This window comes from Astyanax mexicanus, chromosome 8, assembly GCF_023375975.1.
Source record: "Astyanax mexicanus isolate ESR-SI-001 chromosome 8, AstMex3_surface, whole genome shotgun sequence".
Taxonomy (NCBI): Eukaryota; Metazoa; Chordata; class Actinopteri; order Characiformes; family Acestrorhamphidae; genus Astyanax; species Astyanax mexicanus.
The window spans coordinates 54,664,493-54,789,997 of record NC_064415.1 but is presented as its reverse complement, the minus strand read 5'-3'; the positions used below and the strand labels follow the sequence as shown (position 1 = coordinate 54,789,997).

Below are 125,505 nucleotides of genomic sequence, written 5' to 3'. Positions count from 1 at the left end.
GGATAACTTTATGCGGCTTTACTCCTGGTGCAAAAAATTAAGCAGTTCAGCTTGGTTTGGTTTGCTGGCTTGTGATCATCCGACTTCCTCTTGATTATATTCCAGAGGTTTTTGCCCACTTGTCCATAACCTTCTAGCCTCTTTTAGTAAGGTTTTAGAGCTTTAGGCAGTGTTTAATTCCTGTACTGCACCAACTCAAAGCTTATTTGTTTGCCAAAGTTTGCCTAACCCAAACACCTCTTGATGAGCCCTTAGGCTTATATGTTAGGCTTTCTCTTAACTCAGTGTGGCTGTGGGCAGTGACCTGTTCGCCCTGTTTGTTTCTGACCTACTTTGCTGAGCTGCCATATTCTGTATATAAAGTGAATGCACCCTGCTGACACACGTCATCGTCCCAGAACATTTAGGGACTGTCCAGATGCTTTTTTGCAAATGCTGAGTGTTGGTTTTGTTTGAGAGACCAAGGGGACTGAGTGAAGCTGCTGAAGCATAAATGTACAAAACTCATAACCATAATTCATAGAAGGAAAACGTTTTCTATCTGCAGTTTAATGGGAATTTTGTTATTGCTATAAGTGCAATTAAACTGTACAGGGATTTATCCAGTGGAGAAAACTCATGGCCTTTTATTAACATCTTAACATATTAACAGATGCAACAGCCCAGCTTACAGAGAACCTTATAAGAACCTTTAGCAACATTTAGCAAAATGTTTCCAGGAAGACAAACCTGTAACATTACAGATACAATGTTTCAGGAATGTTCTGAAGCCGTATGACATAATAATTATATGCACTACAACGTTGTTAGAACGTTTCTCTCATAACTTTACCAGCCAGATGAATAGTAACATCATGGAAACGTTAAAAGTAACATTCCCAAAACAAAAAACGGAAAACGTTGTAACAAGCGAAGTTGCAGAACAGTAAATAAAAACGCTCTAAGAACATCCCGACAACTTGTGACCACAGCGAGGGCTATCATTCACAAATAGAAGAAAAAAAAAACAGTGGTTAAACTTTCCAGAAGTGACTGCCCTCGGAAATTACTCCAAAAGGGCATGAACAACTCATCCAAGAGGTCACAAAAGAACTCAGAACAACATTTAAAGAACTGCAGGTCTCACTCGCCTCAGTTAAGGTCAGTGTTAATGATTCAATAAAAAGAAAGAGACTGGTCGAAACTGTCTCCATTGAAGAGTTCCGAAGTAAAAAACATTTTTGACCAAAAAGAACAAAAGGCTCATCTCATATTGGACAAAAACACCTTCATGATCCTCAGGACTATTAGAAAATATTCTGTGGGCTGAGGAGATAAAAGTGGAACTTTATAAACCATCACATGTTCCATCAAACATAGTAGTGGTGATAATCTGGGGACCTGGACTACTTGCTGTAGTTGATGGAACCATGAATTCTGCTTTCTACCAGAACATCCTGAAGAATAATGTCTGGACGTCAATTTGTAAAGTAAAGCTCAGGCATACTTGGGTTCTGCAGCAGGACAATGACCTGTTAAAACGTGCTTGTTAACATCTGAAAAGATGTTAATCGGAAAAATGGAAGTATGATTAAAAAAAATCTCTGCACATAAGTACAGATCTGACTCAAGTCAGTTTAATGCATCACTTTGGTTAAAGGGCTAAAAAATGGAAGAAGCCGTTTGGAAGGGGCACTGGGTGATGTATGGGTTTAGAGGCAGGGCAGGAGGAAGAGCTGATTGGCTGAGCTGCAGCAGCAGCAGTGTGCCTCTGATAGCGGTAGCGAGATGCAGATGGTTGGACGTTGTCAGCAGGGGAGCGCTGTTTTATTATCTGTCTAGTCTGCATATTGTGATATTGTGTCAAATCATTTACGCCTATAGCAGAGTTGAATCTGAGAGGTAGCAGCGCTGCAGAGGAAGAAATTACTGCAATAAAAGCGTTTTTTTTAAGGTTAGAAAATGCTTATATGTTTCATTACTTCAAAGGAACACATTTTAGCTATTAATGGAAAAGATACAAAAAATATATATGATTTAGGGTTTAGTGGCTCTTCACTGTAAATGCACTTCTCAAGAAGTCATCACCCACAATCCCTCTCTCGACAAACAAAACAAACAAACATAAAAATAGAAAAGAACAAGCAGCCAGACAGTGGTTGCAACGTCGCCCTTCTATAAGGGGATCGTTCTCACCCCCTTTTTTTCCGTTCTGGTTTTAACCAGCACTTCTTCAGACGACCTTCTTTCCCTGCAGCTGCTGTGAGCAGACAGGGCCGGAATGACATCACGACGGTTATTTTTTCACACCTCCCGCTCTTTAGCTCTTCCTCTCTCACTGCGTCTGTACACCCTGTTCTCATGAAAGCTCTGCAATACTATACAGCCAGGGCGAAGCAACTTCCCTTTGAGCAACTTTCGTTTTAGCATGTTCTGTGCCCGAGGCAAAAGCTCGTAAGTCACGCGTCCGGCGCACCTGTTTGTTTTGTTTGAGAGGGCCTCTTTGTTTTCTTCATTCGGCTCGGGTATCATTTTTATGGGAAGCACTGTCACCAAAACCACAGTGTGCACAATAAAAAAAGAAAAAAAGAAAGTGCATTAACAGCGTGGAAAGTTTCTAACATCCCCTTCGAACAGATCACCCTAAAGTGCTTTTTGCACGATAATAAAAAGTGATTACAAAGACTTCCTGGCTTCCCTCTTTCTTATTACAGGGGAGTACCTATATTTCCATCTCTGAGATGGTAATGCACCTCAGTAAAACATAGATATTGAGTGCAGTTGCTGCAAATCAGCAGAATTTTGACCGAATACAGGTATTGAGCAAATACAGTTTAACAGTTGTTCAGTTTACATTAAAAAAAAAAAAAGTCTCCCAAATGGCATTTCATGATAAAACATGTTTTTGGAGAGCAGACAGATTGTGCAGTTTTCCTTCTGGTGAAAGTTGGTGTAATGCACAAGCAGACTTGCATAACCTCTTGACCCCCAAGTGTGATCAGGAGAAAGCCGGTTCAAATCCAAATGTTCATGCAGTTCGCCATCAGCTGCCGGAGCCCCGAGAGAGCACAGTTGGCCTTGCTCTCTCTGGGTGGGTACAGTAGATGGCGCTCTTTCCCCCTCATCACGCCTAGGGTGATGTGGATCAGCTCAAGGCTGTGTCTGTGAGCTGTTGTATCAGAACCGAGTGCGCTGTGATGCTGTAACTCAGTAACCCTTAGCGAATCCCAGCGTGTAACCCTTCCCCTTAGAGCTTTAAAGCCCAGGGATTTATCATATGTCTTTAAAAAGAAGGGGCAGGTGATGCAGCAATTATTCATTATTGTCAATTCCGTAATTCATGTGGAATTAAGAGAACTGACAACTAAAATGACCTTTTATTAGCTTTAATACTATTTTTCCATTCCACCTGAAATATTGCAGCCTCTGCTGTTTGTTGGTTGCACCATTTATGGTGGAATGGAAATGTTAGCCATCTTTTTCATGCTTTTAATAAAGAAAATGCTCATAAAACATTGAAACCATGTGATTATCGTGATTTTTAACAAGGAGTTAGGGCCAAGGTGTGAAATAGGATTGGGTCTTTTCTTGTTTTGGTCATTGTAGAGGCACTTCAGGGAATGGAGGAGCTGTTGAGTCCTCCAGTGATTAAAAAAAAACATATGATAGTCAGATGAACAGATTATATAGTCAATATACTTTTTGATTATTTACATATTCTTTCAAGCTTGTTTAGGCTGTAGTCACTCAGCTGTGGTGGGAAGCAGTTGGACCAATGGAACATGTGGACCAATAGCGGTGGTGACAAGGCGGATGTGGCAATTTTACACTGGTATAAAAAACTTCATGGGACAGCAGTGTGTAAACTGATCACAGGGTATTACCTCTAGCTCACTCTTGTATAAGTTGTGAGGTGTTATCAACTGAGTAAGGTTAAAAAAAAGACTATTTTTGATCTTATAATGACCCTAAATCAAACTTAAAATGTAATATTCTTTTGCTATCCTAAATTTCCTTTGCTTACCAGTCCCAGTCACTCATGACATTGTTTTGTCCGAATCTTACTCTCACTCAGACGCTCTTATTTAAGATGACCCTTCATCTGGGCTGTGGTTATTACTACACTTTCCTATTCACACTGTGGTGCGCCGGCGCAAAACGGTCCTTCCAGCACTGTAGCAGTGACCCATCAAAATCACCCAACAGACCAAAGATAGCATTTTTATATAGTGTTCCCACAAAATGATTTAATTTTTCTCGTTTTAATGACCAAATGCCTTCATGAGTGATAGCCCTGGTGAACAAATATATATATATATATATACATAATTGTACTTAAAATATATTGAGAAATGTCTGTAAATGCTGTAAATATACTAACAGATTTATGTGCTTACTTAAAATATATTAAAAGTACAGTAGTATAATACTTTTATCAAGTCTTTAAAAGTAAATACTTTTAAAAAGTACAACATAGTGTATTTTAAATAAATACATATATTAATATATATGGTGTCTATAAAGTACTTAAAGGACTGCTTTTAGATTAATGTAATTCAATATACTTCTAAAATACATATTTCCAAATATACCTTTGAACATTTTTAGCAAATTATGTTAAAAACAACTGTTACAGTAGTTCACTTAAAGTGCAATGTATTTATAGAAAGTAAATTACTACTACTAATTACAAAATGTTAAAAAGTATGGTACAATATATGAAAATATATTTTTATACCCAACAAAGTATACCAGGAGTGTGCTACTTAAAGAGACAGAAAGACAGAAACAGGAAGCATATTTGTAAATATATAAATATATTTAACTATAAATATATTAAATGTATTAACTATATATGTAAATATATTTAACATCAATTCTTAGTACATTTCTAATATACTCGGTGTATAGTAAATATTATACATTTAAATATACTGTAAGCATATTTAAAATAGGGGGTTACATACATGAAGTAGTTTATATGTTTAAATGTTACTTAAGTATATTTAAAACAGTTCAATTTTAGTACAGTTAAGTACACTTAGCACAATTTAAGTAAGACTTTTGTACTCTTTTTATACAGTTATATATATATATATATATATATATATTTTATATATATTTTATACAGTTATATATATATATGTATAATAAGTACAAAAAAGAATTTCCATTTTAGCTCTCTTTAAATATACTGATTAATAATAATGTAGCTACAAGAAAACACTTTAGTGCACTATAGCATAATAATGCTTAGTATACTTTAATCTACTTTTTTCACTAGGGAGCTCACTGAGATATGTGAGCCATCACTAAATGATGCAAGCATTAATCATCGTTTCAAAATGATAAACCCAGTGTAGCACTGTGAACCCAACACCAAATGTATGCATGATGATCTGGCATTAAAAATACATACACAAAAAGACATCCGCCTGAAACCGTGCGGGTGGGCTGTGTAGGGTTTCCTGTCTGACACATACAGTTCATATCCCCATTGTTGACTCATTCACGTCTCATTTATAAAGAGAATCTCTATACAACAACCAACTGAACCCTCAGGATAAACCACCACAGAGCAGCTGCTGTTATTGTTATTATTATTATTTGGGTGGTGGGTCATTCATTCTCAGCACTGCAGTGATTAGCACTGATTAGCATGGTGGTGGTGGTGGTGGTGGTGTATGAGGTGTTAGTGTGTGTTGTTCTGGTTCAAGGGGATCAGGTGCAGCAGTGCTGCTGGAGTTTTTAAACACCTCAGAATCACTGCTAGACTGAAAATAGTCCACATAAAACAATGTATCAGAGTAAAAGTATTAAACTCATATACAATATGTAGTGAAGTAAAAGTGAAAGTAGGAGAAAAATAATATTCAAGAAGATACAGATACAGCATTTAGTACTTAAGTACAGTAGTGTAGTACAAATAATACTTCAGTAGATACATATACAGTATTTTAGTATTTAAGTACAGTAGTGAAGTAAAAATAATACTCCAGTAGATACAGATACAGTATTTTACTTCTTAAGTACAGTAGTGTAGTACAAATAATACTTCAGTAGATACATATACAGTATTTTAGTACTTACTGTAAGTACTGTAGTGCAGTAAAAGTAATACTTCAGTAGATACAAATACAGTATTTTAGTATTTAAGTACAGTAGTGAAGTAAAAATAATACTCCAGTAGATATAGAAACAGTATTTTTGTACTTACTGTAAGTACAGTATTGTAGTTAAAAGTAATACTCCAGTAGATACAGATACAGTATTTTAAGAACAGTTTTTTTAAGTACAGTAGTAAAGTGAAAATAAGACTCCAGTAGATACAGATATCGTATTTAAGTACTTAAGTACAGTAGTGAAGTAAAAATACTATTCCAGTAGATACAGATACAGTATTTTTGTTCTTAAGTACAGCACTGTAGTAAAAATAATACTCGAATAAATACAGATACAGCATTTTAGTACTTAAGTACAGTAGTGGTGTGAAAAATAATACTCCAGTAGATACAGATACAGCATTTAAAAACAGTATTTAAGTACATTAGTGAATTAAAAATAGTACTCCTGTAGACACAGTATTTTAAGTACAGTAATAAAGTAAAAATAATACTCCAGTAGATACAGATACAGTATTTTATGAACAGTATTTTAAGTACAGTAGTGTAGTTAAAAATATTGCTCCAGTAGATACAGATACAGTATTTTAGTACTTAAGTACAGTAAAGAAATAGAAAACAATAATACTACTGTAGATACATATACAGTATTTTATGACTTAAGCTAAATGAGTCATTACCAGAGTTAATAATCATGCTTTAAATAGGTTATTAACAAGTTATAATACCATATAAATACAGGTGTCATAGAAATGGAAATAAACCATGGAATTAAACAGGTGGTTTTAAAGTTATGGCTGAGTGATTGGCTTATGCTTGTGTGTGTGTGTGTGTGTGTGTGTGTGTGTGTGTGGGTGGGTGTTGTGGTAGAAGCCAACAGTCAATTTAGTAAGTGTTCTTCTCTTTTTCCATTCACTCTTCCTCTAAAACTAAATGCTAGCCCTCAATCGTCAGTTCTGAGACCAGTCTAAACTCAAGATTGATGTGTCACCAGTGTAACAGAAAAATATATTTTTGTAATAAAAATATAACTGAGGAGAAGACGCAATATTATGACTTGAAACTCAGCGGATCCTTTTTTTTTCTTTTTAACACCACCCACCTCTACTAGGGGCTAATTATGATCTCATAGAGACACTCATATTAAAATTACCAATTAATTTATTGTTATTTCTGTATTACTTGAGTGTTTCAAGTAATTTCCTTTTTATATTGTCAGTTTTTAATGCAGCCAAGTTAGTAGGTTAATGAATTACTATAAAGCATCGAAGTTCCTCAGTAGATATTATTATAATTTTATGGGTGAAATCTCCAGGTCTATTTTTTCCCAGACTTCCTCAGACACCAGTTTGATTGTCACACTGCCAGTATTCAAGGCAATATTATGCAAAACCTAATTTAACACTATCTGTGTCGACTGCTTTTCTGTTACACCGCTTTCTGAAACCATCAACCACCAACCCAAAACTGCTCTTACTGTACAGATCAGGCTGATATCACGGTCGTTTCAGGAATCGAGAATGAAAGGATTACAGTAAAACGTACAGTCCTGTCCACAAAAACATAGAAGTTAAAGTACTGTGACTGAAAACACTCAGGAAAGTACAAATGTACCGTATTTTACTTCAGTAAACGTAAAAAACTTACCATTAACCTCTGATAGTGGCTAACTATCTTATGGATGGATCCACAAATAAAAATGTCCCCAAATGTGTAAATGAAGACACATGTTGATGATGGTTAACTATTGAATCATGAAACAAATTAACAAATCAAATATAATATATACTTTTAAAGAAAAACGTCTTGTCCTTTAACCTTTAATGGTGTCTTTTATTGATTTAAGATGCATGCAAAATGACTGTTGTTGTTTATTTGTGTTGAAAACTGGTGCATGAATTCGAGGCAATATTTAATCAATGATTACAAACTACACTGCATTTTGGTATATATTTTTTTGACAGAAAAGGAGTTGATTTTGGTTCTGATTCAATGATTTATCAATGTCAAACAAGGAAACAAGAAGTAAGCATAAACAAGTGATTATTAAGGTTCTAGAATAATTTACTTAATAATGCAGGGGACAATTGTCTGTGACATGGTTGAACCTAAAACGAATTAAATAAAGAAAGAAATGCCTAAAACTGATTGGAATATCTTCACTAAGGTGTAAAAATGTATTTTCTCAAAGTCTTAACCAGTCAGCTATCAGATTATATGAACAAAATACAATTTTGAGGTTTTCTTTTCTCAAAAATATGATCCAAAAGGCACCGTCTCAGAGAATTAGCCTGCATTAATGTACTGCATTTAAATATGCTCTGCTAAATATGCTTCAAATCAAACGATGTGTTGATAGAAAAATATATATATATATATACAGTGGCATTAAATACTGCTCAAAGTGCACTTTAGTGTAGTTTGTGTAGTTTTTTTTTCAGCAGCATTTATGTGTAAAATATGTGCAATAATACGCAAAGTATTTATATACATTTATAATGTACTTCAAGTGTATTAAATATTAATGTTAAAAAACATGCTTAAATCTAAGTTAATTAAGTTCATTAAAAACACTCAAAAGCATAATCTATTGCTTTTATGTTGTAATTAAATATAAAGTAGTTTAATTACAATTGAAATATACTACAGTTGCCATAAGCTGTTCCAAAACAGTAAATTTACTTTAAGAAATAGATAGATAGATAGATAGATAGATAGATAGATAGATAGATAGATAGATAGATAGATAGATAGATAGATAGATAGATAGATAGATAGATAGATAGATAGATCTGAGTAGTAAATTACATCATTATGACTAAAAGGTAAAGTACAGTTCAGTCAGAGTTTTACCTCAGCAAATGTTCTCTGCTAGCGGCTAATGCTACTGATGCTATTTCCCTGTTTACATCCTGTTGTGACGTCTCAGCATATGTAGGTCAATCGTATTGCAGTATGTTAATGGATTACTGTAGAGTGTAAAACTTCTTATAGCTTTAGACGGTAAACGTTGTGGAGAAAATCTCCACCTTTTCCCTCCTTTTCCCCCATTCCGAGCTTAATTGCTGCACTGCCAGTATACAAGGCAACAGATGCAAAGCATAATAGTCAATAAACCAGACAAAACCAGTCCTCGGCTGCTTTGCTTATACGCCACTGTCTGAAACCACCGACCCAAAATTGCACTCACTGTACGAGATCATGGAGATACGAGGGTTTCTCTCGCCGCTTCAGAAATCAAGAATGAACTGGTCTTTCAAAAAGTGCTACTCTTTTTTTATTAGTTTTTAAATAAAATGTAAAATAAAATGAATTAAACTCAAGATATGAGTAGAAAAATTGTTTAGTTTCAAATTTACAAATGAAGCAATGTTTATTAGCCCCTGGCCAAACATACTGTATGTAATATAAATGTGTGTGGGGGGGGGGGGAGGATGTACAGTGTGTGTTTATCGAAAATGTGTTTTGATATATGTTTTTCACAAAAAATGAGCCAATGCCAATGAGTTTGAGTTAGAAAAAAATATATATTTTTAGGGTCCCACAGACCCGAACACCACACAAGGGTTAAAAACTGATTAAAGTGTACTTCATTGTAATTTTGTTTTTTTTTCCAGTAGCACTAAATTGTACACCATATTAATATTAATACGCAAAGTAGTACATTTACAATATATGTCAAGTGTATTAAAATAAATGATGTTTAAAAAACACATACTTAAATCTACTTAAGTTTGCAGAAGTTCTATGAAAAAATAATCACAATTACAATAAGCACAATCTATTGCTTTCATTGCTGTATTTAAATATAATGTAGCTTAATTACAATTGAAATATACTAGATAGATAGATAGATAGATAGATAGATAGATAGATAGATAGATAGATAGATAGATAGATAGATAGATAGATAGATAGATAGATAGATAGATAGACAGACAGACAGACAGGCAGACAGACAGAATATACAGAATATAAGAATTTAAAGAGTAAAGCAGGAGATGTATTTTACATTATTATTGATCACAAATTATTTATTTATTTTTTTTAATAATAGTCTTTTTTATTACAATTTCCAAAATATATACAGGGAAAAGAAGAAAATAGGAGATAGGGCTCCGGTCTTAAATAGACAGATGTAAATCACAGCATAATATTAGACATTGAAATAGTTTCCAAACTTTTTTATATCCATATTATCTATATTTAAGTCAAAACAGGTTGCCAGATACTATAAAATTTACCACTACAGCCTGGCAAAGTGTAGTGATTTTTTTTCTAAAAACCAAAAATGTTGTGCACCGAATTTCTTTTATATATATATATATATATATATATATTTTTTTTTTTTTTTTTTTTTTCCTTTTTCCCATTTTCTCGCCAATTTACACAGCCAATTACTCAACCCACTCATTAGGACTCCCTCTATCACTAGTAGCGCCCCAACACACCAGGAGGGTGAAGACTAGCACATGCCTCCTCCGACACATGTGAAGTCAGACTCCTCTTTTCAAAATGCTGCTGATGCAGCATTACCGAGTAGCATCACAGTGCTAACACTCTGAGGAAAGCGCATCGACTCAGTTCTGATACATCAGCTCACAGATGCAGCCTTACGCTGATCGACATCACCCTAGGAGTGATAAGGGGAAAGAGCGCCATCTACTGTAGCTCCAGTAGCTGATGGCAAGCTGCATGAACGGGATTAGAACCAGCGATCCCAGAGAGTCCAGCTTCATGCTGACGACTGAAAAAACCCTCCTGTTCAGTCTGTCCAGCCTTTAAGTGATATAATTAGAGAACCTCATATTCACATTCCTCATGTTCTAAAATAAGGGACTAAATAAACTGGTTCACACCTCCAGTGGTGGCTGAATTTTTCTCTCCCACACACTTCCTAAAACTCTCGGTGTGGTTGAAATCTGTTGGGTTAAAACTGTGTGCCATGACATCACCTGAACTTCCTCACTCCTCAGCCCACTCCATCATCTGACGAGTGGGTTGGCATCTCTCATTGGCACGTTGGCGTATCTGTATTTAACCTCGATTTTACCAGGTTAGTTCCACTGGGTCAAGTTCACAGATCTATTTTTTACATCTGAGACCTGGCCAAGAGTTATAACTAAAGATTTGTACATATTTAACGTATACACCTAGTAAGTTAGTAAATTGGTGGGCAAGATTTTAATGGACCTATATATCAATATGGTTGTTCCAGGTGAAATTTCCTACTTGGAACTAGTCAAATGGAATAAAATGAAGAGCATAGTTCCAAAAGTAAGTAAGAGACCACTTAAAAAATGATGAGTTCCTTTGATTTTAACAAATTGAAAAAATTAGAATATAATCAAGAGGAAAATGGAGGATCACAAGCCATCAAACCAAGCTGAACATCAGACCACTTCAGTTTCTCTGATTTTGCTATTTGTAAGTATATGTTTGAGTAAAATGAACATTTGTTGTTTAAATCTATAAACTACTGACATTTCTCCCAAATAAAAAAAAAACTCCAAAATATTGTCATTTAGAGCATTTATTTGCAGAAAGATTTTTTTTTGAGAAATGGCTGAAATAACAAACAAAAAAAGAGCAAAGAAAACAAGTTCCTATTCATATTCAAGTTTTAAGAGTTCAAAAATCAAAATTTGGTGGAATAAATCTGTTTTTTAATCCCAGTTTTAAACATGGATCTTGGCATCATGTTCTCCTCCACCAGTCTTACACACTGCTTTTGGATAACTTTATGCTGCTTTACTCCTGGTGCAACAATTCAAGCAGTTCAGTTTGATGGTTTGATGGCATGTGATCGTATTTCTTCCTCTTGATTATATTCCAGAGGTTTTCAATTTGGTAAAACCAAAGAAACTCATCATTTTTAAAGTGGTCTCTTATTTATTTATTTTTTTCAGTGCTGTATATCACGTAGTTCGGAACAATACATTTAGCGTAATGCTTTGCTGTGCTGATCAACACTCAAGACTAAGAATAGGGTTTTAATTTAGGTATTAATTTATGAGCTGTTTTTTTTAACGCAGTTTTCCGTTGTAACTAATCGTGGAAGTGCATTTGCATGAACACACGTGAGATATCATGTGTGCCTGGCCGGTTGTTGCTTTAACCTACATTCTGTGAAATGTGATACTCACTGTTCATCTGAACAGTGGCTCTGAGAGGAGAAGAAGAAGTGATACTGAATAAGGGCTTTCTAATGCTGCCTGGTGACATCCCTCGGGACAGAAACAATGGTCCTTCCCCTGTCCCGACCTGCTAGACTGTCCCTAAAAATCACATCGGCCTCAGAAGTAAAAGCCCCAGCATCGGCTGTGAATAGATGCTTGTATTGTATTTTGTGTTTTTAAAAGGGACTTTCTCAAAAAGATAAAGTCATCAGAGCTGTCATAAGCTTTAGAACTTTTAGATCCTTGCAGAAAAATCCATCTCAAGACCAGCTTTTACTGGTAGCTGGTTTCAGATTTGAACTAAAGATCTAAAAAAGATCTAAATGGTGGAAAAGGGTGGTTGCAAAGCTGGTCATCCAGACTACAAACTTATATATATAAGCCCTATAGTGGTAGTCTAGCTCGTCATGGCGTGTTTATATATTGACAGCAGGAAATACATCTGTAAATACGCCACTGACTGATTAAAACCCTGACAACAGTAAACAGTTAGCCGTCCAATCCTATCTCAGCGATGCAGGAGTGGCATGCACTTTTACATCAACAATTAACAAAATAAAGAATGAAATGACATTGATGGTCTCTCAAATGTTTGCATGCTGTTGGCGTATCTTCACAAAGTGAACTCACAGGTCAGTATCCCTTTGCTGAGACGCACAAAAGCGCTGCGCTGTTAAGATGAGAGCGCGCCAAAGTCATAGCTCACCTGGCTCTTAAAGGCATTGACGACTGGCACACTAGTTGGTTTATCTCACATTATGCCTCAAAACAAACCAAATCGTTCATAAATCCACGTTAGCATCTTTCCAAAGTTTAACTCCAACAACAGGTATACATCTACTTTTAATCTCTTTTCTAGCTTTTTAAACAGCAAATTTACTTACATCACGCAAGTCATATTTACACAGAACATTATTTGTACATTATTTGTATTTTTTTATAGTAAAACAAATCATACAATTTCATAACATGGGATTTCATAAACAGTGCATTAGTAAGTTCTTAGTAATCAGCTTTACTTATAATACGTATGGCTCGTAGGGTCAGCATGCTAGTAGGGAAGCTCCTGCTCAATAAGGAGATCTGCACAAGCGCAGTAGCCATACCAAGCCAAAGATTAGTAGATTTTTTGTGCATTATGGAGCCAAATGCTTCAAATTTTGTACAAAATTGAATATGGGTTTTGTCAGATTTTATCAATAATGGTAATAAGACCTTCGGTTTAGAGTATTTTGCTAGAGTATTTAGTTTTTTCCTCACTGAAACATATTAGCGTCTGGTATTGTATGAGTGGATATAACATGCCTGGTGTTGTAGATCAGTATGGCCTTTGAGTGAACTGACCCCATCATTGAGTTGTGAAGCAGTGAAACTTCAGGTACTTTTGGATGGGATGAGTTGGGAAATGGAGGAGGATGGTCAAAGAACTGGGCTGGTCAATCAATTCCTTACAGCAGTGATCCAAAATCTAGTTGAAAACCTTCATTTTCTGGACAGTAGAGACTCCAGAAAGAGAGTCACCCCAACAAAAGTAATATAAACATTTTTTAATACCCACGAATGCAGCAGAAACTTTGCTATGGTCGTGTAGACTTGTCAAAGTTGTGTAGGACAGAATTTGATTTACTGTAAAATATGAATAACACCTTTTTCAAGAAGCTAAAGGCTAAGGGCAGCGTTTTTCACAATACATTGTTGTGTAGTTGTGTAGAGTGAATCTGAATCTGTAGTTCTAGCTTTTCTCGGTATGACCGTACATCATCCAGGCTCACTTCATGATGTGTTCACTTTCATGATGCATAGTAAGTCATAACGGACCTGGATGTGGTTTGCTCAGGTTGATAAGTGAGTCATCGTGCATTCACAAAAAAAAAAAAAAACATATTTGAGTGTACATAAAGTTGAGTAAAGTTCAAGTATATGTCAAAAGTATACTTAAAGGAGGAAGAAAACCAGTAATATCATTAATATACTAGCAGAATAATTTTGTGGGTCATGTTTTAATACTTTATTGAAGTACACTAGCCCACTTTTTAGGTTGTGAAAGTATAAGAAGTGCTGTTTAAATGTATTTTATTGGGTTTTTAGGTCAGTCACCCTAAACATACAGCACACAGAGCAACAGTGGAAGGGTTAAGATCAAAGAATATTCATGTGTCAGAATGGCCCAGTCAGAGTCTCATTGAGAAACTGACCTAAATCTCATTGAGAAACTTGAAAGACATGAAAATTGCTGTTTAAAGACGCTCTCCATCCAACCTGGCTGACATTTTAATTCAGTATCTAGATGCACAAAGCTGGTAGAGGTTTAAAAAACTTAAATATTGATAATGCATGGCCACAACTTCTTTAGGCAGGGGAATGAGCTACTAGTGAGTGGGAACAAGATAATGTTGTTGATGTTGACTGCACTAATATACAGCTCTGGAAAAAATGAAGAGACCACCTCAGTTTGTGAATCTCTGATTTTGCTATTTATAGCAGTAAAATGAACATTGTTGTTTTATTCTATAAACTACAGACAACATTTCTCACAAATTCCAAATTAAAAAAGATTGCATTTAGAGCATTTATTTATGTCCCGGCTGACATTTTAATTCAGTATCTAGGTGCACAAAGCTGGTAGAGGTTTAAAATACTTAAATATTGACCAAAATATCGACCAAACTTTTATTTATTAGACATTTTGAAAACTGTGTTTAATTTCCTTTTATTTATTTCATTTTCTTTGAATTACTGTACTTGCGACTTTGTGTTTATCTATCACATATCCCAATAAAATGCATTTAGCTTTATGAAAACTTCTTTAAGGCACTGTAATCAAGGCAGGACTGGGAACTAAATTCATCCCTGTACTTTTTTAAGGCCAGCCCACTACAGTCACAGCAATGACTCAATGGAAATGGAAATTAGTTGTCCAGTTGTATGATGCATTTTCAAGTTTCTGGATTGTGATGCTCCTTTTATCCAATTCTTGGCATTTTCTACATGCTTTTTTACACATTGTGCTCTTTTTACGCAACTAATGCATTTTTATTTATTGTTTCTGGCTGTCATGATTGCTGGAGGAGGCAGCTATTCATAATTGGTTAATGGTCATGCACTGTAAATACTGTGGACCAATTGCATGGTTCACTATTAGAATACCTGAATTAGGAGCTGTTAGCTTTTTTAGTGGCCCTAACACAAAGCAGCCCATTGTTGGATGTGAAAGTGCGGGATCCACCATTATTTTAATGGAATAATAATTTAAACAGCAGTCTATGCATTGTTATATGAAAAAAACATAATTATAAAATAATATATATTTTTTTTAACTCAATATATATGACATGGCCTGTGTCCTGCTCTCCTTTTATCCAATTATGTCCCAGTTCAGTATACTTGGGGCTGGTTCATATTGGTTTGATCTAGTGAATGGATCACTTTCCCAAACAAAGTAGCATAACTTGTAAATTGTAGCACATCCACACAAGTATTAAAATCGGAAGTGATATTAAAATGGGATGTTCAAATATCTGAACAACCCACGCATGAAAAGCGATCCCCCACACGTTTTGTCGCGTGAACTAACCTGATCGTGCACGTGCATGCAACTGTGGACGTGGAAACTGTGCCCCTGACTGAATAAATGAATTAAAAAGACAACCATAAATAAGCCATCAAACCAAACTAAACTGCATACATTTTTGCACCAGGAGTAAAGTTAACTCATAAAGTTATCCAAAAGCAGTGTGTAAGACTGGTGGAGGAGAACATGATGCCAAGATGCATGAAAACTGTGATTAAAAACCAGGGTTATTCTACCAAATATATTGATTTCTGATCTGATTAAAACTTTATAAATATAAATTTGTTTTCTTTGCATTATTTGAGGTCTAAAAGCTCTGCATCTTTTTTGTTATTTCAGCCGTTTCTCACTTTCTGCAAATAAATGCTCTAAATGACAAAATTAGTTTATAGAATAAAACAACAATGTTCATTTTACTTAAAAGTAAACCTATAAATAGTAAAATCAGAGAAACTGATTCAGAAACTAAAGTGCCAGAGCTGTATGTTAGTGCAGTCAAAATCAATTATCTTGTTCTCACCCATTAGTAGCTCATTCCCATGCCTAAAGAAGTTGTGGCCATGCATTATGTCACCTTAGGGGCTCTGTACATTGCTGTGAGGATTTCATTGCATTTTGTAACAAGATCATGATCATCTGAACACGTTGGATTGAGCATAAATGTTAAGCATTTTATTTTTAGCATTTGCCGCTACTCAAGTGCATCATGCTAACATGCTAACATAGTGCTAAAAACTGTCGAACAGTCTAGCAGTTGAACAGTTGTTATAGTTAGTTGTTTATAGTCATGCTAGCATTGTTCTTTGGAAAGCAATTGCTTAACATGCACCACAACATGATTGTGATTAGCTCCATGCTGCAAAGATTAGCTCCATGTTAGCGCTGCTGCTGCTGTGTTTTGCTAACCCAGACAAAGAGCCTATTTAAAAAGGCTCTGAGGTAAAAGTCAGCATTTGCTTATCGGCCAGTAAAGTTTCCACAGGCAGATTTGCATCTTTTGCGTCGCAGTCTGCTCTTAGAGAGAAAGCTCCAGCCTGCTAATTAGCGTCACCCAAAACTTCCTCTTTGTGGCCACATGCGTCAGTTGACTGACTGTATAAATGCTGCTACGCAAACGGCTAGTTTCAGAAGCTATGAGAAGAAACAGCAGCCGTACACAAGGACAAACGTTCGTGCAAAAAAAAACAAACACACACACACATCGGAGTGAAACATGCCAAGCTTACTGCCCGGCACCAACGAACTGGACAACATGAGCAAAGAGGAGAGACCACCACAAGCTCAGTGAGTAGATTTTTTTAAAAGTTTTTTTTAATCTCTTTTATTTCTTAGCAATAAAAAAAAACTTATCGATTAAAAATGAAAATGCTTATGTTGTACTATTTTCATTCTCATCACAGGAGGAAAGACTTCAAGTGGAGGCTTCAATGCAAATTCGCAAAGTCCCCAATGGCAGAAAAGTGAGTTATTATGTATCTTATTTATATATATATATATATATTGGTAACACTTTACCATTGGATGTTCCATTGGATGGCCTCATTGATCCTCAACTGACATTCATTCATGTCTATGTCAATGTCTGTTAAATGCAATTGAATTTCTAAGGTGAAAATAAATGATTACACTCTACTGAATGTAACCCTACATCCAACCCAAACCCAAACTCAAATCTTAACATTTTAGGATTGGGTTTAGGGTTAGATTTTTAAAGTTTGGGTTAAGATTAAGGTGTAGGATTAGTTTTAAGAGTTGATTAAGTCGCTGACCAATGAAAAACAAAAAATGCTGCTTCAAAAACAGCAACTTTACAGAAGAATTTCAATGGAAATCAATGTAAAAAAAAAGTTCATTTTAGGTTATTTTTAAGTATTTCTATTGGTCCATTCAAGTAAACTAAAAATCGGACAAAAAACCTTTCAATGGAGGTCAATGTAAAAAGAGTTTATTTCAGGTCATTTTAAAGTATTTCTATTAGTCGATTCAAGTAAACTAAAAATCGACAAACATGGAGATACTTGTTTTTCATTGGACACCAATGATTTATGGTTTTAATTAATGGTTAATGTTAGGGTTAGGTTCTATGTTAGTTGAATGTCAGTTGAGCATCAACAAGGCCATACAACGGACCATCCAAGTAAAATGTTACTAAAATTGATATTTTATTCTCTTTTTATCTTTTTATGTTATGTTCAAACATGTTGTAAATACTGTAAATGTGGTCCAATATAAAACTAAATCAATTTTTTCTCCTTTTTAAACAGGATTAAACCTGGTGAGACTCTCCTCTGGTCCCAGTCACTGGAAGCTCTTCTCAAATCCAAATGTAAGTACAGTAGCTACAGTTTACCACTCTCACAATCCCTCTAGTCTCTGAAATAATACAATGGCAGCCCTTGTAACAGACTAAAAAAAGGTATATGATGGTGATGGTGATAAGTTCTGAGTTCTTATCCCAGGCAATAGCATCACTGAGCATCACTGATGGGCAGATATGTAAACTAGATGTGTCTATTTTTCAGCACAGATGCAAATATGTATAAGTATGCATAATATGCAAATGTTACATAAGCAATGTGCAAAGATCATATTTATTATTATTATTATTATTATTATTCCATGCAAAGTGTATTACACTGCAAAAATCAAAAGTCAATAAAAGTAAGTGTGTTTTACTTATTTTAAGAATTAAAAACAAAAGATTATTCAGTCTTACTTAGAATTTGAGCTCAAAATAAGCACAAAAAAGTCACCAGCCAAGTTATTTTGATTATTGTGAACAAATAAACTTCAATTATTTTGAGACTTTGAGAATTGTTGCTTAATTTAAAATGTAGTAAATTTACATAATATTTTGTCACGTTTTTGTCAATGGAATTAAAAATTGATTTTTGAATCGTCATTTGCTGTAAGGGAAAAAATAGAAATTGGAGAAAAAAATATAAAAAAAAAACTGGACAAGACAAAAACACATCAAGTGTCAATGGAAGGCAGTGTAAAAAGATTTGAATCCAAGTAATTTGGGAATTTTTCTATTGGTTTATTCATTTTTACCAATGTGGCGATCAACTGTTGCATTCAAATGACATTGAAGTTTAAAAGTTTAAAAAATGTCACTCATCCAATGAATAGTGTTTGCTTAACCTGGGTGTTGAAACCCACAAAGCTGTCATCAGTAACCATCATCAGTGTTTTAACCCAACCACCACTGGAGCCACCATTGCTCCACCAGATGCTTTATCTGTGTATCCCGCATTGACGGTACTTTACTTGTGACACCACTGACCCAACACCATTTGCGTCTCACCAAACCAACTAATCCTTATCTTGTTTTGTCTCCTACAGATGGTATGGCAACCTTCCAGGCCTTCCTGAAATCTGAGTTCAGCGACGAGAACATTGAATTCTGGCTGATCTGTGAAGACTTCAAGAAGATCCGATCTTCCAGACTCAGCTCCAGAGCCAAGAAGATCTTCGATCTCTACATCCAGGCTGAAGCACCCAAAGAGGTAAGAATTAGGACTTCATTCAAAAACTCTTAGAAAAAAAATCCCATTTGTGATAAAGAACCATCAATTAAAGACATTTTAAGGAAACCATTAGGTTCATTTAAATGGTTCTACTGTTGTATAATCCCATAACTTCTTCTTTTGGCTCCTTGATTTCTGAAAAAGTATGCATTCTGAGATGGCATTGGCGTGTTGGAGCTGGAAAAACACTAAAATGTAAATGTCATGGACCAGGAACAAGCCAATTAGCCTGTGAATGAGAGTCTTTGTTGGGAAGTCATTGAGATGTTTGATATCAGTCAAGTCAACAATCCCTTTTGGCACCAACAAACATTCAAAAGGTTCTTCACAATCCCATTTGTGATAAAGAACCATCAATTAAAGATATTTTAGGGGAAAATTGTCAGAGAGTCTTTGTTGGGAAGTCATTGAGATGTTTGTCATCAGTCATTTTCTGACATTTTCTCCTTGTTCCACAGATCAACATCGACCATCATACCCGGGAAGTCATCAGGCAGAATGTTCAGGCTCCTACCAGGTTGTGCTTCGATGATGCGCAGAAGATTGTGTTCGGTCTGATGGAGAAAGACTCGTACCCAAGGTTCCTGCGGTCGGACATCTACAGAACCCTTCTGGAATCAGTCTCGAATATCATCAGCATATGACTGACGTGACTTGAAGGGGAAAAGAAACATGGAGGACATCTTTACTCTTCTCTAAGGACTACAGCAAGCAGAGCTGGACTGGCAGACTGAGGAGATCTGGTGGCTTGGTGGCTCAAAGAGCTCATGGCCAAGTTGCTCATGACCAAAGAACTCAAGGTCAAAAGGCTCAAAACCAAAGAGGTCAAGGTCAAAGTCTGGATTGTTCTAAACAATGCCGAACCTCAAGACAGTGGCAGTTTCTACATTGGAATGGCTTCAGCTTCCTGTTTCTGTTGCATTGCTGTACTACTACACTACTCAAGTGTCAGAGGAATGTGCTCTCAAAGGAAACTGCACTTCCTTTCTAATTTGAGTCACCTTAACCAATCTGTGGGGTCCCTGAGGGGGTCGGAACTTTTCTGAGCAGGGGGAAGTCCTCGCAGTAATCTCTGTAGACCACTTCCTTCCATTGGGCTTGATTTGAATGGAAGAATGTGATGAAGACGAAGATCATGTGTCTATTGTAGTGCAATGTTTGAGAACAAGGGTGCCCAAAGAGTTCCTGAGGGGGCTAGGTGTAATGTTTTAATGTTTTATTCACGGTCGGGTCCAGAAGTTAAACCACTGAAACATATAGAAACATATAGAAAGATATAGAAACATATAGAAAGTAGGGGTGTGCAATATTTAATCTAATCACAGTATTATTTTCTGAGTATATTGTGGATATCGTTGGTGCGTAAAGAACCATGACCAAATCCCCAACACATTTTTTTTATTGAAGAAAGTATCATTTGTCCTGTTTATTTGGATGAATCGTTGCAAATTTTGAATCAAAACCAATAATTAAACATTTTACAAAAATACGACAGTATTTCCATAGCAGTTTTTGACTTTTTAACTTCTACAATGGTGATAAATATCGTCTTTAAATATCGTGTATAATATCTTATTTATCATATTGCCCACCCCTACATTGTAATGTTAGACTATCATTTGCGTAGGCGTAACTATTATAAAATAATAAGATTTAATTGATAAGAGAAGCTAAAAAAAAAGTAAAATTAGATTATTAAAGAAAAATAATGGTTCACAATAAACAGGTATGTTTCCTGCTGGAGCAGGGTTAAACAATACTGGTCTAAAATATATATGCTTAAAAAAAAAAAAAAAAAATATATATATATATATATATATATATATATATATATATATATATATATATATATATATATATATATATATATATATACTTGAGCCAGTCCATAGTGCTTCCAATCCAAATCCCAAGTTTCAATAACATTGTACTAGATTGTAGAAATGTAGAAGACCATCTATTTGCTTCTTTATTAGACTTATTAAGACTTATTAAGACTTACAATTAAAATTACAATTTATTACAGATTAATGATGGAAATGTGTATAAAGTGTACAACGTTTTTGTAAGCTTTAACTTAATTTAATTGAATGTGTAGAAAATCACATCAACCCTAGAAGTGGTTCTATATGAAATGATGTACATAATCATTGTGATTGTGTGTCACTATGTGTAAGCTAAACCATTGTAAATATATTTTAAATATGTTTTTTTTATTTGTTACTACTGATTTAAATTATGAGTGTATTTCACTGGCTGAAAGTTTCCCACTCTGTTTATGTGCGCATGTTTCTACTCGCCTGTGGCTTGAGAATTTCTGAATAAATCTTTAAAGCAAAGCTGAAAACTTTCGTGGACTTTTTCGTGACTTCTTAATAGTCGAATCTTGGGGGATTTCTGTGTTTGCTGGTGAGCATTATTTTGCTCGCAGATCATAAGATCTTTTTTTTTTTTTTTTTAACAGGCGATGCATGAATGAAGAAAAAGCTTGAACAGCTCTGGACATCCCCCAGCAGTCTCAGTTCTCAACTGCTGAACTGAAAGTTTGAAACCACATCACAGCGTGACAACTGACTTTCTGTCACCGCTTCCCTGTTTATACAAATAAGGCCTGCGTTACCATGCAGCATCAGGTGGCTGAGACCTGAAGTAATGACTGAGGCGGCTGAGGCAGACAAACCGCACTCAAACGAACACATTCTGACTTCTGCTGTCTGGTTTACTGTAAACTCATAAACATAAAAAAAAACAGATCATTCAGTCTGAAGCACTTTTAGAGACATTCCAGGATTTTGGTACATTTCAGGGGTGGTCACTTCTGAAAACTTGATCTTTAATTTGATCATTTTTAGTCATATATTTATTAAATACTGGTAATAGACTATCAAAAGGTTTGATTCGTCAAGCTCAGTTAATGTGGAATCACTATTTGGTATTTTTTGTGCGTATATGTGTCGTAACTGCTTATTAATGGTTTATAACCCTATCAATAACCATTAATAATCTTCTTTGTAAATTGTTTATAAACCCTGTTTATAAGATTTGAGGTTTAACAGTATGAATAAATGTGGAATCAATATTTAGTACACAACAGGCCACGTCTGCCCCTTCTTTGTGTATATATATATATACATATATATATATATGTATATATATATATTGTAACTGCATATTAATGGTTTATGACCTATTTAATAACCATTAATAAACGTCTTTGTAAACAATTCATAAACCCTTAGTAAAGGAGCCTTATTTTAAAGTGCTACCGTTAGTTGTGTTATTAGGGGAGAAGGCAGGCTTGAGGTAACGTTCAACATTTTTTTAACGATGGAATTCACATTTATCTGGCATCCACTATCAAAAGCCTTGTTCGAACTCTGATACAGTAATTCACGTAGCCTTGCCATGAGCATGTTGACCAACTGTTTTAACTCAAGTGTGTGTGGGTGTTCTCAAACCCTCCCCTGGGGTAACACTTTAAAAATTACTTAAGGTACTGCTGTCCCGTGATTTCTGGCATTGTTGTACAACAGACAACAGAAGATAAGTTTGAGGTAACTTTCAACACGTTTACATTGCAGTAAATGAAGATCAACCATTTAGACCAACCTTCTGTTTCTCTCTCAGACAGTCCGTCCACAAGAGAATAAAAATAATAATTTTATTAATAAAGCATAAGCTTTCTGACGCTGTCTGACTCGCTGTGACCTATATTGAAAAAACAGAATCAGACAAACTGTAAACCTCAGGACATCTGCTGATGTTGTTTTTAGCAAGGTGAAGCACTTTGGTTGTATCTGTAATACGTGAGATTGCATCACACAGAGTCAGACTTTTGCGTAAGCGAGCGTCTGTTTGTGATGACTCTGATGATTGGATATGATCCGACACAAGTATGCGATGATTTACGCATGAGGTTGCATAATGCGTATGAATGAACCTTGCATTACTTTTTATTTCCATTTTTTATAGAATGTGTAATTTTCTAGTATTTTTCCTGAAATGTTTCCATTTTTAAAGTAAGAAATAATTTAAAGTGCACTTTATTTAAAGGTAAAATATGAGGATTTCCTACATGTTTGTTTAATTTAACTTACCTGACAGTGAAATGTTGCAGGCTCTATAGTTTAATATGAAAAAAGGCATTTTACAGCTCACAAACTGCCTTCTACCATGTCATTACACTATGTAATATTTGTTGGGTAGTGATCATTTTGGTTAGTATGTATGCAGTGGTGTGCAGTGAGACCCTTCTAACCCTTCAGAGAAGGGGTGACAATAAATGCATGTAAATAATTACATATTTTTTTTATCAGGAAATATATATCATAGTTATTGTAATTGTATTACAACTTATTGACTTATTTTATAAATTAACTAAAATAAAAAACAGCCACTAATTCAAAGCATTAGTCTGTGTTTTTCAGTTGCTACAGGACTCTTATATGACTGACAGCTGTACTGACCAATCAGAGCTTTTTAAAATGGCTTCTGCCCTCTTGTGTCTGCTCGTGGATTCTTCTCCTGATTTTGAAAAGGGTATATTAATGAGTCTGTTAGCAAAGTCCTAGGACAATCTAACCAATCAGATTCATGATTTTTACTCTGGGGGCGGGGCCATGGCTGCCTAACCCCTTGGCCGTGGGGGCCAAGCAACAAATACATATTTTTTTCAACGTCAAAGCTGTAAAATTGATTTTTTCATAGTTGATATCAGTTCATTGGTCCTAAATTAGAAACCTGTGGGAACCTATAGAACCCAAAATACACTAAACCAACTGGTTAATAAGTAATTATAAATATTTTCTGCATTATTAACAATAATAATAAACTTAAACAATAAACTCAGTGTTCAATGAGTTAATTTACTGGGGATTCTTTTGAATTTATTCACCTTTCAAAGCTGATCCTCACCACGGTGAGCAGCTGCTCGCCGCAGCTATATAAGAAGCATGCGAGCATGACCAGCAGCATGGGGGCGGGGCAGATTACGGCAAAGTTGGGGTCGAAATTGGTGATGTAATTAATTTGCGTTAGAAAAATCACAACATGTTACTGATTCCAATTTAATCATGTGCTTTAACTGTTCAACTTTAATGTTTACAGCCCTAATAAAAAAAAAAAAAAAAAAAAAAAAGATCAGCAGTGTGAACTGGAAACAGTGAGAACTGCCAGCATGGACAAAAATAGGAATTTTTCCATCATCTTGTGGAACCCATGACACGAAGAACTGATCTGAGAGCAGAAGTGAAGGACTAAAGCATGAATTCAGCCTCGTGTAAAGTGTTAGATGACTGACGGATGACAATAGAGTTTCTATTTTAGTCAGCAGGACACTAATCTGATTCTACAGATGGTTATCTTTCAGAAGCACTTGATTGCTCAACTCCACTCTTATCTTGATGACAGAAGTCTTCCTTCAGGCACTACGCTTGTCATCATCCACCAACAAAGGATCTAATGATGTCTAATGATGTCGCTTCCTGGACTTTAACCTCGGTGGATCACTGACCTTCACTCACCCAGCAGCAGATCATATCTGATCCAGCCCACACCTGTCTTCACACAGCCCCCACACCCTGATCACGACGTTCTTCTGCTCAGAACACTATCTAAATACCATCTTAACCCTCTTCAGCCTGGTTCACTGATAGACCTGTTTAAAAACATACTCTCGCTTTCAGTTCTCAGCCCATGTTTATTCATTTCGTTCCTTTCTAATTTTAGACGCTTCTTGTTTCTGTGTTGCAGGTAATCATGTGATGACTGACTGATGGCTAAGTGTCAATAGGCTGGAACAAAAACAACATGCCTCTAAAGCAGGGGTGTCCAAACTACGGCCCACGGGCCATTTGCAGCCCGTTTCTTTTTTTAGAGCGGTCAGCGAGGTATTTTAGAAATAGAATGAAAGTTGGCCCGCTGTTAAGCAGGGTTTTATAATGTGAGATTCAAAGTTTGAATGCTAGGTGTCAGAAACGGGCCAAAGAGTCTAAAAGCGGAGAGAGTGCGCATTTCTAGCGCAGAAAAACGGACTAAAGAGTCTAAAAGCGGAGAGAGTGCGCAGTTGTAAGTGTGTAAGACTGGTGGAGGAGAACATGATGCCAAGATGCATGAAAACTGTGATTAAAAACCAGGGATATTCTACTAAATATTGATTTCTGAACTCTTAAAACTTTATGAATATGAACTTGTTTTCTTTGCATTACTTGAAAGCTCTGCATCTTTTTTTTTCTTTTATTATTTCAGCCATGTCTTATTTTATGCAAATAAATGCTTTAAATGACAACATTTTTATTTGGAATTTGGGTGAAATGTTGTCTGTAGTTTATAGAATAAAACAATGTTCATTTTACTCAAACATAAACCTATAAATAGCAAAATCAAAGAAACTGATTCAGAAAATGAAGTGGTTTCTTCTGAAGTGATTTTTTTCCAGAGCTGTATGTATGTAGCAGGAATTGATTATCATATTTCTGTGTTATAGTTTTATGCTAATTTATTCATTAGCTTTTAAAATGTACATAAATTATCTACCCTAATGGAAAGAATGCATGTTATGTAATTTCCAGATTTCCTGTGACACCTTCCTCTCGTCTCTTTCTTATGAAATGTGGAAGTTATGAAGCGAAGCATGTGAAGAATGTTTTTAATGTTTTTTATTAGAACCTGTGGTTCTCAGGAGTTTAGGTTCAGGTTAATTAGAACGATGTAGAGCAGACTCTCTGTGATCCTGTTTCCACAGTAGAGGGTGGAGCCTGGGTGGGTGTAGGGTGTAGGCCTGAGCTGTAAGGCTCTGCAGAGGGAGCAGCAGTACAGGTCTGCGGTGTCTGAGAGGAAGTCTCTCCTGAGTCACTGAGGAGACGATGAGACGATGAGATATCTGGTATCTGTCTGGTTGATGAAGTGACACCTGAACACCTGTAATGGAGGTCGCCACAGAGGGACAGGAAAATGCCGGGGGACCACAGCATCCCCCCAGGTTTAACACGTAAGCCCCCTTTATCTGTGTTTAATCAGGTTTACTCATAATTTTTATCAGGAGGCTAAAATTTTTATGTCTGATCTTCAAACAGACACAGACGCTGGAAATCTAAACTTCACCTGCTGCTGAAGAAGAAGAAGAAGCTTCCAGTATCAAACCAACCAGAGAGACGGGAATTATTATATAGGTACAGTATTATTCAGCTCTCAACACTCACACATCAAAAATGTAATTTTATTTATCATTTAATTAATAAAAAGCACTTTTTAAATGATGATTTCATTCATTACGCGGGAAAAAAAAGAACCAAACCAATCTAGCCCTTTGTAAAAAGGTGTTTTTTAAAGCTTTGGGACTCCATAGGACTACAGTGAAAGATATAATTAATTAATTAAGAAAACATGGAACACTGGTGATCTTCCTAGAAGTCGCTGGCCAATAGAAATTACTCCAAAAGGGCATGGAAAACTCATCTACGAGGTCACAAATGAACCCAGAACAACATTCAATTCAGATTTAGATGGTTTTCAGTGTAAGTTTTTAGCTATTTTACAGAGTTTAATAACTTAAATAAATTAATACACTGCCCAAATCCACTGAGTTTTAGACCACTTATCTTGTTACCCAATTATAGATTCATATACAAAAATATACAACTCTAGAAAAAAATTAAGAGAGCACTCCAATTTCAGAATCAGTTTCTCCGATTTTGCTATTTATAGGTTTATGTTTGAGTAAAATGAACATTGTTGTTTTATTCTATAAACTACAGACAACATTTCTCCCAAATTCCAAATAAAAATATTGCCATTTTTATAAAGTTTTAAGAGTTCAGAAATCAATATTTGCTGGAATATCCCTGGTTTTAAATCACAGTTTTGAAAATTCATCTTGGCATCATGTTCTCCTCCACCAGTCTTACACACTGCTTTTGGATAACTTTATGCTGCTTTACTCCTGGTGCAAAAATTCAAGCAGTTCAGTTTGGTTTGATGGCTTGTGATCATCCATCTTCCTCTTGATTATATTCCAGATGTTTTCAATTTGGTAAAATCAAAGAAACTCATCTTTTTTAAGTGGTCTCTTATTTTTTTTCCAGAGCTGTATATTTATTTACTCTTCATCCAGACATTTATTAATATATCAGCAATTCTTGAATGAAATATTGCCCAGCCCAACACTGATTTTTTTTTTTCTTTTTCTTTTTCAGACCAACCCAAAGTGAAGTGCAGCAGTGGGGTCAGTCTCTGGAGAAGCTTCTCGTCCATCCGTGTAAGTTAAACTTATTTTATAATACATCTAATACTAGGCTAAAACCAAGCAAAAAACATTTTTACAACACAAAACATTAAAACATAATAGAGAATCACTCACATTTAAAGACATTGTGCCAAAAAGACATGGACAACTCATCCAGGAGGTCACAAAATGACCCAGAACAACAGTTAAAGAATGGCAGGTCTTACTTGCCTCAGTTAAGCCCAGTGTTCATCATTCATCAGGTGGAGTGCTGGTGTTCCAGATGTTCTCGAAGTCAGAGTTCTGTGAGGAGAACCTAGAGTTCTGGCTGGCCTGCGAAGACTTCAAGAAGAGCAAGACATCAGAAACACTCGCCATCAAAGCACAGAATATTTATGATAAATTCCTCAGGAAAGACTCTCCGAAAGAGGTGAGTGATATGACATAACTCACAAGATAACACCTCACAACTTATACAGGTGTGGGCATTCCTAAGCCATCTTATGAGGTAACACTTCATGATCAATATACATACATCTACATTTATTTGGGTGAGTAAAGTGCTTCTGTTTATTTACAGTAAGCTTAGATTTCCATATTTCCACTAAGGCTGGGTGCAGCAGCAGCAGCAGCATTAGCATTAGCAGCTAAGCACCCAACAGCGCTACACTAAGGAACCCTGAGGTTCCTGAGGCTACAGTCAGATATACTCACCCCTGAATAGCGAAAGAGCTAGTGCTTAGCGTGGTAAGTGGCTAGTGCTAATGCTGCTTCAGCACTGCTAGCCTGGGTTAGCAGCAGGCTACAGGTCGACAATACTCACCTCTGAACGGTGAAAGAGCCAGAGCTTAGCACGGTTAGCGGCTAAAGCTAATACTGGTCCAGTCTCGGTGCTGGAGAACTAAACTGAATCTCCGGTATAGCACTGTTTTTAGCAGAGTAGCTTTACCTGACTATATATATATATATATATATATATATATATGTATATATATATATATATATATATATACATATATATATATATATGTATATATATATATATATATATACATATATATACATATATATATATGTATATATATGTATATATATATATATATTTATATATATAATATGTTGCAGTCTGATGCAGTCATGTGTGTTTATAAGTCTTTTCTTTATTACCATGAAAACCGGTCTAACAGGCCTCAGCCTCATTTGAAAGCCAAAACTTTGGGTATTATAATGAGTTATAACTCAGGTAAAGAAAACACAGGCACGTGTCAGAATTGCATTTGAAGTATGACAGCTTGGCCACTGACTACTGTACATTGCATTACAACACAAGCGGCATTAATCGGGTTCCAAGCACTATATGCCAATATGGAGCCAGTGGCGCACCAATGTTGTTGAGAGTACAGGTCCATTTATAAGAAATAATTATGGGAAATAAGATTTTGCACACATTTACACTTTTTGAACTTGGAAACTGGCCTGTCATTTTCAAGCTTTACCTAGTAGCTAGGCCTTCCCATCACCCAATGCTACTAGTCTTTTGCAGTTTATCAGTTACAAATGCCTGCTTAGCACACTGCTAACTGCACTCTGTTACTCTGGTGAATCGAACAGGAAAATGCTTGCAAGAACTACTTAATGCTGTGTAACTCAATCATATTTGAGTAAAATGCAATATTCTACATGCAATTTTCCATCCTCGTGCTTTTTTTTATTTTAGTGACAATTCCTTCTCTCAGCTTGTCTAGAAATGTCCTTTAAGGGTTGCTAAAAGGTTGCTAAAAGGAGAAATACCCATTTTCACATAATGTTTTAATTTTGCACATATCCCTAACAAAAAAATATATATTTTTAAAGAGGCACTAAACCTTAAACCATATTTTTTCTCATTAATAGCAGAAATGTGTTCCCTTTAAAGTAATAAAAAAGTAATATAAACATTTCCTAACCTTTAAAAAAATGCTTTTAATGTGGTAATTTCTGCCTCTGTGCTATAGACGAGAATGATGTTTCCATGTACTTTGGTACGAAGATACCGCCCCCCCCCCCCCACTACACCCCTGCTGACATCCAATCATCTGCGCCTCACCTCTATTAACTGCATGTCCTGCTTCTAAACCCATACATCACCCAGTGCTTTCCCAAACTACCCCTTCCTTTTTTTTTTGCCTTTTTCAAATTTGAGCTGAGGGTGGAGTCAGCCAAAATCAGAGAGTTTAGTGCCCCTTTAAGAAGTAATTATTACATGTTTTTTCCTTTGCAAAATCCTCTTTTTTGACTATTTTTGGTACCTTCATATTTTTTTAAGCATGTAGACAACATACAATCTTAATCCACTTATTAATGACTGTATTCTAAAGCAAGATTGTTTTTCTACAGATCAACTTGGACTTTCGCACCAAAGAGCATATTAACCAGTGTCTCCAGCAGCCGTCCTCTAACAGTTTCGATGAAGCTCAGAGAAGAATCTTCTACCTGATGGAGAATAACAGCTACCCTCGCTTTCTTGAGTCAGACTTTTACCAAGGCCTGAGTAGCTCTAAGGGGCTACATGGACCCCATAAGCCACAGTGCTGACCATGAACTGTGAACTGTGACTGACTGAGGAACTTCAGCACAGCTAACAGTAGCACAGCTAGCATGTGTAGCATAAGGCTGGGCCGCATTTGAAATGTAGTAGCATGCTGTTGCTCAGGGATGAGGTGTGTGTTTTTTCATTTTTATTTATTTTTTCTATTTTAGTATCAATCATGGTCAGGGAGGAGGTCTCAGAACAAAGACAATGATACCATGGACCAATCACAGCCAGTAGAAGGTGGGAAATCAACGTCTTAACTTTAGCTGCCCAGCTAACAATTTTTGGTTATTAGAAAGCTGTCTGAACGTTACAGTTGACGTTCTTAGAAGGATCAATCTGCCAAGTTTTCTAGATGTTCTCAGAACATGTTTATTTAATGGTTTTAAACATTCTGGAAACATAGTAACTTGTGTCAATTTTTTTATATTTTTAACTGGGAATGTTTTATCTTTTAACATTTTCACAACATTATTTCTGTAATGTTACAGGCTACCCTTCCTGAAACCTTTTAAAAAACGTTTTTAAAAGTTCTTACAATGTTCTCTAATAGCTAGATGGGTGGTCAAGAGAACCAGTCAGAGGAAATGGTCAGTGGGAGGATCTCAGATCAATGTTCTTATTAGGTCCAATCATAGTTAGTAGAAGTCTCAGAACAAGCAAAGAAGCAGTGACGAGAACCAATCAGAGACATGGAGAGGTTTGTGTTTTGGTCATGACTCGGTCGTGATTCAGCCCAATTCAAATCATTAGGACGATTCATAACCAACTCTGTGATGAAGGGGACCAATCAGAATCTGAGGGATGTCTTACAACAAAATCAGTAGTGGATAGGACCAATCTGATTCAATGGTAAAGCTTTTCTTCCAAAATAACTCCATTTGGGCTTCTAAGGTTCGTGATGCTTTTTATTGAGCTTTTCCCCCAGTTTTAGTGGAACGATCAAAACATCACATCATATGTCATCAACAGAGGGCGTTGCACAGTGGTGGTGAGCAGAAGAGGTCATGGTATTCTTCGGTTCCCTCTGCGAACAAATGTTCCTGGTTGAAAAACCTTCTTTTGTTGGTGGAAACGCAACAAACCGGTTCAAAATAAGGTTTACGAACCAGAATTGTGCCGGTTCCAATTTTGGAAAAGTGGAATGGGAGGTCTCAGAACCAGCTTGTTGGTGAAGAGGGACCAATTAAAATCTGTTATTCTGATGTGTCAGAATAATCATGATAGTCAAGAGTGGACTACCAATCCATCCATCCATCCATCCATCCATCCATCCATCCATCCATTCATCCATAGCCTGTTTGCACTAGGGATACATTTCCAAAGAGGACTACAATGCTGTGTTTGACATAAAATATAAATGTAAATCTTAAAAACTTCGAAAGTATCCTCAAGTGCAGTCACAAAGACCATCAAAAACGTTATGATGAAACTGGTCCTCATCAGGAAGAGCAAGCGTTCCCTCTGTTATACAGGATAAGTTGCTCAGAGTTACCAGCATTGGAACAGCCCCCCAGATAAGAGCACCTAAATGCTTCTTCACAGAGTATTTTGGTTTGTTTAACACTTTTTAGTTACTACATGATTCCTTATGTGTTCCTTCATAGTTTGGATCACTTTAATATTCCCTTACAATGTAGGAGAAAAGACTAATTTTGACTAATACTGTATGTAATTATGCCTAATTTAGTTCCGACTCAGCAATGGGTACCATTATTGCATGGTAATGGCACTCTAAAGATGCTTTTTCATTATTATTCCCCACATACACACATAACCTAGCTACGATTACAGCACTTACAAGCCAAAAACACCAGCCATTCCAAAACTGTATCATTAAACACTACCAAAATGTAAATAAATTGTATACAATGTAAACAATAATGCCAACATGTGTGAAAGAAGAGGACAGGTCCCGCTCCATGGATCCCTGCTGGAATGCGCATTGGAAACTAGCCGGCTAGTTTGTATAGCGCTAAATTCCTCATAGACTGAGATTCCTGAGAAAATGCGAAAGTGCGCTTGCACAACTTCCTCATGAACAGTACCCACAGCTCAGAGCCATGACTGATTTCCGGCTGATTCCTGCCTCTGACCAACTTCATGGGAAAGTAGCGAAGCAGATCTTTTACATTAATATGAAGAGTAGGTGCCTCTGGAATGAATGGAGGCTGGAAAATAAGCCATGTGAGAATGTGTTTAGCTGGAGCTCTATCATTATTCTGTTTAACTGTTAGATATTAATTATTCATTAATAAATTATTTGTGTTGTTTTTATTTGTAAAAAAAAAAAGTTTTGTATTTAAATATAACAACAGTGTACTTGAACCACAGTATACAGTATTTACTTGCTTAATCTTCTTTTCAGTGTACTTTGTAAAAGTGTACTTTATTTGGCTGTGCTAATTGTGTTCTGGTGATGTACTTAATAAAAAATTAGTAAAATAAATTATAGTTTAGTAAGATTTTTTTAAATTAGGAAAATTATTTATCTGATTTTTTTATATCAGAAAATATATGGATCAATTTTTCTAAATGTGGTAATTTATGTATATATTTTTTTAAATCTTGTACAGATCTGAATAATTTTATTCAGAAATATTATGAACCTGGATTTTTTTATCTGGATATTTATGGATCTGATTTTTTTATGTCTTGGAGTTTAAGGATCTGAATTTTTTATATCAGAAAATGTATTTATCTATTTTTTATCTATGTGGTATTTTAATCAGAAATATTATATATATATATATATTTATATATATATATATATATATATATATATATATATATATATATATATATATATATATATATATATTTTATCTTGGAATTTATGGATAAGATTTTTTTATCTGGAAGTTTATGGATCTAATTTTTTTTATCAGGGAATTTTATGATCTGATTTTTTGGGGGGGAATTTATGTGTATGATTGCGGAAAATCTGAAGTATTTTATAGATAATTATATATGATTTTTTATTAATGTTTTTGATTACATATCTTACTTTTGAAATTATGTCAATGTATAAGACACTATGCTTAGTAATAAAATGTATTTTATAAAAAGTTATTTTGTGTGCACATTATACATTATACATATCATTTACTGTGGACAGAAATGGCACCAATTCTGTGGAATTGCGGTTATATAATATTAACTGAGCTCAATTCTGATTGGTTGTTCTGCAACGGACCTCATTCAAACAGCACTTAAGACTAAAACCCTGATTATAATGAATAAGTTGAAATTCAGTGTGAGTGGGAGGAGCTAGTGGGTGTAGGCCTGAAAGGAGTGCTATGTGGAAATATGTTGGTTTTTGACATCACAACAACCGTTTCCTTATATGGAGCGGAAACAGCATACAGAATACTGTAACAGTGTTTATATACTGGATCTTATATACTCTTTATATACTGAGTCTTATTCTGCATGTGTTTGTCCATATATAATGTTAAATATATATTTATTAATTAAGCCTAGACTTAAATGGCGTATTGAAATGCTACTAAATTCCCAGCCTGTGTTTCTCTGCATGCTGTTCAACAGGTGCCTTCACCTGTAAAAGGAAACTGGCAGCTAAAAACCGCAAGATAAATAAGTTTATAGATATACAGAGAGATAAAAACACACCTGTATCAGAACTGAACGACGAGGAAATGAACACATTCCAACTGAAAGGCAAAAACTCTAATGGAGAATTAACCAGAACATTAACAGGATATAGATCTAAATATGGAGCATGTAAATCTGTATTTTGTATATTTAAATAAAACTCATTATATTAACTAATGGTGTCATTTATACTTTTTATTTTTAACAATGCGTTGTTAAAAACAATGTGTTTTTGAACTGAAAAAATATACTTAATATAATTTATTTTTTAATTCAGATGCAAACCGTTTTAAAGTAAAGTAAATAATAATAAGAATTTTATATTACTATTTGTTTAGATTTTTATTATTATTATTATTATTATTATTTATATTATATAGTTAAATTAAATAGATTTTCATTTATGGGTCTGAACTTAACTATTAATTGGAACATTTATAGATAAGATTTTTTGAAATCTTAAAAGATTTATATGTATTTTTTTATCAGAACATTTATGGATCTATTTTTGTGTCAGAAAATGTATGTATCTGATTTTTTTTATTATATGAAAATTTATGGATCTATTTTTTAAAATATGGTAATGTATGGATAGGATTTTTAAAATCCGATTTTTTTTTATCTGGAAATTAATGGATCTGAATCTTTTTATCTATTTTTATGTGGTAATTTATGGATGTGTTTTTTTTTTTCTCAAAATGTAAAGATATTAATTATTTTAATCAGAAATACCATGGACCTGGATTTTTATCTGGGAATTTATGGATAAGATTGTTTTTATCTGGGAATTTAGTGATCGGAATTTTATTCTGGGAATTTATCGATTTTTTTATGTGGGAATGATTTTGGATTTATACCTGAATTTGTTATCTGAAAATGTATGAACATGAATTTATTTAATCTTATAAATTTATAATTTATATATGTATTTATTTTAAATGTGTAAGCTATAAATGGTTGTTTTTAACACCATATTTTACTGCTTTATAATTAAAAAAGCAAAGTAGCATTGTTAAAATTCATAGTTTTTAACTACATTAATATATATTTCAAGTTTATTAAACAAGAGATAAATGTATTTAAAACATACAAAGTGCAGATTTAAACGCTTAAGTCAGTTATTAAGCTCCGTGGTCTAAGCCCTGAAATGCAACTCGGCCTTTAGGTTTCATTAAACTCTTCCCCCACAGAACCTTTTCCTCATCAGTACTGAAAGCTGTGGATTCCAGAGGAGCTGCTGTCAGTTCCCAACAAGCCTGCACTTCTGACTGGACCTGAATATTTCACTTGCATTACTGAAACTCATCTGATTTCACTACTGCAGTGACTAAAGGACTGGAGTGTGTGAGACTGTACTGATCCAGGTCCCTCTAACAATAAACCCTGACCAACAGCGCTCTCTAGTGGATCAGTCAGCATCACAGTCCTCAGACATCTCAAAAAATGAGTAAATCATTGAAAAGTTACTTTATTTCAGTAATTCAGTTCAGAATGTGAAACTCGGAAAATTGGAATAGTATATTAGGCCAATTGGTACGTTTGGCAGTGTGCCAAGTCCTGCTGGAAAATGAAATTCGCATTTCCATAAAAGTTATCAGCAGAGGGAAGCATAAATCAACACCAGCAGATGACATGTTTCTACAAACCATCACTGATCATCAGTAAATTTGACATTTTATTTGTAAATCAAGGGAGCAGAGTCTGGAGGAAGAGTGGAGAAACACACAGTCCAAACTGCTCGAGGTCTAGTGTGAAGTTTCCACCAATCAGAGATGGTTTGGAGAGACACTTCATACTTTTATAGAGATGCAGATTTCATTTTCCAGCAGGATTTGGCACACTGCCAAAAGAACCAATTGGTCTTTTAATATAATACTCTAATTTTCTGAGACACTGATTTTTGGGTTTTCATTGGCTGTAAGCCATAATCAACAATCAACAATAAAAGAAATAAATGCTTAAAATAGATCACTCTGTGTGTAATACATTTATATAATAATATATGAGTTTCACATTTTGAACTGAATTACTGAAATTTTAAACTTTCAATGATATTCTATATATTTTTTAGACGCACTTGTATGCTACTAACTACAAATAAGACAAAAGGATAGCTTTTACAAGTACAATAAATAACTACTAATTTGAGTATTACTAATTACTAAAGAGTTAAGAGTTGTGTTTAGGCCAGTAATGCCCTCTAGTTGTAACAGGCAGTATCACAATAACTTAAAAACTTAAACCTGAGGTGTATTCATCTTTATTTTCCCCTTTTAAAGGCAAGAAAAGCCAGGGTAGATGGTTTGTGGTCTAAATATATTTTCACCAAATCAATTAAATCTGTCTCTAATTTTGTCTCCATCTGTCAATGCTGACGCATAATAATTTACACAGAAACTGCAAACTGGGGTTCATTCCTCACCACTACAACTAAATGGTAAAAAGTTTCCTTGACAAATATTTCCTTTATTTTTTAACGGTTCAAATAATTCTAAATAAGCTTCATTTGGAAGGCTCACTTGGTTTTATTGGAATCATTGTTCATCATCTCTTTTATCACAGATATATACAGATCAGCGGTCATCATTAAAACAGATCCAGCATCTCCATCTTCATAAAACTACTCTGATTCCGCTCTGGGGAAAATATCAACAATCTCTCCAGTCCGAAGCTGCAAAGCCACTCGCTGGAGGCACCAGCTGCAGAGAGAATTCACAGAGAGGAAAAATACTGTTAAATTCATCTACAGAAAATCTGCTATTAAAATTCTATTCTCATTTCACAACCACTCTGCTTTTTTTCATAAAAAAAGTTCCATTAAGTTCACATAACCCTATCAGAAATCTGCTGTTATACTAAGCTTTTTAAACCCACACAAGACCCATGTTAAATATGTTTAACCCCTCCTGGTTCTATTACTGCACATCCATATGTGGGGTCAACATGGAAACAAACTGGTTCCCAGCTGACCCACAAATACTGACAACACTGTATGATCTGTGTTTATTTGTCATTTTTTTATTTTTAATTTGCATATAATGTCATACCTGTCAAGTCTCCCGTTTTGGCCGGGAAACTACCGTATTTTACTCCTCTTTCCCGCCGTCCTCCCGTTTTAGTATTTTCCCGTAAATTTCCCGTATTATATTAAAATAAAAAGATATAGAGACAGGGCACTGACCGCTCTGTGTCTCCTAACCAATCGTGGAGCCGGATCAAAGAGAAAGTCCCGCCTTTCAGGAGAAACAGCCAATCAGCTTGCAAAGGGGGGTCAGTGTGGGGAAGCCCCTCGTCGCTGTGAGTTCAGGCAGCTAGTTGGAGCAGCTGATGTTAAAACAGATCTGGATATACAGCGATTTTTCTAAAAGAAAGGTAACGGTAGGCTAATCATGTAAACTGTGATGAGATTTGTCTGATAGCTGCTTAAAAATACCTGTCTTAAAATGGAAGGGATACTGAACCTTCGTTGGGCTGGTGGGACGACTTTAAGCGGACAGAGGAAAATATCCCTTATTTTTAAATCTAAAAATTGACAGGTATGTATAATGTGCATATACTAACTCAATCAATGTTTTAGTAAAAACACATTTCATGTTAAAAATAATCTGATTAATCAATATAGTTTAATTAATCATGATTAATCACTTTTATTCATCTTAGGATTTAAGTGTTCAAAAGTAGATATTTAAATGTAAATAAAAGATTGACTGTCAAAATGGAATTAGTGTTGTCAATAGCTTAAAACATAGTTATATTATCTGCAACAATATTCTGAGATTAATCAAGATTAAAATCATGACTAAAAAAAAATCAACGTTGGTATTTCCCTGTCAGATAACATTGTAGTTTTTTTTTTTTATTGTAATATCTCAAGATATTTTTGATTCTTTTAAATTAGAAACATTTTCAGCATTATAAAGTTTTTCCTGATTAATCGTGTTAACATTAACATATAATTAATGTGTGTTTGCTCTACCTGATATTTTTCTGGGTGGTAAATTGTTTTTTTAGTAATTATCTTGTTTGATGTAAAATGTAGCCCATTTTAAAATCTACTGAATACATTTGTGCAGACACACAAATCATATATTTTTATAATACGATTATCAAATAAATAATTATCTTTATTCTTTTTTTTAAATCATCATTTTGTATTTTTAAAAGGTTGTTTGTGATGGCAGGTGAAGAAGCACTGTACCTGTTCATCACCGAGTCTCTGGTGGATGTTGTGTACAGATAGCCCCCAGTCTTCTGTCCAGTCACTGGAATTTTCAGCTGGAAGTTGAGAACAGTAGATCCAAATCTGTGAGTTTTTCAGATTAATAAACGTGAATACGCTCAATAATCAACACTATCAGTGAATAAGTCTGACCTGAGCCTGGGTGTGGTCCACGCGGTTGTGCCGATCGGTCAGGTGGATATTATGGATCTTCAGGGGTGGAGCCCCGAGGCTGGCCATGGCTGTGGAGTTCTCATTCAGCTGCTCAATAGCCAGCCTATAATACTCTGATTTAGCGAAGTTTTCTGGGAAGAAAAAAAGATGAGAAAAAAAAAACAGGAAAAATCATTTAAAAAAAAGTTATGAAATAAAAGAATTGGGGAAAATACAATGTATACAATCAAAAGGGCATCTCACAGTACAATATGATCATGTTGCCCACAATCACAATCACACCACAATACTGTGATTCTGTTAAACTTCATATGTTTTAGACAGTTCTCTACAATATTTCACAGCATCTGTGTTACTGAAGAGGATAAAATACTCCTAATACTCCTTCAGACTATAAGGCGCACCGGATTATAAACTGCACTATCAATGAACATCTTTTTTCTGGTCTATTTTCAAACATTAGGAGCTTCGGATTATAAGGCAAATTAAACAACACTAGTTAGGATGCCTACATTGAAGTGAGCAAGGCTGTCGCCATGTTTCCCTTCTAATAGGGAAGCTGGGGGAAGTGCCTAAATAAAAAAAACTGTAATAAAAAAAACACATTTTTTTTTCAAAGCCAAACAAGTGCTGGATGTTAGTCTACACAGATTTCTCTACTAAAAACTGTTTATTTGTGGTGGAGTAATACACAGAGCTTCGGTTAGAGTGCATTACCGGCTGATAACAGCACTCATAGAACGCCTCTCAGCCAATCGCATTGCAGGGTCGGAACTCACAGAAGTATAATAATATTAAACATGGCACTTGACATCTAATGCCTGCCCACAATCAAATTATTCTCTTTCAAATTCTAATAGAATCTGTGTTTATCTGCTCACTCTGCATGAGGTAGTACATCATGCCACATCCTCCCCCAGTCATCACAGTGACAAATATTGTCATCTGCTGCAGCAGGCTGGTGGAGCGGCTCATCTTCTCATACCCTCTGGATCTCACACGATCTTAGCAAACCTGAAAAAAAAAAAAAAAGTAAAAATGCCAAAAACACAAAATGCCTTGATCTATTAACCCAGTCCTCTTTTTTTTAGTAACTACTGCACTTAATTTAAAATAATCCACTCAACTATGGATTACGTTTTATTACGTCAAATGAACAAAATATGAATAAAATTAAATAAAATAAAAAATTGTGGTTTAGAGTTTAGTGCCACTAAGTGACACATAATGAACATCCTGAGAGCATCACTACCAGACAGAGGGTTAATCTGTGTTTGTTCATCTCACCTTATTTACAGAATGCTAAAGTGCTTTAGAGTTAGTGCTGGAGTTAAAGCAAAACTAGATCCTTTAAAAAGTGTATTTTTGCTTTTACTGATCTATTCCAACCATTTTAACAATTAAAATCTTTTAATGAAATGTTTTATGTTCCACAGAACTAGGTCTGATCTGATTTCTGAAATAAAATGTTATGAAATGGTTGTTGTTACATCATAATTTTAATCTTAAAATAATATGTATTTTGCCCGCAGTAAGAAACTGAATTTATCTGATTCAACTTTGAATTTGGCACCAGCATTCAGAATTGGGTCTGGGCTCTTATTATGGTTTAAGGGTGCACCAAATCCTTTTATATTTATAACCATTTATATATTTTTATTAATATCTGAAATGTGTTCCTTTGAAGTAATGAAACATGTCGATCCAGAATAAAATCTGATAAACATTTCCTAATTAAAAAAAAAAACACGTTTATTGTAGTAATTTCCACCTCTGCAACATAATTCTCAGTTTTAACTGCGCTATAGGCGAGGATGTTTCCATGTACTTTGGTAGAAGGATATTCACAATATGCAAATCAATCAATCAATCAATCAATAATACCAACCTCCTGCTTATCCTAATCAGCTCTTCCTTCTGCCCCGCCCCTAAACCCATACATCACCAGCACCATCACAGTGCAGCTTCCAAACTACCCTCTCATTTTTTGTATTTTTGTTTTATTTGCACTGAGGGTGGAGTCAGTAAAAATCAATGGGTTTACGTGCCCTTTAATTCTTTGTAACTTGTGAACAATTATTTTATTTTAATAGTGCAGAAATCACACTTTTTTTCACTAATTTATTCACTAGCACCAACAGCTCCCTCCCAAAAACGAAAATGATGTACGGTAGCTAGAACATGCGGAAAAGGAGGCAGTTCTATGTAAATGAAATCAGAAAAAATAAAATATAGGTTAAATAAAAATAGAAAAAAACATTTGTTTTTGATAAATAATATGTATTTACTCTGCTGCTCTTTATAGGTCGCGTTTTAGATCATAAATCAGATCATCAGAACGTTGTTTCTATGTCTTCTTGTCAACATTAAACAATGGTTAGGACTTTAACCCCATAGTTAACTAGTTAATAAGCTAACAAAGTATTAAACATATAGCTGACTTATGGTCATCAACCAAAACCCTTAAAACCCTTAAAACCCAGCATTGATAAAATCTCCCTCTGCGTTATCTGCGTAACGTTCAGCACAAGCACGCAAAATCCCCGTTAGACAATATCCAGTGTTCCAGCCTTTTTCTATCATTAATCTGTATATGAATGTAAATCTGGAGCTGAAGCTAAGCTTTAACTCGTGATAATAAACCAGTTTAACTGACCGTCCCTCTAAACTGCAGGCTTTCCCTCACCGCCGCATGGGAGCGGCCATGTTTGTTTTGAACCGAATGACCCTCTTTAACCCTTAAATCCCCGGATTCACAGCAAAATCACAAAAAAAAAAAATAATAATAATAATAAAATAAAATAAAAATAATAATAATAATAATACAGCTGAAAATAAAATAGTCTATCAGTCTATCAGAAGTTTATCAGGTCACTACTTTTCTTACTATAAATATGAGCAACAAAAAACATAATAAAAAGAGCATAGAAAATAAAATGCATAGTTGTAATCATAGTAATAGTGATAGTAATAGTAATTGTTTTCCCAAACATGTTTTCAAGAGCATAAATGTTTAATGCTAAAGCTAAAATAATAAGACAAAGCTTTAATACCCAAATGTCTTATTACTACTGTCACTTTTTGTTTTTGTGGCAAATACTACAGAATAGAAAAATGATCCTACAGACTAATAAACTAGTGAGAATTTTTCTACATTGTAAATTTAATATTGAAGAATATATTAAAGCTACGCAGGAACACATGCTAAACTGTTATGTATACAAAAAAAAAAATGTAACCAACCAAAATATACTTTAGATTCTTATATAGATTGTTACATAGATTTAGATTTAGATACTTTAAGAACAACATTTATCTTTTTTGGGACAGATCTGCACACTCTTGGTATTTTCTTAGGACTAACATTTTGTGCACTGTTTACTACGTAATTCCATATGTGTCTCTTAATTGTTTTCATGTCTTTAATATTAATCTCCCTTTTTACTTTTATTTTTTATATTTTTACATTTTGGTTGAAATCATACACACCACTCATCTCATCATTAGACCCCATAACGTAGTGCAGACATAATAACAATTTTACAGAAATACTGAATTTAATTTAAGCATAAAGTCTGGGAAATAAGAAATAAACAAATGTGAAGATAATGGGGAAAACTCCAGAAGCACTCTTTCTGCAGCATTCACTGGAGGGAGTCAGAATGCGCAATCTGGCAACCCGTGCAGGCAGCCCTCCCCTGTGTAGAGCGAGTTATGAAAGTTGTGAGTTGAGAGTTATATCACTGCAGCCGCAGCAGCAGCAGCGCAGCCGGACAGCACAGCGCGCAGACTTTCAGAGGTAAGAGACAGCGCTCCGGGCTTTAGAACAGTTCTAACTAAGCGGTTTTAGCATGTCGTTGTGTAAATGTCCTTCAGAGACTCGCCTCGTGTCTTTCTGTCATGCACGCGCTTTATACACCACACTGGCATCCCCAGCCTCCTTGTATTTAAACCATATTAGGTAGCCGAAGCGATATTAGCGCGCAGAAAGGCCGGATTATAGAGATAAACACATATCTGTTACAGTATAACCCATGCTGTGTTACATTCATAAACACAGGATCCTTTCAGCTACATTTTAAAACAAAAACGAATTGGGTCTAATTGCAATTTCCGGTTCCACCTTAAATTCAGCTAGTTACAATAGAGAGCCTGAACAAGCGCCAGAGCGCAAACAATGCAGCATTTAAGGTGGAACGGAGAAATAAAAAATAATAAATGTAAAAGTATGTTTGACAGTATTAAATGGCAAATTATACAATTATTTTTCTTCTTTTGAAATGTGGATAAAATAAAAAATGGAAACAGTCATAATATACCCCATAATGTAATTGATAACAGCAATTCTACATTAGTTTGTACATTATTATAATAAATATAAAAATTATAATTAAACAGTTATAATATATCCCACGATTATTCCTGCAACGTCCTCCATCTCAAAAAACAATAGGAACAGCTGAATATGAGACTTAAAATGCATTTAAATGTCTAGATGTTGTTTAAACTTAAAAAGTATTGATATTTAGTAAGTAAATATGTAATCAGTTTGTGTCCCCAGCACTGTTATAAATTAACGATTAGTCAACAATAAAATTTGTAGTGGACAAATTTATTTAATAAACACTGTTGATTTGATTATATCAACTAATTGTTGCAGCCAAAATTAAAAACACAAAATTAAATTTAGCATCATTTTTGCAGAAATTGATCATTTGTTTGGTCAGTCACTATTAATTCACCCCAATATCATATAATAACAAATATTATTATAGTAATATAATGCTGTTTGACTGATCTAATAGTTTAATAGTCCCATGTGTCTTCGAACTTTTGCTATGCTGCCCACTGACTGTGTGCTCTTGTCCACAGGTAACATGTTGGGGTCTGTGGTGGTGGGCCTGGGCATTGCCGGGGGGGTGCGGATTCGAGACCTGCTGGCTCCTCTGCCTTCCAGCGCCGCGGAGAAGTTTACAGTTAAGGGATTTGTGTCCAGGTCAGTTGCATTCCCCTAGAATGGAGAAAGGTTTTTTTAAATGTGTGCATAATTAAACAATAAAGATGTAAATGCAGTCAATCAGGATGTTTGGTGGAGTGTGGAACAGTCATTTTTTTAAAACATTTTAATTAATCAGTTGTCATAGCAAGTTGTTTTATAAATGTTATTAATATGTTTTGTGATTCAGAATTTTTTTAATTTAATTCTAATAGACGTGAGAAGATGTCCTAAAACATATATAAAAAAATACATAACAAAATGCCATCACCAGAACTAAATACTACAGTACTTGTTTTAAAAAATATGGATGTTAATGATAGCAGAGTTAAAAAAGGCGTAATATTTAAGGAACTCATTAAATAATCATAATTGATCATATTACACTTTTGAAAGTAAGTTAATAGTGGTAATAGTGGTAACTCCTCCTAAACTGTGAGATAAGAAAACCACTGAGCCGAGAGATAAGCAGCACCCCAGCCCTTGTTACACCAGTCGCCCAGTTCAGAAGGATATGTACGTTGGGTTAGAGCATGCCATGCTCGAAGTTAAATTACATTTTAAAATCTTCCTTTTGATTTTATTCTAGAGGTTTTAAATTGGTAAAATAAAAATAAAAAACTCATAATTTTTAAGTGGTGTCTTATTTTTTTCCAGAGCTGTATTTCCTACCCCTAAAAACAATAAAAATATATATAATATTAAAACTCTACAAATATTAGCATATCATCTAGCCTTCACTTAACTCTTAACTCTGTCTGTTCTAAACTATATGTTAAGCTGTATTAAATCAGAAGTGTTTATTGATCAGTGCTGACTGATCATTGATCATGATGTCAATTATCTCACTCCATTGCATCAGAGAAAGGAGTGTTTATCTACTAATTGTTTTTGGGTGAAAAGTTCCAGTATGGGGGACTGACTGTAAATGTTTTGTTTAGGAGGACAATGGAGGACCAGCAGGGAGTCCAGCAGATCCCTCTAGAAGAGGCTCTAAGCAGGGATGACATTAATGTGGCCTTTGTTTGCACTGAAAACACCAGCCATGAAGAGCATATCAGGTAAGACAACTATTGACTGCTGAACTCTCAAGAGGGGTTTCCTGTTAGTCCTCTGAGAGTCTTCTGATACTCATTATACTGGGCTGAGTGATGGACTCAAACAGAAATGAAATATTGTGATATTATGAGGTACATTAGCTGTGATGTTTCTCACACGGTTTCATTTCCTCTCAGGCAGTTTCTGGAGGCAGGGAAGCACGTATGCGTGGAGTACCCAATGACCACCAACTACAGCTCTGCAGCTGCTCTGTGGGAGCTCGCCCAGCAGAAGGGTAAGCTAAAGATAATATCTGCACTGTGTTTGTGCTGAAGTCAGCTTGTTCCACAGGAAACATCATGGTCTTTCTTGCTTCTCGTTTCTCTTGGGCAACAGTGTCCAGCTGTGCCTTCTAAAAAAGGGATACACCACATATTTTCAGAAAACTGTACAAAAAACATGGTATTTTTTAATTAGCTAAATGACCAATGACTTATTTACTTGAGGTCGTAGTACAGTGTTATACTAATTAGAGCTTGGTATTAAAACTAGATACCAAAAAAACACCAACCGCAATGTCTCAGTACTATTGAGTACCGAAAGGTAAAAATAAATATATAAATAAATAAATAAATTGCATAAACACACCAAATGCTTGCAGCGCTCTCTGGGTGACCGTATGATTACTCGTGTCAGCTGTTAAAAAAAATACGTTGTGTGAGAATATTTATTGCATTTTTTTAAACAAAAAATAGACTACAGACTACAGTCCGATATACTCGCCTCTGACCGGCAAAAGAGCTAGCACTGCGGTCAGCGGCTAATGCTAATGCTGCTGCACCCAGCCTTAGTGCTGGAGAAACTTCACTAAAACTCCTGTACAACTCTGTACTTCAGCAGAGAGTGGCTTCACTGCTCCTTAATACCTGACTTATAGAATTCATACATAAGGTGCACCTAATTATAAGGCACACTGTCGATTTTTGGGAACATTTAAGGTTTTTAAGTGCACCTTATAGTCCAAAAAATACGGTATACACTATCTTAAATTCTTAAACATTATTGATTAATTGTTGCAGCCCTAGATTGGTGTTTGGGCTTTGACCAAATCACATCATTGTTTAATTCTGTTCAGGTTTGTTGTATGTCTAATTTTAACAAGTGTCCATCTTTTAGGTTTGGTTCTGCATGAGGAACATATAGAGCTCTTCACTCCTGACTTCAAGCAGCTGAAGAAGGACATAGCTGGGAAACAGCTGGAAGAGGGACGCCTGCATTTCACTGGTATTTACACCAAACATGTACAGGTGCTTTATTTTGCCATGTATCACATACTTTACTAGTACCTAGGAAATAATTAGCTATTCTGTGCCCCGTTCCCTCAGGAGGTCCCTTAAAGCCCGGCTTCGGGTTCCCTGCCTTCAGTGGGATCTCCCGGTTAACCTGGCTGGTGGATCTGTTTGGTGAACTGTCTGTTAAAGCAGCAACGCTGGAGGAGGACGAGGACAGAAAGTACTCCAAGATGACGGCTCACTTCCTAACCAAGGATCAGAAGTGAGTTCAGTATTTCAGTCAATGTGCTCCACAGTGCTGACCTGACTCGATAATAATGATGAAAATAACCTTTGGTCTCCTTTAACTGATTCAGCAAAGCTTCACCCATCACCGATTTTGAACTTTGACATTGTCTTGCCTTTTTAAAGCAGATTCACTATTAATATTCAGTGTTGCTTCATTATTGAAAAATGACATTTTTTCATCCAAACTATGAAAAAAAAAAAAAAAACATATGGAATTGTTTAGTTATTTAGGTAACAAAAAAACGTGTTAAACAAAACCAGAATATAATATATATGTTTTATATTTTAGATTCTTTAAAGCAGCTTGTTTAGATGACAGCTTTGAACATCATGTCTGGATTTTTTCAGTTAGTTTTATGAGATTTATGAGAGTCACCTGGAATTCAGGCTTTCAGTTAACAGCTGTGCTGAACTCAGTAAGAGTTAATTACTTGAATTTCTTGTCTCTTTAATAAAGTGTTTGAGAGCATCAGTTGTAAAGTAGTGAAGAGGTAGAGTTGCAGGTATATAGAGAATATTTGAGTAATGTTCTAATCCATGTAATGGGAAGCAAGAACTACTCAACTAGAAAAGAGAAAAAAAAATGATTTAAAAAATGTGCAGTCAAAGCAAAGACTCGTCAAAAAAGTTCTGATGAAACTGGCACCCATCAGGATCGACCCAGGAAAAAAGAGCAAGAGTTACCTCTGTTGTACAGGATAAGTTTATCAGAGTTTCCTGCCTCAGAAACTGCAGGTTAACAGCTCCCCAGATATAAGAGCACCTAAATGCTTCTTCACAGAGTATTTTGGTTTGTTTAACTTTGTTTAAAGTTACTACATGATTTCTTAAGTGTTCCTTCATAATCTGGATGCATATAAGCAAATCCTTTCCAAAATTAGTTTTTAAACTTAACTCATACTTTTTCATGTCTAAGACTCTTAAATAAAAGCTTTTAATTGAAGTAAAAGTAAAACACTCTTTAACTTCCAAATGTTTTAGAGGTTATATATAATGTTCCCTACAATTATACTGGACTATATTTCCGTAACTTGATTCTCGTCACTCTGCAGACCCCTCAGCTGGATCGAGGAGCGGGGTCCCGGCATGGGCAGAACCAAACGCATCAACCTGCGCTTCGACTCCTGCACCCTGACGGAGCTTCCCGCCGGGCAGAGGGAGGCTGTGGGTCTGTTCATGCAGGACATGGTGCTGTTCGGCCGCAAGCTGCAGGGAGACGTGCCCCCGGAGGAGCTGCAGGCGGAGCAGCGCCGAATCCTGCACTGCCTGCAGCTCGCCGAGAACATCCGGCAGCTCTGCCAGAGCACTGCGGCCTGAGACACACACACACACTCCACAGCACACACACACACACACCGGGCTGCGTGGTGACAAGATAAAACGCACAAAACCGCTTGCCTAAAACACTCTACATGCATCTGCATCAGGTCTGCAGCAGCAAAAAAGGAACATTTTTTTTTTTACTGTAAAAGTAACTTTCCACTTACTCCCAAATAAATACATTCAAAAATAAAAAAAAATAACTATTGCAATTTTAATACTTCTCATAAAATTCTAAAGCAGCAGTGACAATAATGCATGTACTGGAAACTACTTTTCATACTAGTGCATCTAAAAAAATTAGAGTATCATTAAAAAGTTACTTTATTTCAGTAATTCAGTTCAAAATATGAAACTCATATACTATATAGATGTATTTATTACACACAGAGTTATCTATTTTAGGCGTTTATTTCTTTTATTGTTGATGATTATGGTTTACAGCCAATAAAAACCCAAAAATCAGTGTTTTAAAAAAATTGGAAATAATATAGGACCAATTGGTAAAATGAAAGTCCTGCTGGAAAATGAAATCTGCATCTCAAAAAAATATATAGTATTATAACCAATTAGTCAACTACCAAAATAATCATTAGTTGAAACCCTAGTAGATGCACTCACTCAGACATATTGCCATTACTATTTGGCCAGGTTATTTATTTAACTTATTTATTAGTCTCAGATTCGTGCACATTTTTCCTGCTTCCAACAAATCAACTTCATCAACTGACTGTTCACTTGCTGCCTAATATTATAATTGTCCTTTTAATATCATGGCTGATTGCTGTTAATTAAAGTAACTATCATGCATCCCTTGTAAAAACAAACAAACGTTGGTTTTCAGACATGTTTTGGCTGATTTTTGCAGTATTTGGGGAAAGATGGAAAGTTATTTAAATTAGATTCATGTTCACTGGAACACACTACTCCATGCAATACTCCCGTTTTAGGTGCAGCTGTTATCTGTAATGCGACGTGAATGCTTGAAATGTTGTTTATACTTGAAGAGTTTAAAGTTATCGTGCTTCGTTGTTTTGTGTAGTGTAGAAATTGTTGTGTGAATTGTTTCATTGTTATAAAGGGAAAAGACTTTATATTATAAGAAGTGCTGGCTGGCAGAACTACCCCGTTGTTTGAGTATGGGGTGAAAAGAACTTATCTAATGTTATTTCCATCTAGAAAATTGTATTATAATTACTGGAAATTACTGGGACTGGGAACCAATCTAAATTTTTAAGATTAAGATTTTTCTTTCATTGCTGCAATGAAATCTCTGTTTGAAAGTACAGTTCAAAATGTAAAACTCATATATTATTATATAGATGTATTACATACAGAGTGATCTATTTTAAGCATTTATCTCTTTTATTGTTGATGATTGATTATGGCTTACAGCCAATAAAAAACACAAAAATCAGTGTTTCAGAAAATTAGACAATAATATAAGACCAATGGGTACTTTTGGCAGCAGTGTGGGCAGTGTGCCAAGTCCTGCTGGAAAATGAAATCCTCTCCAAACCATTATTAAAAATTAATCATTAAATTTTGCTTTTAATTTGGAAATTAATGGACCAATTGAGTCTGGAGGAAGAGTGGAGAGAGACACAGTCCAAGCTGCTTGAGGTCTAGTGTGAAGTTTCCACCAATCAGTGATGGTTTGGAGAGACATGTCTGATATCTGCTGGTGTTGATCCACTGTGTTTTATTATCAAGTCCAAAGTCAGTGCAGTTTTGTTTTCATTTCATTTTCCAGCAGGACTTGGCACACTGCCCACATTACTGCCAAAAGTACCAATTGGTCTTATATAATATTGTAATTTTCTAAGACACTAATTTTAGGGTTTTTATTGGCTTTAAGCCATAATGAATTATCAACAATAAAAGAAAAAAAGGCTTAAAATAGATCACTCTGTATGTAATACATCTATATAATATATTAATTTTGAACTAAAATACCTTTTCAATGATGTTACATTTTGAAGATGCACTAGTACAGGTCAGGAACATCCCAGTTCCCAGAACATCAACACACAGCAGCTGAGAACTAATAATCATAGTATTATCTTTAGTGTCAGTATTGTAACACCTTAAACATAAACTTTAATCATTTGTTGGATGAGTTGGACTGCGCTGATTTTGTGCCTTATTAATCTAATTAATCTTTGCATGCTTATTCATCTGCTGATGCTTCTCCTCCCTCCAGATAGATCAGTTATGTGTAGGTTTGTGGGAACATTTCTTCCCCTATTTTAGGAAATGTATTTACTGCAGCTGTAGAAAGTTACAAGAGGAACTATCAGGTCACCAGGCCCAGTTGTAGGAACACAGTGAACACTAGGGGTGGGATAAAATATCGGTATTGTGTTATATCGTATCGTTTTCATTTGAGAAACATTACCAATGCATGGCATCATGTTTTTTAAGCTATTTGCTAATGTTGCTAATAGAGATTATTTTGTTTTTCTTTCTGTTTCTATTGTTACATTTTCGTTACATTGTCATTCATATCTGTTGCTCTCCATATATAAAGAGTGCCCCTGAAATGGACTGTGTGTGTCTCACCCTGTGGTAAATGTCCTTATTGACTGTGCAGGAAACTGTAATCTCTGTTTTGATAGTCTAAACAGCATGAAATCACATGAAATCTGATTTTTGGTGTTTTATAGGTTAAATCCAGATCGGTTTTGATAGTCTGAACAGCATGGAACCACATAAAATCTGATGTTTGGAACGACTAGACTGTATTCAGATTGATTTTTGATAGTGTGAACAACTTGAAACCACATGGAATCTGAGTTTTTTTTTTTTTTTTTTTAAATGGGTTGTATCCATATTGAGTTCTGATAATCTGAGCTTGAAACCACATGAAATCTGATTTCTGGAATATTGAGATTGTATCCAGATTTATGAGTTATGATAGTTTGTACAGCCCAAAATCACATGAAATTAGTATTAGATATTTTGTGGTTTATGGGTTATAGCCAGACTGGTTTTGATAGTCTGAACAGCCTGAAGCCACATAAAATCGGATTTTTGGAATGACTAGACTGTATTCAGATTGACTTTTGATATTCCAAACAGCTTGAAACCACATGGAATCTGATTTTTTTAATGGGTTGTATCCACTTTGATTTATGATAATGTGAACAGCCTTAAAACCAAATACAATCTGATTTTTGGAACAACTAGATTGTCTCCAGATTGTTTTTGATAGTCTGAACAGCTCAACACCACGTGAAATCAGATTTTTGGTGTTTTATGGGTTACATCCAGATTGTTTGTGATAGTCTGACCAGCATAAAACTAAATAAAACCTGATTTCTGTAAGATCTAGATTGTATCCAGATGAAGTTTTGACAGTCTGAACACCTTGAAACCACATGAAATCTGATTTTTGATGTTTTATATGTCAAATCTATATTGGTTTTGATTTGTCTGAACAGCCTGAAACAACAAATAATCTGATTTCTGGAAGGTCTAGATTGTATTTAGATTGATATTTGATAATCTGAACAGCCAGAAATCCCATGAAATCAGATTTTTGCAAATTGGGTCCAAACCACATTTGGAGGTGGGTCTAAAACGTGATTGTTTCAGAACTGCATTTGCACAGATGCGACTCAGTCTGATCGACTGAACGGATCGACTAATTAACTGATTCTAAATCAAGGGCCTAGATTAAGACTTAATCCTGTGTTTGGGTCACTTCTTACTTACTACTATCCTTCTACTCCCAATATGAAATATAAAATACAATATTTAATTCAGTACAATCTTAATTTACAGATACTCATGTGCGTAAGAACAGATTTTGTACTTCTCTTTATTTAGATGAAGCTCCTTTCCACTGAGGCCGCCTCCAATCCCAGACACAGTCTCCTGCACAAATCCACCATAATCCAACAATCATTCATTAAAAAACAAATTATTAAACCAGCCACAAACATTCAGATCATTCAGTTGTGCATATTTGTGGCAATGGGACTGTTAGCTTCAATACATATTAATAAATGTTGACTTTCTATATCTGTGCATGATGCAAACACAAGGGGTGCCCCTTTTCTTCAAGATATAAAAATACCTTCCATAGAGTGGGTAATAACTTACGCCAAGCAGCCTACAAAATAAAAGTGGGTTATTTACAAATCAAGCCGCCAAAAAAAAAGTTCAGGTAAGTTCACATGTTGATAGCAATGTGTTAATAGAAGGGTACTTTAAAGGAATGGTTTGAGCAGCAAAAATTAATTGTTACATATTTTTCTCAGATTTAGCCTGATTTAGGGGATGTTTAATGCTGAGATTCTTTGATTTTGCCAAATTAAAAAAACTCTGGAATATAATCAAGAGGAAGATGGATGATCACAAGCCATCAAACCACCAAACTGAACTGCTTGAATTTCTGCACCAGGAGTAAAGCAGCATAAAGTTATCCAAAAGCAGTGTGTAAGACTGGTGGAGGAGAACATGATGCCAAGATGCATGAAAAAAACTGTGAATAAACTCCAGGATTATTCGACCAAATATTGATTTCTAAACTCTTAAAACTTTATGAATATGATCTTTTCTGTTATCTTTGCCTTATTTAAAGTCTGAAATCTCTGTATCTTTTTTTTATTTCAGCCATTTCTCATTTTCTGCAAATAAATGCGAATAAATGATAGCTCCAACACACCACTAACGTTTAAAAAATGGAATGGAAAAATGGAAATTGGGATGCTTTTTTTTCTGCCAAACCTTTCCTTTAAATAAATCAGCCATACAATCCTGCAACAGTAATGGAAATGGTTATGACTGTAGTCTGTATGATTGATGTGACGACCCAATCCAGGAGTTTAAACATCCTTTAACATCATCCTATAACACAGCCAGCATAAGAACCTGAAGGAGGAGACGATGATGGACATGGAGGAACACTGGAGTTCAAAGGGACAAGAGACAACGGACAGGTCTGCTTCATTCTCTGGAATGTATTAACACAAAAATTAAAATCTAAAAATCTCTGGACCCGAAGTCTCTGTGGAGCCTTCATTATATCATCCTCTAAAATCCCCAAAACTGGAAATCCTAAGCCTCATCAGTCACAACCTCAGAGGAGAAATGGAAACTTCCTCAAAAAGAACAAAATCTGCATAAAAAAAAGAGAAAAAAAAAAAAGGAAATACAATTAGAGTGTCCCAGATTAGTATACCGTACAAAGCGAATCATCTCAGCTCAACTCAGATTCAACTCAAAGCATTCAGTTCGAGTTGAGCACGGTCGGTCAGTCAGTCAGTCAGTCCTGTCTGTGTTTCCTATGACCCACAACACGAGGAGAGGAATGGTGCTGAGGGGAGAGCAGAAAACCTGTCCTCCGTGACGCTCCTGTGGACGCCAGGGCGAAGATGGGCTGAAGACGAATAAGGCGAGCTGGGAGGGAAATGGGAGGTTCACGTGATTCTCACGTCACACTCTGGCGCCGGTCTCACGTGGACTTCTGCCTGTAGTGAAGGGTCAGGTCTCCACCACTTTTCCAGATAAAATGCTTCACTGTCCTCAGATCCATGTTGGGATCCAAAACCTGGACGAGAAACACAAAAAAAAAATAAATAAATAAATAACTTAAATAACAGCCTGTTTTAGAATTACCCTTACAAAAAAAAAAAATAATAAATAATAATAATAATAATAATTTCAATAGCTGTAATTAATATCTGCAGTGACCTACAAGTAAGGTTATGTTCAGTGGGGGAAATAATGATATAATCCTCTGCTGTTTTTTTTTTTTTTTCTTTTTTTCTTTACCCCCTTAAAAGACAAACAGTCTTCAGTTTTTATGGTAGTTTTATTTTAACAGAGAGACATATTATATCAATAAAACATGGTTACCAACCAGCTGATTAGTCCACAAAAAAATAGTCCTGTTCCTTTAAAAGAGTACCGTATTTTTGGTACTATAAAGGCACACCATATTATAAGGCGCACAATCAATGAACATCTATTTTTATTGGTCTATTTTCATACATGAGGTGCAATGGATTAATAGATTTTAAGCGACACTAAAAAGGAACAAGGGTGTCGCCATGTTTCCCTTATAAGTCTTAAAACTAAATTCTTTCAAAGACAAACGAGTGCTGGATGTTAATCTACAAAGATTTTCCTCCTGAAAACTGTTTTTTTTTTTGGGTGAGTAAAGCGCTTACGATTATTTACAGTAAGCTTAGATTTCCAATATTTTAGCACAATTAGTAGCAGTGTTAGCTGGAGTTACCAGCGCTTAGCACTAGTAAATGCTGCCCGACAGAGCTGAGTGTTCCAGTAAGCGAGGGTAATATTAGCTAGCTTTTCATTCCACGTAGCTTTTTTAATAAGCAGTCCTGACCTGGTCCTGGCACAAGAGCTCGATCTTCTCCTCAGCCAGCATAGCCACGTCCTCCTCCTTCTCCTGCTCTCCAGGTTTCTCGTTGGTGGAGGAGCTGGTCGTCTGTGACTCGGTGTCCAGGTTGATGATCTTCTCGTAGACATGCTCCATCACCTTCCTCACCTGCAGCATGTCGCTGGCGGACAGGCGGTCCCTGAAGACAACAAAACGGAATTTAGTGTGAAACTGGTATGAAGCTTTTTGTGTGTTGTTTTTTTAAACTATTCACTGCTTCATAATGTAAACACACTGGGCTTTGTGTAGCTAAATCCCAAAACAGTACATCGTAGGGCTGATCTTCCAGACAATGATTAAGACAATCAACCAATCAGCTCTCCCTCCTGCCCCACCTCTAAACCCATACATCACCCAGTGCCCCTTCAGAACTAGTCCTTCAAATTTAAACTACTTCTATTGGCCCGATTTTTAAAAAATAAAAAACAAGGCCAGAAGTGTGGCTTACTTCTTGAGTGTTTTTGCCCCAGAGGACGAGTGAGGCTGGAGATAGAACGGGATCTTGTTGAATTTGGGCATGTTTTTCTGTAGCAGAAAAAAAAAAAAAAAAAATAGTAAGTCAGTACAATGTTACACAGTTACATCAGTGCTGTGCAAAGAATAAAAGCAACAGAATAAGCATGCATGAACGTCAGATCTACTTACATCTACAGTAATATCAATAACCCACTGTGGCACGGTTTCATTCAGCAACATTGACTCCGTTTCTCCTCCAGAGTCTCGACACAATAACCTACATAAGAGCAAAAACACAAAGAACAAGGAGAGTTACCACTTTCCAAATCCTCTTTAGTCCAAAATAGCTCAGATAACAATCCGTACCTGAACAATGTCCGTCCCCCTGCCTCCCCGAAGATCACCGGCGTGTGTGGAGGCACCTGGAAATAGCCATTGCCCTTCTGAAGCCTGCTCTCCTGCTCCCCATTTACTGCAGAAAAACATAAATGCACCAAAATTAACTTAAAAACCATCAACCTTTCACAGTAGTAGTAGTAGTAGTAACTTTAGACTATTTTCCTGGGATTTTATTTTATTATATTTTATTTTATATTATAGTATTTTATAGTATATTATTTTTTTATGTTTTATTTCCTGGTTATTTTAGGTACTTTGGGGTTAGGGAGTGCTCAGGTATCTGCTTTCAATCCAGTGAGCAATAAGAATTTCAACAGCATTCCCGGGTTAGTTTGAGTGAAAATAATAATAATAATAATAATAAATAGTAATACTAAATTATTAATAATAAATAATAGTAATAAATGCTTGAATAAAAGGGAAGTCTTCACCTCTTTATAAAAAGGTGTGAGTCAACCTGGTATGTCCAATTCGACATATACGATATATGTCATGTAATGTATATGACTTGATCCATTCTGTCCCATTCAGCCTGCCTCAGCTTTTTAAAGCATACTGTAAAAGCATTGGTCTTACCATGGTTAACCTCTCCCTCTTCTTCCTCCATGGGGTTGATATGTGTTCGAGGCCAGACCTCCAGCAAAGCCTGCAGCAGCAGACCACCTAGATTTACTGGGCACAAAAAGGAGAAAGCGCTTTCACCAGTCAGAGGAGAGTATATTGAACTGTAGTCTGCGTGTTTACCGTGATAAAGCAAGGTCTGTAGGACAAACGCTAGCTGATAGTTTCCTGGGTTACCGAAACACTCAGGGTTCCTCTGTCTATCGTTATCGGGCGGCATTTACATCCCGTTGGCGCTGTGGTTAGCAGCTAATGCTTGTTGCTTGTTCACTTATGCGCTTACCCCAGCTTCCCCATTAGTAGGAAAACATGGAGTCACCCTTGCTCACTTCAATGTAGGCATCCTAACTAGTGTTGCTTAATGCACCCTATAATATACGCTATATAAGGCTTTTAAAACAAATGAAAAAAAAAGACTTACGTTTTGGGTCTGAGCCGTCTGGGCTTGTGAAACCAGCATCTTTGGCAGACACCCAGGCAGCAAAGCAATCACTCTCATCTAAAGTGATGGTCAGCATCTACACACACATGATCAACAACAAAAACAACAACAATAAGCGTTTACTTATAACCTGATGTATTAACCTTCTTGTGCGTGATGGAGCACCAACAGCAACTCGCAATTCAACAGCTGCATTCAGCTCTCACCCCTGTTTTCAGGTCTACAGAGAACCAGTTTGGAACGTAGACCATCTTGAAGCGCTTCTTTATCTCCTCGTCAAATTCCACTTTGCCGAGGTCTTCCCCTTTACATGCCTGAAAACATATTCCACACCCAGACAGTTTAATCACCCCTAAAACAATCACCTTCACTGTAGTCACAGAAACTCACTTTATACATTATTATCACTCACTTTAAGAACATCCCAGTATGCCACGTTGTTGTTGGTGTCTTTGGTAAGGATGTGCCTCTTGTCATTGAGGATGTGACACTGAATTATGCTGGCGCCACCTGCAGGCAGTAAATAGGAATTAAGTTATTTCAGTAAATTACTTCAGTCACTGCAGTGTTTTCCCGGAAAATTTTACAGCCCTTTAAGCTTCCCTCTGCTGACAACTTTTATGGAGATGCAGATTTCATTTTCCAGCAGGACTTGGCACACTGCCCACACTGCCGAAAGTATCAACTGGTCTTATATAATATTCAAATTTTCTGAGACACTGATTTTTGGGTTTTTATTGGCTGTAAGCCATAATCATCAACAATAAAAGAAACAAATGCTTAAAAATAGATCACTCTGTGTGTAATAGATCTTCCTTATTTTTATCTGAATTACTGAAAGTTACAAAGTAACTTGTCAATGACATTCAAAATTTTAGTAGTAATTGAGTAGTAAATGGCAATAAAGGAACACAATCTTAATGTTTTTTGGAGCCGGATTAACTTTAGCTGGGCTAAATGTAATGAGCATGTAAAAGGAAAATTTCTCAATTATTGATTTATATCTTGTTATGTACTATTGGATTGTTAAACATGGCTAAACACTGGTTAGTTTGGCCTGTTGAAACAATTTACCACCATTTTTTGAAAACCTGGTCCACAAACGGCCGGTGAGGCTGAAGTTTTAATTCCAGTCAAGCAGGAGAATCAGCTTTTTGAAGACCTTTTCATTCAATGTTTTTCTTTATTTAATTATTTAATTTGTTGTCTACATTGTAGATTAATATTAAAGACATGACAATAATTACTTCCTCTTTTTGGTGATTTTAAGAGGAATACATGACTTACCTTTAATGGCGTGTTCAGGCTGAGTGCAGAGCGGCGTCAGAGGGGCGCTGCAGTCGTTATCGTAATCACCGGACGCTCTGAAGTTATGCATTCCCTTTAGAGACTGGTGATAAAACAGCGTTGCATGAGTCAGGCTTAATATTAATGCATTTAATACCTGTATGATTAGACTAAATACAGAAACTGTGGTTATTTATTTAGATGTTCTGTAGTTAGCGGACGGTTTTACCAACCCATTTGTTCACACAGGATTTAGTAGTCGACACCCAAATGGCAGGAGAGGGGTCTGCTGACCTGTCCAGCTCCATCTGAGCAAAGAAAAACTTGAATTAAAGAGTGGAGAGACACACAGTCCAAGCTGCTTGAGGTCTAGTGTGAAGTTTCCACCAATCAGTGATGGTCTGGATAAAGAGACATGTCATCTGCTGGTGTTGATCCACTGTGTTCCAAAATCTTACAGCACTTCATGCTTCACTCTGCTGACAACTTTTATCGAGATGAGGATTTCATTTTCCAGCAGGACTTGGCACACTGCCCACACTGCCAAAAGTACTAATTGGTCTTATATAAAATATTCTAATTTTCTGAGACACTGATTTTTGGGTTTTTATTGGCTGTAAACCAAAATGATCAACAATAAGAGAAATAAACGCTTAGAATAGATCACTCTATGTGTAATACATCTATATAATATATATAAGGTTCACATTTCAATACTATTTTATTTTTTTTAGATATTTAAATATAAAGGACACTGCACTCACTCTGAGAACAGGGGCTTTCTCCTCACAGATCAGCACGCGTATATCAGGGTTGCGCAGGTCAGTGCAGTAGATCTTGCGGTCCCGGCCGCCGGAGTAGATGTGTGTGAAAGCCTCGTTGGCCTGCAAGGCCCACACACCCTCGTCATGGACCCGGTACGTGGCGATACAGCGCTGCTGGCCCAGAGACCACAGCCGTATCGTACCATCCGAACTACCAGACAAACACTGAAAGTATAATATCCTTATTATTTACTATTCATTTACTACAGTTATACCTATTTTACATTGTAAATTTAATATTGAAGATTATATTAAAGCTATACAGAAACAGCAATGGTATTCTGTTCGTACCTGAGTGCCGTCTCTGTTTAATAATAGAGACTTCACGTTGTCTGTGTGGCCTTTCAGCTTCATTAACTTGGCACATGTCCGCGGATCCCAAACCCTCAAGACCTAACAAAAGAACAAAAAGCAAGCGTGTCATCAACAGATTAAGAACCTCTTAACCTCTTAACACCTATTATCCATATTTTTTTTCAGCTTCACAAATCATATAGCAGCATTCTGTAGTTCTATAATTACAGACCATAGTCCTGTATCTGTCTCTCTGCATTCTTTCACTCTGTTCTTCAATACTCAAAGCCCCACAGGAGAGAAAACCACCAAGCACTGCACTGATTAGCATGGTGGTGGTGTATGTGGTGTTGGTATGCATTGTAATGGTATACATTGGATCAGATACGGCAGTGCTGCTGGAGTTTTTAAACACCCCTTAAATAATAATAATAGCTGCTCTGTGGAGGTTTTCTCTCTGGTGGGGTTTGGATCATTATACAAGTATACAGAGAAACATGTGCAAGACTAAAGTCTGTAATTATAGAACTATTAATAAGGCAAAGATATAATATTAAAAAAAAAAAAAAGAATAACTTCAACCTTCTCTGTTGAGCCTGAGACGATGACGGTCCCCAGCTGGTTCATGGCCAGGCTGTAGATAGAGTCTTTATTCCCACTCAGAGAGGAAGCTGCCAAAAGTACAGATTATTCAGCACTGCAGCCTGAAGACTACTTAACTAAGAACACAGTGATCAATACCAGTATTAAGGGATTTATTAGATGTATAGCTGTTTGCACCATTAGGATGCAAAATAAACAAATTTTGCACTCTCTTTATTCCTGTCATGTGGAAATCATACACATGAAAACAACAACTGTACACAAATTAGATTTTAATTCTCTCTGAAATTATCTACGCAGTATCACAACAGATCTCCTTATTAAACCAGTCAAACCAGTCTCTAAAGCAGGGGTGTCCAAATTACGGCCCGCGAGGTATTTTAGGAATAAAATGAAAGTTGGCCTGCTATTTTTTTTGGTTATTAAATGATAGTAATCGAGAAAATTGATTATAAGTAGTATATTTTCTTATTTATTTTACTACCGAGTATGTGGTCCTTGGCTGCTCACGTATTTCTTCTGGCCCCCAACAAGAAAAGTTTGGACACCCCTGCTCCAAACATATTGATTAGATCATTTTTAAAGGCTCTTGACTCACTGGTGACGGTGTTATTGGAGGCAGTCAGAGCTGTTAGAGTATTTACATCCCACAGGAAGATCTGTCTGTCCAGCCCCGCAGACGCCACCAACTCCTTGTCTTTAGCATAAGCCAAAGCTTTGACGTAGTCCTAAAGCACAAAACACAGACAGCATGAAATAAATATTATATAATACAGCATATCAGGAGTTCTTAACCTTTGGCAACTGAACCCTCTTTGCTGTTTAAAACCAAATACAGCACAACCATCAATTTCACCACTTCCTGTCTCTGTACACGTAAATCCTTGTGTTAGGCCTATATTTTCTCAAACTCAGAGGAAAGCACAGCACTATCTAATCCTATGTTTGGTTTAGGCTTTCTTCACAATTATTTAAATGTAATCAATACCTGACATCTGTCTGAACAGTTTGCGTTTTGTTAGTTGCATGCGTGACAGAGCAATGCTTCACATTAAGTTTCACTTTAATCCAAGTCAGAATCTATGAATGCTATATAAAATTTTGGTCTACTGCTCGGTTTAGCACCAAAAAATTATCTGGAGCCTCTCTGGAAACAAAAATAAAAAGACAGATTTTTCGTCCATGGTCAGGTTTCTTTTTTTTGTTTGTTTTTAATCTAGGGAAGAAAGACGGTTAAGTAAAGATAGTTAGAGCGAGCTGAAACTCTACACTTACCTTGTGAGTTCTTAATGTTGACATACAGAACCCTTTATGTGCATTCCAGACTTTAACTGTAGTGTCTGACGAGGCTGATATCACTGAAAGGGAAAAAAGGATAAAAATAAAACTCAGTAAGCTGTAAATTGGGGGAAGTTTATAGAATTTATGAGCATCAGATGAGACATAACATTAAATTGGTCATGACTTACATGTCTTCCCATTACAGCAGAGAACTATATCATTCACCCAGTCAGTGTGATGTTCCATGGACGCTATGTAGGGATCCTGCTAAAGAAAAAAATACACATAAAATACTGCCCACCTCTGTCGTATTAGTGTTTGTACACTTGGGTGTGTGTGTGTGTGTGTGTGTGTGTGTATATAGAGTTTAGTACTTTGTGCTGATTGATGCTCCATATCCTGATAATGGAATCCCTGCCAGCAGTAAAGAGCCGGTTCAGGGCCGGATCCAGCTGAAGAGCGTTCACCCCATTCCTATTGTGCTTCTCCACCTCATCTCTGATTACATAAGAAACCTACATGCAGAGACACACAGACAGACAGAGTCTGAGAAAAAGCTGTTTTCGCATAATAACAAATTGGATATTTGATTTGCAGTTTGATCTGGTCATAAGGCAAAAAATAACTGTAATTCTGAGAAAACATTTATCGCATAAAAGCAACATTTTTCATCCTGAGAAAACAACATTTAATAAAAACCAACCCACTTTTCTTAAGATCATAACATGTTGTTCTTCTCTTTTTTCCACTTTTTAATTATTTATTATAATTTATATTGTTAATCATTTTCTCTGCTAAAATCTGAAAAAAAAGTCTTAGGTTTACAGTATTGAAATGCATAAATACCGATACCAGTGTCGGTATAGGGCCCGATATCATGCTAATGAAATGACTTAACATCAAATTATGCGTCCTACTAATTTCTCTCTTTTTTTTTTTTTTTTGCCCTTCAATGTCCCCACTTAGAAGGCTTACAACAAAACTCAAAATTAACAAACTGTTGTATTTCACAGCTTTAAACTTATAACAACATCATTACATAAAGCTTCTGACTGCTTAATTCTAAGTATGTATCGGCGAGGACAAAAATACAGATATTTAATTTTTTTCCTCCCACTTGGTTGGAAAAAATGGTATCAATCCATCCCTAATTACGATACGTTGAATCGTAACACCTTTATCATGATACATATCATATCGATGAGCTCCTGCCAATATAATAGCTATACTAATGACCTCATGGGAGGCTTATAGGTACCCACTTTAGCTTGTGGGCGGGGCCTGCTTTATTCTAATACACAGCCCTGCAGTTTAAAATGAATGAAACGCGTGTGTAGTTTATATTTGGAGTTAAACGACTATTAATCTCAGTAATCTCTTTTTTTTTTAGCTATGTAAATGTGGGCGGTGTTGCTAGGGGCGACCAGGTTTGTTACGAGTCCCCGCGGACACCACACCTGAGGCGCGTGAAGCTCCGCGTGCACCTTTAACCCCGGCAGCGCGCGGGCTCTGCTTTTAATGCGAGTTAAAGCGATTTTTCCACAGAACTGAAGAGAATAAATGATCTAAACAGCGGCCGGAGGACGGGTTTTAGCTCTGCTCTCCGCGGAGAGATACAGCAGGTCTGCGGACGAGCTGGTTAACGTGTTAAAGAGCGGATTTAAAGGTGAAACTGTTGTAATAAAGCGCTGTAATCCTGTGTTTTCGCTGTATTGTACTGTGGTGTTTATACTGCTGTATTATTCTGGTTGTGTGCAGGTTTATATAACAGGCTGCAGCTTTGCGGGGCTGGGGGTCTCACAGTCCCCCGGGACCCCCGGCTCAGCTCTCTCACAGCCCCCCGCTCTCCGCTCGCCCTCACCCGTCTCAGCAGCACCCAAACTCCGAACCCCGCCGGTGTTACCTGCACTTTCCTCCGGCCCGCAGCGTTCTGCCTGTGATGGGTCGCCATCTTTCATGTTGACAGTCGACCCGCTGACGTCAGGTCCGGAAAGCCAGATGTACGACTTCCGGCTGCTTCATTTATTTATTTTTTATTATCTGCAGACGGATTTAATGCGGCCTATTTGCGGAATAATTAAAGCATAACAGTTAATTTTTCTCTCCTTATACTTTTATCTTTACCTACTTAAGCTTACTTACTTAAAAAAAAATGTTTTTGCTAATTTTGTACTGTACTGTTTTGTACTTAATAAAAAATATATACTAACAATTGTTTTATAAAACTGCTTTACATGATAAAAATAGACTTTTACTAAGTGTGTATATATGAGCCTATATTTGTTGTTTGTTATAGCTGTATGTAATTTGATGTAATGCAAAAAAAATACCTTTGTGACATCATCGTCATTTGAGTTTTACATAAAATTTTCATTGCTGATTAAAGTGAATAAATTGTACTGATGCAATTTTTTTTTGCATTGTTTTGCAAATATCTTTTAATGGAACAAAAAATCACTTTATGGAGCACAGTATGTAGAACAGAAGATATTTATTGAGACAGAACATAAGTTAATCAGCAGCAGCAGATAAAGGCTGAACCAACAATATATAAAAAGAACTTACACAATCAATAATACTGGTTAGTGTATTCCATACACATTTTATATGATTAATTTAATCAGCAGTGTAAAAACTGTGTAGAGGAGTACAATGTATTGGTTTTCTAAACATACAAACAAAAATACTTCTTTTAGGCAAACAACCAGTAACACAAATTTTATAATAACACAATAACAGTGTTTTCACTTTCTCGCCTTTTCAATTGCACATATTGGAGGTTAACAGTTAAACTGAGGCTGAAACTTATTAACATTAACATACTTTTTTTGCTGACAGAAAAATAGTTGGCCATTAGTTTCTATAGATTTCGATCACTCACTCTGTTGAGGTGTTTAATCCAGGTTCAGAAAGTACAAATCCACCCCAGGATTTTATTAAAACTGTCTGGATAACTTTGTGTATAACTGAGCTGCTGCAGAGCTGCCCAATTGAGCTGCAACTAAAACAAAACCCTGGAATGGAGATTACACCCTGGACTTGGATTACCCACTTATAGTGACCCAGGGGCTCTTTTTAGTGCATGTGTGCCCAATAGTGTTCCTGAAGTTCTACCACCTAGAAGAGTTCAGATACAACATAAATCTATTAAAATAAGCTTTTAATACTAAGATGACCCTGACCTGTATCCTGTATCAGGTGTGTTGGATTAGATTGATGGTAAATTTTGATGGGAGGGAAATTTCCAGGACCTGGTTTAAACGCCCTGTTTTAGTGCCTTTATGTTATATGTGGAGTGTTTTTGAACCTCAAAAACTCAATATAACTTATGAACTAAAGAATGTTTCTTTCAAAAAATAAATCTAAAGGTTTCATTACATCCACTGAGGCATACTGAAGGTTCTTTGAACTTCAAAAATTCAATTCACAAAAACGATTGCAAAATATCCATTCAAAAGAAAATGTGGACAGTCTGCGGTCCCTACAGACCAGTTTGACCACTATATAATGGAAACATGGTACTTTTATAGCAGTGATTCTCAATCCTGGTACTGGAGTATAACTAGAATCTGACTGGCTTTCAAGTATTAATAAAGGCAAACACCAAATAAGGGGGAAATCATCCACTGTTGGATAAGAGAATACCTTCAAATATTGACCTGAGGTAAGAAGGAGGCAAGAATCAAGAACTGAACATGGAACACTTTAAACTGCCTCCTCTGGGTCATCAACATTACTTGGGTTTTTGAAGGATCTTGTCAGGAACAGAGCTAGATCCCATCCTTTGATGTACCTTTTTTTGCGACTCCAATCCAGTTGGGCGCATACCTTCAGGGCAGCAAGATTTGGACACCTTGGCCTTCTGTGGGACAACAGCCTGCTGGTGTGTCTTTCCTTGCTGAGTAGATGATGCGTTTGTTGGTGAAGATCTCATCAAATGATCTGGCTTGCATTCACTGACACATCTTGGTCCTGACCAAAGAGCCTTCTGATGCTCTACGCCTGAGTCTGGGAAGGTTTCGGAAGTAGGAGCCTGATTAGAGGGCGTGTGGTGGATTGAGAACTTTGGTAAGTATTGGCTAGACTTTGCGGAATGAGAGGGACTGACTGAAGGGAAAGCAAGTTTAGTTTGTTTAGTTTGAGGTCCTTTCCTTACAGTCTGAGTGGATGAGGAGGGAACAGGAGATGAGACATTGCCAAAGCTCAGTGTTATTGAGGTTTGCTCTTTGAACTTTGCAGAATGTGAAGAAGGAGATCCTGAAGTTTTATCTGTGAAGAAATTACTATTATGGGACAAGCTGGAGGAGGCCTTTTGCAGTTTTCTCTGGTTCTGCTTCAAATTCTCATGCACGGTTTGGCTGGTGTGCTCCTCTTTGTTTGTTTTCTTCAAGATTGGCTTCAATTTCTCTGTCTTAACCTTCTGTTTGCTCGCATTGAGCAGAGGTGAGGATGTTGTAGATGCCATCGTAATAGAGCCAGTGTTGCATACCTGGGTTTTCTGTACATTATGCTGCTTTAGTTCCATTGACAGAATGTAGGAAGAGACCTTTGGACGTTTACCCTGGTCCAGCTTCAAATTCGCATGCACGGTTTGACTGGGGTGCTTCTCTTTAGTGGCATTCTTCAAGCTTGGTTTTAGCTTCTCTGTTTTAATCTTCTGTTTGCTCGCTTTGAGCAGTGGGATGGATGTTTTTGATTCCATCATAACAGAGCTAGTGTTGCATACCTGGGACTTCTGTTGGTTACGCTGCTTCAATCCCAATGTTGTAACGTTGGAAGAGGCCTTTTGCAGTTTACTTTGATTCGCCTTTAAATCCGGATGCACAGTTTGGCTGATGTGCTCCTCTTTGGTTGTCTTCTTCAAGGTGGGCTTTACCATCTCAGTCTTAGTCTTCTGTTTGCCAGCACTGGGCACTGGTATGGATGTTGAAGTTCCCAATTCCATTGTTAATGAAGACAATGAATGGGAGGCAACTGGTTGAGATTCAGAGATGGGTGTCTTCTCAGTATTTTTCCAGGTCAAGCCTCTGTTCTTGTGTTCCATAGTTTCTTCTTTGTCCTTGCTATCTTTAAGCGAATTCTTTGCAACAAGAGTATTCATCCAGTAAGGTGCTCCAACTTTCTTCTTTGAGTATTGTGAACAATGTGGTGGTGAGGAGGACATAGAGGAGGAAGAGGAGTTACATTCAGAGGAAGAAGGGTAATAAGAAGAGGAAGAGCCATTAGAAAGGTACAAGGTGTAAAAGGGTGAGGAACAATTAATGGGAGAGGAGAGAGGATCTGATGGAGATGGCGAGGGAAGACTGGAAGATGGATCAGAGTAGAATCTTGTAAAGGATAAGGGAGACGAAGAAGTGCTACCAGGAGACACCGATATTCTGGAATCCTTCTGATCTCTCTTCTGACCATTGGATGAAGCTGACCATTGGATGAAGGGGAAGGCAGCTTCTTGTTGAACCTCAGGATTATTTGTTTCTGGCTGACTGGATGGGGAAAGAATGTGATTTGAGTTGAGGCCGCCCGAAGTTGGGCTGATTGCAGACCCTCCTAGGTTGGTGGTGCACCAGTGCTCCTTCCTCCATTTACACTTTAAACAGGACTGACATAGAAAAGAGCCGTTTATGTCCTGTTCCCATGAACAAGAGAAATCAGTGCTGCACTGTGCACAGACGAGTGGATCTTTGGGAGGAGAGTACGGCTCCACAGCAGATGTAGGAGACTTGTTGTTCTTCTTTTTTGCTGAATGTTATAAACAGATGGCAATGAATGAGAGACAATTATTTATGACAAAATTTGCAAATGACTATATAGATTTAACTTAGCAACCAATGTGACTATCAGGAGCATCCTTTCATTTCTATCAATAAAATCTTTAAGCTGTAAAATTAAACATTATGTGAAAAAATATATTATATTACAGTGACATTTCCTGCACAAGTTTCCCATCTTGGACTTGGGAGTAGACCGCAGCGAGTTTGGAAGCTATCTGAACCCAGATCTACTTGGGAGCTTGTGTGACGATTGCGTAATTTCATGAGTTAACAATAATTAACACCTAATGGAAATTGAATAGGACAGTAGCAAGGGAACTCTCAACTCTGTGGAGTGAGTATACCCTGCAAGGATAATAAACGGCTGCTGGTTTGGACGAGCTTTACCTTGGAACGTCATGAACACCAAAAGTTCCTCGCTGCTAAAGTATTTTTCTTCAATTAAAATAACTAAAAGAAGAAATACCATAACGCCACAATTTACAAAACACCTTTTCCAAGCTTCATCTATCAATATAATCAATAATATTACTCTTCAGTTTACTGAACAAGATATTCATACCCTTTCCTTTTCGTCTTTTGGGCACATTGTACTCGAATTTGTCCAACAGCTCTAAGCGGAACTGAACCACTTCTTCCAAACCCAACAGAGACAGAAACTCCTTATTCATTGAAGGAATGAAGCTCAGCACTGCTGTTGGATCAATCTGTTAAACAAGTGAGAGAAAAGAGAAACAGCAAAATAAAAAAAGATAGATAGAAATAGAAATGCTCCAGAATTACTGAAAATCGAATATTTTTGCACAATACTATTTCCTGTCCCATGACATGTGGGACAAGTGTAGGAACTTTCAGGTAAGCCATGTACTTTGGTGTAACTTACAGTTTTGAGAACAGTTTGTCTTAAGTGTTTTAAGAATATATTTTTTATATATAATTGTGATTTTTTGAAACATAAAACTATAATACTAGTGAAAAGTTTGGACACACCTTATTCAATGTATTTTTTTTTTTATTTATACATTGTAGCTAGGGTAAATGTTACTGTAGCTTAGTTTATTAAATATGTTAAATGTGACAACACTTTTATTAGTAAATAAAGATTGTGAGTGTTACATTCTAATATTCACAGTGTCGATTTAACTGATAAACTTGCTATATATAACCAATCATTAATAATTAGCTAGTTGAGCTAAGCTAGGTTAACTTTAGGTTAACTAAGCTAGCTCAATTAGACTCAATCTAACAAAAACAATTTAATAATGTGCCTTTATCATTAAAACAGACAATTAAAACAGAAAAAACGAGCAAAACGTACAGAACATTACACAAAAATACACAATTAATTATTATTACTAATTACAAAGGGATTAAAAGTAAGTTTGTAGCTATATGTGTTGCTGCTCGAGGCTAACCATAGCTAGTTAAGTTAGTTAAGCTAGTTAATAATTGGGTTATTATCCCCTAAACTTAATTTTTTATTATATTTATTTTACTTTAGAATGTGGACAACACTTACCTCCACTTTTGCCTCGTTTTGGCGGCGAAAATAGTTTAAAATCAACTTATTCTCGACCATGTTTACTCGTGTTAAAGTCTTAAACCAGGTAGTTTAGCTTATCTTAGCTTAGCTTAGTTAATGGAAATGCTAACAGAAGTAGCCATGTTCCAAACGAGACTTAACCAACCAGCCGAGCATCCACAGCCCGAAACACACTGCAGACATTCAGCACAGATAAACCTTATAAAAGTTATAAAACAGCTGTAGCTACACACTATCCAGAAGATGGCAGTAAAGCACTGAACTATGGCTATTCTACTTATTTCAGTATTTTTACCTCTCTACAACTTAATGGCAGAGAAATTAACTCTAAAGCTGAAATTAGCCTCTCTTTGGATGTTTCCATTCCACCTTAAATAATAAAGCAGATTGCAGGTGATGGCGTTTAACTAATCCACCCTTTAAGGTGGAATTAATTGAAATCATAATTAGATAGGCAGACAGACAGACAGACAGACATAGATAGATAGATAGATAGATAGATAGATAGATAGATAGATAGATAGATAGATAGATAGATAGATAGATAGATAGATAGATAGATAGATAGATAGATAGATAGATAGATAGATAGATAGATGTCAAGGAATGTTAAAATTAAGGTTGTTTTAAGGTTATCTTTCCATCATCAACTCAGCAAATGTTATAGATAGATAGAGACAATAATTAACATAATGATAATATGATAAAATAAAGTGAATACACTTTGAGAACTATTGTTTTTGGCTGTTCTTTGATTGCAATCACTAGTCATGAACTAGTCCTTGCATAGAATTACTAGTTCATCTAAAAAAAAAAATAGAATATCATTGAAAAGTTACTTTATTTTAGTAAAGTATATTATATAGATGTATTACACACAGAAAGATCTATTTTATGTGTTTATTTCTTTCATTGTTGATCATTATGGATTACAGCCAATAAAAACCCAAAAGTCAATATCTTAAAAAAAAATTAATATTATATAAGACCAATTGGTACTTTTGGCAGTGTGGGCAGTGTGCCAAGTCCTGCTGGAAAATGAAATCTGCATCTTTATAAAAGTTGTCAGCAGAGGGAAGCATGAAGTGCTGTAAGATTTTGGACTAACCATCGCTGAGGGAAGAGAGAAGAGACACACAGTCCAAGTTGATTGAGGTCTAGTGTGAAGTTTCTACCAATCAGTAATGGTTTGGAGAGTCATATGATCTGTCAATCAGTGTCACTGTAGTGCTGAGAATAAACGACCCACCAGGACTACAGTCTGTAATTATTTTAGGACTACAAAGTGCTCGTATATGATCAGTGTAGCTGAAAAAAAACATTGGATAATAGGTATAGAAACAAATAGGTGGTCATAATATTCTGACTGGATGAATTCAGTGCTTACTTAACACTGCCCACCAGTGGGGAGAATCAGACTGAGCAGTGAAGGCCACTGTAGGTCTTTCCTAATAATGCAGTTGATGGAGCTTCTGGATACAAACCCTGCTGACATTTATTATCTCCCCATTTCACCACCGGAAAGGCAGATCTGTGTTTTAAAACCTGTCGTAAAGTAGTGAAGGAGCACCGCACAGTTTTCCACTCCTTTAACAGTTTTATGGATCTTTAAAAGTCTATCTATTCTCCCACCCACTGATCTCCATTCTCAAGCCTCTTCCCCCCCAGGCTAGCTTCTGTCAGGTGTCTTCCAGCCAAGTATTTCCTCTGACAGCTCGCACTGTAAAAACATGTTCCCAGCCTCCACATCTGCATTGTCTGCTCACTACTCTCGTAAGCAAAGGATTCACTCTAGGACTGAGAATCACAGGGTATCTCACAATATATCTAACAATATTATCACGACTATAACTCACAATAACAATGATATCACTGTGATGCTGTGGTTCTGCGGTTCTGCAATACTTAATATACAGCTCTGGAAAAAAATAAGAGACTTAAAAACGATGAGTTTCTTTTGAATTTGATCTAATTGAAAACCACTGGAATATAATCAAGAGGAAGAAGGATGATCAAAAACCATCAAAGCAAGCTAAACTTGGCATAAAGTTATCCAAAGCAGTGTGTAAGACTGGTGGAGGAGAACATGCCAAGATGGATGAAAAAAACTGTGATTAAAAACCAGGGTTGTTCTACCAAATATTGAGTTTTAAACTCTTAAAACGTAACGAATATGAACTTGTTTTCTTTGCATTATTTGACAATATTTTATTTGGAATTTGGGAGAAATGTTGTCTGTAGTTTATAGAATAAAACAAGACAGTTCTCTATGATAATTCACAGCATCCCCTGTGACTGAAGCAGATACAATACTCCTAAATAAGAAAATACCAGGAATTATGGATTTATTTATTCTCTTTATTTTCTTTGCCAGGGACTGAACTTGCGACTACTTGATATTAGGGCAGAGTCCTGCTCTCTCTAGGTGGGTCGATGGTGGTCTCTCTACACATCACTCTAAATGGAGATGTCGATCAGCACAAGGCATCTGTGAGCTGATGTATCGAAACCGAGTCACTGTGCTTTCCTCCGCACTGTGATGCTATTCGGCAATGATAGCAAAGGCGTGATTGGCTTCACAGATGTCGGAGAAGGTGTTGAGATGTTGAGATATTACTTGTGATGGGGGATATACAACTGGCTAGCAGCTAAATGGTTGGAACAATTGGCCACATTAATTAGGAGAAAAACAAGACTAATGGCCTGTAGCGTGTATGTAGCAGATTTCCATCCAAGTGTTTATTCCACTGCAGAGGCAATAATAGCTCTGCCCCTCTGAGTTATTGGTTTCTTGTATCATGAGCTGTGTCTGTGATTGTGGGCTTTATAGGAGGTCAAGTGGAGGGGTCGCCGCTGTGTTGTTGTGAATCTGCAGACTGCACCTTTGAAGAATTAGCTCTGCGCTGTATTCTCATTTTATTTGGGCTGCGCTTCTTTTATATTTCTGCTTTAAAGCTTACCTCAGTCAAAGAGTTTCGAAACAGCAGGCACTCTGGAGATGAACCAGCCAGTAAAAGGTTTTGTTGTTTTGTGAAAAGCTCTGGAAAAGCTGATGCAACACAACTTTGTGATGCTTGAAGATGATTGCAACAAAATGCCAGTCAGTGAATGCAAAAATGCACTGTATGTAAAATTATCCTAAATTTAAAAACATATTTTAGCAAATGCAATCTGATATTTGAGCCATATATTTCTAAAAGTGTAGAAACTACATAACTAACAAAAATTGTCACTAAAAGCCATGTCCTCTGTTGAAATTAGAAAGGGGGTGTGGCTAAAACATTGATTAAAAAAGGGAACAAGTATTTTAAGGTTAAAGTACTCTTCTACTATCAAATACAGTTTATCCCATTGTGAGGGCACTTAAGATATTTATTATTTAGCACTGTATCCAATTTTCTCTAGTGAAAAGTGCACTTTTGGGACATGACATTGTGTCGTAGGGTTGGCATAAGGGCATTTTTTTCTACTGGAAGATCAGAAGGGCACCAGTTACTCATTATTTATTTTCCTGATCTAGAGGGCACATCATCATAATTTATTGCAAGAATGGACACTCTAGTAGACACTCTTTTATTCTTTTCTACACAACAAGGTTGTCTGATAGGGCACTTGTCTCTGTTTTGCCACTCTAAAGGGCACTTTAGCAATTATTTTTTTTAACCGCGAGGGCATTAGAGGGGGCAGTTGCCCCCCACCCCTGAGATAATCAGTGGTGAGTCTTTGAAAGCAATGTGTTCTTCTTGCCTAAATTTTACCTTGGGGGATTTTACTTTTGTTTATATCTCCACCACTTATATATATATATATATATATATATATATACAGAATTTATTTGGAAAAATTAGATACATAAAGTAAAAAAGGGATACATATAATGAAACAATGCCATTAAGAATTAGAAACAGGCAGGATAATTCCTCTATAAACAAGCAATGACTCACGCTTCTATTAAAACCTTGCTTTCAGACTGCTTTCACTCTCTTTCACTCCCACAAGTCATCTGCTTTCGTGGATGTGTTTACTGACTAATGATTAACTACATGAGATCAGAATTTGCGTAAATTCTCGTAAAAGGAGGGTTCTGCTGACCAGCAGTCCCGGGCAGGCTACCAGTTGCTTGGCTTTTTTTTAATGATCAACAATGTTCCTGAAGTGTTCTTTACGTACCTTTTGTATGCTCACTGCCTTCTTCAGTGACGCCTGGAGCCATGAGACGCCTACTGAGCCTCCAGAGCCAAACTCCTCAAAGGGTAAGATACAATCAGCCATGGTTTTCTCTTAAAGCTGTAATTTGTATAAAAAAATGAGTAAATATTAGTGCAATTTAATCCTATAATAATATGATTGAATATAATGTCATATAGTATATATAATATAATAGATGAGAATAGATTAAAATTTATTTTATTGTAAATACTTTAGTAGTACCTTATTTTTAACATTTTAACCAAGATCCAATTCATCCAGACAAAATAGTGCAGTCGTGAAAAGACCCTTAGAGTGAACAAAGGTACAGTAAATGCATCACCATTCAAAGGTTTCATTGCCATTGCATTACCATGGTAGAGCTATGGCTTGTTTAGAATTATCATAAGAAAAGTCCAGGTGATGCAAATTTTAAAAAATGTGACTCTAATGAAAATGCGAAAATAACTGATGGCTTAAAGCAGAATTAAGATTGGGCTCCGGATGGCCCAGCGGACTATGGAGCTGCCACTATGATCAGGAGATTGCTGGTTCGATTCCCGGTCATGCAGCTTGCCATCAGCTGCCAGAGCCCCGAGAGAGCACAATTGGCCTTGGTCTCTCTGGGTGGGTACAGTAGATGGCACTCTTTTCCCTCATCACTCCAAAGGGTGATGTGGATCAGCACAAGGCTGCGTCTGTGAGCTGATGTATCAAAACCGAGTCGCTGCGCTTTCCTCCGAGCGTTAGCGCTGTGATGCTATTCACCCATGCTACATCAGCAGTAGTTCAAAAAAGAGCAGCGATTGACTTCAATGACTTTGAGAACCCATTTAGATTGCTCTGCGATGCCTGAAATTCTAAAATCACCCAAAAAGGGGACTATGATACTCTGAAGCAGGACAGCTAGTTTACTAATGGTTTATTGTGCTAAAAACATTTTCTTTGCTTTGCTTTCTTTCCTTTGGTGGAACGTCGCCCAATTGCCCTAATGTAGAAACCACTCATGTTTCTCTTTCCACACAGACCTTTATGCAGCCATAGGTTCATCTGTGGAGCTGACCTGTAGAGATGGAACATCTGAAGGTTTGGAATGGAGACAAAATGGATCGATATTGGTGTCTGGCCCCGTTCTACACCTACAGAACACTAGTCTGAAAGATGAGGGCATCTACACATGCTACAGCGCTAACGGAGATCCTGTTAAAACAGTTCACCTGAAGCTGGGCTGTGAGTAAAAATATAGTTGAATGTGGTTTGTGATAGGGTGGTTTATGTGGTACACAGTGGTATTCTAGGGTTATGAGATATGTCGGGTGGTTCTGAGGTGTCTGTGTTCTTTATTGTCTCATACAGATGCTCCTTCTCCTCCAGAAGTGAAGTGTTGGGCTCCTAGTTATCCACTGAATGCTCTGTGTTCCTGGACTCAGTCACCAGACCCTATACTGCCAACTCATTACATCACCACCTACTGGTATTGTATGGCTCTTTCAAGAAAAATGACTGGTGTGTGGAACAATTAGAACCAATTAGAAACAGCCAGAAGAATGTGTCAGAACCAATCACAGTCAGGGAGATGTAAAAATAGGGGGTTCTCAGAACCAATAATATGATAAAAAAAAAAAGGTCCTATCGTACACCCTGTGTGACGCAATGCTCATTGCTATCTTACACCCCCTCAACGTTCTATTTTCACGCCTTGCGCCCACGCCGTTAAAATAGCATTAGAGTTTAGAAACAAATCTTCACTGATGGGTGTGGTGGTCTGGAAGTGAGGTGTGTTCAGGTAAATATCTGATGTGTTTCTATCTTGGCGGTGGGAAATACAGGTGCGACACTGACTATTTAAAACCCTGACAACAGTCAACAGTGGACAGCGCAGTGGGTGGTAATGATGGTGAACGGTAGCCATTGCAAAAATACAAAAGTTAGTCCCATGTTCTATGAAAATTGACATGTCAATGTACCTTTGCTGTGGAATCACCAGAATTCACTGATTGTCCGAATCTCTGAATTGTGGATTTTTTAAATGTTAATAGGCATGTAGATGACCAACAAGCTCCATCTGTCCGTTCTTGCCAGAGACTGAGAGAACAGGACAGACAATGTGTGCTAGAAGATGAAGAACTCTTCTCACTGATCCCGTACCTGGTTAACATCACAGCTGTGAACTCCCTGGGCAGTGCCACCACTATCCTGCCTGTGTTGCCTGATCGCATTGGTGAGATCTGCTGATATTTAGTCTTAAACTCACTTTTGGCATGGTTTTGTATTTCCCCTTGTGTCTCGACTGCTGTTATAAACACTCTTAGTACAAGGAATCGTATGCTTCTATAAGAAGCTTACTTGTTACGTCACAATAAGAACCATCCTGGTACGAAAAAAAAAGATCAGTTGAAAAACACCATCTCTGTAATTTTAGTTAAGAACACAGCAGGATTAGCCAGCAGACTTTGTTTGAGGGAGGGATCTATTGTCCTGCCTACTGTCCGTGGCAAGTCTTTTGAGTCTTGTCTTTTTGAGTTTTGTGCTTCTATCATAGTTAAGCCTAAACTAGCGTGTTCATGTTTTGCCATTATACACAAGCTAACTCTCACCTGTTGTAAATGCTCAACGTCAATTTCTTGTTATATTTCTAATATTGTCTCCTAATCTTTAGAGGTTAATCTTAAGCTGTAAAATATGACAGTAATTAAACTAATTGTAGAAAATCTTCTGTGAATGTTCTGCAGTGAAGCCGGATCCTCCAGTTAATGTGAAGGCCACAGCTCTGCCAGGCAACAAGGTCCATGTGCAGTGGTCTCCCCCACCAACCTGGCCGGACCCGGAGAACTTCAGCCTCAAATACAACGTGCACTTCTACTGGGGCACGGCTAACTTAGCTAGCACCGTAAGTCACACAGCTAATATGTTCAGAAATTCAGGAGCACAGCATTGTTCATTTATTAGCATTATTAACTTAATTTTTTATATTTATGTTTGCGGCATTTAGCTGACATTTTCATCCAGTGACTTATTAGGTATGTTCCTATTACAGAGGTGGATCAATGTAGTGTTAGGTAGTGTAGGACAGCATAGTCACTCAGATCAGGAAAGCTCACTAGCAGGTAGTGGTGTTATGCACTGCACACACCAACCATGCTGAGTACTTCTCTTCCAGATGGGTCCCTATGAGATGGACAGCATGGTTTGGAGTGGGCTGGTGGCGGGACGGACCTACCGGATCCGTGTGTCTGCCATGGACGCCATGGGTTACGGTCAGAGCAGTGAGTGGAGTGACCCTGTGACCATTACTCTAACCAAAAGCTGAGGTCAGGCACATAAAAACTGTGTTTTTGGGAGCTGGATTATATGAAAACATGAGTGAAAAGAGTCAATGATAAATAAAAAATAATCAAATTTATAAAAAGGCTGTTTGTAAAGGCTGTTCCATTATTCTAAGACATTGTAGAACATTAAAAACATTACGTTAACAGAGCATAAGGTGGTACAGATACAAGTGTCCTAGGTTGCTGCTAGGGTGTTGCTAGGTGGTCGATATAACATTGTCAGTATGCTATCTCTGTTTTTGCTGTGTTACACCAGGTTGCTGTAAGGTTGTTGCTACGGTATCCCAGATTGCTACTATGGTGTTGCTGCTGTGGTGTTGTACATGAATGCAGTATAACATGCATAAAACAAAAGAATTGTCTGATTGAAAATACAGAAATCAGTTTATTATTAATTTGTTCACATAACAAAAGTTAAAATTAAATGTTGTTAGTGGAAAATGCAAAATGCATCAGTGTCTTTTTTTTTTCAGTCAGTTGCATCGATAACGAGAGGCGTGACGAACTCAGAATGTCTCACGCCCAGAGAGAAGGAGGGTGGGCGAGGCAGGTGGGCTATGACTCTCTCCGGGCTGTGCGTTCCTGGGCCGGGTTTGCGGGTGGCGTCGCTGGGGATGCTGTGGCGGCTCTGGATGGAGAAGGAGGGCTGTCTGTTGAGGTAGATGCTGGGCTCCGTGCTGTTGTAGTGTCCGGGGCCGGGAGTCATGGCCAGGTCCTCGGATGGACCTCCGGACTTTCTGCGGGAAGACATGGAGAAGCTGGCGCTGGAGGACTTGTTGGGTATCTGCGAGCCCAGCAGGTTGGGGAGGGTGTAGCTGTTTGGCGCGGGGATGGCGTCTACGCTGCGGTAGCGGGTGCGGTAAGCCATGGTGTAGGAGGGTGGCTGGCGATGGCCGTTCAGAGGAGGAGCCTTCTCTGGACTGTACGCTCCTGGACCAGGTGTTTGGAATGTGCCGGCTATAAGAAACAGCAAGATGTTTATTATTGCATTTATTATTATTGTATATTTATAAATTTTTTTATTATTATTGTAGATCAGTTGTAGAGAGCGCAGGTTTTTTTTTATATTTATGATTTTATAATTTTATTATTATAATTAAGTTTGGCTGTGGACCAGATATTTTCCAAGCTAATATAGGTGGCAGGCCACAAAAAAAAAAGTTTTGGATAATGAAGCATAGTGAATGCATAGTGAAAGCATAGTGATGTGCCCCGGCTAGTGAATTGGGACACATCCGGAAAAAAAACGCCCTTATAAGGAAATAGGGAGCCTAAGAACGGGCGGAAAAACGAGAACGGGCGGAAACTAAAGTCACACAGAGCACAACAGAGAGAAATGGGAGGGAGGTAAACAAAAGCTGGCCAGAGGAGCATTTTATTATGAATTTTTTTCATTATCGTTAATTAAAGTTAAACAACCTCACAGGCCTATTGCCGACCCCTGCCTTAGAAAAATGGCTTAATTGGTTCCCGGGTGGTTGCTACGGTTTATCAGGTGGATGCTAGGGTGTTGCTAGATGGTGGTTATGTTATCCCAAGTGATTGCGTAAGTATAATTAGTAAGGTGCTGGTAGGTGGATGCATGGTACCACTAATCAGCCATAACATTAAAACCATTGGCCTAATATTCTGTAGGTTCTCTTTAGACCATTGCCTATTGAGACCACCCCACAAAACCTGCCTGATGTTCTGACCCAGTCGTCCAGTTACTGAGATTCTTAGGCTTCCAACACATCAACGTCCGAACTTACTGTTCGATTGCTGGTTAATATATCAATCACTTAACAGAAGCTCTGATAATCAATGGTATTCACTGAGGCTGTCAATGCTTTAAAATGTTATAGCTGATCAGTGTATAGAGCAACAGATAAACAGACTCTCATTCTCACCAGAAAGCTTTTTTCTACCCAGCATTGAGTAGGATGGAGTGCCGTCTCTTCCAAAGCGCGTTATTTTGGCCTCCACGTGGTACTGAGGGCCCGGACTGGAGTCCACCGACACCACTAGAGAGCAGAGTGAGAGTTTAGTGCAATGTCTATAGTTTAACATACATATGTATTATATACATTATAATAACATTATTATAGATGCTTTATTATGTACTGTGAGTGATTCAGTATCTGCATAACTGATTCTGTAACTGCTATAAATAATGTATTATTTGCTGCCTTTCTGATATTTTTCTTGGCCTGCCACTTCTGGGCTTAACAAGAACTGTCCCTGTGGTCTTCCATTTCCTTACTATGTTCCTCACAGTGGAAACTGACAGGTTAAATCTCTGAGACAACTTTTTGTCTCCTTCCCCTGAACAACTATGTTGAACAATCTTTGTTTTTAGATCATTTGAGAGTTGTTTTGATGAGCTCATGATGCCACTCTTCAGAGGAGATTCAAATAGGAGAACAACTTGCAATTGGCCACCTTAAATACCTTTTCTCATGATTGGATACACCTGGCTATGAAGTTCAAAGCTCAATGCGGTTACCAAACCAATTTTGTGCTTCAGTAAGTCAGTAAAAAGTAGTTAGGAGTGTTCAAATCAATAAAATGATAAGGGTGCCCATACTTTTGCACCGGTCAAATTTTGGTTTAATGCATATTGCACATTTTCTGTTAGTACAATAAACCTCATTTCAGTCCTAAAATATTACTGCGTCCATCAGTTATTAGATATATCAAACTGAAACGGCTGTTGCAAACACCCAAATATTTAGAACTAAAAATGATTAAGATTAATAGGGGTGCCCAAACTTTTTAATATGACTTGAAATGATTCCGGTATCTGCTGTTATTGATTATTGATGAAGTGGTTTGAGCATACAGGCCTTCAGGGTTTAAGTGGTTAAGATATGGAGGTGGGCGTTTGCAGATTTATCAGTCTAATTCGGCTTATAGTGAAAAGAATTTCTTCGCCCCCTCTAGTGGCGGTGGAAGCTGAGAGTACAGCCTGGTCACTGTGTGTGTATGCGGGGTTGTTGCATTAGTGCATAACGTAAACACATCAGTGCGGTTTGTGAAGCTTGATTACAACAATCTCCGTTATATAAGCAGGGCTGCGGCTGTAGTTTAGATATCGGATGCCCCGCCGGTACCGTAATGCATCTGCAGCCGCGTTACAGTTTACGCAGACGAAGCTGGAGCATGCCCGGCATCGGCGAGGGGCAGGAAGCGGGTATAAATAGCACTGCGACGAGCACAGCTCTGCGGACCGTCGAGTGTGCCGAGTGTCTGGTTCCAGTGGCAGGGTGTCACTCACTGTTGCTGCTCAGGCGGCTGTGGAAGGAGTACGCCGGGCTGCTGGGCTTGGTGTAGTCATGGTTTACGTAACCGATGGTGGGGGGGAGAGCGTAGCGCCCGGGGCCCGGCCCTGCGGACACAGAATACCAGCACAGCTGATTACACAAAGCGTTAGGGGTCATCGTGAATCACCGCGATGAGATTGAGTGCTATGGATACATGTTTTCATGGTGTCCTGGTAACCCACCTACATACTGGGCCTGCTGAGGTCACATGAGTTTCTACAGTGGTTCCCAGTCCCAGTCCTGGTCCTGGAGGAGCATTTTTACTGCTTTCCCTGCTTTAGTGCTCCAACACACCCATCCCAACTAAAGAAGTGCTTGTTCCAAAGCATTTCCCCAAAGCATCATGCTCAGAATCATCGTAAAGAGATGAGAGTAAAGAGACAGAGATTTTAATGTGATACAAGCTGTAGATTAAAAACAAGCACATACACCTCCTCCATCCCATGTGAACTTTCTTAGTTCTTTGAACTGCTGCCGATGCAGCATTAGCATCCATCACAGTGCAGCGACTCGGTTCTGATACATCAGCTCACAGATGCAGCCTTGTGCTGATCCACATCACCCTTTGCTGATGGCAAGCTGCATGATCAGGATTCAAACCAGCGATCTCCTTTTTTTCTTAATGGTCCAAACCAAAGGCCCAAAGGTTTGCATGGTGTGTACTTAATGAACCCATTCACAAATGGTCACTTTAATAATAGAATATATTGAATATGAGAAGTATATGAGAAGTATAGTATCAGTTAACAGTTTTTACTCTATTTTCTATTTTTTTTTTTTTTACATTTTAGGCAAAATGATGATTTTTCATCATATCATGATAATGATAATAAGCATATTGATTATAAGGGTATCATAAGTGTTTCATACAGAGTATCAATACTGGGTATCATGAAAAAATGTCTCTGCTTTATTTTGTATCGATTAAAATTAAGAAATAAATAGTTAAATACAGTACCAGTCAAAAATGCTGGTAACTGATAAACTTCTCCTGTACAACAGAAGTACTCTTGCTCTTCTTTTCTTGAGGCGGTCCTGATGAGAGCCAGTTCCATCATCACATTTGTGATGGTCTTTTTGCGACTGATCTTGAGGATCCTTTTAAAGTTCTTAAAAAAATTTGGATTGGCCTTCCTTTCTTACTTAGTTAAGTAGTTCTTTCTTCTCATAATCTGGATTAGAACATTACTCTAATAGAGCTATTCACTGTATACCTGTAACTCTACCTCTTCACTACTTTACAACTGATGCTCTCAAAACACATTAACACATACTACTGCCACTTATGCGGCCAGAATATTTGCATATACTGTTTAATACACCAATCAATTTCAAATCAAAGTCCAACTAACTAGAGATACTCATCATTTAATGTGACCAGGTGTCTTCAGGAGTTTTTTAAAGGTAGTGAGAGATGTTTCTGCTCTGGTAATGGAAGGTAATTTATACCATCACTGGAAACTAATGAGTTACATAATGTTACACCTATAGTTTCTTGATATATACATTTTATATACATCAAATTTATGGTTCCTTCAGAAAAGCCCTTTAAAAAAAAAAAACATTAAGAAGCACAGCTCTATACTCTTACACCTGTACATGTCCAAGAATCCAGATTTAAATCGAACTTTTTCCAGAAATTCCTAGAACTCACCTTTCTCCCTGCCAGCTATGAGAGGACGCCTTCTGACCACCTCCGTCATGCCTCTGCTTCTGGACTCGCGGAGCTGGATGCGAGGCCCCTTGTCCAGGTTCAGCACAGGTTGAGGATTCGGTGACACAAACGAAGGAGGGACAACTGGGAGCTGAATTATAGATGACCTCTACAAGGCCAAGAAACATTATCCTTGTTGAAGCTATGCAGAAAGCCTGCATTACATCTTTCTGCCTTGCCGGCTTTCAAATATCCGTCTCCAGTTACGTCCTTCAAAGATGCCCTGTGAAGTAGAGCACGGCACAGAAGTGAATAACACAAGCTGGAACAGATTCAAATCATCCAATCTAACGATTCTGATTACAGGACAAATGAGACACTTCAGCCTAATCGTTTGTGAAGAGAAAACCAGAGTACATTGGTTTTAAACTGATAGCTCTACTTCAGCTTTGACAACACCCATCATTAACAGTTCCAACATGGAATGCTTCCCTTCAGTCACTCTGTGTTCGGGGTTTTATTTCATTGAATGACACTTGATCCCACTGTTTTAATAAGCTAAATGGAGAGAGCAAGAAAGAGAGAGAGAGAGAGAGAGAGAGAGAGAGAGAGAGAGTGGTTTTACCAGAGAAACAGTATGAAAGAGTATGAGAAGTTTGAGTTATATTAAAGTGTACCATTCGTTTTTCATCTATGAAACTTCACTATATTGACTGTAGGGTCTTAATCTGGAGAACTTTTGTTGAGTTCAGTTAAAGTTCAATGCAACTAGAGGGTTTGAAATGGTTCCAATACATCATTCAAGACGGACTGGAGAATGACAATGAACTTGAACCAATAAACCAATCAAGCCGTTGAGCCTAACGAGGGATGAAAGTTGTACTGTCCCCACACACTATAAAAGGGGACAAGACCAGGTTTATAACAAGTCTAAACAGGATCAAGACCAAGCCACCAGCTCAGTATAAAGGAGGCCAAGATCAACCCAAGTTTAAGAATGGCCGAAATCAAGTCACTACTTGTAGGGGTCCAAGACCATGTCAAGACCAAAGCCTAAATGGGGCTAAAACTAATGGCTAGGGTCTAGCCTAAGTCGCTAGTAAGTATTAAGTGGGCAGAAACCAAATCATGAGCAAGTCAACAAGAGGCTAAGACCAAGACACTACCCAGCATAAAGTTAAGGGCTATAAAGGTATCCAAACCAAGTCATGATCAAGTTTACAGGAGGTCAAAACCAAGTTTTTGGGCCTAAAGTGGGCAGAGACCAATTCAAGAAGTTCAAAACAAGACTAAAACGAGTAAAGCTTGAGTGGGAAGGGGACCGTGATCAAGTCAAGAACAAGACTGTGCCTAAAGGGTGCCTTGCCCAATTCAAGATCAATTGGCCAACTTGCAATGAAGTCTAAATAGTTATGAGACCAAGCCAATTTTGAGCCTGAAGGAGGCTTTGACCATATCATGAACAAGTCTAAATAGGGTCTCGATCAAGTAAAGAATGGGTTTAAAGAGGGTCAAACCCAAGTCAAGATTGTGTCCAACAATGGTCGAAAAACTCATACCAACTCAAGACCAAGTGAAATGGGGTAGCTGGGCTAAAGGAGGCCTTATTCGCTTCAAGACTGAGATTAAACCGGTCAAGAACAAGTTTAAAGTTTAAACCTGATTTTAAAATTTAATTTCGGTAACTATGAATCAGCTGAGTAAACCAGTCTAGGTTGCTTTGCTAGCTTCTTAAATATCATGTATTTGTTTTCATGTCTTAAGAGTCCTTTAGGAGGCGCATCTCCACAGGCCTCCTCGCTCTGGCTTCAGATTACGACCCGGAGAATCTCCCAGATCCAGTGTCCCTCTGTGACGTAACATTAATCAAGGCTCTGAGTTTGATTTCGTTGTTATTAAAGAGACATTATGGCACGTCGTGATTTAACGAGCTGGTACGTTAGAGAGGGGTGATGCTATACAAGCTGAACTAGCAGCGAAGAGTGAGTTTAAAGAGTGTTTTAGTGACTTTAGAAGAGCGGAACAGGTCTGACTGGAGCAGAGAGCATTAAAAATGTATCCACTTTAAACCTAGAGGAGCACTCAGAGGGGCCCAAAGCAAACTGACCCAGTTAGACGTTACCCTGGCACTGAAAAACATCACACACTCTGAAACGCACACTTGAGAGCATGAATGGTTCAGTTTGCACGAGGCTGAAAAGTGACCTGCAGTACATAATCCCTCCGTTGTTTGGAGATAAGATAGTAGAGTGTAAGTTCTTAGGGCATCAGTCAATGAAAAGTGGTCGTTAGTTTGAATAATAATGGTAATGGCCATTACAACTCTCATTATCATTACCAATGTCTAGCTTTTGGAGAAAACTATCTGGTATTATTATGAATATGTTCAGACTACAAGCCTAAATCTGATTTTTCAGATTAATTTTTTGATAGTATGGACAGTCAGAAACCACCTGAAACTTTTGGATCATACAGCTCTGGAAAAAAAATTAAGAGACCACTATTTATAGGTTTATGTTTGAGTAAAAAAACATTTTTGTTTTATTCTATAATCTACAGACAAAATTTCTCCCAAAATGTAAATAAAATTATTTTAGTCCTTTACAGCATTATATGCAGAAAATGAGAAAGATGCAGACTTTCAGATCTCAAATAATGCAAAAAAAACCTAATTCATATTCATAACGTTTTCAGAAGAGTTCAGAAATCAATATTTGGTGAAATAATCCTGGTGGTTTTTAATCACAGTTTTTTTTCATGCATCTTGGCATTATGTTCTCCTCCACCAGTCTTACACACTGCTTTTGGATAACTTTATGCTGCTTTACTCCTGGTGCAAAAATTCAGCAGTTGATTCATGCATCTTACTCTTGATTTATATATATTCCAGAGGTTTTCAATTTGATAAAAATCTGAATTCAATACTAAGGATTGGAGGATGTTAGTGTCCTCCGAGATTAAATTATTTGCTGGCAAAATATGGTAATGGGTTTTTTTTTTTAATGTCAAATGTCCACAGTTAAAACAATGCTGCATGGTAATATATATATATATATATATATATATATATATATATATATATATATTTAAATAAGTACAAAAATAAATAATAACATAAGTAACTCACTCAAAAAAAGTAATATGGTGATTAAAACGGTGAAGAATATAATTATTTTAAATATATATATACATATATATATATACATATACATAAAAATACAATTCTTAATTAACTGTTATTTATGGGTTTTTTTATTAAGATTGTTTAATTTTTCTTTTGATAATTTTTTTTATATTTATTTTTATGTGTAGGTTTTTATTTTTATACTAATTATAATTAATCTTTACCATTTTAATTACCGTATTACTTGTATTCAGTGATTTACTTATGTTTTTATTTATTTAAATAAGTAAATAAAAAAATAATATATAAATAAATAAAAACATAAGTAAATGACTCAATAAAAGTAATATGGGGATTAAAACGATGAAGAATAATTATAATTAATAAAAATTATATATACATAAAAATAAATATCTTAACTAACTGTTATTTATGGGTTTCTTTATTAACATTGGTTAATTTTTCTTCTTTTTAAGATATTTACTTTAATGTATAGGTTTTTTCTTCTTATATCAATTATAGTTATTCTTTACCATTTTAATCACCATATTACTTTTATTGAGTCATTTACTTATGTATTTTTAAATTTATTTATTTACTTATTTTGAATTTTGGCAGTTTTGGTCCTCCATAGACTGTGCACTGGAACTGTCTGAACATATATTTTCAAGAAAAAGAAAAAAATATGTTGCTGGAAATGTATTCAGAGCTTTGTTTGTTTAAGTTTAGCTTAGAAGAGCCGTGAAATACTGACCGTGGAGGAAAAGCGGCGAGAGCTAGCGCTAATTTCATGAAACGACCGCTCTCTCTCTCTCTCTCTCTCTCTCTCTCTCTCTCACACACACACACACATTAATCTTCTGTGTTCGGGAGGAAATGTGTTTTCCTCTTGCTTTTCAGACACTGCTGTTACTCTTTTTTTTTTTTCTCTCCTCAGACTGACTCATTTCTTCGAATCTTTCTTTCTGGGTGGTTTTCTGTCTCTCGAGCCTCACGTTACACCAGCAGACCACATACAGAGTCGTGAGGTCAAACACATGTAAGATCCCCCCACCAAGGCCCAGGCCCACTCGCCGTTAACGGCTCGGCAAACCACACACTTCATGTTCAATATTACATTTTAATAATTCAGTCAATAATATTATAATTATAAACTACCTACTCATAACTTAAAGAGTCACAGAGAACCATAACTTTACATTTTTTTAAATATGCTGATACAATTCAGTACAAAAATAAAAAAAGCAGTAAGACATTGTACATACACACAAACAACAGTTCGTAAACACGCGTCCGTTACACGCGCGGCTGAGGAACTCCCAGCCGTGACGACGGCAGGCTGGTGAGGAAGCGGAACGGTGGCCCACGCTGAATAAACAGTACCGCGGTGAGGTCTGCTCAGCCCCGCTCTCCCGCACGCTCGCGAATGTAAACTCCCAAACGCTGCACTGTTTATCTAGAGTCCTGCTGAGACTGAACCAGTGAAACCAGTGACTCCTCCTGTGGATTCTCCACGTCGGCGTGCAGAGGCTGGACACGAAAGCAAACAGGCACTTTTTACTTGGATACATAGTGGGTTCCTTTTTTGTGCTTAAAATCAAAAAGTTAAAAGCTTTCATTTAAGATGCTGGAAAGTTCTGCATCAAAACGCTGCAAAATGCTGCCTTATTCTACAAAGAATTCAATAGAGATAATCGTTTTATGTACCTTTAAAGCAACGGTTCAGCAAAAATCCTGATTTACAAAGATGTACTCGATCAGTCACGAATTGCATTTTGTCCAAATTTTGCTTCTATACCTTTTGTGCTAATTATTAATGACTGTTAATTAGTGGTGGGCGATATGGCCTTAAAATAAATCACGATATTTCATGGTATTTTCACGATAACGATTCTCTTGGCAATATGACAAAACACTGAATTAAAAAAATTAAAATATTTCATGGACTCAAGGACTATTTGCAAGGACTCAAGGGTTCAATTCAATTCCCTTCTGTTCTATAGAAATGAAGCCAAAGTGGTTTGGCATTGTTAAATTGCAACCAGTAATAACTAGTAGTGAATCGTAACCTAGCAGGCTCTTATGTGGAGCATGTTTTGCTGGAGTGTAGAAACAGTAAACAGCTGGTCTGAAGGTCTTGTTCAGGTCGAGGAGGTGAAAAAAGGCCAGGCGGTTTGCTTTTGCTGTTTTTGCAGCTATAGCTGCACCAAGAGATGTGTGGCTATGACGGAGAAGCACGTAGCACTAATGCTAATGCGTAGAATTCCGCATGATTTGACCCTTCACATTCATGTCCCCAATGCCGATGGATAGGATACGTATCTGATTTAGGACCACATATGAAAGTGACTCAAATCTGATTTGTAAAATTCTGATTTGGCACGTTCACACAGCCATGAAAAAATCAATTCTGAGCCACATTGAGCAGAAAATCAGATGTGAGTCACTTCAGCCTGGTAATGTGAACATAGCCTAAGTTAGATGTTGCAGGTTTGACTATATATACAGTCATCAAAACTAGATCTAGCCAAAGCTTGTTTTTTGTTAAGATCTGACTACACTCACTGCCAATTCAGCTCACAGATCAGTGTTGTTTGATTGTTGTTAGTATTAAATAGTATTATTATTCTAATTATTGTATATGTCTACTTCAACACACCTTAGCTGATTTATGCACATCCACAGTAAAGCCAGTATTTTTGCTGAACCATCGCTTATATTCGTTAGATGTTTCATTTGGTTTCCAAGGCATTTTGGCTTATCTAACGTCTTCGTCCTCCTTTTTTCTCCACTGTGAAGAACTCCACCTACTCAGAACCTGTGTGTGCAGTCAGAGAACTGAACAGAAATCTGTGCTGAAAATGTGCTAAACGTTCACGCTGGATCTTTGGTAAGGCTTTGTTTCATCATGTTCATCAAGGCCAGTCCTGAAGTCCTGAAGTATCGAAGCCAAAACAGAGGGTTCTGCTTGTCTCCTTTTTCTGTCTGGCACCTCACCTCTGCCTGGTCCTGTAGTCTCACCTCTGCCTGGTCCTGTAGTCTCTTTAACGTGAATGAAGGAACCAGACTGGAAGCGTCACAGAAACAGAAACACAGAAACGTGGGAGGAAAGTCCTCCTTGGAGCAAATGTGCAAATTGCAGCTTGATGAATCGCTCCCCGGTGTGCTCCACCGAGCACATTCTCGCCGAGATATATCCTCCATATGGTCAGTCGCAAATAAAAAAAAAAATAAGACTGCTTTCCTCTATTGAAAAAACAACAACAAAAAAAACAAAAAGAAAGTAAGGCGTGGTTTAAAGCAGGGTCCGGCGTACAGTCGTAGCGCTGTTTTAACGTTTCTCCTCAGGTCCTGCTGTGGTAGAACTTCCAGCTGGCTTGGGCTGGGTGGTGGAGGGTGGGGGAAGCGAAGCCCTTCTGCGGTGCTGCCCTCGTCAAGAGTCCCATCCAGCCAGGAGCGACGTGCTATGATTTATCTCCTTGAAGAACCTGAAAGCAGACCAAATTACAGACAATTACGAACTCAGGTGAGACAATTATACCTGGCAAACTTGTCAACAGTGTCTTAATGCAGGAGCGATTAGAGATGAACATGAAACAATAGGCCGTCATTTGATCCAAATTACGTTTTTTAAGGGGGCTTCCATGTTCATAACCCTTGTGTGGTGTTCATTTTTCATCAAATGATACAAAAAATATTTTTTTTTCTAACTCAAACTCATTGGCATTGGCTAATTTTTTGTGAAAAACATATATCAAAACACATTTTTAATAAACACACACTGTACACCCCCCCCCCCCCCCCCACACACACACACACACATTTATATTACATACAGTATGTTTGGCCAAGTGCTAATAAACATTGCTTCATTTGTAAATTTGAAACTAAACAATTTTCATTTTCTTTTACATTTTATTAAAAAACTAATAAAAAAAAGAGTAGCACTTTTTGAAAGAAATGTAACATAAGAAAGGTAAAGGGCAAATATTAACCATGTAAGCTGTTTATATTGCTTGCAATTTAGGTGAAGCAAGCATGTGTAAAGAATTTTAATGTAAAATTGCTTAATTTTGCTGAAATAAATACAAGTAACAAAGTAAACGAGTAACAAAAATATGAACACCACACAAGGGTTAATTTAGTGTTTGAGATAAAAACAATTATGGTTTATTGCAGAGAAACTTACCATTACTACTTTTTTTTACCATCAAATCCCACCATTGAAACTACCACCACCATGTTTCTGGAGATTTCTTTTTTGGGAAAAGATCAGGGCTGTCCAGCACCCAAACAATTATCTTCCACAGCCATGCTTTTATAACGTGTGCAGCATGTGGTTTTGCATTTTCTTGTTGAAAACTCTAAGGCCAAATCCCACTTAACACTTGGAAAAAAGTCCACTTGGACAAATTATTGAAATTCTACTTCTAGGAAATGGAACAATCCCTCAGGTGAGACAATTATACCTGGCAAACTTGTCAACAGTGTCTTAATGCAGGAGAGATTAGACATATACATGAAACAATAGGCCGTCATTTGATCCAAAAAAAAAATGATTTTAAGGGGGCTTCCATGTTCATAAATCAGAGTTTGGAGATGGAAACTCAAAGTGCATCTGAAGGGGTTTGGTGTGAAATTATGGTTTATAAAAAAGGTAAAAAGGTTTGACGCCAGTATCTCTCTTTAAACTACTTCTCAGGCAGGAGGAAGCTTATTGGTACCACTTTAAAATAAGACTACCTTTATAAAGGGTTTATAAATGGTTTACAATTAGTTTATTAATGGTTACTAATTAGGTTGTAAATGCCTCAAAAATCATTAATAATCAGTTATAACACATACGTAGAAAGAGCAACATTACAGACGGCTGTGGGTTCAGTATTTGACAAACAACAGGTCATTGTTGCCCTTTCTATGTATGTGTTATAACTGATTATTAATAATATTTATGCCATTTACAACCTTATTAGTAACCATTAATAAACTAATTGTAAGCCATTTATAAACCCTTTATAAAGGTAGTCCTATTTTAAAGTGGTACCAGCTTATTCATAACCATTTGGCATAACTTTTTTTTGTTTTTTATTTTTATTTTTTTTTAAGAGGAAGAAAAATTGAGAGTGTTTCTCACCAGTCCCATAAACTGTTTAAATGCCCTTTTAACTGTTTAATTGTGCAGCATTTTATAAACACCAGTGGAATCCCCCCTTTAAAGCTTTGAGTTTGGGTGGTATAATTGCTAAAAGGTTCCTCTCTATCTGGATAGCTTCATGCTGCGCTGGAAGATTAGCAGATGAGAGGAGGTAATCCCGCTTCAGAACCCCCCTGTCCCGCAAGACAAACGTTTAGCATGTGTCACTACGCAGACCAGACCACAGCGGACCACACTGCGGCACAGCGGTTGCTTCAGTTGAGCCTGTGATTGTTGCCGTTGCAAGGCATTCCCTGCCAGTGCCTAAACAAAGGGTTACCACACAATCTGACGGAGGCACAGCTCCAGCGAGGAATGCAGATGGGGTTTTCCCTTAGATCTTATCTAAAAAAATGCCACACATGGCTGTATTGTCTGCACTGGGTTCCTTATAGGAATCTAGCCAGGCTGCTTTATGTAATTCTGACCCTTGGGGTTTAGAGATACACAGTTTCTGCTTGTAAAACACTTTTATTGTAATGTAACATTACGATAAACATTTATTATGACCACCTCCTTGTTACCACACTCATTGTCCATCTTATCAGCTTCACTGACCACATAGGAGCAATTTGTGCTTCTATAATTACAGACTGTAGTCCTGGATCTGTTCCTCTGCATACATAGTAATATTATCCTCCTTTCCATGGTCAGAACTCCACAGGATAGACCACCACAGAGGAGGTCTAGAATTTAGTAGGTTCTATTCTAGTATTTGACTTAGAGGTGAAGAGTTAAGGCTGGTATGAGGCTACAGTGTAGGGTACACATCTACGTGTAGCTAGAAATAGAGGTATAAATTGCACCTCAGGGTGTTTTTACACTAACTAGGCAATTCGTGCCATCCCCAGGCATGGTTACCTCCCAAAGCATGACCAATTGACTAGTGTGATCGCTCCAAACCATGCCCAGGCACAGTATTTTGATCCATGCCCTGGCCCGCCTAAAGAGAGGGTGCTTTTCATAGCGGGGGTGTTTTATAATTTGGCACAACACCGGCAAGACCACTGAGCAGAGAGAAATGACTTAAGTGTGCTCGGGCACGGATTGTTCAAACGCAGTGTCAGTGCAGGCCAGCGGGGGAATGAAGCAAATAGGTGAAAAGTTTGTCCATGCAAGTTCTTCATACCTGCCATAGCTTACAAGCAATAAACAAGCCTATTCCCCAACAAATAGCATGGTTCTGACCCCTTGTTCTTACCTGGTTCCGGGTTTTGTGGGATTTCTGCAGCCAGACCCGCCACTGGTCATATAGTTTGATGCTCATGCCGCTGCAGCCATATGCTCGCTTGCGGACCCAGCCGAAGAACTGCTTGAGGTCCCGTCGCAGCGTTGAGTTCTGCTGCCCCGCCTTGGAGTCGCACGAGCCCGCCAGCAACCGCTCTGTAGAGTACACGCACAGTCAGCATACAGCCAAACTAAAGATGCAAAATGCATTGATGCATCATGACTAAAAACTACATTTTTGTAACTCCTAAAGATTCAACCATCAATCCAGTGATCTCTCAGTTTGTAAGAGTGCCATGGTCTCCCTAACAACCAGTGTGATGCTCTCTAAGTGGTTCCTCAGCATTCATTTACCAGTGTGATGATCATTGAGTGCTACGTGCTACATATCCCTCTTTTTGTCTGTGATGCTCTCCTGAGTATTTCTTCTCTATCTGTCTTTCAGTGTGATGCTCTCCGAGTGGTTTCTCACAACCACTCATCAATGTGATGACCATTCGAGTGTCACTTCTTTCTCAATCTTTCAGTGTGATGCTCTGCAAATATGTGTTCTCCCTGCTCTCTAAATTGGTTCATGTTTATTTGTCAATGTGATGCTCTTAGGGAAATTTGCCCCCTCTATCTCTGTATCTTGTAGTGTGATGCTCTCTTTTTCAGTGTGATGCTCTCTAGGTATTTCATTTCCATCTATGTTTTGGTGTGATGCGACCTCAGTGTAGTGTTTAGTCTCCCTCCAATATTTCAGCTTAAAGCTCTCTGACTGCTTTCTCTGTTCCCTTGTTTCAGTGTGATGCTCTCAATTTTCCTTCGCCTTCTACTTTTTAGTCTGATACACTCTAACCGCTCACTAGTATGATGCTTTTCGCTCTCTCTATCAGTGTGGAACTCTTAATATGTTTTCTCTTCATCTGTCTTGCAGTGTTCTGCTCACTTATTGTTACCAATATTTATCTGATGTCCACCTCTAAATGTCTGTTTATAAGTGTGATGCACTTTAGGCTTTTCCTCTTTGTCTATCCTTCAGTGTGATGCTCTCTGTACTTTTTCCTCTTTGTCTATGCTTCAGTGTGATGCTCTCTGTACATTTCATCTTAGTCTGTTATTAAGTGTAATGCTCTCTGTGCTTTTTTCTCTTTGTCCTTCCTTTAGCGTGATGCTCTTTGTATATTTTTTATCGGTCTGTTATTCAGTGTAATGCTTTCTGTGCTTTTTTCCTTCTGCTATCCTTCAGTGTGATGCTTTCTGGGCTTTTTCCTCTTTGCGTCTCCTTCAGTGTGATGCACTTTGTGTATTTCATATCAGTCTCATGTTATTCATATCATGCTATTCATTGTAATGCTCTTTAGGTTTTTTTCTCTTTGCCTATCCTTCAGTGTGATGCTCGCTGTGTATTTTTAATATCAGTCTGTTAATCAGTGTGATTTCTTCTGGGCTTTTTTCTATTTGTCTATCTTTTAGTGTGCTGTTCTTTGTGCTCTTGTTCATATTAGTCTGTCATTCGGTATGATGGTGTGGATTTTTTCTTCTCCCTTTTGACTTCAGAGAGACAGTAGAGATATGTACGTAATAGGGACAAATTGACAAAATTGGAAGAAATATTAAAGTACAGTAAATACTTTCTCATTACATTTGGACTCAATAAATATTCAATACTAAATCATTGCCAGAACAGAGTTAAACATCCTTTGTCAAACCTGATGGACGAGTGCTCCTCACATCCCTAATCAAATAATCCTGAGGGCAGTTTATACTGTAAGATTAAACACAAGCTCTACTTTAAATAAATAGCGACCTTTCGCTGCTCCAGCTGTGGTGTGGTGTGTTCCGGAATCAGCCGAACATTGTGGGGAGTTAATCTGTTAATCTTCAGGATCTCTTTCAAAAGCCTTTTGAAACGAATGTATCAGACGCTCCCTGCAGGCTGTTTGGTGTTCTGAAAGCGAGGAGAGATGTGTGGGGATGGGTAATCTGTTTCAGGTGCTGCGAGTCTTCAGCTGCTGGATTTAGCGCTGGTTTAAATGTGTATCTGATTAGGGGACGGACTGACTGCAGGACAAGCTCAGTATGCTGCACTGCGATGAAGGAAGGACGGTGTCTCAATCTACCCTGAGGTTTCGTTCCTGGATCAGCTCTACCGTTGCGCAGTGAGGAGACTGCAGTTCAGAGTGTAGTCAGGGTGTATTGTGTTACAGTCATCCACAACTAATGCAAACATTATTTCCTACATGAAGCATGTTTTTGAGTAAACAAAATTCTTCCTCATGATTCTTGGCCATAGAGAAGTTTTAGGGCTGTTTAAATCAGATCAACCTGTTTACTTATCTGCTCTCCTGCTCCTGCTTCCTGCTTCTGTGCCGTTCAGACGCTTCTCTGCTTAGCTCTGCTATCTCTGCTATCTTTCATACTTTTCTTATATATATATATATATTATATATTTTTCATTATATATAATATATGATAGTAAACTACTTATTGGAGACAACCACAGCTTGCTTCCAAAATCATCTTTATGGTTAGGTGATGTGTCATAACGTGGCCACTAGGAGGTCGCAGGTTCAAATCCCCGCTCATGCAGCTTTGCCATCAAGCTGCCGGTGCTCAGAGGGAGCAAAATTGGCCCTGCTCCCACCGGGTGGGTACAGTAGATGGCGCTCTCTCCCCACATCACTCCTAGGGTGATGTCCGCAGCACAGTGCGTCTGTGAGCTGATGTATCAGAACCGAGTCGCTATGCTTTCCTGTGATGCTACTCGGCAATGCTACAGAATCAGCAGCAGTTCAAAAAGAAGCGGTGGCTGAATTCACATGTATCAGAGGAAGCATGTGTTAGTCTTCACCCTCCTGGTGTGTTGGGGCATAACTAGTGATAGGGGGAGTCCTAGTGAGTGGGTTGGGTAATAAGCTGTGCTAATTTGGGGAGAAAATGGAAAAAAATTGAAATAAAATGATATAAAATAAAAAAAAAAGAATTGGCCTTGTTCGTTTGGGTGCAGGTCAGAAATTTGAGAACTTCAAACAACAGCATTGTATTCTTTACACTAAAGCTTCTGTGTACTCAAAGACATCAAAGATATGAGATTAGTAATAGACAACTGAATCTACTACCACTGTGCGGTGTGGAGGCTGCGGTCGGGTGGCTCCAGTCGCTCCAGATTCCGGCCTTTCTGGAGCCCAGAATTCCCACGGGGTTACAGCGAACCTGGACGAAGTAGACCGTCCCGGGCCTGAGGCCGGCCAGCCTGCAGGACGTCTGATTCCCCATGTCGTCCACCACCTGCGGCAAGACACGCAAAACAAACACAAAGAGGGTCAGATCAAAGTGCAATATCACACACACCCTCCCTCTCTCTCACACACACACACACACACACACACACTCAGACACACACTCGACTGACAAAGCCTGTTTACGTTCCAAAAAACCAGGCCATTCATACTCAAATCCACAAGCAAGCTGGCACAGGCTGCTGCACCGAGCCGGGAGAGACGAGTAATCCCCCCTCCGTGCTCTTTGCTCCCGGGAGAGGATCCAACATGTATCGGAGACAAAAGAGGCGGTAAACGATACAGACAAATGCTTTTAGTCGCACTCTCGTCCGTTCGCGGCACACTCCTACTCCTACACCGCCCCAGAGGAAATCTGTTATCTATTACTTATTACAGATTTACAGATTGAGTGATTGGACGGGTGAAGACAGTACCAACAGCGTACAAGCAGGGCCGAGAGCCAAACCCAATCCCCCCCCCCCCACCACCACACACACACACACACACACACACATGCAGCACACACACATACACACACTTCTGCATGCTGCATGTTGAAGCGAGGGAAGAGCAACAGGGGGGGGGGGGGGGTTGAAATGCAGGAATGTCCCGTGCCTCAGAGCCTCCAGGATAATAAGGCCAGGGCCCCCCGTAATTATTTACAACCCTAAACCAGCCTGATTCTGCCTGTCTCTGAACTCATCTCCAACCCCCCACACCACCCCCCCCCCCACCCCCTGCACCCACACCCTACCCCCCACCCCCCTTCGAAAGCAACAAACATCTGGAAACACATCGTGCCGCAACCCCGTCACCCGCCTGTACACGACAAATTAACACTACTCCATTAACAGGCTCATCAGGTGGCAGCAGGAACGGCTGGAATGAATGGTAATTTAATTACACAATGCTGAAGGGAACCCTGCAGGTATAAGAACAATAATAATAATAGAGTGAAGTAAAGTAGTGAAGGTGATTTTTGATCACGGAAGGTTTCATGGCTAAATTGGAGCAGCCTGGTGGCCAATATTCATTAATCGCACATTATTGCACCAGTAAGAGCACAGTTCTGCTCAAAATACCGCAATGCACACAACAACATTATGGGTGACGTACCAGAGTTCAAAAGAGGACAAATTGTTGGTGCACGTCTTGCTGGAGCATCTGTGACCAAGACAGCAAGTCTTTGTGATGCATCAAGAGACACGGTATCCAGGGTAATGTCAGCATACCACCACGAAGGACCAAAAAAAGTAAAAGTATCTTTTAGAATTTGGCCTTTTAAATAGGATTTTTTTGTTTGTTTGTTTTGCGGGTCTGCTTAATAATGGTTAAACAAACAAACACACAAATGCATTTAAAAATAATCCCAGAACTAATCAGAACTAATGTCATCTACTTGCAGTGTAGTTTTCGTGCTCTTGTCATTGTCCATTAGTCTACGGCCCTGCGGCTTTCAGCAATCCTTTGTAGAAATTTTATAAAATATGTAGAAAAAAAATCAGAATGGCGAATGCTATCATATTTTCACTTCGGGAATGATCGGATATGCTGGCAGCCAAGCGACATGCTAAATTAAAAGAAAAAAAAAAAAGCCCAGTGTGGACAGTGCGTTTTATGTAACTTAACTCCCGGAGCAGCTTCAGAGAGAACCTGCCTGCTGATTGAAACCATATGAAGGAGAAAAAGAGCATCGAAAAGCTGAGTTTATTCCAGGGCTGAGCATCGCCATGACAGGAGGACTGGGAACCATGTGCTCCTCTGGTCCTGTTGGGAGTGACATTTCTAAAAAGCCAACAAAACTGCGAGGGTCAGAGCGCACTGCTTTTCCTCTTCCCACAGGTCCCCTAGTGGCCATCAAACTGGCGGTATGGAAATCGACTGGTTGAATAGGGGGATTTTTTTACTGTTTTTACTGATGTAAATCTTCCTCCAGAGGGTGGTGCGTGTTCACAGTGGACACAGTAAAACAGATCGGCGTGTAGAATCCATCAGCGCTTTCTGTGAGCTACCGTGTTTTCACTGCTGTATAAAAGATATACGAGGCTTTAGTTCTTGTTGGATGCGCTGTGTTTTTTTCTGATTACTTAAATATGCTTTTTCAGAGCTTTTTTATCCTCTTTTTCAATTATTTTAGTGATGTATATTCGAGTTACGCGATATGATAGGTGGCCTTGTTTAATATGTTACATTTAGACATTAACTCAACAAAAGTCTATTAATTGTAGATTACTGGATTTAGAGAGATCACATTTTTTTTTGTATGCAAGACGTAAATGCATCAACATTGAGGCATCATATTATTAACAAATAAAAGAAAAATAAACAAAAGTTTAAGGCATCGATTCAGGAGAATGCAGAAATACATACAACCAACAGGCAACTTTGCTGAGACCCAACTTTTTCGCCACAGCATAAAAAAACTCATCAGCAAAATATTACATTTACAAAAGTTTCCACTTCCCCAACCAAGGCATTTTTGGTGTTGCATTTAGTCCGGATTAGGAAAATACAGCTTTTCTGAAATACTAATCAAATACATGTCTGTACATTCATGTGTACAACAAATAAAAAAATAATAAAAACTTAAAAAGATATAAAATGGACATAATTGATCAGTGAACCCAGAAACAGCTAATCAATGTTTTAGACTTAAAAAGATGCTAGGCTAACATTGCTAACACACACTGGACTCTACACCAGTGTATTTTTTTTTGACGTAAAAGCATAAATTGCCGTTGAGTATGCATACCCTGTGTGCTTAAAGTTATCCAAAAGCAGTGTGTAAGACTGGTGGAGGAGAACATGATGCCAAGATGCATGAAAACTGTGATTAAAAAACAGGGTTGTTTCACCAAATATTGATTTATGAATTCTTACAATTTAATGAATATGAACTTTTTTTTTTGCAATATTTGAGGTCTAGAAGCTCTGTGTCTTTTTTTATTTCAGGCATTTCTTATTTTCTGCTAATAAATGCTCTAAATGACAATATTTTAATTTGGAATTTGGGAGAAATGTTGTCTGTAGTTTATATAATAAAAGAACAATGTTCATTTTACTAATTTTACATAAACCTAGCTGTATCTTACAATCTAATACATATCTTGATTGATTGATTGATTGATTGATTGATTTATTGATTGATTGGGTCAGTGATCAGTTCTGTTCATTGGATTTGTCACAGAATTATTATTATTTATTTTTATTTATTTTTACACTGGTGCAGCATGAAGAAATATGTGCTGCACTGGAAAAAAAAAATCCCTAAAAGTTGGCAACACAAATCACACAATGTTTAGGAAGTAAAGCGATGCCAGAACTGCACAGTCAGAGGTTAAAAAGAACTCCACGGTTCTGCCTAATTCAAACAGCCTAAAGCTCCTTTCTGTGCCAACCTAATGGAGATCCCAAGGAATTAAAAATGTACCTCACCTACCAATTACCATATATCATGCAGCCCATTTGCACAGGATAAGGGATTTCTGATGGCGCGCCCGAATTATAAACCAGACATGTGCATGCGTGCCTGCCACTGGCATCATCAGAGCTCTTCACGCAGAGCAGGAAGAAACGGGGCATATGGAGATGCTTAAATTCCCGAGCTGTCAATTCCAACTGGATTACTACAATTCTAAAGGAAAAATGACTGAAAGCTTGCCCAGGTTTGCAGATCCAATCCAAACAAGATTCCCCCTTACGAACGATGCCTTTGAACTACCAGTGTTTGCACTAAAGTCCATTAACAGAAGGAAATACCACTGTTTATATGAACTGTAAATTGTTGGTGTGATGTTATGATGGCCCAATGCCTAAAATATGCTGTTATGATGGGAATGTGGTGTGTTTAGCCTACTACAGTTTCAGGTTTATATTAGACCTGCTTTCATTGGGCCGTTTTGATAACCTCAGACAGAGGGCATCGCCTCACCACGGGGAACGCGCTCTCACTCAAATCCTTGGAAAGTCTGGTTTAAGAAATGTTCGGCTTCCACTCTCTTTTCTTACCCAAGTTTTAAACACTTTACTGTACTTTATAACTTTATTCAACTTAAAACAAAAAGTCCTCAATACTAAGGCTGGCCTGAATAGTTTAATGCAAAACAAACAATCTGAAAATGTTACAATTAAACGAAACAAAAAATGGCTTGTTAGCATCAGACAGAGAAACAGCATACTGTATCACAGATAATCTCAGTTTAGTGTGGGAGGTTTCATGGCTAAATTGGAGCAGCCTGGTGGCCAATCTTCATTAATTGCACATTATTGCACCAGTAAGAGCAGAGTGTGAAGGTTCAATTAGCAGGGTAAGAGCACAGTTTTACTCAAAATATTGCAATGCACACAACATTATGTGTGACATACCAGAGTTCAAAAGTGGACAAATTGTTGGTGCACGTCTTGCTGGAGCATCTGTGACCAAGACAGCAAGTTTTTGTGATGCATCAAGAGCCACGGTATCCAGGGTAATGTCAGCATACCACCAAGAAGGACCAACCACATGCAACAGGATTAACTGTGGACACTGTAAGAGGAAGCTGTCTGAAAGGGATGTTCGGGTGCTAACCCGGATTGTATCCAAAAAACATAAAACCCCGGCTGATCAAATCACGGCAGAATTCAATGTGCACCTCAACTCTCCTGTTTCCACCAGAACTGTCCGTCACCACAATAAATTATTGTTGTCTAAAACCAGGTGTTTCAGTTTGGGAACAGTGTTCATTTGGAAACACATCAAGGTTATATATAATATAACCAGGTTTTCGTAACTTTCTCACAGTGTGGACCATAAGCTGTGAACAAATATTAAAAACCTATAGTTTTGTAATTGTGATTTCATGAAATTGAATGTTCATGGTTCCCACTCTTGAGTTTGACTCACTAATGTCCCACCCCCAGTGAAACCAGGGATGTACAATGATATCAGAAAAATATTGGCTGATTAAATTGCTTTTTTAGAATCATCTGTATCGGCCAATATGACCAATATTTCAAGATTAAAAAAAACTATTTCAATTGGCTGACATTGAATGGGCTGCTTTCAAATTTATTTAATTTAATCTAGTTTTAACCTATTTATTCTGCAGTTTTTTGCCATTGGCATTTGATATCGTTGATATCATCTGCCCAGAATTCTCACATCGGTGCATCCCTAGTTAAAATATAGACACTTGTGGACTTCCACACTATCCCTGTTGGTGATGCAAGATGTAGTGGTGAGAAGATGTGACTTAAACAGATGAGAAATACCAGTATGCAGGAAAAAGTGCCAGTACTTAGTGCCAGTACTTACCAATAAGCATGTTTAGTATCAGACTAATACAAAAAAGAACCAATAACAAGAGAACAAGTACTCTTCACCTACCACTGATGCTACCACTGGTAAACAGAAGCAAGTCTGGGCCAGTCAGCATTATGCAAATGAACCATGCCATCTTCATCACTGTATTGCATCAGCCATTAAAAAAAATGAGTAATTCAGACCTGAAATTCAGTTTAGAACATCTGCTGACCCCTTCCTGGTCCCCTCCCCCCTGCTAACACCTCCAAAATCCAAGATCTGAATTCGAGTGTGATTATTTTCAGATTTTAGCCCAGTCCTGGCCTAAGGAACGGACATAAATCTCTCCTGCATGGCCCTGGTTAATGTGCACCTATGTAACTTTACCCAAGGATATTCCTATCACCCCCGGGGCACGTTTCACATACCGAGGTGCTAAAATCAACTCATCATTCATGCAGATGAAGAAGGGAAGTGTTTGCGATTCAGTCCCACATGGGAAGATGAGCATCTCTGTGCTACAGTCTATGTGGAGGAGTGGATGTGGATTATCATTAAATAAATGCATATTCCCTGTAGTAATATTCCCTATAATATTCTCTATTAATAAGCTATTAAGGTCATTTATATAATGCTAATAATGCTATAGTGCATTGCGTCCTCGTGTAAACCACTTAAACTCCTCTGGAATGGTCCAGGAACTTACATTTAACCTGTGTTTAAATTAATATCAATTAAGAGGAGTTCTACTCTTTCTTCCTCTATAGTTCTCTTCCTCATTCTCTTCCTCTCACTCTTGTTTTCTCTCACTTATTCTCTCTCTCTCTTTCATTCTTTCTCTCACATTCTTTTTCATTTCCTTCCTTTCACTCTTTTCACTTTTTCTGTCTTTCCCTTTCCTTTTCTATCGTTCTTTTTCTCTCACTCACTAATTCTCTTCCTCTTGCTCGCTTTCTCTCTTTCTTTCACTTTTTCTCTTTCTTTCTTTCTTTCTTTCTTACTTTCACTCTCATTCTCTCTCACTTTCTCTCTCTTTCATTCTTTCTCTCACTCTCATTCTCTCACTTTCTCCCTTTTTCATTCTTTCTTTCACTCTCATTCCCTCTCACTTTCTCTCTCTTTTATTCTTTCCTTCACTCTCCTTCACTCACTTTCTCTCTCTTTTATTCTTTCTTTCACTCTCATTCCCTCTCACTTTTTCTCTCTCGTTTATTCTTTCCTTCACTCTCTCTCACTCACTTACTCTCTCATTCTTTCTCACTCCTTTTCTTTTTTTCTTTCTTTCTTTCTTTCTTTCACTTCCTCTTTTATTCTCTTCCTCTCACTCTCTCTTTCATTCTTTCTCTCACTTACTCTCTCACTCTCATTCCCTCACTTTCTCTCTCTCTCTCTCTCTCTCTCTCACCTACTCTCCCTTTCTCTCTCTTTCATTCTGTCTCTCTTTCACTTACTCTCCTTCTCTTTCTCACTTACTCTCTCTGTTTCATTCTCTCACTTTCTCTCACTTTCGTCCTCTCACTCTCGTTGTCTCTCACTTACTCTCACTCTCTCTCATTCTCTTCCTCTCACTCTCTCTTGTTCTATTTTTCACACCTTCTGTGTGTCTCTTTCTTTTTCTATTGTTCTTTTTCTCTCACTCTTAAATTTTCTTCCTCTCACTCTCATTCTCTTCTCTCCACACTTTCTTTTTCTATTGTTCTCTTCTCTCATATTCTGTTCCTCATACTCCCTCTCTCTGTCTCTCTCTTTCATTCTCTTTCACAGTCCTTCTCTCTTATTCTTTCACTATCTTTCATCTTAACCACAGAATTATACAGCACAGACGTATTAGACGTATTAGACACATTTTCATTACCATATTATTGTTTTTTTTTTTTCAATATAACATACACAGTTTTTAGAGTTTAGGTAGTTTTAGTTTTTCAGTATCTTTCTGACTAATAACACAGGTCTGGATGAATGCTGTAGGCAGTGTTAGTAAAACCGTTAAACCTTCAGGATATCTCCTTTCTACCTAATAAATCTAAGCCCTCTTCTATTAAACTCGATATCATCGTGAATCACTCACTTTCAGCTGGAGATTCTGTCAAAATATCCTGAAGTAGCACATGCGGCGCAGCTCCTCCGAATCCGCTGCTGCGGGAGCCGGAGGGTTACGCCGCAGGCAATGCATCTATTTGGCAACCTTTAAGATGAAACTGGCTTTACGCTAATAAAAATACCAACATAAAAGTCACTCAGCCATCAAATTAACAACGCAGTCAATCATCACTTTAACAAGAGTTCAAATCAGATACAGCGCCAGTCAAGAGATTGGACACTTTCTCATAGAAGAGGCTTTTGTTTTTACTATTATTTTCCTGAAAAAAAAAAAAGCTAATGTATCAAAAGTATAAAATAAATAAACTACAAACTATGAAAATATCTTGAAACATTACAGGTAGCTTTATTTGTTTCAATTGTCATTTATTTGTTCGCTGGCCTTTTAAAAAAGATTTAAAAAATTAAAGTACCCTATAAGTCATAAGTCAAGTTAAAAAGTTTTAAAGAGTATTTCTAGCTCCTGGGTTCCCCCTATAGTTAGTTGATGAGTATAATTCACAATTATGCCGCTGTTGTAAATTAAAAAAAATCACACTTTGAGCTCCTCCTCATGGACAGCTTTACACATGCATTTGTTGACAAGCTGAAGGCTGACGTGGGTGTACTTTTTTAATGGATTTTAAATGGATTCAGAGCATGTTAATACATAATGGGTTTAAATGAGGCAGTTACCAATGCTTTGAGATATGTATCAGCCAGGATATACATTTATTGATGCTTATTCTCACTTCCTTGTCGTGTCGATTTTATGTCTGGATCAATTTTGTGTTTAATACTGTTGAAATAGTTTTGAAGCATTTTTCTTTTGTTTATTTGTATTTTAAAAGCAGCACTATTGTTCTATATTCAACAGGAGATTTCAGAAAACAAACTTTGGGAAAAGGACGTGAATACTGTATCTAATGTAGTTTTATGAATCCTGATCGTCAAGTATTTATTCTAAAATCAAGGGTATTAATTGAGAGTTTAACAGCTTCTACTGTTGTGAGAAGGATTTATGCTGGATGTTTTAACACTGCTGTAGGGATTTAATGAATTAATAGCTTTAGCTTTAGGTACTAAGGTTATGTATTGATGTTAGATAATAAGTTCTACTACTTCAACTCATTCCAAAATATTATCTTAAAGCTCTATTACTCCAGAGAACCTGGTTTAACAGCTCCAGAGCCCAATGCTGGTGAGCTTTATACGTTTTCAAGGAGATTATACCATTGGAATCCATTGGATTAGTATTGTGCGCAATGACTTAGGCCATTTTCCATTGAAGCTAAATAGCAATGCATTAATCTGTGGGATACAGTATGTATGCACTGAATGTGTATATAGTTGTCTGCATGGACAATTCTAACCAGATACCGCCGTTCACAATCATTACCGCTCACTATAGGGGTAATGCCTTCTATGATGTATTCCCAGTACACATAAACGCCTCACAACTTATACAGATGTGGGCATTTCCAAGCCAATCCCTAGGTAACATTTTATAATCAAGTTACACACTGCTGATCAATGGCTGTGTAAAATCAACTTCTTAAATTGTCTAAAATCCGGACGCTTCCTTTGCTGTAAGCGCTCTGTTAAACACACACAGCCTCCACTGTTCTCCAGCGGTCTGGTCACACTACCTTCCAGTCAGAGCTGTCCTCCAGCCTGTAGCGGATCTGGTACTTGGCCTGGAAGAGGAAGTCTTTGAGGGCCGGTGGCGTTCCCCAGCGAACAGTCAGCTGGTCCTCCAGGTCACCCACCCGGCTCACGTGGACGTCTGCCGGAGGGTCCGTCGTCACTGGAGAGGGTGGAAAAGAATGTGATTCAACACAGCAGGAGACAAATTGATCACAGAGCAAACATCCAGGATGAAAACAACAAGTTTGAAGAACTTTAACTCCACTTAAACGTATACATTATTTAAGCCTATTTTATATTTTATTTTATATGAGATTAGATTTTTGCCACAACAAAGCCATAGTTTTTAAGATAAAATCTTCTTAATTGTTGTTGAGTGTTTAAGAATGAATACATCAAAAGTGAAAAAGTGTGCAAAGTAGGGGTGTTATATCGCAATATTATATCATATACAATATATCGTGACACAGAAATATCATGATATTAAAAAAATAGGGATGTTCTGTCCTAAAAGTAGTGCATTATTTACTGTGAAGCTTTAGGTGTATTTATTGTATATGAAAATATTCTGCAATATTTTTTGCTGCATTATATTATTTTATGCTACAATATTTATTTAGCCACATTATGATTATACTGTTATATATATTATACTATTATACTATATTCTTGAAATTAATGAATATTTTTTCTTATATAGTTTTCCTATATCGCCAAGTATATCGTCATCGCAAAAAAAATACCCTGAAATATCGTGATATTATTTTAAAGCCATATCGCCCACCCCTAGTGCAAAGTAGGGCGGCCAATAGGGTTGGGCGGTATTCCTTTAATACACATACCATGTCAAAACACTACCACAGTATACAGTATTAAGGTGACAGAGACTTTCATAAAGTAAATATTTGACCATCAGTCTCCCCCACTAATGACTCCTCCACTGTTTTTCTGAATTTTGTGTAGTGTGTTGCTGTTATAAATGAAGGCTTAGGCAACATTGAAATTTGAAGTTAACAAATTTTAAATCAACATTTTGTTGATTCGTCAAATTTCTGCCAGTATATATATATATATATATATATATATACACACTTTGTCGGTATAATTTACATTTATATTTAAAAGGTTTCCACTAGGGGTGTGCCATATCGTATCGTATGCAATAATATCGCCAACATTTATGAATATTGTGAACGATATCATATTCGCGCCATATCACCCACCCCTAATAATCACATCAGGGTTCTACTTTTTTACTGTTTTTAGCAAAAGAAAAAATTACACTGTTCTCATTTCCCATTATGTATCTACTAAATATTATATCTGTCCAGTATCATTTAATTTACTTTAATCCTGGATATATGGAGATATTTGGAGTGCATTATTATTAGTATCATTAAAATCTGGATCATTGACTTATGATCCAAATCTGATTAAAATTCTTTTTTTCGTTTTTTATGATTTAATATCTCAGCTAGGGGTGAGCCATATCATATCATATGGTATGCAATAATAAATATTTGATGTATTTTGATTTTTTTTTTAATTCAGTGTTTCGTCATATCGCCGAGAGTATCATGAAAATACCAAGAAATATTGTGATATTATTTTATGGCCATATTGCCAACCCCTAGTACATGCCATAAGTTTATGTTATGCTTTTATGTTTAAAGTTATCTGGTCTAAAAATTAAAGTATGAAAGTATTGCTATTCCTCTCAACACTAACCCATAATCTTTACAACCACCACTGGAACTTTCACTGTTGGGAGTTTTTTTTTGCATATAACTGTGGTGTTGAAGGATATGCTGCTGATAAGATCAGGTCAAAATATTGATGAGCTTATGGTTCTGTATCTAAGCGGAGGCGTTTAGGAGTGGTGGGTGCGTCATCAGTCTGGCATCATCAGTGCAACATCCGCTCTGCTTGTGCAGCTGCTGCTCACCTCTAAACCTGCCTCTACCTCCAGGTGTGGCACTCACACACACACACACACATTCATTCACTCACTAACACACACACACACACACACAGGAAACTTACTGCAGGCCGGTTGCTGCAAGGCCGAGCCCGGAACACAGTGCAGAGTCTTGCCAAGCGCTAAAGCTCCCTGAATTAAGTGCTATTTCTGAAAACATGGCTAACTCCGTTTTTATGAGAACATCTGATATTTGAAATTTCCACTCTCAGCCTGCTTTGGCCTGCACTCAAAGATAACACCATCCCAGGAGTTTTTATGGACAGTCTTAGAGCTTTCTTTTCATGTCACATCACCCGTTTAAGTGTAGCCCGAGGCGGCGCTGCAGTATTCAGATTAGCGAAAGCCTCGTAAACTTCCGGAGGCAGAGTTCTCACGTGAAAGAAAGAAAGAGGGTGGGTGTTACAGGGGGTCAGAATGCGTGAAAGGAAAAGGGGTGAGAGGGAGGTGATTCGTCACGGACCCCACCCAGCTTTTTTTAGACACCTGGGGGCGGCGTGAGGAATGGAATGGGGTCAGGGTTCGCACACTCACCCACGTCCAGGATATCCAGGCTGATGACGTCCGAGGTGGCGCTTCCCAGCTGGTTGGAGGCCTCCACCCAGATCTCGTAAGGTGTGAAGAGGGCGAGGTCGCGTGGGATGTAGCACGTGTAGGGCTGCCCCGCGCTGTAGTCCTCACACTCCTTCTCCTGCCCGTACCACCTGCACCAGAAAACACACACCTGTGTTAAGAAGCACTGAACTCTTTTACCAATAGCAGCTTTTAATATGTTTTAACTGTAATTCCCTGTATAAAGCATCTGTAAGCAAAAGTAAAAGACACTAAGGATTTCCTGACAGGACTGTATTTTTCACACTATAAGGCACAGCAGATTATAAGGCACACTTTCAATTAGCATCTATTTTCTGGAGTACTATTATTAATAAGGCGCACCGGATTATAAGGCGCATTATGGGACACTAGTAAGGAACAGGGGTTTCGCCATGTTTTCTGTCTTATTCAATTCCAACTGTGGGGTTGGGGGGGGGATGTTGGTTAACAAAGTTAAGTAAAGCTAAGTTACGTAAGTAAACAAAAATGTTTATAAATAAAAAAAACACTTTCTTCAAAAGTGATCAAACGGATGTTAATCTACACAGATTTCTCTCCTGAAAACTGTTTATTTGGGTGAGTAAAGCACCTCCATTTATTTACAGTAAGCTTAGATTCCCAAAATTCCAGCACTAAGGTTGGAGCATTAGCATTAGCGGCTAAACACTAGTGCTTAGCGCGGTTAGCCGCTAGTGCTAATCCTGCTCCAGCAGCGCTAGCCGGGGTTAGCAGCAGGCTACAGGCCGATAATACTTTACTGCTTCTTACAACCTGACTGGAAGAATTCATACATAAGGCGCACCAGATTATAAGGCACGCCGACGATTTTTGGGGAAATTAAATAATTTTAAGTGTGGCTTATAGTGCAAAAAATATGATATACAATAAAAGCCACAAGCCATCTCAATTAGCCAGGGTCTGTTGATTTTTGAATTCATGAATTCATATTAAAGCAAAAGTTATTTTTTTAACTTTTGCTAAGTATCTCCATTTTTGGTAATATTTTGTTTACTACATAATTTTTAAACACACAAACTGTGCCTTAAACTGTGTCGAAATGTCTTGATGAATGGACCAATAGAAAGGCTTGAAAGGTAATGAAAGGTTTTAGTTTCTTGACATTGTTTGCAATGCTAAATTCATAAACTTTCACCTGAATATTCTAGAGAGACCTTTTCACTTCTTTTCACTTTACTTAAGTAATATTCCACCCTGACTCACCAGACTTTACCTCAGGCTATCTATTCATTTCAGTGCCCTCTCCGTCATCACTGCTCGTCTATGACCAAGCACAGAACTGCCTGTCTGTATAATTCCACTCATCTCATCTGATGTGTGCCGACTCGAGCGAATCATTTCTGGTTTATGAATGTGTATACAAAGAGCACTCAGGAATCTGAAGTATCCCAATGAATCATAATATGAACAAATGCCTCTCGGCTTTCCTTTCTGTTGCTGTTGAATAACAGCAATAATCATGTTCAACATGATTAGAACTGATCAGAAGCATTCAAAAACTGACCTCAAGCTAAGGAATACTAGTAGATTTCAGATCACAGTTCCAGCACATGTTTAGCAGAACCTACTATACTCATCATGAGCAACATTAGCGCTGTTAGAGTCAGCAATTAGCAAGTAAGAGATGCAGAGTAGAGCTCAGATCTGGCCCAAATAATCCAGCCTGACTCGGACCGAGCCTGGGCACGTTATGCCCTAACCTTAACCGACCCATAAACTGTCATTATGAGCCCAAGCCTGATTTAAAGCCTGATTTTTTTAGTAAGTAGAGAGTTAAAACTGAGCTTTTTTCGAATGATGTTAATTAACATTGCAACACTGAAGAAGAATAGACCTATTGGTAGCACTTTATTTTACAGTTCACTAATAAGTGGGTAATAATATGGTAATAATATGGTAATAATATGGAAACAATTTGTATTTATCCATAATTTAAATATTAATTTCCTACATGTTATGGATTAAGTGATGGGAAATCTCGGTTTGACTCAGCCCGAGCCCGAACCAAAAAATAAACACCAAGTTGAGTAAGACCCGCAGCACATACCTGAGTTTGTATTTGAGTGTGTATTTGGTCTTAATGAAAGTCTCCCCCTGGCCCCCCGGAGCCCACCGGCAGGTCAGGTCTTTTGTGTTCCTGGACCAACAGGTAAGGTTGACGGGCTTCTCAGGCGGCACTAGGGAAAGAAAAGTACACATACGTGAGTTACATAAGTGTCCAGGCTTTGTATAGGGCATTGTTTAGCCCTCTCCAGCCAAGACATAAATCTCTGACCTCAAAATAACTTACATTTTATATTCAAGGAAACAATTAAATTTATAATTTATCATACTAAATCATTGTATTGCTACAGCCCTAGATTCATCACAATTTAACTCAGCTGACTGCTTACAAAATACATGCTCACCCATTAGCAACTGTCTGTAAACAGCTTTTTTTCTATCTATCTATCTATCTATCTATCTATCTATCTATCTATCTATCTATCTATCAGTGCATTTAGGGTTCCTCAATCTAGCGCTATCAGGCGCCATTTACGTCCTGCTAACACTGCAGTTAGTGGCTAATGCTGCTGCACCCAGCCTTAGTGCTGGAGAAACTTTACTGAAAATGCTTCCCTCAGCTTAATCATTAGAAGGGACACATGGCAACACCCTTGCTCACTTTAATGTAGGCATCCTTACTAGTGCTGCTTAATGCGCCTTATACTCCAGTGCGCCTTATACTCAGAAAAATACGGTAATCCTGTGAGAATTTATCTGCGTAAATATTCCATCATATCCTGTGGAAAGGAAGTGTTTGCTATTTTTTAAGAGTGAAGGTGCTTGAAGAGAAATTTAGTTTTATTGTGCACTGCTACAAATACTTTGAGTTATTTAATCCTGTGGTAAACCTTAGGTTTTGAACTATGAAGGAACCTTAAACGAATTGAATTTCATCTCGGTCCAATGAAAAACACTTATCTCCAAATCAGCAACTTTACAGGAGAGAGAAAAAAAACCTTTAATGGAAGTCAATGTAAAAAGAGTTTATTTCAGATCATTTTGAAGAGTTTCTATTGGTCCGTTAATCAAGAAATTATGGCACAGTGTAAGACACAGTTTGTCTGCTCAAATCATGTAGTAAAGTAAAAATCAACCAAAAAATGGAGATAAGTGTTTTTCACTGGACAGCGATATGGCTCTAAAATAATATCACAATATTTCAGGGTATTTTTGCGATAATGATATACTTGGCGATATAGGAAAACTAAAATAATTCATTCATTTCAGGAATATAGTATAATAGTACAACAGAATAATCATAATGTGGCTAAATAAATAATATAGCATAAAATAATATAATGCAGCAAATAATATTGCAGAATATTTATAAACTGCAAACTAAAACAATTATACAATAAATACACCTAAAGCTTCACAGTAAATAATAGACTACTTTTAAGACAGAACAGCCCTATTATCACGATATGGATTTTTAATATCATGATATTTCTGTGTCACGATATATTGTATACGATATAATATTGCCCACCCCTACTGGACAGTGACGATTTGTGTTGCTGACCAACAGTACATAGATACACTAGTAAAAATGTGACTTTCAGGATCTTTCGAGCAAACTGTTTTTGAGTTAACTCCAAAAAACAAAGCTCTGTAATCAGACACTGCATCGCTTTAGGTCAGGCTTGCTTCACATGTACACAGAGTTGTGCAGTTGAATGAGGGTGTACTTCAGCACCCGTAAGAAAGCACGTAAAGGGAACGAGGCGAGAACGCAGATCCTTGTAGACAGCCTGAAAATAATGGCTTGACTTAAATATTTTCAACAACGGATGAGTGTTTTCAGCTGTCATCCTCGATTAACTTCAGGACGGGCGCCAAGATTCCATTCAACTGAGAACAAAAGGCAGGCAGTGGAAGTGTCAGAGCCTGATTAAGGCCAACAAGCCCTGCAGATGAGGCCGTGGAGACACACAGAGCTCTACTTAACGGAACACGGCACTTCAACATGCGCACACATACACACACACACACATCCACACACACACTTGATCTCTGCGTCTCTTGGTCCTGCTCTTGTTCTTCCTTCCTCACCCACACACTCTCGCTCACTCACTCTCTTCCTTTTCTCCTCAGACTGTCCTGCTCTCAGTGTCAGTGTCTGCACTAGTAATTTTCCATATTGCTGCTGATGCTACGGCTCTTCCTGACAAACGTGCGTTTGTTCTGATTTTTGGGTTGGACTAATAACAGTGATACAGGACCTCACAGGTGACAAAGAGACGAGACATCATAGCACAACTATAAGCACATATACTGTATAATAATTCTGGGTTAATATACACCAATAATTGGAATTCGTCTCAGTAAAAACCTAAAGGCCTTGCAAACGCTTGGACTCACCATTAAATATGAGCTCTTAGTTTAGTCATAGTTTCTTGTAGTGCTGGGCGGTATGACCAAAAATATGTATATCACAGTATTTTTCAAGATTCTGAGGGTTTCACTGTATATTACTGCATTTGTTTTATTATTATTATTTTTATTTTTATTTTTTTTGCATGACTGGCCTTTTTTATATAGGTCTAAGACTTACTATACTATGAGGAATACATATAATATAAAACACTAAGTATTTAAATTAAAGCTTTAATTACTATTGGGTTTACTTTGTCCTAAAATTACTCAATATAAGAAGAAATCAGACTTCATTAAAGCTAAAGCTGAAGCTAAAGAATATAAACAATATACCTTAAAAAAAGATAGATATGAGATATGCCAACAACTTTAACAAAACTAAATATTTTTAAAATAGTTCCATAAACACTATAAATGGACCTAAAATACTTAATGTTTTAGTATTCAAAAAGAGATTTTTTAAAAGCGCTATTGCACAAGTAAAACACAAGTTTAATGTCAGATTTTATAATATGTCTAACCGCAGCGCTAGTGAGGCGTTAATGCTGCCCGATAGAGCTAGACTGAGTAACCCAGGAAACCCTTGTTTTAACATGCAAACTACAGTCGAAAGAGATAGCTCTGTGGTTAGCTACTAACGCTAATGCTGCTGCACCAAGCCTTAGTGCTGGAGAAACTTCACTGTATAACGCTGTACTTCAGCAGAGTGGATTTTCTGCTCCTTAATACCTAACTGGTAGAATTCATACATAAGGTGCAATGAATTATAAAGTCCGAAAAATATGGTAATCACTAGCTTTTTTAACTATTCCAAAACATATTAAGGGTGAGAGACTATATATATATACTATATATATACTATATAACACTGGGACACCGTAACACACACAGACATACACACTTACTGCCCACATAGAGGCAGGAGCCGGCCAGCACGTGGCCGCCGCCGCCGTGGCACACCAGGTTGTCGCCGGAGCGCTGCCGGGAGCCGCTCAGGTTGGTCAGAGTGACGCTGAGGACGGTGGGGCTCAGGATGCTGTAGGTGCTGCTGTGGAGGCGTTTACCGTTTAGTGTCCAGTAAAGAGAGCCAGCATGCAGACCGTGATCAGCACTGACCGAACATGTGGCCGTGAGACTGGAACCAATCAGCAGGGCTGGATCTTGTGGATACACCATAGCCATCGCTGGGGGCATTCAGAGACATCATGTTAGAGGACAGCACAGGGAGACACAGTGACTTTAACTATACTTTAACTATACTTTTACTATACTTTTACTATACTTTTACTATACTTTTACTATACTTTAACATGTATGTACCAACAACTGTCATACTTATTCTTCTGTTATTGCTTTAAATTGGAAACTGTCCCTTTGAATGACATATAAATAAACTGCAAATTAAACACTTATATTTACACCTTACACCATGTCTATGCCACATTTTGTGCCAACAGTTGACCATACCAAGCCTTTCAGTTTCCATAGGACCTTTAAACAAAATAATATCATGATATTTCATGACACTATTTTTACGATAACAATACTCTTAGCGATAAAGTTCATATTCATTAGGTTTTAAGAGTTCAGAAATCAGTATTTGGTGGAATAAGCCTGAAATTTTAACCACAGTTTTTTTCATGCCTCCACCAGTCTTACACACTGCTTTTGGAAAACTTTATCCCTGCATTTCTGGTGCAAAGATTCAAGCAGTTCAGCTTGGTTTGATGGCTTGTGATCATCCATCTTCCTCTTGATTATATTCCAGAGGTTTTCAATTTGCTTAAATCAAAGAAACTCATCATTCTTAAGCGGTTTCTTATTTCTTTCCAGAGCTTTAAATGTTTAAATGATAAAAGAGCTGCTTGAAAACTGGTGTGTAATTGGACACAAATGCATTGTTCACGATGACGCGTCGGGTCGTGATGTTTATACTTGCTAATTGCAATATCAGGGCATATTACATCACATCATCTAGTAATGGTTTTAACGTGGGCCAGCAGCGAACGAGCGCATTTCATCAATATGAAGAATAAGTTCTGTGATCCAGAGGAGCAGTTATTTAGATCTGCTCAGGCAGAATCCAGCAGAGTTTACCTCAGCAGCAGACGTCGCATTAAGAGGTCGTGCTTTTGGCCTCGGAGACGGCGTTGAATCATCGGTGTGAGCGGAACCGTTTCATCAAAGGCGAAGACGGAGTACGAAAACCAAAGTCGGCACGGAGAGCCCTTTTTACTTTAAACACTTTAATGACAGCTGCAATTATCCGTATTTATTTTATGTGTCCGAATAGGAAATGGGCTGTAAAATATGGCTTGTTTTGAAAGGGTCCCGTGAGGTAAGCCCTGCAGGCCTGTGATCGCTGAAGAAACATTCTAAACCAAGGCAAACACACAGCAGCTCCCCACTAAGCCCTGGCTTAGGCCGCTGCCATCATCGAGAAGGTGAAAAATGAGGACCTGCTCCGAACATTCCTGCTCTCAGTATCGGCGCTCGCTCGCTCGCTCGCTCGTTCTGCGCTGTTGCGTTAAAAGGCCACTTGTGCCTAAGGTCTTTCCCCCCTCCAGATTAACTCTGTTTATGTTATGCGGAAAACCAAGGCCCAGGGAAAGCCGCTCTGGAGCTGTAGGGTTCACACGTGTGCAAAGAAATGAAGCATCTACGCCCCTACCATCCTGAGGCGACGATGGACCGATGCCACATTCTTAGAGGCTGTTAATCCCTCGTCTGGTGGAGGAGGGCGTGAAAATGGCAAACCTTAATTGAGTGTAATTAGTCCCAGTCTGCACTTTTCCTTCTGCTTTCACACCTGTGCTTGCCACGGAAGGCCTCCTAATTACACGCCGCTCTTATTCTAGTGTCAGTGCATAAGAGCTGTCGATCAAATCAGCTCCGGTTTCTCAAATTTCTCTCATTTCTGTGTAAACTATCATTTAAGCAACGTAAACAAACTGTTCAGTAGATTGGATGAATAGTAAAAAGGCTAAATATCTAGAACACAGTATTTTGAAGGAGTGTGCGCACAGTTGGAATATGCCAATTTTTGCTCCAAGCGATCGGCAATCAGCATATTAACTTGTCTCTTAAGGCAAGGAATCAAGTTGACATTTCTTTTAGTAGAAAAGACGTTCATTTGACATCACGTCAATTCCATGCTTCTTTTAAGACTTAAAAATTTAAACAGATAGGCCAATTCAAAAGCAAAAAAAGCTCTTTTTTTCAGCTCTTTTATAAGCTTTTGGGTGAATCTCTAATATGTAGCCAGTTCCTAGCCATTGTTTACAGACACTATGGTTGCAGATCCTATGGTAAGTATAAGTATAACAGACTGGATGGTTGTATAAATTGTGTTTTTTTAAACATTTTTGACTATAAAGCAATAAATAACAATCTATCAATATCAGGGCATATTACATCACATCATTTAGTAATGGTTTTAATATGGGCCAGCAACGAACACATTTCATCAATATGAAGAATATAATAAGTTCCATGAGGATCCAGAGGAGCAGTTTTTGCGTAAAATGTGCTTTTCTATAAAATATTCAAGAAAACATCCAAACAATTAATTTCGAACATGCTCGAAAACAGTGGCAGGTGTCAATTTGTCCAATTGGTCCAAGCACCAGTGGGCATCAATGTAGGAAACAGCAAACAAAGGACTGGACAACAGCAGTACAATCTCCCCAGTAACTAACCTTGTCCAAAAATCTCAGCAACACCATTCCATGTCAGGATTTTGTTACAGTACATAAACCTGCTCAGTACATGTGTTCAATGAATTACGGCCCTGAAATTCCCATACCTAAGACGGTATTCTCCCCTCAAAACATTTCTCCACTAAGGGTGCCCATTCGTTTTATTATTAAACGATTTCAACAGTTTAAACTGTTAAACACAAATCTCACACATGTAGAGCACATGGGTTTCACATGAGAGGGTCATTCCACCCACCAGGGGACGGATGTTGATATTGGACTCAGTGTAGAACGTGTAGTGTGTTGTAGTGAACTGTTATAACATCACTGACCAAACTGAGAAAACAGCTGAGAAATGGTAGAAAATTACAAAGGCTACATTTAAGTGGTAATTTTATCCCAGTTATAAAATTGCTTGTTTGAGGACTTACATCACTAGTAACTGATAAATTCTCATTTTTTTTTGTCAGAGTAAACTGATGGTATGTATTTACCACTATTTAAACATGCATATGCAATCAAGCTGGTAGATATGGTAAACAAATATTGTACTACGATATTTAAAGGCATTTTTACAATGCACAATATTTATTGCAATGGTTTAACAAGCAGACAAAATGCATAAATGCATAAGCAGTGGCAATTTCTTAACAACTGATATTCAGATCCCGTCTCATGTAGAAAACAGAGACTTCAGTTTGAATTTTTGCTGCACATCATCCAATTTAACTTGTTAAATTGCTATTTAAATTGTTTTACACTCTCTGAGTCTGTTCTAAAGGGTACAGTTGGCTCAGGGCTCTTTAAGCACTAATGAAATCCTTGTCCAGCTCTCAGAATAATTTGAACAGACCTGTCATGATGATTTCATTATCAACTTATCGTACAATAAATAGACCTGATAATACCTGATAGTGGCGATATTGTCTATTGTGTTTATTTGTGTGTTTGTTCACATGTATAATATTAAACCATAGTTTAAACAGTCATGCTAAATGACCAATCAGTGCTTCAATAACTGTGACTCTATACACAGTGTGCAGCAGGTGAAGAAGCTTTGTTGTGCTATTCTATCATCATCATTTGTTAATTTTTACCTTTTTAGCCTTCTACCTTTTTTTTATTTATTTAACTGTTTACTTTCTGTTCCTTTAGGTTGCAAACGCTCAGCTGCACTGAAAATGAGAGTAACCCTTAATGTTTTGCCATGAACATAAGCCTTAATTGATTGATTGACTGATTAGATTATGTTAGTGCCATTTAATATCGTTTATTGCAATCTGTTTTTTTTTTTTTGGTCAATATATCATTGACATTGACGTTTACATTTATGGCTTTAGCTGACGGTCTTATGCGAAGCGACTTACAGGGTTGTTTCAATTGCAGAGGTGGGCTAATTTAGTGTTAAGATTCTTTCCCATTGACTCTTATTGGTGTAGAGCAGAATATAGTCACCCAGATTGGGAATTGAACCCCAGTCAATGTGTTATCCAGTGATATCCACTGCACCACACCAACCACAGGCAAATGTCCGAACCAAAAGAGATGCACCAATAATAGTCAAAACATCACTTATTATCAAACATTTTACTAATTATCCAAAAATTCATCTTCAGATATAACACCCAGAGAGGGAGATTAGTTTATTAGTGTGGTTTATCCTAATTCTTAGTTCAGTTTAATGGTTTTGAAGTTGTTAGAGCAATACAATTATTTCCAAAGAATTCCCAAAGAATTCCCAAAGAATTCCCAATAGCTACTGACTTCCCAAACATTGAATTAATGATGTGTTTATGGATTTATTGGGATTATCTGACAGCCCTAACTTTCAGTTTTGCTGCATGTTTATGTTTATTCTTTTCTCCAGCTCTTCCCTTCCAAAGTGCTTTTGAAGTTTTCCAACATCTAATTAACAGTTACCAAAACACTGAAGCTCAAACCAGAGTTAAGTAAAAAAAGTCCAATACCACACACACACACACACACACACACACACACACACTCTCCATACTCACGGGTGAAGGACAGCACTGCTGGAGCACTCAGTGTGAGGAACAGTAGTGTTAAGTTTGTGGTGGTGGAGGTGTTTGAGCCACATGGGCTGGAAGCTCTGCTCCTCCGCTCCAGCGCTAATCCCATTGTGTGTTTACGGGGATTGGGCTGCTCTGGCTCGGCTTGCCCGCTGTGGAGCTCCCGCGCTCTCTCTCTCGCTGCTCCGCGGCTGATGCGAGGCTCCGGGACCCGGGGCGTGTGTGTTGTTCCCGCAGCCCTCAGTCACAGAAGCTCCGTTTCAGGGAATATCCACCGAGTTCCGAGGCGAAGTGGCCGGCTGCTCGTGTCCTCCGCTCCGGTTTTGGCATGATTTTTAAGCGCGGCGAGGCTTTTTACCCTCAGCCTAAACTCATCCAAGTTTATACTTCCCCAAGCTCCTCCCAGCCATGTCTTCCTCCCACCCCGCGCCTCCTGCTCCCTCTCTCCGCGGCGGAGGCGGTCTGAGCTCTGCTAACGTTACTCTCACCCAGCAGCAGGCGCGTTCCCCTGGTATCACGATATTAATGCCTATATATACAATACCGTATATACTTACCGATATACTTACTGATATACCTACTTACTTTATCTTCAGTGATGGGAAAAAATGTAAGAATGGTATTTTGTTCTTTTTTGTCTGTAATGCACAAAAAGGAAGACTTGAATATTTTACAATAAAATCTATATAGCAATTTCCATTGCATTGAGAGCCTGTGTGTCATATTTGATATGTCACACTGGTCATACTGACCTTTTTATTTCATAAACCATCCCTAAACAGTAAAAAAAACTATCCGGACAGGATTAGCAGTATCACATCTCTGAGTTTCGTCACCTCACGTATAATAAAATATCTATTTTTCCACTGCCACGCACTGTAGTTATACTTTGGGTGCGCTTTTCCACAGAGATCCACGTAAAAAAAAAAACACAACAGCGAGTGGAAATGGAGGAGCTACTGAACCTGATGTCATGTGACTGAGAAAAAAAAAACTCACTGGTCCTCCTGTTTTTTTTTTTTTTCAATTGCAGTCCGGATGCAAGAGTTTTATCACCGAGTAGAAGTGTGAAATATTTTTCACAGACTGATTAAAAAACCGGATAGTGCTTAAGCCGAAGATGGTTACAAAACTTATGTGACATTAAAAATTGTTTAAAAGCAAGTACACTAATTCATTTGATTTTCTCTCAAGAAAGTCTTTATTTTAAAGAAATGATTGACTACATGTTCAAATAATTGATATTTATGCCCAAAAAAACTAATCACTTTCGAGTAACAGGAATGAGTTTTTAGCACATAATTCGCAAAAACATGAAAATTAGCCAATTGGTCTTGGAGTCGAGTCTAGAGATATTTATACGCAGGTCCAAATTATAATAATATTAAGACCTTTGAACATCCTTCAAACCTAGTCAAGTTTGGAGTTTTTCAATCTGAGCCTTGAGACTTTTGTATGAGTGCAGTTTTGGAGTCTAAGTCTAAATCAAATCTCAAAACCTCCTGGACAAGTGTTGGCATTTAGAGGTGTGAGTTCAATTAAGGGGGCAACTCACTGCTCCTCTAAATAATAGTTTTTTAAGAAGAAATGTCCGCGTGAGGTTGTGACCCCTTTTTAACACAATGGTTATGAGGTGGTGTGCTCTGTGTCTGCTCACATCTTATCCAGATTTCAGCGTGGCTATTCAAGAATGGTGGGAATGAGCAAGATCTTCCACTTTGGACTCCCGCCATTCCTTTAACTGTGCTAGGGAAAAGAATAGCTTTTATAAAAGGCTCTTAACACGGAAACCTTTCACACTGCTTTGTAAGAAAAAAAAGAGCTGGCATTGGTATGTGATCTAATGTTTCAAAACATACATTTACTCCTTGGTCTTTATGGAACCAAGCTGTGATAACAAAACCATTCGGATTTGCATACAGTATATTTGCTTTCTCAGCCCACACCTGCTTAGCTTCAGCAATTCAGGTTAGAGTTATAGAGACTAATAGTAGTAAACTATTCCAATCAGAATGGAGCGTGTTTATATACGCCAATCAGCCACAACATTAAAACCACCTACCTTATAGTGAGTAGATCCCTCTCATTTCACTATAACTCTTACAGTACTTGTACTCCCCATACTAACCTATATTCCCTATACTACCTTATGCTCTCCTACAATACCTATACTACCCTAAACTCCTTACACTAACCTACACTCCCAATACTACCTGTACTAACCTATGTTCCCTATACTGTTTATACTCCCTATACTACCCTATACTCCCTATATTACGCTATATTTCCTATACTACCTATACACCCTTTACTACCTATACTCCTTATACTCCCTATACTACTCTACACCTCCTTTACTAACGTATGCCCCCTATAGTACTTATATTCTCATACTACACTATATTACCTACACTAACATATACTCAATATACCACCCAATATTGCCTATACCAACCTGTACACCCTATACTAGTCTACACTGCTTATAGTTCCCTATACTCCTTAAACTCCCTTATACTCTCCTATACTACCGTACACTCCTTATACTTCCCCTACTACCCTATACTACCTGTACACCTTATACTCCCTATACTACACTATACTCCCTATACTACACTATGCTCACTATACTGCTTATATTCCCTATACTACCTGTATACCCTATACTAGACTACACTCCCTATAGTACCCTATACTACTTATACTACCTTCTACTCTCCTATACTGTCCTATACAACCATACACTCCTTATAATGCCCATACTACCCTATTCTTCCAAATGTCTAGCATGTGTAAATCAATAATGATTCTCTATGACTAATAATGACTGGCCTTATTTATGGACCAATCATAACTTAGAATGCCACTGCCTAAGGTATCTCAAGGCTTGACGGATGCCATTGAAAGTACAGAATCAATATTATTCACTTCACCTGTCAGTGGGTTTAATGTTGTGGCACTAACTGAATTTCCAAATTTGAAAGCACAATGAATGCATTGAATGAAACTATCTAGAACGTATTTAAGTCATATGTTACCAATGCTACAGTAGCAGAATGCAAGAATAATGGGCCTGTTAAATATAGTTCAATAAAATATAGTGGAGTGTTCAGACATGAAGAAGCTTTCATGACTAAGCAAGAAGAATCCAGCATGATGCTGGAAAAACTGACAAAATGGACCAACCATGTGAATGAGACCTGCTTATTCTGCAAAATGACAGACTGTAAAAAATCAAACAATACCAAAATCAGCTTCATCAGTGGAAAAGGACCTCCCAGCCTTGTGGCTGTCATGACCACAGTTTGACTAATTGCAGCCGTGGGTACTCCGAGGTGGAGGACTCGGGCTCAGTGACTCACTTTCAGTGAGAGTGTGTGTGTATGTAAGTGTGTGTGTGGGTGTTGAAACAAAAACTGTGACAGCCGGGCCCGTGACGGGTCGTCCGACGGGTCGGCGAGCTACAATGTTAGCCATTATCTGCTGCAGACAAGCCTCTTGTTCGACCCGGCACTTACGGCTCGTCCCACGCTGGTCATGTCTGGTAAAGGAGTGAGTGGACTTCCTTTCCAGTTATTAGCCCCAGCATGCCCGAATGGGAGGGCTGCTATTCGGGGTCCGTGAATGGGGGCCAAGCACAATATGTCTCAGAGAGTTTATAGCACTTCAGGGAAAAGCTGTGTCATTCATCTCGAAATGAATGACATGGCTGAAATCTGGAAGAGTGAACCCACAGGAGGAGTTACTGAGTGCTTGAAGGTCTTCTAAACAGCGGTTCTGTAGAGTTTTTGCAGAACATTTGCAGTTGTAGAGCATTCTGGATAAGACCTGCTGTCTGTAATTAGACACAAAACCCAGATATCCTATTTTTCAAATTAGTTCATGTGGAGTTTGACTGGTTGGCTACTTTTGGAGGAGTTTGTGTTTACCAGGCGACTGTGATTATCACGTTAAATGGCTCTAAACAGTACGCAAAACACTTTCTCAAAATACCAGCAGTAATTATGTGGCTCTTAACAGTAATTACACAGCTGTTGTGTTACAAGTGAAACTGGAAATTACAGAAGGACAAAAACGCAACAGGATTATGCGAAAATGCCATTTGGAACATTTGGAAGCCAACGTTTTTCTTAATTGCTCTATTTTTATAAACAGACTGCCCCGTAAAATTTTCTTGTAGAAGGAAAAAAATATCCCTTTCTTATGGCAACAGTGTTGCTGGATTTAAAAAAAAACACTGAATTTAAGGTGTGTCCAAACTTTTACTTGGTACTGTACTGTATTGATGAAGACAGAGGTCTTCATTAATATACAAGTGCATCTCAAAAAAAAAAAAATAGAATATTGAATTGAAAAGTTTTTTCAGTAAACTTTATTTCAGTCATTCAAAAACTAATATATTATAAAGGTGTATTACACACAAAGTGGTCTATTTTCTTTTATTGTTGATTGCTAATTATGGCTTACAGACAATAAAAAAAAATAAAAATCAGTGTTAGAATATTATATAAGACCAATTGGGACTTTTGGTACAGTGTGGGCAGTGTGCCAAGTCCTGCTGGAAAATGAAATCCGTATCTCCATAAAAGTTGTCAGCAGAGGGAAGAATGAAGTGCTGTAAGAATTTCTGGGAAAACAAAACACTTTTCAATTATATTAAAATTTTTTGAGATGCACTAATATAGTACCATTTAAAAGTTTGAACACACCTTAAATTTAGTGTTTTTTAATATTTTAAAAATATTATAAAAATGTTCTACATTGTAGATTAATGCTAAAGTCATCCAAACTATAAAGAGAAAAACATATAGAAATGTGTTTAAGAAACCAGAATATGTTTTATATTTTACATTCTTCAAAATAGGCACCAAGCCATTTTGAAAACATATAAAATAAAAGTAAACACTCTAATGCATCAAAACCCTGAATTCAGCTTGAATAAACTGAGTGACTGAAGCAGTCAGCAGACGTAGTTTCTGTGAATAAAGTATACATACACCACTGTGAGTCAACAGACTCCAAACGGCACGATTCTTTAATAAAAATCAATAATTGCAGGGCAAAATCTGAAGTGCTGAGTTTATGAACAGAAAATGCAGTTTCATTTTTATAAGGTCATGTACCCTCTTGTTTGCAGATTTCTGTACTTGAATTTTGCTGCCGTGAGCTATTCGCTGGCTTTAATAAAGAGCTTTATGAGGCAGGAATGAGTCTTAAACTGGTAGATTTGGGGTCAGGTAAGATTCGGTAGCATGGGATATTGTTACACATGAACGTATAAGTGGAAAAGCCTGTTTTAATTGAAACATCTTGTTCTTGGTTTCAGGGGAGTTTAGAAAGCTGAATCTATTGCAGATTTATGCTGGAAGTTGGATGAGATTCCAAAAGCAAGGTCCTTATTTCTCCACCCTTCACTGGCCTTGGCTAATGTCCACTCTGATTCGCCCAAGCAATCTATGCCTTTTGAGATTGCGTAAGGTGTGTCGCAATGCTCATTGCTATCTTACACCTTGTCAACAGTCTATTTTCATGCCTTTTGCCCACGCTGTAAAAATAGCGTCTGAGTTTAGGAATAAATCTACACTGATGGGTGTAGGGGTCTGGAAGTGTTGCTATTTTGGGGGCGGAAAAAACACAGGTGCGCCACTTACTAAAATGAACCTAGACAACAGTCAAACATCAGAGTCCATAGATGCTCCCAGCACACTGCATACACACCGCTTATTAAACACACACACACACACGGACGCACTGCAGAGCACAAACCCGAATTTTAACTCAACAATAAACAGAATAAAGAATAAAATAACATTGTTGTTCCCTTAAATGAGCTGCTGGTGTATCTTTACAGTGTGAACGAGCAGGTCAGTATCCTTTGCTGAGACGCACAAAAGTGCTGCGCTGTTAAGATATGAACGTGCCAAAGTCAGAGCTCGCCTGGCTTTTAAAGGGAATGACAACTGGCACACTAATTGTTTTTTTTTCCCCATTACACCCATGGTTAATTTTTTGTTTTACAAACTGTACTCTGACTCTGACTGTCATTTATTTCAAATCTTTTTTTTTTTGTGCGATTTGGAGTTTGGATGTTGGCTGTGGTCTTCTACAGTAAGTGAAGAACCATTAAAGAATCTACGCTTGTTTCTAAAATTATTTGCTAATTCATAAATGCAGTGTGTGAAGTTTTTATTTTCAAGCTCGGTCAAAAATGTGCAGCAGAAAGCGTCGTTACATCTGAATCTATGGGCCATCCATTCTCCAGAAGCCCACTTTCAGACAGCACAACATGAGCGTAATGAGACAGGGAAGCGGTGGTTATCAGGACGCAGTGATTTAGTGGGTGAATGCTGGCATGTGGAACGCATTATCCCACCGTAAAGAATCGGGGGGGGGTGGTGGGGGTGGGATTCTCTGTGAGACTCTAAAGTCTGGGGCTCAGCTCTGGAGTTTTGAGTGTGAAAGTCTTCGGCTTCCCCTCGTCGGAGGAGCATGAAGCCCGTAATGTAATGATGATTACCCAGGGGAGGCTGAATCCCGGTCCGAGTCACCTCAGCGTTATACTCCCAATTAGCTTGGCAGACTCGTAGGGGGCTCTTAAAGCCGTCTGGAGAGTCGGGAGGGGCTCCAGCACTTGCTTAGCTCGTAGTAAATCAGACCGTTTCCTTCCTAATGCGGACGGACAGTCAGAGACCCCGGCGGTGCAATCCTCATTGATTGGACGAAAGCGTTTGTTTGAAATAAAGTCCGGGCCTTTCCAGGCCTGGGCTGAGCTTTGTTTAAACACAAGAACATTCGATACGATGGGTTATCTGTAAGGGACGGAGTGTGTCTCAGCTCAGAGAGAAGCCAAGGAACTTGAAATCAGCAGATTGTAATTTGTGAGGGATCTCCTCGTCGCATAGTTTCTAGAGCCAGCAAAGCACCTTCGGAATTCTCCGCAATAATGCATGACAGATGCAGAGCCACCACGTGGGTCGGATTCAGCATTGTTGTGTTTCTATTGGCTAATCTATTTTCCCTCAGAATACTTTTTCCTTATAATTCCACATCATTGAAAAGTTTTTAAATTTATTTTTTACTGTTGATGATTACAGCTTACAGCCACTGAAAACCCAAAAATCAGTGTCTCAGAAAACTGAATATTATATATGACCAGTTGGTATTTTTGGCAGTGTGGCCAGTGTGCCAAGTCCTGCTTGAAAATGAAATCTGCATCTACATAAAAGTTGTCAGTAGCAGAGGGAAGCATGAAGTGCTGTAAGATTTTCCAGGAAAACAAAACTGCACTGACTTTAGACTTAATAATAAATCACAGTGGATCAACACCAGCAGATATCAGACATGTCTCTCCAAACCATCACTGATCATCAGTAAATTTTACATTTCATTTGTAAATCAAGAGATCAGAGTCTGGAGGAAGAGTGGAGAGACACACAGTCCAAACTGCTCAAGGTCTAGTGTGTTTTGTTTTCACAGTGATGGTTTGAAGAGATGTGTCATCTGCTGGTATTGATCCACTGTCTTGGTCCATTAGTAAATTACCCAACCCACTCATTAGGACTTCCCCTATCACTGGTGATGCCCCAACACCAGGAGAGTGAAGACTAGCACATGCCTCCTCCAACACATATGAAGTCCGACTCCACCTCTTTTTGAACTGCTGCTGATGATGCAGCATCGAAAGCGCAATAACTTGGTTCTGATACATCAGCTCACAGACGCAGTCTGTGTGCTGATCTACATCACCCTAGAAGTGATGAGGAGAAAGAGCGCCATCTACTGTACCCACCCAGAGAGAGCAAGACCAAATGTGCTTTCTCTCAGGGCTCCGGCAGCCGATAACAAGCTGCATGGCTGGGATTCAAACTGTTGATTTCCTGATCATAGTGGCAGCGCTTTTTTATTTTTTTAAATCTCAGTTTTTCTGTGTGATCCCAGACGTTTGAACCCCAGTCGCAGACATAAGCATTAAATCACTGGGGAGGAACCGGACAGGGCTATAACGATAGCACATTAGCACGTATTGCTAATATACTGTTCGCTGACATGTTCAGTGTTTACAGGGTTATTCAAATGAAGTCACTCCTTTGACTTGTGATGGCTTTGCCATGCTCCGTCTAGCCAAATTTATGACTTTTGAAATCAAGAATGAGCAAAACATTTGGCTCTTACATTTATTGGGGTGATTTACAGCTCGGCAAGGCAGAGAAACAACCACGAAAAAAAAAAACTTCAGCATTTTTCTTCAGGAAATCAAGCGAGGCGCTGACACAGTTACTGTCAGATGAAGTAATTAGTTCCACAGCTTTTTACCGAGAGGAACGGTTTCCAAATCCTCCAGCATCAGATACCTCTCTGCACTTTTCTACTGAACATGTCCCTCACTCCTCAGTTAAGGGTCATGAGTTCTTGACTTGTGTTATGTGTCATTTTAAGTGTATTTTTAAGATTATGGCCAAAATAAAAAAAATCTGGAATGTCTGGGAACTGAATATCACTGTTTTTAGCCAAGTCTGCAGTTACCATCCCTTTCTTTATTGTGATATTGTTCGTGACCCAGCTCTCAGAAGATTTGAATATTATATAAGACCAATTGGTACTTTTGGCAGTGTGCCAAGTCCTGCTGGAAAATGAAATCTGCATCTTTATAAAAGTTGTCAGCAGAGGGAAGCATGAAGTGCTGTAAGACACTAGACTTTAAGCAGTTTGGACTGTGTGTCTCCCCACTCTTCCTCCAGACTCTGGTCTCTTGATTTACAAATGATAATTATTACATTATAATTTTTTTTTTTTTTTTAAATGTTGAATCATTGGCCTCATATAGAGACACTGCCCATACCGTCTAGTGATCACGTGACAACATTTCATTCAGTTGATTGAAAATAAGATGGCGGGAATCCCAGTCAAAAAGTTTCTACAGCCAGTAAAAACTGTCATCCAATTTTCTATTTAAAAACGAATTAATTTACTTACTGTAGAAAGCTTTGTTTTTTTAGACTAATTGGGTCCTTCTGATCCAAAATGACAAATACACTACTGTCCCATATGAGGACATTTTTTTTTTAGTTCTACCAAATAGATAGGAGAAATTAAAAATCTATACCAATCAAAAATTCAGGTCTCAGGAGATTTAGGAAATGTTAAAAGTAACATTCCCTGAGATTGTCTGCAATCAAATTGCAAATTGCAATCAAAAGTCAAAAGGAAACAAACTAATCTATATTTGTTGGAATATCTTTGTATATCAGAATTAGGAAAAAAATTGGCAAACTTCCAACTAGCAGTACCACTGGGTCCCACTGGAGGGGTTGCCGTGCACAGGTTAAAAATAATGATGTGGTAGAGGAAAATCTTAAAGAACCTTCAAATTGGTTAAGAACCTATACATGGACTTCTTTAAGCATTTTTAGGGTTTTCAGACAAATACAGCAGTCATATTACTGTCATAAATCCTATCACAATTTTCCTCTGAACCCCCTAAATCAGGGGTGTCCAAACTTTTTTTGTTGGGGGCCAGAAAGAGAAATATATTTGAAGTCACGGGCCACAGACTCTGTAATAAAACAAATAATAAAATATACCACTTTAAATAATACATTTTCCTGATTATTTATTTACACACCATTTTACTTGACTTACTATCTTTATCTTTGACAGTGTTGTGTAAACTAAGATTTTCAAATTGATGTTTAACTTCATGATTTCTCTTAATATTAAACTCCTTAATTACGGCAACTTTTAGACTCTTTGGCCCATTTTTCTGCGCTAGAAATGCGCACTCTCTACGCTTTTAGACTCTTTGCCCCGTTTTTCTGCGCTTCAACTGAACACCCTTTCCACTTTTAGACTCTTTGGCCCGTTTTTCTGCGCTAGAAATGCCCACTCTCTCCACTTTTAGACTCTTTGGCCCGTTTCTGACACCTAGTGTTCAAACTTTGAATCTCACATTATAAAAACCTGTTTAACAGCGGGCCAACTTTTATTCTATTTCTAAAATACCTCGAGGGCCGCTCCAAAAAACGGGCCGCAAATGGCCCGCGGGCCGTAGTTTGGACACCCCTGCCCTAAATAAAATCCAGCACAGTCAACTGCCTTTAGAAGTCACTAAACACATTATAATAGAGTGCAGCTGTGTGTGATTTAGTCTCAGTATAAATATACAGCTGTTCTGTATCGACCTCAGTGGTTTGTTAGAGAACATCTACACTGAACACCTGGCTGAGCTTGAGGTGTTGTTTTTTCTTTAAAGAAGAATAAGCAGAAATCTCAGTCTCCAGATGTGCAAAACGGATAGAGACAAACGCCAAAATGCTTGCAGCTGTAATTGCAGTGAAAGGTGGCTGTACGAAGTATTGAGGGGGGACAAATACTTTTGCACACCACACTTTTCTCATTTTTATTTGACGTATTTTTTTTTAAATTATGTGCAATTCTGTGTTGGTCTGTCACTTAAAATCTCCACAAAATACAAAGTTTAAGTTTGTGGTTGTAAGGTGACAAAATGTGAAGAAGTTCAGGGGGTATGAATACTTTTGCAAGCCACAGTAAATGATTATGATGATTATGATCAGAACTGGCCTTGGCCTACACAGATGCCTCTCTCAGCCGCGACCGTTAGAGGGCAGCAGTGGTATGAAGAATGAGCCTCAGCATGGCATCAGTTTTCACCTCAGTAATCCTGATCATTGCAGGTCTGGAGGAGGCCAATAAACTATAATTGAATATTCCGACAAAGCTACTAATGCATGAGGCCTAATGCATGATTTATGATTTATGATATATGAATCCTGCTGAATGAGGCGGTGAGGGAAGAGGAAAGGTTAGACTGAGGCATGCAGCAGGAGAACGCAGCTATTGTGGGAGTAAAGGTCTGGGGCTACAGTGAGCATTGCTTAACCCTGTGTATGATTATAGTGCTGTGTCACCGTGCTGAGGGATTTTTCTTTTTGTGTGTAAACGTGCAGCGCTGCATGGCTACACGCTGCTCCTGCAAGCCAGGCTGCGAGTGTGGTATGCAGTCTATGCTTGAGTTTACAATGTCAATACACGTGTAGTACCTGCCACGCAACCTAAAGGGGAATTCCACCAGTAGTGCAAAAACTCACAGTGCTATTCTAATAATATATATGTACCTCAGTTATGCTATTCTAATCATAAATGGACCTCAGTGGTGCTAATCTAATCTTAAATGTTCCATAGCAGTGCTATACTAATAATAAATGTACCTCAGCAGTGCTACTCTAATCATAAATGTATCTGCCATGCAACCTAAAGGGGAATTTCACCAGTATTACAAAAACTCAGTGCTATTCTAAAAAAAATATTAGAAATGTACACAAAATGTACCTCAATAGCGGTATTTTAATCACAAAATATACCTCAGCAGTGCTATTCTAACCATAAATGTACCTCAGTAGCGCCAATC

General features: G+C 37.6%; 9 protein-coding genes across 14 annotated transcripts; 4 read left to right on the top strand and 5 right to left on the bottom strand.

Moving 5' to 3' along the window:
- Nucleotides 1-16,982: 16,982 nt before the first annotated feature.
- On the top strand, nucleotides 16,983-21,728 carry rgs13 (regulator of G protein signaling 13). Its single transcript, XM_022677870.2, has 5 exons — nucleotides 16,983-17,135; nucleotides 17,252-17,311; nucleotides 18,116-18,177; nucleotides 19,197-19,360; nucleotides 19,840-21,728. The coding sequence occupies exons 1-5, from the start codon at nucleotides 17,065-17,067 to the stop codon at nucleotides 20,023-20,025; spliced, it is 543 nt and encodes a 180-aa protein (XP_022533591.2). The 5' UTR covers nucleotides 16,983-17,064; the 3' UTR covers nucleotides 20,026-21,728.
- A 4,466-nt stretch (nucleotides 21,729-26,194) lies between these two features.
- On the top strand, nucleotides 26,195-30,208 carry LOC103038785 (regulator of G-protein signaling 21-like). The gene is made up of 5 exons (XM_007250701.4): nucleotides 26,195-26,369; nucleotides 26,455-26,550; nucleotides 27,574-27,635; nucleotides 27,866-28,032; nucleotides 29,979-30,208. Exons 1-5 carry the CDS (start codon nucleotides 26,305-26,307, stop codon nucleotides 30,174-30,176), a joined length of 588 nt encoding a protein of 195 aa, XP_007250763.3. The 5' UTR covers nucleotides 26,195-26,304; the 3' UTR covers nucleotides 30,177-30,208.
- Nucleotides 30,209-36,294: 6,086 nt separating this feature from the next.
- Nucleotides 36,295-40,926, bottom strand: LOC103038044 (cytochrome c oxidase assembly factor 1 homolog). Of its 3 annotated transcripts, none has more exons than XM_007250698.4 (5): nucleotides 40,839-40,926; nucleotides 39,064-39,196; nucleotides 38,162-38,313; nucleotides 37,988-38,064; nucleotides 36,295-36,488 (listed from the first exon to the last, which is right to left on the bottom strand). In XM_007250698.4, the coding sequence occupies exons 2-5, from the start codon at nucleotides 39,155-39,157 to the stop codon at nucleotides 36,410-36,412; spliced, it is 402 nt and encodes a 133-aa protein (XP_007250760.1). In that variant the 5' UTR covers nucleotides 39,158-39,196; nucleotides 40,839-40,926; the 3' UTR covers nucleotides 36,295-36,409. The 3 variants fall into 3 exon arrangements, with proteins under 3 accessions (XP_007250760.1, XP_049338678.1, XP_049338679.1); XM_049482721.1 differs by lacking the exon at nucleotides 40,839-40,926 and adding an exon at nucleotides 40,071-40,417; XM_049482722.1 differs by lacking the exon at nucleotides 36,295-36,488 and adding an exon at nucleotides 36,821-37,100.
- A 944-nt stretch (nucleotides 40,927-41,870) lies between these two features.
- Nucleotides 41,871-50,449, top strand: blvra (biliverdin reductase A). Its single transcript, XM_007250697.4, has 7 exons — nucleotides 41,871-41,981; nucleotides 43,055-43,178; nucleotides 44,120-44,239; nucleotides 44,414-44,511; nucleotides 45,393-45,500; nucleotides 45,602-45,770; nucleotides 46,849-50,449. The coding sequence occupies exons 2-7, from the start codon at nucleotides 43,060-43,062 to the stop codon at nucleotides 47,111-47,113; spliced, it is 879 nt and encodes a 292-aa protein (XP_007250759.3). The 5' UTR covers nucleotides 41,871-41,981; nucleotides 43,055-43,059; the 3' UTR covers nucleotides 47,114-50,449.
- A 474-nt stretch (nucleotides 50,450-50,923) lies between these two features.
- On the bottom strand, nucleotides 50,924-61,724 carry wdr48b (WD repeat domain 48b). 4 transcript variants are annotated; one of them, XM_007250702.4, is made up of 19 exons: nucleotides 61,639-61,724; nucleotides 60,110-60,250; nucleotides 59,924-60,002; nucleotides 59,730-59,812; nucleotides 59,053-59,182; nucleotides 58,434-58,522; nucleotides 57,849-57,950; nucleotides 57,498-57,722; nucleotides 56,967-57,041; nucleotides 56,734-56,836; nucleotides 55,859-55,956; nucleotides 55,653-55,760; nucleotides 55,426-55,522; nucleotides 54,960-55,055; nucleotides 54,351-54,456; nucleotides 54,174-54,261; nucleotides 53,977-54,053; nucleotides 53,475-53,667; nucleotides 50,924-52,673 (listed from the first exon to the last, which is right to left on the bottom strand). In XM_007250702.4, exons 1-19 carry the CDS (start codon nucleotides 61,684-61,686, stop codon nucleotides 52,578-52,580), a joined length of 2,034 nt encoding a protein of 677 aa, XP_007250764.1. In that variant the 5' UTR covers nucleotides 61,687-61,724; the 3' UTR covers nucleotides 50,924-52,577. The 4 variants fall into 4 exon arrangements, with proteins under 4 accessions (XP_007250764.1, XP_022533592.1, XP_022533593.1 ...); XM_022677871.2 differs by having other exon boundaries at nucleotides 61,597-61,693; XM_022677872.2 differs by having other exon boundaries at nucleotides 59,924-59,999; nucleotides 61,597-61,693.
- Nucleotides 61,725-62,223: 499 nt separating this feature from the next.
- Nucleotides 62,224-67,412, bottom strand: LOC111194275 (uncharacterized). The gene is made up of 3 exons (XM_049482717.1): nucleotides 67,026-67,412; nucleotides 66,069-66,213; nucleotides 62,224-65,474 (listed from the first exon to the last, which is right to left on the bottom strand). The coding sequence occupies exons 1-3, from the start codon at nucleotides 67,083-67,085 to the stop codon at nucleotides 63,469-63,471; spliced, it is 2,211 nt and encodes a 736-aa protein (XP_049338674.1). The 5' UTR covers nucleotides 67,086-67,412; the 3' UTR covers nucleotides 62,224-63,468.
- Nucleotides 67,413-71,137: 3,725 nt separating this feature from the next.
- On the top strand, nucleotides 71,138-75,014 carry ebi3 (Epstein-Barr virus induced 3). The gene is made up of 6 exons (XM_007250704.4): nucleotides 71,138-71,302; nucleotides 72,264-72,467; nucleotides 72,594-72,711; nucleotides 73,277-73,458; nucleotides 73,970-74,127; nucleotides 74,398-75,014. The coding sequence occupies exons 1-6, from the start codon at nucleotides 71,194-71,196 to the stop codon at nucleotides 74,545-74,547; spliced, it is 921 nt and encodes a 306-aa protein (XP_007250766.3). The 5' UTR covers nucleotides 71,138-71,193; the 3' UTR covers nucleotides 74,548-75,014.
- A 20-nt stretch (nucleotides 75,015-75,034) lies between these two features.
- On the bottom strand, nucleotides 75,035-78,548 carry odf3l2a (outer dense fiber of sperm tails 3-like 2a). The gene is made up of 3 exons (XM_049482720.1): nucleotides 77,823-78,548; nucleotides 76,456-76,569; nucleotides 75,035-75,523 (listed from the first exon to the last, which is right to left on the bottom strand). The coding sequence occupies exons 1-3, from the start codon at nucleotides 77,983-77,985 to the stop codon at nucleotides 75,036-75,038; spliced, it is 765 nt and encodes a 254-aa protein (XP_049338677.1). The 5' UTR covers nucleotides 77,986-78,548; the 3' UTR covers nucleotide 75,035.
- A 5,198-nt stretch (nucleotides 78,549-83,746) lies between these two features.
- crlf1a (cytokine receptor-like factor 1a) lies at nucleotides 83,747-114,585 on the bottom strand. Its single transcript, XM_022677874.2, has 8 exons — nucleotides 114,066-114,585; nucleotides 109,258-109,536; nucleotides 105,978-106,107; nucleotides 103,853-104,022; nucleotides 101,343-101,500; nucleotides 92,172-92,340; nucleotides 89,042-89,223; nucleotides 83,747-86,134 (listed from the first exon to the last, which is right to left on the bottom strand). The coding sequence occupies exons 1-8, from the start codon at nucleotides 114,187-114,189 to the stop codon at nucleotides 86,111-86,113; spliced, it is 1,236 nt and encodes a 411-aa protein (XP_022533595.1). The 5' UTR covers nucleotides 114,190-114,585; the 3' UTR covers nucleotides 83,747-86,110.
- Nucleotides 114,586-125,505: the final 10,920 nt, after the last annotated feature.

Coding starts and splice junctions, on each gene's coding strand:
- rgs13 (XM_022677870.2), top strand. CDS start 17,065: ATGCCAAGCTTACTGCCCGGCACCAACGAACTGGACAACATGAGCAAA. Junction 17,312..18,115: donor AAGTCCCCAATGGCAGAAAA/GTGAGTTATTAT, acceptor CTTTTTAAACAG/GATTAAACCTGGTGAGACTC. Junction 19,361..19,839: donor AGGCTGAAGCACCCAAAGAG/GTAAGAATTAGG, acceptor CTTGTTCCACAG/ATCAACATCGACCATCATAC.
- LOC103038785 (XM_007250701.4), top strand. CDS start 26,305: ATGGAGGTCGCCACAGAGGGACAGGAAAATGCCGGGGGACCACAGCAT. Junction 26,370..26,454: donor CATCCCCCCAGGTTTAACAC/GTAAGCCCCCTT, acceptor ATCTTCAAACAG/ACACAGACGCTGGAAATCTA. Junction 26,551..27,573: donor AGACGGGAATTATTATATAG/GTACAGTATTAT, acceptor TTTCTTTTTCAG/ACCAACCCAAAGTGAAGTGC.
- LOC103038044 (XM_007250698.4), bottom strand. CDS start 39,157: ATGAGCCGCTCCACCAGCCTGCTGCAGCAGATGACAATATTTGTCACT. Junction 38,314..39,063: donor GATGTACTACCTCATGCAGA/GTGAGCAGATAA, acceptor TTTTCTTCCCAG/AAAACTTCGCTAAATCAGAG. Junction 38,065..38,161: donor TGGACCACACCCAGGCTCAG/GTCAGACTTATT, acceptor CTCAACTTCCAG/CTGAAAATTCCAGTGACTGG.
- blvra (XM_007250697.4), top strand. CDS start 43,060: ATGTTGGGGTCTGTGGTGGTGGGCCTGGGCATTGCCGGGGGGGTGCGG. Junction 43,179..44,119: donor GTTAAGGGATTTGTGTCCAG/GTCAGTTGCATT, acceptor TGTTTTGTTTAG/GAGGACAATGGAGGACCAGC. Junction 45,501..45,601: donor GGGACGCCTGCATTTCACTG/GTATTTACACCA, acceptor CCGTTCCCTCAG/GAGGTCCCTTAAAGCCCGGC.
- wdr48b (XM_022677871.2), bottom strand. CDS start 61,686: ATGGCGACCCATCACAGGCAGAACGCTGCGGGCCGGAGGAAAGTGCAG. Junction 58,523..59,052: donor CTCCAATAACACCGTCACCA/GTGAGTCAAGAG, acceptor TACTTTTGGCAG/CTTCCTCTCTGAGTGGGAAT. Junction 52,674..53,474: donor AGCTCTTGTGCCAGGACCAG/GTCAGGACTGCT, acceptor TTTCTCGTCCAG/GTTTTGGATCCCAACATGGA.
- LOC111194275 (XM_049482717.1), bottom strand. CDS start 67,085: ATGGTCGAGAATAAGTTGATTTTAAACTATTTTCGCCGCCAAAACGAG. Junction 66,214..67,025: donor AAAACGAGGCAAAAGTGGAG/GTAAGTGTTGTC, acceptor CTTGTTTAACAG/ATTGATCCAACAGCAGTGCT. Junction 65,475..66,068: donor CAAAAGACGAAAAGGAAAGG/GTATGAATATCT, acceptor TATAACATTCAG/CAAAAAAGAAGAACAACAAG.
- ebi3 (XM_007250704.4), top strand. CDS start 71,194: ATGTTCCTGAAGTGTTCTTTACGTACCTTTTGTATGCTCACTGCCTTC. Junction 71,303..72,263: donor AGAGCCAAACTCCTCAAAGG/GTAAGATACAAT, acceptor CTTTCCACACAG/ACCTTTATGCAGCCATAGGT. Junction 73,459..73,969: donor TGTGTTGCCTGATCGCATTG/GTGAGATCTGCT, acceptor AATGTTCTGCAG/TGAAGCCGGATCCTCCAGTT.
- odf3l2a (XM_049482720.1), bottom strand. CDS start 77,985: ATGACCCCTAACGCTTTGTGTAATCAGCTGTGCTGGTATTCTGTGTCC. Junction 76,570..77,822: donor CAGCCGCCTGAGCAGCAACA/GTGAGTGACACC, acceptor TCTGCTCTCTAG/TGGTGTCGGTGGACTCCAGT. Junction 75,524..76,455: donor GGGTAGAAAAAAGCTTTCTG/GTGAGAATGAGA, acceptor TGTTTCTTATAG/CCGGCACATTCCAAACACCT.
- crlf1a (XM_022677874.2), bottom strand. CDS start 114,189: ATGGGATTAGCGCTGGAGCGGAGGAGCAGAGCTTCCAGCCCATGTGGC. Junction 106,108..109,257: donor CTCCTGCCTCTATGTGGGCA/GTAAGTGTGTAT, acceptor TTCTTTCCCTAG/TGCCGCCTGAGAAGCCCGTC. Junction 92,341..101,342: donor AGGACAGCTCTGACTGGAAG/GTAGTGTGACCA, acceptor GTCTTGCCGCAG/GTGGTGGACGACATGGGGAA.